The sequence below is a fragment of the Arvicanthis niloticus genome, chromosome 5 (genome assembly GCF_011762505.2).
Source record: "Arvicanthis niloticus isolate mArvNil1 chromosome 5, mArvNil1.pat.X, whole genome shotgun sequence".
NCBI classification, from domain to species: Eukaryota; Metazoa; Chordata; class Mammalia; order Rodentia; family Muridae; genus Arvicanthis; species Arvicanthis niloticus.
The window spans coordinates 42,072,448-42,189,501 of NC_047662.1; the positions used below are offsets into that span (position 1 = coordinate 42,072,448).

Genomic DNA, 117,054 nt, shown 5'->3' on the forward strand with positions numbered 1-117,054 from the left:
CAGTAGTGTTAAAAACCCCACCACCAACCAGGTTCACTGTGTGTGTTTGTGTGTCTGTCCTCTCTCCAGTCCCTTGCCACCCTGAGCCACAAGGGACAAGGCAACATACAAGGTTGTGATTTCTCTTCCTTCTGGCACATTACCCCTCTTCTCTATTCTCATTCCATAGAGTGCTACCAGTTTTCTATTATTTGTTTTAGTTTTTAGACCTTTCTCCTCCAACTGGAATGAATGTAAATTCAATAATTTTATTTTATTTTTTCACTATATTAAAAGCTCTTAAAATAGTTCCACATTAGATACTCAAGAGTCTGATGAACAAATTAAGTATCTTAAGTGTCCATGAATAATGTCTTTGGACTTTGGTGTAGGGAACAGAAGAGCTAGGGATCCCACAGCAAGTCCCCAACCCTTTCAAGTGCTCCTCTGAGATTTAGTCTTTGAGTCTCCCAGTTGTTAGATGTGCCACCCGGAAATAATTATGCTCCCTTAAAAACACCAGAAATATGTAGCAAACTGAAAATAAAGTTACAGATTATGTTCTGCTGACTAAAATCAACAACATCTCATATCAGATTCCAGCACGGACCTGGAGCAGAAGTCACCAGAAGGTTTACAAAAAGTAAACATTTACTGAGTATATCGTGTGTGAAGAGAGGACACAGGGATAATCCAGACACAGGCCTTCCTTGGAGGACAAGGCAGCTGGGGAAATAGACAACTAGACATTACTGTCAGCTTAATTGTTTATGTTAACAAGACCCATAATAGGCCTCAAGGCTCCCAAAAGATAGGGGTTAGGAGGTAGAACAGTAGGGAAACTTGTTTAGGCCTTCACCTTGCCAGGATCACCTTTGTCCTGTACCCCTCTGCTGGCCAAGTTCTCCATCTTGGTGGTGGAGAAAGACAGCCTACTCTGAAGTCTGAGGGCTGGGAGTTCAAATCCTACTGTGTCACCTTGTGTACAAGTCTGCTAGCCTTGTGATGTGGCACTCACAATCTTTCCCCAGCGGCCCCTGAAGACTCTTCTAGGCTCATCTGCCCCACCCCTTCTTAATCCAAGCTGCCACGCCCTCCCCTCAAACTCTGTGCCTTCATGGTCACTGCCCCACCCCCTCACTCTGAAGCCTGAGGCCTGCCTGCCTATCCCATTACTTTTTCCCTACATTCTCTTCTGTGACCATCCCTGGGCCTTAAAGCCCCACGGTTTCTTCTTCCTCAGCATCTGCTCTTGCCTTTTCCTGTCTGAGCATCACAGGAAAGCCACAGGGATCTATCTGTTATATGTGGGCCTCACTACAGTGTTTAAGCTAGCAGAAACAAAAAACAAAACTCCATTTCTTGGGTTAATTGTAAATTTTTTTTTTTTTTTTTAAATACTATGTCTCACTATGAAGTCACACACAGCTGGCCTGGTACTATATAGACAAGGTTGACCACTAACTCAGAGGTCTGCCTGCCTCTGTTCCCCAAATGCTTGGATTAAAGGCATTGGCTATCACACAAGCCTGTAAACTCTATTGTGGCCCACTAGGCTGTGTGACCTCACACCTACCTCCCCTCCTCCACCCCCAAGCTTTCTTTCCTGTCAGTTGCCCTTGTTGCCCAGTGTATCACGTTTCACTCTCCCTGGAGGCCTTGCACAAGTTTCCTGCTTTTACCTGAATAATTTCTATTCATTTGTCAGAGTTCAGTTCACCCCCTCCCCTCCCCACACACACACCCCCTCAGCTTTGTTAGGTGGTACTGTACTTGCCATAACAGTAGTTTTAGAGTTAACTGTGAATTATTTAGTGTCCTATCTCCCCCTGAATAGGATCTTGTTCATCACTGCACAGGGACACCTAGAGCTGAACTTGGCATAGAACAGATACTCCAAATGTGTGTTAACTCATACTAAGTCACCACCAGATGCTTTGGCTTTTTATGGGTGTCACAGACGTTTCTTCTGAGCTTGGGAAACGCTGTAGCGTGCTGTCCAGATCTCTTGTCACTAACTTGAGATTCCAGCTGCTAGCCATGTTAGTGTCCACAAAGAGCCTTTAACTGTCAGCTGCTCGAGATATGGGGCCTTCTTGACTGCTGCTGCACCTCCTGCCAGGAGACACTAATCCAGTGATTGACTAGATAGGCACTCTCTCCTAACCCCACCTGCACTGCTGGAATCCAAACCGCAGCCGACTCTGGTCTCCCAGACTTGTTTGACTTCTCCCTTTGGGGGAAACACTATACCCTTTAACCTAAAGTTTGTACGCATCATTCAGCTATCAAATTTCTATCACTTTGCTCTTATGGTCCAGTACTCCCAGTTTTACACTTAACTAGGTGTATTCCCGTGAAGAAACTGAGGCTCAGAGTAGTGGAGCGGTCCACCTAAGGCAAGGCACACACTAGAAGCTAATCTTCACACACAAATATTCTCCACTATCTCCCTATTAAGTCTCTGCATCCTGAGCTTGAGCTTGAGCGAATTTTGTTCTCAGCCTCAAGAAAACAGGATCCTGCGATCTGAAGCTGACCGGTGCAGAACAGCTAGGGAAACTGAGGTTCAGAGCCGGAACTCTGCGCCTGCAGAGGCGATTGCGAAGGGGGCGCGTCCTGCCCAGCGGGCCGCCTCCTCCCGCCCCTCACGCCGGGGTCCCCTCCGCCTTGTCTTTGCCCTCGCCAAGTCGCCACCTCGGGAGTGAGCCATGGTTGCGGCTGTGACGACGGCGTGGCTACTCCTGTGGGCCGCGGCCTGCGCGCAATCCGGGCAGGACTTCTACGACTTCAAGGCGGTCAACATCCGGGGCAAGCTGGTGTCGCTGGAGAAGTACCGTGGCTCGGTGAGCGATGGTCCCTTGCGGACCTGGCGCGGATGGGGGAGGGGCTTGAGGGGGTGGGGGGCCGGGCAGAGGCCCCGCGGGGATGCTACACTAGGGCGCGCCACAGCTTGGACACCCCAGGCATCCCTGCCGAGTGATCCGAGCATCCAGCGCTCCCTGATCCTTGCCTACTCAGGCCTGCGGCTACGTGGCACAGCTCAGGAGCCACCCGCGCTGACTGCGCTCTGAGAGGCTCAGGATCTCACCCGGAAGGTGAATGTCCTCCGCTCTCTGCTTTGCCTCTCCTAAGTGGAAAAGAAACCCTAGCCTTTATGGCCTTTTGCCGGTCCAGTCTAGCTTCAGCGCCTGTAACAGTGGGTCCAATGAGAAAGCAGAGAGACAAATGTGCAGTGGAGGGAGTTACCATCTAAAATGGGCCTTTTCATGATTCTTAGAACCCACCCTCAGGCCTTGAGAGCGAAGATACTACAGTAGAAAGCAATCCAAGTTGTAAGAGAACCTCACACACACCCTTCCCATCCTTGATCCTCCTAAGGCCCACCCCTTAGAGGGGAGTTGTGATGGAGTTGCTAGTGGGCCGGGCCCTACTTACTAGACCGAATCACAGTAAGAAGGAAGTATGTCAGGATTGGGTCTTTTAAATAAGACTGGAGCAAGACAGATCAATCCAGACAAAGAGAGCTGGCCAAGTCCAAACACAGAAGCAAAACAAGAAAGGTCAGGGAGGACCAGGGATTTCAGCAGCGGGTACTTGAAGGATACAAACTGCTAGACTGAACAGTGTTGGATGAGGCTGACTCAGTCAGGGAGACTTTGAACTATGAAGTTCAGAAACTCTGGCACTACACTGCGATGAAGAATCCTCTCAAGAGAGGAGAATAGTGGCACAGGCCCTTAATCCCAGCATGCAAGAGGAAGAGAGAAGCTGATCTCTGAGAGTTCACGGCCAGTTTAGTGTCTATCTATATAGGGAGTTCCAAAAAGCCAGGGCTACATAGTGAGAACCTATCTCAAAAAAAAAAAAAAAAAAAGAGTAAAGTAATTAATTAAAATTTTAAAATCCTTCAAAGAACCTTCTGCCTCTTGAGATGGAGTTGGAGATCCTGGTGTGAAGACGTGGTGTCGGGCGCCAATGGACATGTGAACAAAAGAGTGGTTCAGTATGCTTTTCTTGCAAGCAAGGTCATTTTTAGGGATAGCCTTGACGTTCTCAATTATACTGGGAGTCCTTGCCCTGACTAGTGTGTTATAAGTTTCGAGTGAAAAGACTGTTTGGAAGCATTAGGTAAGCTTTAGGTGCTCTGTGTGGATGGTAGGTCTCATCTATGACATCATCCAAAACTCCAGACAAAGGGAAGCAAAGGGCAAGGCCTCTCCTTCCCTCTAATGCAGGTAGACAGAGACCCCAGATTTATCACCTGAGCAGCTCTGACAGCCATTAATTCATTGTTTATTATTCAGCGCCTACTGTATACTAGCTGGAAACCCAAGCTCTGAAGATAAACAGTGGTGATTAAAGCAAGTTCATGTTTTAATCAAGTTTATGGGAAGAAGAGACAATAAACAAGGAACTGAATACTGAACGGGGCAACCCCAATAGCAATGAGAGCTTTACAAAAGGGAAGCTGATTAACCTAAGCTGGTCCTGCTGCTTGGGCCACACCTTCATTCATTCATTACTGACCATTTGCTGTCTCCCTGCCACATGCCTGATACTGGATGTAAGTAAGGATAACTGGGGTGGCAGTCATTTAGTCCATGGCTGAGCATGATTGTTGAGGTAATCACTTAGAAATGTGCTTACTTCTTGGATGGGCTTGTGTATCTACCTAGAGGATGGAATGTATGAGAGAAAGAGAGAGAGGGAAAGGAGAGAGAAAGAGAATGTGTTGTTTTATTTGCTTGCTTCTATATTTACATCTGAGTCTGTTTCTGTGCATGTGTATGTAAAATGTGAATATGCTATTCGGTTTCATGAAGGGACTAAGAAGCAAGATTCCCCCCTTCACAAAGACTAGGGAGACACACATGATACAGGTTAAAAAGAAGCATCTTTTAATGCTTTCAATAAAGGTCCAGCAGGAAAGAAGGTAGGAGACCCTTAACTGGGGAAGGATATTAGAGTTATGATTTTTATCACCCCAGGCAGAGTGTACAATAGGTCGGATTAGCTCAATGATTCTCAGCTGGGGGAAACTTTGAAAAAGATATTTTGTTAGCTAGGTGATGGTGGTGCAAACCTTTAATCTAGCACTTAGGAGGCAGAGGCAGATGGATCTCTGTGAGTTTGGGACCAGCCTGGTCTACAGAGTAAGTTGCAGGACAGCCAGGGCTACACACACACACACACACAAAAAATACCTCTGTCTTGGGGAAAAAAAAAAGATTTCTTTGTTATTACATTGTGTGTGTGTGTGTGTGTGTGTGTGTGTGTGTGTGTGCGCGCATGAGTGCACATGCTTGTGTACATGCCTGTCATGTGTCCAGGTGAAGGCCAGAGAACAACCTGAGGGAGACATTTCTTTCCTTCTACTCTATGGGGCCCTGGGATTGAACTCAAATTGTCAGGCTTGGTGGCAAATGGTCATCTCTCCAATGTTTTGTTTTGCTTTTTTTGTTTTGAGACACAGAATCTCATTATGCAGTGCCTGGCCTGGAACTTGCTATATAGACCAGGCTGGTCTTGAACTCACAGAGATCCACTTGCTTCTGTCCCTGCCTGCTACATGCAGGGATCAAAGGCATACATTTTTTCTTTGCTTTGCTTTTTTTTTTTCTTTTCTTTTCTTTTCTTTTTAAAAGACAGTCTTACTATGTAGTCTAGGCTGGCCTCCAATTTGAAATTCTGCTGCCTCAGCTTCCTTAGAGCTGAGATTACAGATATGTGCCACAAACCCGATAGGGAAATATTCTTGGTTGTCAAACATCTGGTCGTCAGGCATCTAGTGGGTACAGGCTACAGTGATGCCAAATACTCTACAATAAACAGGACAGCTCCCCACATGAAGACCCATAATTTTAGTAGTGCTGACTCCAAGACTAGCTTGAGCGATTTGTGTCCAGTGTTCCAGACTGACCCTGGGAAATGACCTTCTTTGGGTAGCCAGGTGACATTATTTCAACCTGTTTCAAAAGCAGCCATGGAGATAGGGCACCCGGGCAAAGGATTTTAATCTTTTAATAATACAGAGCTAGAAGCTGGAAATGTGGCATTCATGCCAAAATTCTAAGTACATTATAACTCAGTTCCATCAGCTAGCTTTGTATTTATTGCCTAGAGCCTTTACAAAAATTAAAGCTCAGTGATCAAACTAAGTATTTGTTTGCTGGAAGGGAGGAGATCAAAAGGGATTGTCCTGGGCGGCAGTCATTCTGCCTGTGTATCCATGTGCTAGCAGCTCCTTCTAGGGAAGTGTACAGAGAGACACAGCTCTGCTTCCTTTTTCCTTAGAAACTTCTGGGAAGGAGCCCATCTGGAATTTCTGGAAGTTCACAGCTGACTGAACCAAACTGAACCTAAGTGTACCTATCTCCTCCCCAACATCACCTACTGATGTGTGCTCCCTGTGTGCATGCCTCTCTGTGAAAGTGCTACATGTATTTGTGGATACATGTACTACTAGCTAATGTAGGTTTGAATCATAGAACATGTGCATATGAATTTAGGTGAATTGTGTGCATACTGTCACAGATATTTTATGTATTGTATACATGCATCTAGACCCCTACGTGCTTGCTTTTATGTGTGGGTGTGTTTATATGAACATTATACACATATATACACACATACACGTGTGTGTGTGTGTGTGTGTATATATGGCATTCTTGCATGTGTGAAGGAGTCACCTATGTGAACATACCAAAGCAGATACAAGTGCGTGCCTTTTTGCTGGATTGTATGTGGCTCTGAGCTTTCTTGTTTTTTGTTTGATTTTTGCCATGCAGGTTTCCCTGGTGGTGAACGTAGCTAGTGAATGTGGCTTCACAGACCAGAACTACCGAGCCTTGCAGCAGCTGCAGCGGGACCTGGGCCCCCACCATTTTAATGTGCTTGCCTTCCCTTGCAACCAGTTTGGCCAACAGGAACCAGACTCCAACAGGGAGATTGAGAACTTTGCTCGCCGCACCTACAGTGTCTCTTTCCCCATGTTTAGCAAGATCGCAGTCACTGGCACTGGCGCCCACCCTGCCTTCAAATACCTAACCCGTGAGTCCTGTCCCTTCTTCCCCTCACCTTCCCTCCCTGGCTGGAACAATGACTCCCTAGGCAACAGAAGCTGGTGGCTGGCTGGGTCACCTTTTTCTTTCTAATCCTTGAAGGGAAGCGAAGGCAGCCATGCTATCTCACCCTAGCCCTTCTTTGAGATCTTGTCTTCACTCACAGGGGCTCCTGGAATGAGACAGGTCAACATGCCTTTGTCACTAGTTGAGCTATAGATTTGGATACAAAAACCAAGGCACAACCGCGGGATATCACATGCCTGGAGAAGGCTGACTGAAATGACTGGAAGTCTCTTGTTCCGAGTCAAAGTCTCAATGTTAAAGGGAAACTATATCTTAAGCTGAAAAAATCAGCTTAATTGCTATGCCTGGAACACCAGCGACAGGCAAGATGTGTGGGCTACGAATGAATTCATCAGGGCAGAAGGAGGCAATAGAGTTTGTTAGGTATCTTGTGGTCTGTCTGCAACAGATAAGGCAGTAGAGAAACTGCTCAGAGATGATCTAAGGGGCTGCTTTTATGTGTATGGGAAGTGGGGCTCTGTGGCCAGTCAGGCAGTGTTTCAGTGTCACTGTGCTCTGACTGTTTAGGTCTTATCAGGTGGGACATCTGTACATCGATGTCTGGAAGGTTAGAAGGGTAGTTCATGTTGTTAAGGATTAAGATTTACAATGTATGCTCACTTATATCCTGTCTCTGTCTCTGTCTCTGTCTGTGGCTCTGTCGTCTGTGGCTCTGTCTGTGGCTCTGTCTGTGGCTCTGTCTGTGGCTCTGTGGCTCTGTGGCTCTGTCTGTGGCTCTGTGGCTCTGTGGCTCTGTGGCTCTGTGGCTCTGTGGCTCTGGCTCTGGCTCTGGCTTTTCAAGATAAGGTTTTACTGTTTAACAGTCCTGGCTATCCAGGAACTCACTTTGTAGACCAGGCTGTCCTGGAACTCACAGAGATTCAACTGCCTCTGCTTCCCAAGTGAGGGGATTAAAGGCATGTGCCACCACTGCCCCAGAAGTTATCTCTACTTCTTCCAACTGGCTATCTATGTAAGAAGCAGGCTTGGTTCACTAAGGGTCAAATATTTGATGATCTAAGACTACTTTTTAAAAAGTGGGATTCTGAGTGCTAGAGAGCACTCACTGTCTGCTCTTCCAAAGGACCTGGGTTTAATTCCCAGTATCCACATGGCAGCTCACAACTATTGGTACTCCAGTTTCAGGGATCTCTCTCTCTCTCTCTCTCTCTCTCTCTCTCTCTCTCTCTCTCTCTCTCTCACACACACACACACACACACACATACACACACACACACACACAGGCAGAACACCAATATATATAAAATAAATAAATCTCTCTCTTTTTTTTTAAGTGAGATCCTGGGATTAGAGAGATGGCTCAGAGATTAAGAGCACTGGCTGTTTCACAACCACCTGCTACTCTAGCCCCGGGGAGCCAATGCCCCTTTCTGGCTTTCTTGGACACTATACATATATGGTATACAGACATAAATGCAAGCAAAATACGTATACACATTTTTTTTTTAAAGAATGAAAGAAAACTAATACACAATGCCTTGATTCCTCAGGCGCAGACCTTGTGAACTTTGGAATCTGGCTGCTTCTGTGTTCTTGTTAAGTCATCATTTCCCCTCCTATATGTTCTGTTCATTTTCTCCCAGTTCCTACAATTGTTGATCAATCTGGCCCTTGCTTTAGAAGCACCTGGAAAAATCTTATAACTGCACAAACCTGAGCTCTACTCAAGCAAGACCCAAGAATTTACTTGAAGGCCCCACTCCCTGACAGTGATTTGGATTGTATCAGTACATGGCTAATCTTTAGTTGCCACTAAGATTTAATTGGAAGCAGGACACTGAGGACCAGGCCCACACTTGGGAGGTAGAGCAAGGAGGAGAAGGCATTTCAAGGCTACACGTACACACTGTATAGCAAGACCAAGGTAGCCTGGGTACAGGGAATCCTGTCTCGAAACAAAACAGACTTGGAGAACAGGGTGTGACAATTTGGGGATCATGTAAAGGAGGACTGAGAGTGCTGTATCAGGTACTTGCAGTCTTTCTCAATCTGGATCCACATTGGGATTTACTGAAGAGCTTTTAAAAGGTGCTGATAGCTGGGTCTTGTTCTCCGTGACTCTAAGTAGTCTAGATGAAGCCTGGGTACCAGAATTATATCAATAATGGGGTTCCAGGAGCGGATATAGGGAGGCACATTGATCTTCTGCTCTCTTTTTCTCTAGAGACTTCTGGGAAGGAGCCCAACTGGAACTTCTGGAAGTATCTAGTGGCCCCAGATGGAAAGGTGGTGGGGGCGTGGGATCCCACTGTGCCAGTGGAGGAGATCAAGCCCCATATTACAGAGCAGGTGAAGAATCTCATCCTTCGGAAACGAGAAGACTTGTGACCAGGTTCCTCTGAAACCCCCATCTCTCAGCAAACTCAAGTGGTGCTTCACCGGCAGAGACCCAATACTTCTCTTCCCTTCACTCCCTCAGAGGACCAAGCCTAAGACTTGGATGATTTGAATCCAAGAGCAACGAACAGGAACTGCTGGCCAATGAGAGTTCTTAACAGCATATCACCAGCCAGCAGGCTTCTAGCCAAAGGAAACATGGCAAGGCTATGAAGAAAACATGTAGATGGGTATGAGGCAATCATCTACTTAGCCAGGCCAAGTCTTACCTCACAGGGAGGCTGTGAAGATTAGCATCTAATACCCGTGAATGTGCCTGGGGCAATGCTCGCCAAAGGGGAAGCACTCCGCACAGTTTTCTGCATATAAACAAACATTATTTGTGACAATAAAACCTGAGCTCGACATAAATGTCTAGCCCATGGAAACCTAGGTCAACTGTGTTTGCTATTTTTGTTATTTTTTTTTTCTTAATTACGAAAGACACGCGTTCTTAGGGAGTATGTTGGGGGAAAGACTCAAGAGTTCAAACACTTGCCAGACTCTATTTCCAGAAAGGCAAAAAGAAAGGCATAGAAAGAGAGAGCCACAAATAAAAACACACACACTAAGCTAGAAGTAAACACTGTCTGTAATTTCGGGTGGATGTTGAAGGCTTCCAGCCCTTTTAACTTCTTTCAATCAAGCTAAGCATTAATGCTCAATAAAAATACTCAGATCAGTCATACACTACAATAGAAATAAGTGAAGGATATTATTATAATTTAAATGTGAGCTATCCCCCAAGGCTATCCCTGAACACTTGGTTTCCAGCTAGTGGCATTGTTTTCGTTGATGATGGGTGGGTTGCAGAACCTTTTATACCCAGGACAGATATATGGCTATAAGAGCAGGGTTTCAGGATTCTGGCTGGACTCAGGCTCTTCTTTCAGACTGCTCTGATAGTATGACCTCCCCTGCCACACACAGACTGCCTCGACAGTGTGACCTAGCCACCATGTATACCATGGCCAGGAGCTAGTCCCACCACTGCGCCTTCTTGGTTATGAAGGACTGATAATCCCTGAAACTGTGAGCCACAAGAAATCTTCTCTCCCTTAAGTTGCATTGGCTGGATATTTTTTCACAGCCAGAGGAAAAGTAAACAGTGCCGAGATGCATTTGCAAACTACAGGCACCCAGTAAGGATTCCAGAAATAGCAGCTCCTTTGGGTGGTATGTTCTCAGGAAAGACATCTGGGGCACTAGCCATCCCAACTAGGTCTCCCAAGGAAGGACCGGGCCTTACTTGCTTGTGAAGTTGCACCTAGAGTTCTCAGGATTTTTTTTTTTTTTGGACAGTGTCTGTCTAGATAACCCTAGACTAACCCTTGGCTGTCCTAGAATTTGGTAGGTAAGCCAAGCTGGCCTCAAACCCACCCTATCTTCCTCTCAAGCTCTGAATAAAAGGTGTGTGCTACCACACACCTTTTATAATAATATAATAATAAAAACTTTATTATTATTTTCATTGATTATTTGAGAATCTCACACCATGCACCTCGATCGCTCTCACCTCCTAGCCTTCCCATGCCCAACCATTCTCCTGTTAGTGCCTCCACACCCTCCCCGCCCAACACACACACAAAGAAAAGAAAAACCAAGTTCATGTTGAGTTATCCACATACTCACTGGAGCATGGTCAAATTCCTAGTAGCCAGCCCCCGAAGGAAGGATGAGTCTTTCTTCATCAGCATCCAGGCCAGAAGTCACCAACTGTGGAGAGCTGTGCAGTAGAGTTTGCTTTTCTTCTCTCATTCCTGATAAGGGAGAAATTTGAACCATTTAATACGCAAGTTTGAGGACATTACAATACATAGAGAACATAAGATTTCTCATAGAAGTCTGGGGCCTATTGATCAAGCCAGAAAGGAGAAACCCTGGGGAGCCTCCTGTCTCTGCCTTCCAGGATTCACGCCTGACTTTTTATATATATGCTGTCTAAACTCAAGTCTTTTTGTACTTTATCAACCAAGCCATCTCCCTAGCCCCATTTAGTTCCACTTAGAAATATGATCTCCTCATATAACCCCAGCTGGCCTTGAACTTACAACCCTCTACCTCATTGTTCCTAGTGATAAGCTCCTGGACACCATACAAAATGCCTGTAGCTTTGATAAACTAAGTGTTTTCGATTGTTGTTGTTGCCACACTTGGACTGTTAGAGCAATGGTAAAGATCGTCCTTTTGTCTTTTGGTCTTTTGAGGAGGCCTGTGTTGGGGTGTTGAGTCAGAAGGATGCTGAAGGCTGTGTGCTGTGGTGCTGAGTCAGAGGAAGGATGGAGCAGACCTTGTCTCAGCAGCCTCATGGTCGGATACAAGTGAATCCTGAGGGGTGAAAGGTTATTCCTACTGCTGGATTCTGTTGCTTGTGCTGTTTTGTCTTTTCAAAGCAAAGACCGCTTGCATTAAGGAAGGTTTGTGCTTAGGGATTTGAATCCAGGGTTGGGGCATCTTGGGGAGTGGTCCTCAGCTACTGAGCCTTTGTGGACAGCACCTGAAGCCTCTGCATGGGGAAGATACTGGCCCCTTGTTGGACAAGCTTTTCCTTCTGTTTTGTAAATTATTTACTAGCTTATATTCTTTTACCTAAAACAAACACGCCACTGTCTCCTGAAGTTGGTTCGCCTGTTGCTCAGCATCTTGGCTCATCTTGGTCTCCCCAGGCTGAAAGTGCCCCTAGATATTGGCATCCCCCCAATTCCTTATAGGCCCTGGATACCAGCTGGTCCACAGAGCCTCCAAATGCCTTTTCTGGTGCACCTTGGGGCACAGGATTTTTTTTTTAATTAGATGGAGGTGGCACACATACCACAGGGCATGCATGGCGGTAAGAGAGCAACCTGTGGGAGTCAGCTCTCTCCTTGCCCCACGTGGGTTCCTGGGATAGAACTCAAGTCATCAGCCTTGGCAGCAATTGCCTTTCCCCACTAAACCATGGTATCTGCCCATGATGAGTTTTTTTTTCCTACTACTCTTTTTTTAGTTCTTCCTTGTGACTTAATGATTTATATCTGTTTCCTTTCCTCTCAGGTATTATGTGCCAATTAGAAATAGGGATTGTTCCCTTGAATATATACAGCCATACACACACACACACATACACACACATATATATCTTTTGTGTATTATATTTCCTACTCATTTTTCTTTGTGTATCTGTATATAGTATAAGTGTGAGACAAATTTATAGGAGAGGGACTGGTGATTATATATATATAATATATGTATATTACATATATAATGTGTGTGTGTGTGTGTGTGTGTGTATGTGTGTGTGTGTGTGTAGAGAAAAGAGATTTATTCAATATGGCTACATAGGGAAAAGAAGCAAAGCCTAGTGACCCCTCCCCAAATTCATATTCAAGGTCCTGATGTGAGATTTAGGTTTAAATAGAAAGCAAAATATACCTATAACTAAATTATCCCAGTCAAGGTGTGGTCCCAGCCATCACTGATCCATCATTACCTGAGCACTAGTCTGTCCTACAAGGTGGTCTGACAAGTTGTCATAACTGTGAAATCTCTTTCTGAGGGGCAAGCTCCCCTCTAGCTGGAGGTCCCTATCTTATCTTTCCACTAGCATGAGACTAAGGGGAGTTCCAATTTCTTAGAGCCCATTGTTCGGCTGTCTGATAGGCAAAGGGAGGACATGCTGTCTTCTTTAGAACATCTTTCCTCCTACTACGATGCTTAAATTTGAGCACTAGATCCATGCAGGTCCATGTCTAGACCTAGACACCAAAGATTATAAAAAGAAATTCCTCAAAAGGTGTGAATTCAGCCAGTGATGGCGGTGCATGCTTTTAATCCCAGCACTCAGGGGCCAAAGGAGGCAGATCTCTGTGAATTTAAGGCCAGCCTGGTTTACAGAGCTAGTTTCAAGAGAGCCAAAGCTACAGAGACCTTACTTCAGAAAAACAAACAAACAAACAAACAAACAAACACTAACAACAAGTTTTGAGTCCTGCTGATGACTTCACACATCTCATTAAACATGTATTTCTTTTTTTTTTTCTTTTCTTTTTTTTTTTTTTTTTTTCTTCTTTGGTTTTTTGAGACAGGGTTTCTCTGTGTAGTCCTGGCTGTCCTGGAACTCACTCTGTAGACCAGGCTGGCCTCGAACTCAGAAATCCGCCTGCCTCTGCCTCCCAAGTGCTGGGATTAAAGGCGTGTACCACCACTGCCCGGCTAAACATGTATTTCTACAGACTTTATAAGCTTTCAGCTCGCTCTAGTTTCTTCTAACATACACAAAACTCGTATCAATTCCCTCCCCTTAGCCATTATTTTAGCTATGATCTGCCAAGATCCTGGTTGTAAATTAACCCCTTGGTTATCAGTTAACACTTGAGTAGTTGATATATGATTATCCACTGACAGTTTAATTACCTCCTAACACCTGCTTATCGTCCAGATACTTAACTCTTTAGGGAGTATTACATGACAGCTTGGCTACATGCTAAACCTTTATTATTAATCAATACTTTAATAACTTGCTTTAAGCATATTACTGATTCTATAGCTATCTGCCATTATTTAGAGTAGTCCTCCATGTTCTCCTATCTCCTAATGAGGCAGAACGGAGACACAGGGTCAGTTGTGGAAACATGGAAAGGAAGGGATGGAGAAGGAAGGAAGGAAGAGAGGAGAAAGGAGAGAAAGAGAGAGAAAGAGAGAGAGAGAGAGAGAGAGAGAGAGAGAGCCCTAATTCTAGCCTTGGTTGAAAGCTCTAGGCAGCTGAAAATTAGGAATTTCAACACAATTACACTTGCTTAAGGCTTTACTTCTTCTTCCCAGCTGGAAACCTGCAATTTTCTGGGAATCTCAGCAGAAACTCTTTCTAGTGAAAGGGTGTCCGGCTCCTTGTGCAACCCCAGTAGCCCCTGCTTTCATTTTATCAGATTGTAATCCATCCAAGCAGTCATCAGAGTCACCCTGTAATTCCACTTATCAGAGAGAAAAGGGCTGGTAGATAGCAAAGTGAATAAAGACACCTACTACCAAGCCCCGCAACCTGAATGCAATCCCAGAAGGGACTTCTACTCATGTGATGTGACACATGTTCACATGTGTGCATGCACAGATCTACATACACACACAAAAAGAGATAATTCCCTTCCTTCCTTTCTTCTTTCTCTCCCTTTCTCTCTTCCTTCCTCCCTCCCTCCCTCCCTCCCTCCCTTCCTCCCTTCCTTCCTTCCTTCCTTCCTTTCTTTCTTTTTAAATAACGCACATACACTTTGTGTTCCATGTACCAAACTCTCTGAGCAGGGAGGGATAACTTGGATTTTGTAATTTTAGCTCTCTGTGAGTGTATATCACATGAGTGTAGTGCCTGCAGAGGCCAGAAGAGGGTGTCGGGTCTCCTTGAGCTGGAGCTCCAGTCGGTCAAGAGCTGTCTAACATGGGTGCTGGGAACTGAACTCAGGTCCTTTGGAAAGGCAGCAGACACTTTTAACCACCAAGCCACCTCTCCAGCTCCTTTTCTCTTTTATTTCTTTTCTTTTCACTCTCTCTTTTTTGTTTGTTTCTTTGTTTGTTTTTGGGTTTTGATTTTTTTGTTTGTTTGTTTTTGAGACAGGGTCTTACTATATAGTCTTAGTTAGCCTGGAACGCAGTGTTTAGACCAGACTGGCTTTGTACCTCCTGAGTGCTGAGACTGAAGAGTTGTGTACCACCATGCCTAGTACAAGGTTTCTAAGCAACCTCTGAGACATAACTTGAGAGCTATGAAGATGGTATATACAGCTAATGCCAGGACATTTAACTGCAACTCTCCCTTACGAATACCATGCCCATGTGGGTAGGACTTACTCTTTTCCCAAGAACCTCTTTCTCCTAACCTTTATACTTAAAATATGTGTTTAAATATCTTTAATGAACTTGGCTTCATACAGACTAGTCCTGGAATTTTTTTCTGTGTCAAAGCCAAGGATCCGGTTTTATCTGAGCCAAGGTCCTGAAAAGGTTGTGAGAGTTTCTCAAGCTTCTTTGAGTAGCAGTGTGGAACAATGTCTCCAGGCTTCTGTCACCATTGACACTAATGACCACCGTGTCTACCTGAAATTCAGAGAGTGCTAACCCCAGCATATAATGTTTTCCCTATATATAAACACCAAGGTAAAGATTTATTATAAATTAAGCACAGTAAGAGATTAACATCAATAACCACTAGTCAACAACCATAATATACTATAATAGAAGTGTTCTCTCATTCTCTCTTTCTCTCTCCTCTCCTCTCCTTTCCATCACTAGATGAATAGAACATATAGTTTAAGTGCACTAGACAAAAGTCTGATTTACACTCAGAAGAGGATGGCCAGGATGGCTTGAAACTTCATGTAATCACAACAACAATTTAAAAATTATGAATCCAAGCCTGGCATGGTGGCATACAGTTTTAATCTCAGCACTCTGAAGGCAAAGGCAGGTGGATCTATGTGAATTTGAGGCCAGCCTGGTCTACAGAACAAGTTCCGGGACAGACAGAGCTATATGGTGAGACTCTGTCCCATGGGGGGGGGGGGTGATGAGTTATTTATATCTGAATATTTTCATTAATATTTTCAGATCACAGCTCACCACAGATAAGTGGGGTTGTGGGACATACAGCTGTAGATCAGGGGCTGTAGTGTAGATTGCCAGCCATAGACTCTGGATAGTAGGTTTTGAGAGTTAGGCATTATTGATGGCTGCAGTCAAAAGACAGCCATGGTCTTTGTCTCTTGTTGAGCTCTCCTGTCAGCTCCAGATGGTTTCCTACCATGTCAATGCATTCTATGTCCAATGCTCCTTACTAGTTGTAATGCTGCCTTCAAGCTGGGCAGACAGATGATGGAAGGAGGAAAAGTGAACGGCCAGGGGACTCTCCGGAGTGTCAGAATTCAAGGAGACATTCACTCATCAACAAACAGTTCTTGAGCTCTGCTTAAGTGTTGCTGTGTTCTTAGGGTACATCAGTGATCAAAAACAGGCACATCCCCAGCTGTGGGGAACTTAAAATAGTGGGAGAGACAAATAAGTACCAATTATTTAATAATTACAACTGGGATAAGCACCGAGAGCAGGGAGTCATGTGTACATACACAAGTGGCACTTGGCCTCTTGTGGAGTTCAGAGAACACCTCCCTGAAAACTGACATTAAAGCTGAGAGCTCTAATTTTCAAAAAGAATTAGAGACTAACGTACAGAAGTCCTAAGTGAATGGAGTAGCTTGGGCAAAAATTCCTTGGAAGAAAGATGTTGGCTTTGATGGAGCCAGGACTGCCGGCAGCCAAGTGATAAGAGTCTGGAAAGTTAGACGGGCCATTTCAGCAAGGACTTTGTGATCTGTGTGAGGACTGATGGTGAGCTGAGTCAGCACGGCATAGCCTGGTGTACACGGGAGTCCTAAGTCTAAACTCTTGGAGGAAACTGAGGCAGAGGAAGTCATCACTGGTAGAGGCAGGCTACGCTGGGTGCTTCTTGGAGGACAGGTAATCCTGTGGACACTGTGGAAGGAGAAACCTCCATCGGGGACAACGTCGGGGTTGCTAGAGGGGACTATACCTCCTTTTACTTCCCTGGACCCCACGGTAGTGATTATTATATTGGACATGACCCAAAGGCCATATTTTAAGAAATCCTGCCTAGGGTATAGCAAAACAAACAAAACTGATAGGCAAGCTTCCTCTCTTCCTCACACCTCCACCAGCTCCCGAGTTTTGGCTTTCTTTATGGTTTCTGCTACTTTGTAACAACACAGATTTCCTGGCTTTAAGAGGAACCCAGAGGGAAAGAGATCTTGATTTCATCCTATGTAAAAGCCAGACTTTTGCTGTGCTATGACTTCATCAACAGTCCAGGATGATCACTCTGCCATCACTAGGATGCTGCCATCATCTGCATGGTCCAAGAAGGCTGCCCATCTCAACCACATTCCTCCTATGCCATGTCTTATCATTTAAAATGCAGTCACCTATGACCAGGCAGTGGTGGTACACTCCTTTAATCCCAGCACTCAGGAGGCAGAAGCAGGTGGATCTCTGAGTTCGAGGCCAGCATGGAACAGAGCAAGTTCCAGGACAGCCAATGCTACACAGAGAAACCCTGTCTCAAAAAACCAAAACAAACAAACAAAACAACAAAAACCAACAACAGCCGGGCGGTGGTGGCGCACGCCTTTAATCCCAGCACTTGGGAGGCAGAGGCAAGCGAATTTCTGAGTTTGAGGCCAGCCTGGTCTACAGAGTGAGTTTCAGGACAGCCAGGGCTACACAGAGAAACCCTGTCTCAAAAAAACAAACAAACAAAAAAAAAAAACCAAACAAACAAAAAAACCAAACAAAAAACAACAAAAAAAAGACCAACAACAACAAAAGTTCAGTTACCTAGCCACACCACACCCAGCTTACTAGAATATAAAATGTTTATCCTATATGATCTTCAGATGAAAACCAAGGATTTAAACAGGGCACGGTGCACACGTCTGGAGTTCCCAGTACTTAGGACACAGGAACAGGAAAGAAGATCAGGAATTCAAGGTCTTCCTCTGCGTGGGATACATGAGAATGAAGAGAGGGTAGAAGGGAGAGGAGATAGAGATAGAGACAGAGACAGAGACAGAGCTAGAGATAGAGAGAGGAGAGGACAGAGGAGGCAGAGTCACCTATACTACAACCTTCCCCCTTTCCTTCCTACTGCTTCCTGGTCTTACATGAGTCTGTTTACTGGTAGCGTAGTGGCCTCCACATGTGTATAAAACAGGAAGAAGCCACAGAAAAGGATAAAGATGGAGGGATTGAGGGAGATACAGGAATTCACCATCCTTGGAGTTCATTTCCTTGGTCTCAACTACTACAACCCATCTTTCCTACTGCAAGGTGAAGAATGTTCTAGAAAGCTCTCCCTAGCAATCCATCTGTTCCGCTGCACTCTGACCGAGAATGCCTGCTGGGCTCTTTCTCAACCTCTTTCCATTGCCCAGGAGGAAATTCTCCTTCTTGCCTTATCTCTGGGCCTTATCTCTATGGTATTCTGAGCATAGCAAACATCTGACTCAAAGCAGATGTTCAAAATACACTGGGAGGGGCAGAAGTTGGTGGGGGTGCAGCAAGATTGGTGAGGTGGCTCAGCAGGTAAAACATAATGACTTGAATTGTGTCTAGGACCCACATGGTGGAAACACAGAACCAACTTTAAACATGCACCATGGCGTGTATGTATCCTTCTCACATATAACATAACTCTAGCTCTGGAGGATCCAATTCTTCTGGCCTCTGATGGTTACTTCCCAAGGTCAGACTAGCTGACTCAGACTGGTCCCACAGGAGAAAAGAAACATTTGCAGAAAACCCAGGACTGAGGCATGAGAGATGACCTAGCCATTAAGTGCAGAACTCTTAACTGCTTTGCTCTTTCAGAGGACTCAGGTTTGAATGCAGCACCCACATGGCATCTGACAACCATCTGTAATTCCACTTGCAGTGGATTCAATTCCGTCTCCTGGCCTCTGTAGGTACCAGGTTTGCAAGTGATACACAGACATACATACACACAGAACATCCATACATAGATAGTTTTAAATTTTTTTTGAAAGGAAGAATGAAAGGAAGGAAGGAAGGAAGGAAGGAAGGAAGGAAGGAAGGAAGGAAGGAAGTCAGCCCAGGGCTCATAAGCAAATCTTGTCATAAAGATGGCTGGTTGATCAAGATGATCTGTACAATCCTGCCAGCTACATAGTGAGACTCGGTCTCCAAAAACAAAACCAGAAGTTGACAAATAGGATGACTAGAAATTAAATACTTCTCAGACAAGAGAGGAAGTCCACACACATCTGATTCTAGAACTCAAGAGGCAGAGGTACGAGAAACTCCCAATGTCCAAGCTACATGTATTTGGTATATATTGCAAATTCTGGGCCAGGCAGGGCTATTTAGCAAGGATCTTGTCTCAAAAACTAAAGACCCAAACCCAGGAAAATCAAATGTTGAAGATGGGAGGGGAAAAGGAGCCCTGTTCTCTGCTGGTGGGAGTGTGAACAAGTGTGGCTGCTATGGAGATTGCTATGGAGTTTTTTTCAAAAAGCTAAAAAACAGAACTAGTACTCCCAGATACATGTACAAAGAATTATTAAGTCAAGACATCATAGACATATTAGACAACCATATATATTGGTACACTATATTCTTTGTTTGAGGCAGGGTTTCTTTGTGTCACTCTGGCTGTCCTGGAATTCACATAGAAGACCAGCCTGACCTTAAACTCACAGAGATCCACCTGCCTCCTGACTGCTAGGTTCAAAGGCTTGGCACACTATTCCTAATTGCTAAGATATGGAACTGGCTTAGATGTCCATCAAAAGCAGAATAGGCTGGGGAGATAGCTTAGCAGGTAAAAGCACTTGTCACCATGCCACACAATGACTTGAGTTCAATTATCAGGACCCATGGTAGAAGGAGAGACCTGGTTCCTGCAAGCTGTCCCCTGACCTCCACATGCAAGCCATATGTATATGCCCTCATCTCCCATAAAATTTAAAAAAAAAAAGAAATGTAATCTTTTTTTTTTAAAAAAATGAATAAAGTGTAAAACTTGCACAATGGAGTTTTTGTTCTTGATTGATTTGATTGACAAGGTCTCAAAATATCCCAGGTTGGCTTGAAACTTGCTATATAGACCAGGCTGGCCTTGAACTCACAGAGATCTGCCTGCCTCTGAAGTGCTGGGATTAAAGCCATGAGCCACAGGCCTGGCTTATTTCACACAGGCTTTTATGTATTTCTGGCTGGCTTCCAACTCTCTATGTAGCCAAGGGTGACCTTGAACTCCTGTTTCTCCTCTACACCGTTCACATCCCAGGGCCTCAGAAAGACTGAAATTGTTACACACATATGTGGTTTCTTCCTGAGTTGTATTTTTTTTCAATTTGTTTTATTTCATGTACATGAGTGTTTTATTTGAAGATATCAGATTCCCTAGAAATGGAACTATGCATGGCTGGTCTCCATGCCTGGCCACACTGGGGTTCCAGTCAGCTGTAAAGAATGAGATCATGTCATTTGCAGGAAAATGGATGGGATTGGAGATCATCATGTTAAATGCAATAATTGAGACTCAGAGAGACAGATGGCAGGAACTGGAAAGATGGCTCAGTGGTTAGGAGCACTAGCTGCTCTTCTAGAGGACCTGAGTTCAGTTCCCAGATACATAGATCCAGTTCAGGGGGCTCCAGTGCCCTCTTCGGCCTCTGACTACACTGCACACACATATGCACAGACACTCACACATAAGAAAAAGAAAGTAAATCTTTTAAAAATAATATTAATTAGCTAAAATAAAAAATATTTCAAATGTCAAGTACTTGTGAGGAAACAGAACTACTGATGAAGACAAAACTGTACAGCCATCCAGGAAAATAGTTTGGCAAATTTTAAAAAGTGGGTTTTTTTGGGGAGAGTTTGTTTGTTTGTTGTTGTTTTGAGATAGGGTCTCACTATACAGCTCTGGTTGTCCTGGAACATATAGAGATCTGCCTGCTTCTGTCCCTGGGTGAGAGAGACAGAGGGGGGGGGGGGGAGAGGAAGAAGAAGAAGAAGAAGGAGGAGGAGGAGGAGGAGGAGGAGGAGGAGGAGGAGGAGGAGGAGGAGGAGGAGGAAATTAGAAGGCGCCTAAATGTCCAAGAACTAACACCATGATGTGAGCAGGAAACTGAAGATTTATAGCACAGCAAAAATGAATCAAGTCGGCAGAGCCGGAGCCCCAGACACAAGTCCACAGACACAAGGCTAGGTGGAAAACTAGCTCTGGAAGAGTCCTGTGATTGTTATGTTTACATTTTAAACCACAGGCAAGGCAAAAGCAGCTCCACACATTACTCAAAGATCCAAAACAGGCATCAGCATCAATCAGCAAGCCATCACCAGAGCCTTTGCCTCTGGCTATCTGTGGGGTGAGATGGAGGAAGGGGAGCTTCAAGCCCCACTGATTAAAAAAAAATTTTTTCCCCTTAAACTAACTAGAGGGTCCATCTTTGTTTTAGTCTTTTGTCATTTTGTGAGTCTCAAAGATTGCAGAGTAAAGAGACCAGCAAACCAGATAAAAACCGAGGAAACTGAGGAACAGATGACTAGTCCTAGATGCGGACCGAGGTCCCACTATGTCCACCAGGCCACTTGTCTCAGAAGACAGAGTCATTCTGGAAGTGAAGGGAAAGCTGCCTCTCTGAGGACAGGCTCCCTGCCCCACCCTTCCTTTGTTTCTCCAGCGATAGGAACAGCATGCTGGTTGCCCCCACGTGGAGCGGACAGGGTCGGTGGCTGCCTGCCAAAAGCTGTACAGACTCTCTCCTTCTTCTCCCCTCCTCCCTCCCTCCTCTCTCTCTCTCTCTCTCTCTCTCTCTCTCTCTCTCTCTCTCTCTCCTCTCCCTCTCGCTCCTCTCCTCTCCCTTTTCCTCCATCTCTCTTTTTCTGTCTCTCCCCCTCTCTCCTCTCCCTCACTCTGCCTTTTCTTTCCTTCTCTCTCTCTCCTCTCCCCCTCTCTGCTCCCTCTTTTCTCTCCCTGTCCCTCCCACACTTCTTTCTGCCTCTGTCTCTGTCTCTCTCACCATGGACCCTGGGTACCAATCTGGTAACCTTGGGATCCTGCACTACACACAATCACACACACACACACACACACACACACACACACACACACACACACACACACACACACACCAGAAGACCTGGTAGTTGCAGTGGAAGAAGCAGTTTGCTCCCGATTGTGACTGAGGCCATCCCTACCAATGGAGGAGAAGCAAGGGTGAGGGATGGTTTTTTGTCCTGCCATTCTTGGAGGAATTGACCCCTCAACCAGGTAGCCAAGGTCAACAGAGTAATTTTGAGTATTTCACAGAAAGACTCCGTGTAGATGCTTGCCTCGAGCCAGACATGTTTTATTCGGACTCAGCTATTGCTCCAAAGCAGAGAAGGAAAGTGACTCAGCCACTGTCACCCAGTAGAGACTGGAACTTATTACTTGTACATCCTTCAGCAACTTACTAGTCCTATCTAGAATTTGGTTTTTCTATCCATAAAGTTGGTGCATAATTGGTGTTGGGATGGGGGGGTGTTCCAAAGTGTGTCTGTGTATGAGTGTATGGATGTGTGTGTGACGGGGGTCTGTGTGGGGGTGCGTATGTTTGTCTGTCAAAGTATGTGTGTTTATGTGTGGGGGTGGGAGTGTATGTGTGTGGGGTCATCTATATATGTGTGTGGGAGTGTGTGTATGGGAGTAGGGGGTGTGGGGGGAGGTATGTGTGTATGGGAGTGTGTGATGAGACTATAGGTGAATTTTTTCTTTTGATTATTGACATTTTCAAATGTATTGCTTACAAATATGTATAACAAATATGTATGCATTTGTTAATTTTGTTTCTTTGTTCTTTTGGAGGGGTTGGTTTTTTTATTTTTTGTTTTTTGGGATTTTTTTTTTTGGTTTTTCGAGTCAGGGTTTCTCTGTGTAGCCTTGGCTGTCCTGGAACTCACTCTGTAGACCAGGCTGGCCTCGAACTCAGAGATTCTCCTGCCTCTGCCTCCCAAGTGCTGGGATTAAAGGCATGCGCCACCACTGCCCGGCTTGGGAAAGCATTTTTATAGGTTGGATATGAAGGCTGAAAGAAAAGAGTCAGAAACAACGCTAAAGTTTTTGCATGAAGCAACAGAAGGGTTGTTTTTGTTTCTGTTTTTCCAACTGGATTTCTCTGTGGATCCCTGGTTGTCTGCTCTCTATAGATCATGCTGGTCTGATCTGCCTACCTCTGCTTCTTGAGTGTTGGGATTAAAGGTGTGCACGCCTACACATTCTCTCTCTCTCTCTCTCTCTCTCTCTCTCTCTCTCTCTGGCTCCTTTTAGTGTTTTTGTAAAGATAAGGTCTTGCAATGTAACCCTAGCTGGCTTGGAATCTGTTGTAATCCTCCTGCCTCTGCCTCCCAAGTGCTGGTACTACGGACACATACACTACATAGCTATGTTTTCTTTTTGGATGGAGAGAAAACCACTGTACAGATTGTTGTGAGAAGTGAAGAGACAAGGAAAAGGAAGAGCACAGCTGCTGGTTCACAGCTGGTTCTCTGCAGCTGTGAGGCCACACCCACCCTTCTCTCTGGACCTTCCTATACTCTTTTTCCCTTCTGGTGATGAGAGACTTTGGCCCACAGACTGCAGCTTGGAAAAGGAAACAGGAAGGAACTCTGATGACCACCGGCTACATGACTTTGGAAAACTCACTTAACCTTCAGGGATCTCAGTTGCTTTGCTGCAAAATGGGAGTATAAGCACTTTAAATCCATTTTCAGGTTGACAAGATGGTTCAGAGAGTACTGACACCTTGCCACCAAACCCAGCAATGTGTGTTTCATCCTCACATGGTAGAAGGATGACATGGGAAACTAAATGCTGGCAGGATAGAACAAACCATGGCACACGAGCATGAGTACACACACATGCACACACATACACGCACACAAGCACATACATACATGCACACATATACATACATATACATACATACACATGCAGACACACATACACACATGCACACTCACATACATACACATACACAGACAGAGACACACACACAGAGACACGCACATATGCACACACATACACACAGAGACACACATACAGAGACACAGATACACACACAAACACACATTTTTAAGCAGACATGACACACAGAATGAGAGACTGCTTGGCACACAATAAATGAACAATAATATCTTCAGGAAAATATCATGAGGAACATAATGGGTGCAACAAAGGAACATATGAAGGACAGAGCTGGACCAGAGATCATAGGTGATTTTAACATAGGATCACACGGAATCTTCGATGTAGTGAAAATGGTCTGAGGACATATATGGGAAAAACTCCATCCTTGTTAATACTGGCTTCTAACTGCACTTCAGCACTTCCTCCTAGAATCCAAACAAGGGACAAAACAAAACAAACAAAAGCATCTTAGTAGCATCTACAACGTTGTCATTAGAGAAATGACCTCGAAGCTGGGCAGTGGTGGCACAGGCCTTTAATCCCAGCACTTGGGAGGCAGAGGCAGGAGAATCTCTGAGTTGGAAGCCAGCCTGTTCTACAGAGTGAGTTCCAAGACAGCCAGGGCTACACAGAGAAACCCTCAAAAAACAAACAAACAAACAAACAACAACAACAACAACAAAAAAAAAACAAGAAATGACCTCGAAAGTACAGCACTCAGTGGACAATCTGTCCATCTTTTGACATTCTAAACTGTAGGATTTAACTGCGATTCAGCACAACTGGCAGCCTCTATGATCCTAAATAACTCCTTCTTTGCAGTTAAAAACATCTTATTAATATCAGCCCATCAGCTTCATCAAGAGTGTAAAGGAACTAACTCTTGGGTGGGCAGGCATGGTCACACTCCTACTTGGGCCACTGATGGCTGTGTGACATTGTGCGGTCTCTCTCCAGGGCATGATCCTCCCTCTGGGTTTCTAGGAGAAAGAAATTAATTCTTTTTTTTTTTTTTAAAGAATTTATTTATTTATTTTATGTAAGTACGCTGTAGCTGTCTTCAGACACCCATATGAGGGCATCAGATCTCATTATGGATGGTTGTGAGCCACCATGTGGTTGCTGGGATTTGAACTCATGACCTCTGGAAGAGCAGTCAATGCTCTTAACCACTGAGCCATCTCACCAGCCCCAAGAAATTAATTCTTGACTGGGAAAGGATTTGGGGAATTGTCTTCCCAGTTTTGCCGGCCGACCATGTCTCTGAGAAGCTGTCTTCTTTCCCAAAGGCTTCCTCCCCTTCATCCCTTCTCCTGGTAAACAGAGGTCAAAATGTACCTTCACTAGGGCAGCTCTAGTCTTCAGTGAGAACAGCTCAAGAGAAGAGTTTTCTGGAAATAATAACAGTTTCTCTTGGTTTTGAGGTACTGGTAAAACCTGGGCCCTCGTGCATACTAGGCAAATGATCTACCATTAAGATATACTCCATGCCAAAGGTAAGTTTTTGTTCATTTTTGGCATGAGATCTGTATTGCCAGGCTTGCTTTAAACTCTTGGGCTCAAACAATCCTCCTGCCTCAGCCTGATGAATACCTGGGACTATGCCATCAGAACTGGCTGCTTTTTGTTTATTGTTTTTGTTTACTTCACACTGACCCTTAGAGGCACTACCCTCTCAGTACCTTCCCTGTTCCCTTACACAGCCCCTTGTGCCTACGATCCCTATGTTCCCTGGTACTACCAAGTCCGGTGTTGACCCCTCCCTGATGATTCCTCTGTGATTCCTCCACCAAACTGTTTCTCAAGGGCCAGCCCAGATCTGACCTTCAGGTCAGAGGTGTGGTGTACAAAGGCATCTGTGGAACTGCCTTACAGAATGAAGGGAAACGAAGCAGTGAAGGGATCAGGTCTGCTTACACCCAGACCCCGTCAGATCCACGATCCCACCAACATGGGCCACAGCAAAGGGAATCGTCACACTATATCCTACCGTCTTCTTCTGTGAAAACAGAGAGCTAAGGCTCTGAGGAACTGGGAGATCCTTTGAGATCTTTGTTCACCCTCTCAGGGTACACTAGAGAAACTGAGGCTGGTGGAAGCACCTTCAGACAGGAATGAGAACATTGCCCTTGTAGCTAGGAACACATTGTGACGGTTGGCAGCCCCTAACTGAGGTGGGGGTAAAGGCTTATTCCTGAGACAATTGCCTTATTGTCCTTGGCCCAGGAGCAGGGAGTGCTAAGAGGGTTTGTGTGAACATTTTGTGTCAAAGAGGGAGCAGGAGAGGAAAGAAAAGAAAGGTAAAGCAGCTAGCAATGAAGATTTTGAAAATATTACTGGAGAGCAGGGTGTGGGCACACACCCAGAATCCCAGCATTGGGGAGTTGGAAGCAGGTCACCAAGACATCCAGGCCAGTGTGGAACACACGAGGCCGGCTGATAAAGAGGTTTGCTGAGAGCCAGCCAAACAACAGGGTTGAAATCCTATGAGCTCAGGAGCCTGGGGAAATAGCTTGTCTCTGGTCCTTAGCTGCCGTCTATACAACGAAAAACCTGGTCTTCAGGTTGCTTTGCCAGTTAAACGGAGTATTTGTTTATCAACCCCAGAGGACTCCATTCTGCCTGTCTCTTGTGTAGCACACAACCACCCAGAGAAGGGTCCTGGGGGCCCGCACAGTGGTACCTGGCGCAGGCGAGAGCCTCAAATATCCACCTTGCCTCTCTGGTTGTCGCGTGGTGTCTCGGCGGCGGAGGTGAGGAGGCAGCCCCCACCCCGGACTGAGTCCCCGCGCGCACCCCTGCCTCCGCGCCCGCGCACCTGGCCACCCGGTCCCCGGGCGCCCCCGTCCTCACCGTGCGCCTCCGCGCCTTTCGCCGTGCCTTTCTCTGCAGCGCCTCTACCTGCGCACTTCCCTGCCTGCCTGGCCTTCGGACTCTTTCTCGGGCTCCGCTGGGTCTCCGGCCACAGTCCCTCGCTCTCCCGCCGTCCGTCTGGGGGACCAAAGAGGCGCGATGAGCGGCGCCTGCTCGAGCTACGTGAGCGCGGAGCAGGAGGTGGTGCGCGGCTTCAGCTGCCCGCTGCCAGGGGGCGAAGCGGCTGCTGTCTTCTGCTGTGGCTTCCGCGACCACAAGTACTGCTGCGACGACCCGCACAGCTTCTTCCCCTACGAGCACAACTACATGTGGTGGCTCAGGTACAGGTCCTGGCCCTAACCTCACCTTGAACTCCTTCTCCCATCTTAGCCCCCTATCCCACCCGCAGGCCAGCCTCTTGTAAGCCTCTACCTTCATCTTAGTGCCCATCCCTCAGATCATCCTTATCCTCATTGCCGACATGGACCCTACTCTTACTTTGTACCACACCAAACCCTTAAAGCTCCATCTCAACTCCTTCTTCATCCTGACCCCAACCATTATTTAGAACCACGCTTGAACCTGACCAGCAGTACCCCAAAGCTCTCATTCTGTCCCTCTTCTGAACTTCATTCTGCCATCATCCTCAACACAATCCCAAATCACAAGCCAACCCTCACCCTAATAGCAAATCCTATCTTCAGACCTACAGAGGAATCTCAAACTCCACCCTTAGTCCTCACATAGGCCCTCAGATCTGGATGCTGTTCTGGATACTGGCACAGTTCCACCCCCAGCTTTATGGACTCCCTATTACTCCTGCAATCCTAACCTGCCTCAGCCTCCTCCTCAAGCCTGCCTGTTAACCGCCTCAGCTGTTTACCCACGTCTTGACTTTAATGGGCTCTAGAACTACATCCAAAACACAACTTCAAACCTTCATCTTTACCTGATGCTCCAACCCAACCCCGTCTCAGCCCAGCTTCAGCCCTTCCCATCCCTCTCACTCTCTTTACTGAACACTTATACTTGAGTCCTGGGGGTGTACCCTATGCTTGTACTAAAGCAAAACCCTGGAGGGTAGGGCTTCCTGCAAGTTCAGTGTGACACAGTGGCATAATGCCACAGCAGAGACCAGCTCCAGCCATTTTAATAGTGGGGTCTAGGTGCAAATATTTCATTTTCCCTGACCATTCAGGAACAGGGAATTGTGCCAACTCTGATAATCCTGAAACCCAAGTATGGAGCTGGAGGGCAGTAGGTCTTCCCTCTGAGTCCCCAAAGGGACCCAGAAAGTAGAGCCTGATCTTCCACCTGCTCTGGGAAAGAGGTGTCAGCAAAAAATGGGGTGGTCCATGGGGAGTTTTCTGTCCCTAACAGTGTGTGAGCAGACTATGTGCTTTCCGGGTGGGAAAGAAACATAAGCTGCTGCCTTGACTCTGAGTCTTCCTGGCTCTTTATCTACAGATAGGGAAACAACTGATCATTGTCTCGATTTCTGATTAAGGCAGAGGCAAGGACCAAACTAGAGACAAAAACAACTAGATATACACCAATTACAACTACAAAGATTGCTTTTTCTAAGATGTCCAGTCTGTAATTCTAAAACATTTTCAAATGACAAGGATATCATATCCTGCACATTTGGCTGGTGTCTAAAAACCCAAGGAATCATCATACTAATATTTTTTTCTGTTCTCATGTACTCATCCAGTCACTATAATCTTTGCTACAGGGTTTTCATGCAAGGCACTAAGGACGCAAAAATCAATTATTCCTTGTAAGAGGACCTTCCATTCTTGTTGTGGGAATCAAGCCCAGGACCTTGGGTATACCATAGACAAGTACACTAAGTGTACCCACAACGTTCCTAGTCTGTTTAGAGTAGAGGTTCCCAACCTTCCTAATGCTGCGACCCTTTAAGACAGTTCCTCATGCTGTCATGACCCCCAGCCATAAAATTACTTCATTGCTTCTTCATAAATGTAATTTCTTCACTGTTGTGGATCATAATGTAAATATCCGTGTTTTCTGGTGGTTTTAGGTAACCCCCTATGAAAGGGTCATTTGACTTACAAAGGGGTTATGATACACAGGCTGAGAACCACTGATTTAATGACAGACATTGTACCTAAGCGAATAGTACAGTGTCTGTTGAACAGAGGTAAGAGCTGAAGGAAGATGATACTGTCTGTTCAGAACATGGTGCAAACCTTGGCTCTATCTTACCAGCTTGTGAATTAGAAAAGTTGTTACATCTCATGGACTCTTTTTTTCTTAACTTTAAAATGGCTGTAACTGCCATGATGGTTCACACTTGTAATCCCTCAAGAGTCAGGCTTGAGGCAGAAAGACTATGGGTGATGTCAAGGGAGTCAGGGATACACAGTGCGTTCCAGGCCAGCCTTGAGTTCATGGTGAGATTCTGTCTCAAAGAATAAATTAAAGACGTGAAGAGCAGCATTAACACTGACTCACAGAAGAGAGCGTAAGGAGGGAGTGATGTGCTGCGTGGCCCACATAAAGGTGCTTGATGCATTGAGTAGGTGCTTAGTGGACAGGATCCCCTTTCCATCGGTAAGTGTGAGACACAAAGCTCAGAGCTTGGAAGTGGGCTTGGCCCTCTAGCACTGTCACAGACCAGACTGAGAGACGTAGGGCGAGCGCTTCCACCATACACAGCCTAAGACATCTCTCCATTTTATAGATGGAATGACTTAAGAGGGGTTATGTTATTATTGAGAATATCCCAGAGAGAAGTGGCATAGCTGGGATGGAAACTTAGGCTTGTCTGATCCCAAACCCAGCCTTGTCCTGTCCCACATCTGTCTGAATCCTTCCTGGCTACTTACAGATGATGTACTCAGCTCCCCCTAGGACATGACTCTGTTTCTGACACTGTGCTGGCCCCTATGATGCAAAGATGAGTAGTCCCCAGTACCTCCCACCCCCAGCTGGTGGTCCCTTCCTCTTCCATCACTCCCTTATCTACTCATTTCTTGTGACTCTTCCCGTTGCCTAGGAAACCTCCCTGTGGAATACTTTAGTGGCTTAAACGGGTTTTAATGGAGGGTTGAATAGGGGAGAGCTTTAAGGTCAGATTTTATATCAGCATGACCCCAAAAAGCAGCTGAAAGGTTACAGTGTGTGAAGTGACTTCCTGGGTTCTTTTTGTGGTTGGGTGTGGGTGTGGTTGGGTTTGGGAGTGGTTGGGTGTGGGTGTGGTTGGCTGTGGGTGTTGTGCACAATGCACGTATGCCTGTGCACTGAATGCACACAGTTCCTGCAGAGGTCAGAGGAGGGTGACTGATCCCTTGATACTGGAGTTACAGAAGGCTGTGAGCTGTCATGTGAGTGCTGGGGACAGAAAGCTGGTCCTCTGGTGGAGCAGCCAGTGCTTTTTAATTGCTCAGGCCACTTCCTGGGTTCTAACACAAGATGGTTTATAATCGCAGAGCATAGAGCTGAGGGTCTCCAGAGCACCTAGCTGATTAGTGGGCTCTGAACTCTGAAACAATTAAACACATGCATCTGACAAAGCCCCCATCACTTCAGGATGGAGACCTTGTTTTCTCCGAATTTCATTTGGTCTTATTTCATGAAATCTCATTCTTGCAAGCATAATAAGTCTCTGGGTAAGCACAGTATCCTTAAGGAGAGAGTGTCTGAGGGGGAAAGCCATCTTTAAAAGCCAACCATCTCAGAACAAGAAGACATCCCATGGAGAAGCAGCTGGTCTAACTGTACCATCTGGCCTAGTCGCCAAAACCTTCTTCCACCTTCTTACTGCCAGGATATGAGCCAGAAGACAATAGCCTCAGTGCAGGGCAGAGTTGGTGGTTAGGTACCAGGAACCTTGAGCACACAGTGGGCCGCCTGGTGAGACTGAAGGGCAGGGCTGGTAATCAGGTACTGCAAACACCCTCTTCCTGCACTCATTCAGCCACCGGTGAGAAGGGAACCCTCACAAACGAAGATCAGAAAAACAACTGGATATTTCCCCTTCTGTGTGGCAGAATCAGGTTTCAAACTTTGAAACATGCCTGCTCTGGAAGCCCTGGTGCCGCTTGAGTGTTTTCTCAGGGTCACAGTGGGTCTTTGTGTCTCAGAGCCAGCACAGCAAAATCTCCTAAAGTGCAGAGGCCTCTAGTTTGGTTTCTGTGCAGAGCAGGACTCTTGACGTCATGGAAAGGCAGCTGTCTGTCCCTTGCTAACCTCTCCTCAGGAGGAACCTAGCCTCCCCAGCAGACAGCTCTGATCATTTTAAGTCCATCTGGTGCTGAAATAAGGCTTTTCCTCTCAGAGTGCTCTCTGTCCTTCCCATGCTGTATCCTCAGGCCTCAGACAGACATGGTCCAGGGATGTTGCATTTCTGAGATAGCATTTGCTCCCTAACTCACCTCCAGTGTGGGATACATCCTCCAGTCTTCTCACTCATTCCACAAAAGTTCTTCTTTGGAGGCCACTTTTCCCATCCTGGTGTACATAAATGTCTCTCACAAAGAGTGGCCTCCTCATCTGTACATGGGTCTATGAGCTGTAGGCCCATGAACAATAAGTGATCTCAAATGAGAAAACTATTGTTTTTTTTAAATATGTGTGTGTGTACACATGTGTACACAGGGGTATATGCATGTGCAGAGGCCAGTAGTCAACTTCACATGTGATTCTCCAGAACACCAACCACCTCCTTTGAGGCAAGGTCTCTCTCTCTCTCTCTCTCATTAGCCTTGAGGTCACCAGGTCGGCTAGGCTGGCTGGCTAGTGGGCCCCAGGGATCCTCCTGTCTCCATCTCTGCAGTGCTCCGGTTACAAGTGTGCACCATTACATGAACACTTCTCCTGGGTGTTGAACAGGAGTCCTCATGCTTGCATGGTGAGCAAGCACTTCACCAAGTGAGCGATCTCCCTGGCCCAAAGTATTGACAAGAACTAAAAGCACCGCATACCCAATATGAAAAATGTGGGGAAGGACAGAAGAAACAAAGATTAAAAGGGGGATCTGGAGTGTGTTAGTTTTTGCTCTAAGATGAAGAGCTGATGGCAAACAGCCTTTCTATGTTTGTTTGGTTCTTAGACAGGGTCTCTCTATGCAACCCTGGCTATTGTAGAACTCACTATGTAGACCAGGTTGGCCTTGAAATCACAGAGATCCACGCCTGCCGGCCAGCATACAATGTATACCTCAGAGTTATTCTCCCAGAGCTGGATACATATATATATATATATATATATATATATATATATATATATATATATATGGTTATGGGCTCGTCGAGGAAGGGAGGCATTAATTATCCTATACTTCTGGCCTGTTTAATGAACAGACTGAGTTTTGTTCTGGGTCTAAAAAAGTCCTCAGGCAAAGAGATGCTGGCAACTAAAACCCTTGCACTGAATATTCCACAATGATAGGACCCAAGGGGATGCAGCCAGGACATCTACAGCCTGCATTACCCCTTAGAGGCAGCTTGATAATAGTTTGCTATATTTGCCTCTGACCTTATGTTTATATATATTTAGTTAAGTTTGGGCTGAGATTTGTGTCTAGTATTATATTGCTATTTTCACTTTACATTATCTTGTGAGAATGTATTTATATATGTGTATGTGTGTGTGCATGTAATTGTTGGTATGGGACACACACACATAGAGATCAGAATATGACCCCCACTGATATTTCTTAGTGAGCTACACTAGTGGGAAAGTTGAAGCTGAGTCCTGCCACTCAAACTTGGGCAGCTCACCGCCTCCCCAGGCTCAGCACTCAGCCCATTGTGCTCTTCTGTCTCCAGCATTGGAGCACTCGTGGGCCTGTCCACGGCAGCAGTGGTCCTTCTGGCCTTCCTCATCACTGCCTGTGTGCTCTGTTACCTGTTCATCAGCTCAAAGCCACACACAAAGCTGGACCCAGGCTTAAGCTTACAGACAACAGGTAAGAAAAAAGCAGCATGATGCCCTTGTAATGGGCAAGCTCAAACTTCTCTTTGTGTGTGTGTGTGTGTGTGTGTGTGTGAGAGAGAGAGAGAGAGAGAGAGAGAGAGAGAGAGAGAGAGAGAGAGAGAGAGAGAATGAGAATTAGAACTCTGGATGGTCAGGTGTGAGAGAGTACCTTGTTTGTTTGTTTGTTTTCCAAACAGGCTTTCTCTGTGTAGCTCAGCTGTCCTGAAACTCACAGAGATTCACCTGGGAGAGCACACTTTTAATCCCAGCTCTTGGGGGTGTGGGGGCAGAAGTAGGCGGACCTCTTTGAGATTGAGCCATCCTGGTCTACATAGTAAAATGCTGTCTCAAAGGAGAAAAACAAAAGAGAAAAAAAAAAGCAAAGAAAGAAAAGACCGGAGGAGAGGAAATGAGATCTAGGACATTCACCTTCTGTGTATTCTGGAACATTCTGAGTATTTATTCTCACACTTCTCAGGAAGTCTGAGCTGAACATTTCTGACCCTTCATGTACCTTTATGTGCCCTTCATGTGTCCTTCACGTGCTCAACCCTCATCAGAGGCTCTAAAGTCACCAGTGCTCTCACACAGAGATTATGCATGGATGGATTTTCTAAGACTGTGTTTTCATCCTAGCCTCAGGGAGTGTAAACTGATTTTCATATTATCCCAAAACAGAGCTAATAAGACATACTTTCTGCTTCTCTAAAATCAACATTTGATCAGAAGTTGAGAACAGTATCTTATTTTTCATAATCTGTTGTACTCATCCCTTCATTCGCATGGGCCACTGAGAACCTCAGAGGGGACCAAACAAGTGTTGCCTTTACCCAAGTCCCAAGGGGACATTTTATAACCTCTGACAAGGAACTGTTGAAGATCCAAGCTGGTGTTGGCTAAAGAGTTCTCAGTACAGTTGAGTGGACAGCAGCCAGGTGGGTGTTGTCTGCACCTCACAGGCAAGAGAATCAAGGTGGAGAGAGGGCTGGAGGCTTGCTCAGGGAAATGAGACCCAGCCCATGCCTCTCCTCTCACAGCCACACTCTTCTGTCCACTAAACTTGTTCAAGTGTGTAAGTGCGACACTGCCTGATACTATATGTATCAGCTTCTATCAGTGTTGATGAGGAAAACCGGAGGGAAGGTAGGATGGGGCTCGGGAAGGGTTCGGCCAGGACTGGATGAGTAGCAAAGCCACTCTTGGAGGTGCTGTAGGGGAGGTGGGGGGGGGGGGTACTCAAGCAACAGCAGCAAAGGCAGTGAGCACCAGGCAGGTAGAAGGGTGGGTGGGTAATACCTCAGTCTCAGCGGGAGATGGAGAGGTCTGGGTGCTATCGTTTGTAGGAGATTAATTTCCAAATTTCCAAAGGCAACAAGCAACAGCCCTTCCAGGATCCTGAAGATGCTTGAGAGTGGAAAGGTTCCTCTGGCCACCTGTGGAGTCGAGAATAGGGAGCAAAACTGAGGAGAAGAACGAGTTGACAGCTTTGCCTAAATCAAATACAATATATCATATCAGATATAAACATCATATGTGAAGTTAAAAAACAAGGATAGGCTGCAAAGATTTTGCGTGTATGTGTTCATGCCTGCTCGCGTAGTGTTGTGTGTGTGTGTGTGTGTGTTCATGCCTGCTCACGTGGTGGTGGTGGTGGTGTGTGTGTGTGTGTTCATGCCTGCTCACGTGGTGGTGTGTGTGTGTGTTTTCATGCGTGCGTGTGCACATGTGGAAGCATCTATTCTCACAGACTGCCCTATTCTTAGGTTGTATATTCTTTTTGTTGTTGTTGTTGTTGAAACTCTTTATTCAAGGCTTAGGGAAAGGTTGAAGAAGTCCACGCTGTCTGCTGTCCTGCTCAGGGCAGACCTTAGAGATCTCCCTGTCCCTAAGAGAGCTTGTATATTCTTAATTTGCCTACTTGCTAAAACGTATTTGTAACCTCAAAGTCAATACTTGAAGTGCTTATGAGGTTATTACAGATTGAGTGTGTACAGTGACAAAAATCTGAGGGGCACATAATCCCAGATATTGTCAAAGCTACACTCTGTAAGCATGCTCCCTTTGTGTCTGTCTAGAACCATTTTGCTCCATGTTTGTGAGGTTCAGGGATGGTCTCCCTGTTGAAATGCCTCCAGATACAGTTCTGAAGTGCTGTCTAATGCCCCCAAGCATAAGAAGACAAAGCTATACTTTGTGAAGAACACAGGGTACTAAATGTCTAGCCATGGGTTACAGGGCATTGGATATGATTCAATGTTAATAAACCAAAAATATTTTTAAATCATGGAACTGGAGAGATGGCTGCTCTTCCAGAGGACCTGAGGTAGATTTCCCAGTACCTACATAGCAGTTCACAACTGTCTATAACTTCAGTGCCAGGGGATTTGATACCGTCTTCTGGTCTCCTAGAACACCTGGCATGTACATGGTACACAGACATAAAAGCAGGCAAAACACCCATAAACATAAAATAAACATTTTTAAAAGAAACATTTATTAAACCAGGTGTCTTTAATTAACAGTACATAAAACCAAAGTTAAGTATTGATTGTTTGAAAAAAAATATCATGGCCAAAGGCATACAGAAACCTCATCTTATATTCTCCCTGGAAGACAGAGTCTCACATAGCCCAGGCTAGCCTAGAACTCACTATGTAGACAAGCCAACAGCCATAACAACAACAACATATGTCATATGACCTTGAGCTCCTGATCCTCCTTCCTCCAACCCCAAGTTGCCCCCAAGCCTGGCTTAGCAGCAGTATTTTAGTATTTGCTAACTCAGTGCTTTTAGTAAGGTTAATACACAACTACATAACTACTGTGTATAAGCAGGACTAATTGCATATAAAAGAAGATGGGACTAATATCCAGAATATAGAAACACATCTTTAAACAGGTCAGAAAAGTGTAATAATAATATAAAAGCCCAACACAAGCCTGGTGTGGTGGTGCATGCCTATAATACCTTCCCTTGAGAGATAGAAATAGGAGGGTCAATAACTTACTGTTGCCCTTGGTTACATATCAGGTTTGAGGCCATAATACTATCTCAAACAAACAAATAGCCACAACATCAAAATTTACAATGCAAACAGAAAGATTATCAGCCTTAATATCAGAATAATGCAACTTAAGAATGATAGACCCATCAGACTGGTGAAATGCTCCAGAAGGGCTTGCTGAGCAAGCCTGACAAGTGAGTTCAATCTCTGGGACCCACATAAAGATAGGAGAGGACTGACTCCAAAGAATTGTCATCTGATCGCCACATATACCATGGCTCATATACTCACATGCAATAAAATTATTATTATTATTCAAAAAAGAAATTATTATTATCATTATTATCATTATCATTATTATTAAAGAGAGGAATGATATACCTTTTTTTTTAAGGGGCACTGATGCTAGAGAGATGGATTAGCACTTAAGAGATAGCTAAGCAGTTCCAGAGGACCCAGGTTCGATACTCAGCATCCACATGGCACCCCACAACTTCCTTTAACTCTAGTTCCAGGGCATCTGACACCCTATGAGGGTACCATACACACATGGTGCATCTACATATATACAAGCAAACTAACATACACATTTTTTATAAAAAGAAATAAATCTTCAAATAAATAAATAAGGACACTGACAAAAGTTCAGAAATGAGTCAAATTAATAGCGCGAAAGTTGGAGGGAAAATGGCTAACATCACATACTGCTGGCAAGAATATAAATTGGTTGAGCTACTTTGTAGAGCAAGTTAGCAATTCCTCCTTACACTAAAAACACGTATGCCCTGTAACTCAGCAGTTCTGTGTCTGATGATACTTCCTTGAGAAGTAGCAGGACAGCCTGTCACAGAGGAAACCAACTAAAAGTTTATCTGTACAAGGAGCTAAACTGTCAGCTGGCATGCTAAAGTACCATGCAGGGGTTACAGGGACAAACCCTCCGTGAGTGGACTATCATGGTAGTCCTTTTTTTTTTTCATGGTAACTGGGCAGGGACAGTTATGACACTTCCATTGTACAGATGAGGAAACTGAGGTTCAAAGTCACCTAGTGAGTGACTGTTCAGCTCTATTTTAACCCCTGTTGCTGAGAAAGCGAAGCCCTTCTGTGCCATATACTCATTGAAGATGTTCCCGTACCAAATCTTCCTTGCTGCCCCAGTCAGGTTAGCATCACTCATGTACGGCTGTAGCAGCCAGGTCTCAGAGATGCAGAATGAACTGCCCAAGGGGTCTCAGCTTGTAAATTGTGGTCCTGAGATTCCAAAGTATCTCTCTGCCTCTCCAAGTCTTGTTCTCTTTCATGTCATCAAGCCTCGACTGTGGCTGCTCCAGGTCTCCCTATCCCCATCCCAGCCTCCCTGTCTAAGAGTCACATAGTTCATCCTTGATCATGTAGATGGATGTCACCTTCCTGCTTCTCAGTGCCCAGCCAGCATCCAAGTTATTTAGTCCATATGCTCTTGCTTTCTGTTTCTCAATTTTTGAAGATGGAAAGTGTGTCTGCTGACCTTTTACTAGATGATTGCTTCCACTCCTCTGCCTGTTATAGCTCTTGTCCCTCAGTCTTTACTGTTGCCCTCCCCTCCCTCTGGAGCCCACGGCGTTGTGCCAGAAGCAGCTGAGATGGTGTGCGAGCCCACTGCTTTCTATCTACATGATCTTTCCCCCTTTATGGACTCCCGCTTCCATTTGCTTTGCTGTCTTGCTCTTCAGGAAGACAGGACAGATCATGGCTCCCATTTTACAAGAGAAAAAAAACGAGTCAACAGGGTATGTGACCAAGTCCTTACAGACAGTGAGCTTGTGTCTGTTTGGGATGCCAACAAGATCTCCCAGGCTTTAGAGTGGAAACACTGCACTATGGTGTGTGTGTGTGTGTGTGTGTGTGTCTGTCTGTCTGTCTGTCTGTCTGCCCCTATCTCTCTGAAGGGTGGAGCAAGAGTGGTGTAACAGGTGTTACACCTTGGTACAAGTGGTGTAACACCTTGGCAAGTGACCATGAGAAACTCACTTTGGACACAGTTTCCTTCCCACGCCCAGGATTCTGTCCACCAACCCCAACCCATCCTATCTCCCAAACCTGACAGGCAATAGAGACAGAATCTTTTCCTCCTCCCTCCCCTCCCTCCCTTCTTTCCATTCCTCCCTGTGATCTAATACAAGACCTCACGCGTACAAAGCCACACTGTCCCTCCGAGACAACCTCCCATACAACCCCAGTAACTTCCCTAGTGGAGTTCTTTGTGAGAAACCAACTAGACCAGAAGGGTGGCTGAGGTCCTGCTGTCTGGTTCTGCCTGTGCTGGGGGCTTCAAGCACTTAACTAGCTCCACTTCCCTGGCAGGTAGCTGTTATCTACTCTGTTCTGAGAGCACACAAGTGAAGTGAGGACAGAGATGATGTCCCAACCCATGCCTGCTTAATGAGACCAGAAAAATCAAAATGAAACAAGCTGAGCTTTCCTTTGCCAGAAGGAGGTTGTTAATCACCCATTCTTCATGTTGGGAATCCGGGGATCCGGAAAATCAGTTCTGGTGCTCTTGGCACACAGGAGGGATGCTGAACCCAGGGAAGAGCAGTCATGCACTCCGGTTCCCAAGCTAGCATGTGGTCTGGACGGGCCTTTGCCTTTCAGGCCACAGACATTGCTCCACAACAGCCGCCCACACTTCATGGTGCTTTCCATCACCACCCCTCTCCCATCCCACCCCCCACCTTTCAGAGGGTTCAGTCACCCTGAGCCCACTGCTTCTTGACTAAGCACACTTGTAGTGACACCTGTGAATCACAGTGTTAGTCACAGGTGTCAATGATAAGCTAGTTTTGACTCATCTCCAAGCTGGAAAGAACCTGCTCTAGGCTGGTTACCCCAGGCTCATCCCAAGTTCAGACTGGGGACTCTGGGGAGCAAGGTCTGACGACAGAGGTTTTTAGAGAAAGTTGGACAGGTGCTCTGGATTTAATATTGGTTTTCTGTTCTCGTGGCATGGTTCCTCTGGTTTTATTTCTTTTTATTGCTTATTTATTTACTGTTCTCTTAAATTGTCTTTTAGTTATGTCTATAGTGGTGTGTCTGTGTGTGGGTTTGTGCCTGTGGATATAGCATGTATGGTGGCCAGAAGGGGGTGTGGGATTCCCCTGCAGCTGGAGTTATAGGCCCTTGTCAGTTGCCCAAGGTGGATGCTGGGAACCTAACTCTGTCCTCTAGAACAGGAGCAAATACTCTTAACTGCTGAACCACTCTCCAGCCCTTGTTTGTGTTTTTTGACCATTTAGAGGTCTTTAATTATCATTTTTAATACCTATTAAGCTATGAATTCATAGGGAACCTCCCCTGGCAGCTTAGCTGACTCGAAGAGATGTGGAATTAGCTGGCTCTTCAGTTAAACCCAGGTACCTTTCTCTTGGGTTTTTCTGATCATTTCCCTTCATTATTCAGAATGCTTTGTTGGCTCTTATAATGCTTCCCATGCTCAACCACAGCATCCTGGGTAACACTGTAGACTCTTCAGGTCAGCCCTGGTAATATCTGTAGGAAACTCCTTTTCAGAACCATGCCCATTCCTTTGATGTCACAATATCACCTTACTTGCAGATTCATATCCACAGGGCCAAAGGACAGCTCCAGGCTTTCTAAAATGTGTGGAGAACACATGCCAGGTGCCCCGCCCCTTTCTCTGATGTTTGTCATCTCTGTAGGTGCCTGGAAGATGGCAGATCCAATACAAAGACTCATGGTTTCCTATTAAACAAACTGTTCTCTGGGACCTAATCTAATCTGTAAAGTAACCTTAGAAAAAATTAGAGATGATGTTTATGTGGCTCCTGGTTAGTCTGAAATACATGGCATCATCAGTTAACACCCCCCTTTTTATTTGTGCTGGGTACTGAACCTACAACCTACATGTGCTAAATGTGTGCTCTACCACTGAGCTATATATACCCTCAGCCCTAAGAAGCTCTCATCTTAATTATTATCTATTATTTCTTTGTATGTGTGTGATATGTGTGTGGAGTAGTGCATATGCACAGACACATGTGGAGGACAGAGGACGACACCAGGCATCCTACCCTATCACTCTCTGCCTGTTTTCTTGAGACAGGGTCTCTCACAACCTGGAGCTTGTTGCCTTTTTTTTTTTTTTTTTTTTTTTTTGTAAAGCTAGGCTGACTGAGCAACAAGTCCCAGCAATCCTCCTGTTTCCACCTCCAACAACAACTTGGGACAAAGATAAAGATGATGCATATGTAGCCACACCCAGCTTTTTCCTTCCTTCCTTTCTTTCTTTCTTTCTTTCTTCCTTTCTTTCTTTTATGAATTCTGGGGATTCAAGTTCAGTTTTGCTTGTCACAACAGCAAGCTCCCTTACTCACAGAGTCCTCTCACTGGTCCTGTTATTTTTCTTTTAAAAAACCATTTTTTTAGGAGCTGGAATACTGACTCAGCAGTCAGGAGTCCTGGTTCCTCTTCCAGAGGACCCTGGATCACCAACATGGCACCTCACAGGCGTCTGTAACTTAATTCCAAGAATCTAATTCCCTTTTCTGGCCTCCCATCTTCAAACCAAAAATTTGAGTGTGAAGGTATACACTTGTAAACCCAAAGAAGGCTCGAAAACTTAAAGGAATGGTCCCATTTGGGAACTGGAGAGAATTTTGGTGTGGAAAAGCAGCATTCTTGAGGGGAGACAAGTAGTAAGGAAGTTGAGCAGATGGGCCATGGACCAGTCCATGGAAAGCCTTGACAGCTATCCCCAGTGCCACAGAGACAGACACTGGAAGCTTTCAAAGAAGAACAGCTCATGGACTCACCTGACCTTTGATTACTCTGGTGACTGCTGAGAGCACAGAGCTGAAGGAGCCCAGCTAGAGGCTGATGCAGTTGGTCTGAGAAGAAGAGAAAGCCAGGAGGAGGCAGTGGCCTTGGGGTGGGTGGAACAGAAGTTGATCTGGGGGTACTTCTGAAGCAATTGTGAAGGGCTTGGGAGAGAAGGTATAAGAGCCAATGGCGAGCCGCTCGGTGGTGGTGCCTTTAATCCCAGCACTTGGGAGGCAGAGGCAGGCAGATTTCTGAGTTCGAGGCCAGCCTGGTCTACAGAGTGAGTTTCAGGACAGCCAGGGCTACACAGAGAAACCCTGTCTCGAAAAACCAAAAAATAAAATAAAATAAAATAAAATAAAATAAAGAGCCAATGGCATTCTGGCTTAAACATTTAATGTTTTAAAGGATGCTCAATTGTGTCAAATGTCAGGGAACATATGGATTGATATTCTCTCTCTCTCTCTCTCTCTCTCTCTCTCTCTCTCTCTCTCTCTCTCTCTGAGAGGGTTTCTCTGTATAGTCCTGGCTGTTTGGGAACTTGTGATGTAGACCAGACTGCTTTTTCTCAGACATCTGCCTGCCTCTGCCTCCTAGTTGCTAGGATTAAAGGTGTGCACCACCACTGCCCAGGTGAACATAGGATTAAAAAGTGACCATGGGATGATGAGATGCAGTGACAGAGAGAGGAGAGAGAGAGAGAGAGAGAGAGAGAGAGAGAGAGAGAGAGAGAGAGATGATGATGATGAGGATGAGGATGTCACTAATGGGTTGGGGATCAAAGGCCAGGCAAGCTTCCTTTCTAGCTCAAATGAAGGAAGATGGAAGATGAAGGAAGAAGGGGAGAGTCCAGGGGAATACAAGCATCTTTTGTTTGGTTGGGTTGATTTAGTTTGATTTTTGGGGTTAAGATCCTGCTTTGTAGCCCAGGCTAGCCTTACACTTCTTGGGATCCTCAAGCTTCTGCTCCCTAGGTTCTGGGATTACAGGACTGTGTATCACACACAGCTACAATCTGCTCTCTTTCAGCTTTATTTATTTTATTTTATGTGTATAAGTGTTTTGCCTGCATGTTTATTCCTTCACCTCATGCATGTCTGGTGCCACAGAGGTCAGAAGAAGCCATTGGATCCCCTGGAACTGGAGTTACAAACAGTTGCGAGCCACCATAGGGATGCTGGGAATCAAACCCAGATCCTTTATAAGAGCAGCAAGTGCTCTTAGCTGCTGAGCCATCTCTCCAGCATCTCCAGCGTCTCCAGTGTCTCCAGCTTCTCCAGCTTCTCCAGCTTCTCCAGCTCCTAGACTCTGTTCTTAAAACAGAGACCAGCAGATGTTTTACAAACAGGCATGGCTCCTCTGCATGTTGGCTGTGTAGCCAGCCTTTGTCTTCATCTAGAAAATACAATTTTTTAATGGCTTTTTAACCCTTGTAGGGAAGTGGTGAAGGTTAGCTTTCTCTCTTAGCAATCACCTCCCCTGCTCAAGAGAAACATGGACAGTTCCTACTGTGTGGTGTGGCATACTGTTAACAATTATTTCTTGTATGAAGACCATGAATACAGTGAGGTGCTCAGGTTGTCAAGAGAGAAGTTAATCATGGGTGTGATGCTGGGGGGGGGTGTGATGCAGGAGGAAGCTACCTCAGATTGCTGTTTTTCAGGCTCCAAGGAGATGTCACCTGACCACCAAGGTTTGAACACAGCAATTACAATGGAGGTGCCAGGGGTAAGCTCTTCCAGACAGAATTCATCCTTGAACACATGGCTGGAAAGCAATGAGAGGCAGACCGTGGGCCCCAGATGTCTCCTCCAGAACCAGTTCATGACCACAGTGACTGCTAGCAACATTCCACGCAGCCCCGAAGAGGCCTCTGTCTCCATCCCTAACCCACATGGACCAGTTCCATAAACATCCAATAAATGTCTTTGCATCATTCCTTCTGGGGTCTCTTTTTTGGTAAAAAGGTAGGGGTGTAAATGGCCAAAGAGACTTTGGAGCCTAATGGGATAAATGAGTGCTTTCCCCAACAAAAGCACAAAGGTCTTGTTATGGACCCAGCGGTCTTGCTCGGCCTGGCCAACTTAGGACCAAAAGTTGGACATGAGTCACATGGGGAACAGGGTTACTAGTAATAGCACACAATCCAGAGACCTGAGGTCATGGAGTCTCAGAGAAGTCCTTCTTCTGATTAAGTCCTGACTTGTTTTTATGTGGTTTCTCTGCTCCAGCGTAGATGTATGTAATAGTCCCTGGGATGGGGATTTGTACTCAGAGGGGTAGATTTACTTGTCTATCCTTCCTCCTGTCCTGGAGTGAGCTGCTAAGGTACACCATGAGAAGGAGTACAGCACAGGCCCTACCATCAGAGTTTCACAGTGGATAAAAGAATGAATGAGTTGCCAGGCAGTAGTGGTGCACAACTTTTATCCTGGCACTTGGGAAGCATAGGCAGGTAGATCTCTGAGTTTGAGGCCAGCCTGGTCTACAGATCAAGTTCTAGGAAAGCTTTGGCTATACAAAGAAATCCTGTCTCAGAAGAAAAGGGGAAAAAAAAAAAAAAGTCAGGCTTGAACTCAGGAGGGAGAGGCAGACAGATGTGAGTTCAAGACTAGCCTGGTCTACAATCGAGTTGTAGGACAGCCAGGGCTACACAAAAAAAACCCTGTCTTCAAAACAACAAAACAAAAGGATGAATGAATGAGGGCTGGTAAAATGGCTCAGCAAGTAAAAGAGCTTATAGCTAAGTGTGATGACTGAGTTTGGTCCCTGGAGCCTACATGATAAAAGGAGAGGAGAGACTCCTCTAAACTGATGTCTGACCTCCACACGCACATGTGTGTATGGATGGATATATAATTAAAAAATTTTAAGTATATAAATGAGAAAAATACACCAAATACAGGTCCCACAGGGTGGAGTGGACCACTTAACCCGAGTGGCCTGAATAGTCACTAAATCTTCCTGTCTCTCTGTTTTCTTGCTAGATTATTGTAAGTGTTTTAAAAAGTGATCAATTTAAGCTGAGCTGGGTGGTACAGATCTGTCACTGTCATCCAAGCTACTTGAGGTGCTTAAGCAGCAGGGCCACAAGTTCTAAGCCAGATGAGACAACTTCATGAGAACCTGTCTCAAAACAAAAGGGAAAAATAAAAAACAGCCTCAATGGGGGCAGAAGATGGTATTTAAAACAAACAGCAACAACAAAAACACTCCGCAATTATTATTGTTTTCTTAAACAATAAGAAACAAAAACTGAGAATGACACCTGAAGTCTATCCTGGAACTTACAGTGTAGACCAGGCTGGCCTTGAACTCACAGAGATCTGCCTGCCTCTGTGCTGGGATTAAATGTATGGGTACATTACCAGGTTCAAGACTTTAAAATTCCAGATGAGGAGGCTGGAGAGACGGCTCAGTAGTTCATGTATGGCTCTTGCTAAGGAACAGCTCACAATTAGCGCCAGCTCCCGAGATACAATACCTGCGTCTGGCCTCCTTTGACACTACACTTATGTGCACAAACCCACACACTGACACAGTCATACATACATACATATACACATAACTAAAATTAAAAATAGAGAGGCATACGGATCTATAAGAGTTCAAGGTCAGCTTGATCTACATAACAAGATCCAGTAAGCCAGAGCTACATAGTAAGACCCTGTCTCAAATAGATAAATAAATCAATAAATCAATAAATAAGGATCAGAGAGCTGGCTCAGTGGTTAAGAGTACTTGCTGGCCGGGCAGTGGTGGCGCACGCCTTTAATCCTAGCACTTGGGAGGCAGAGGCAGGTGGATTTCTGAGTTCAAGGCCAGCCTGGTCTACAGAGTGAGTTCCAGGACAGCCAGGGCTACACAGAGAAACCCTGTCTCAAAAAAACAAAAAAAAAAAACAAACAAAAAAAAAAAAAAAAAAAAAAAAAAAAAAAAAAAAAAAAGAGTGCTTGCTGATCTTCAAAGGACCTGGGTTCAAGGCCTAGCACCCAGATGGTGGGTCACAACCATCTGTACCTCCCATTCCACAGGATCCTATGAACTCTTTTGACCTCTGCAGGCATCAAGCATACATGTGGTACATACATATACATGCAAGCAAAATATTCGCACATAAAATAAAATGAATAAATCAAATGGCTCCCACCAGAAATTGGGAGGCAGAGGCAGGTGGATCTCTGTGAGTTTAAAGTCAGTTTGGTTTACATAGTAACTTCCAGGACAGCCAAAGCTAGGCAGAAACTATCTCAAATCAAAATAAAACAAAACAATAACCAAATAGACCTGGAGAAATGGCTCAGCAGTTGAGAGTACTTTCTGCTTTTTCAAAGAACCTGAGTTCCACTCCCAGACCTCACATCTAAAATCAGCATTCAACTCCAGTTCCAGAGGACCTGGCAGCCTCTTTTGGCCTCCTCAAACATCTGTACATACATACATACAAATACAATAAACCTTTAAAAGTATACACATACATATGAAATAAATAAAATTCTACATGGATATGCTTTAATGTAACGTGTTCATTTTATAAACAGTGATGATGGAGCCAAATGTCTAGTTACAATCCTGACTCTGCCACTTGCTAGCTAACCTGTGCCTGTTTCTCTTATAAGCAAGGAAAATAGTAATCACTTGTTCCTCAGGCTTAAGGGAAGATATTTACTCCAAAATATACTGTATTAGAAATGGAGAAAGTGCCCTAAATAAACTATTAGTATTATTCATTTGCCTCTAACATTTTGGTTATATTATTAGCATATAGCCCAGGAAGCTGCAGGCACCACTACCCCTCTCCTGCCTTTCACAGAGGCTTTTGCTGTGCCTGGGAGTGCAAAGCAGATCAGGGAGACCCTGCAGACACTGAAAACTGCTCTTGACATTTCACCATGGCACGACCCGGTGCTGGTTTTGGCAACAGTGAGACATCATGTCATTCTTAGACATCTGTGCCCAGGTCCCTAGCCAGCCAGCAAAAGGCACATGATGAAGTGGAAAGTGTCCAAGACTGGGAGTCAGGAGGCGTTGTTTGTCCTTTTTTTTTTCCCTTGGTAGGGGTGGGAGGGTAGGGGGTGGGGAGGGTGGGGAGGCTGCGGGGGGGTGGTGGTGGTGTGAGGGGTGGTATTTTCAGCACACTGAATATTACATCTGTGTCTACTAAACATATACTCTGTGGTCTCTATACCAAACCAAGACCTATGCAAACGCTATAAACAAAGGACAATCCTGCTGTTAGAGGGGCTCAGATGGAGTCTGAGGTAGACACACAGAAAAGGTAATGGGCCTTCTGGTGGCCCCCATGCTGCAGGAGGGAGCAGAGATGTCTTTGATGAGTCAGTTCCAGGTCAGACAGACTCGGAGGACAATACCGAGTACAGCCTGTTCAAAGGCAGTGCAGAAAGGCCAGTGTGGTCCAGGAACTGCAAGCTGTTACAGAGAACACCACAGTGGAGTATGGGATGTGTATGTGTGTAAGAGTTTGTGTGGTGTGTGTGTGGGGTGTGTGTGGTGTGTGTGTGTGGGGTGTGTGGTGTGTGTGTGTGGGGGGTGTGTGTGTGTATGTGTGTGTGTAGATGAAGAGGGTAGGTGACAGTGTAGTCACTGACACTGGGTTATGATATTATTTACAGAACAGATTTCCTCTGCCCTTGATAACCTCATCAGTAAAGTTCTTTTGTTTTTCTCGGACCCTTTACTACAGCAGGACAATCTGCTAATGCCTGTCTGGCTGTTCACAGAGAGGGAGAGACAGTTGCAAATCCTAAGAATGCAGGAGGCGGGGTGGGGGGTCTTCTCATTAGTCTGGGGCAAGAGTTCTCAAGTTTCTGGTTGCATCAGAATCAGCTATGGGTTTTAGTTTGGTTTTGGTGCCGAGGGTGGAACCCAAGTGTCACACAGGAGAGGCAAGGACCCTTACAACAAGCTGCCCCTCCCCCAACTTTTTTTTTTGTACTCTATCTTGAGACAGGGACTCTCTCCATTTTCCAGGCAAGCCTTGAATTTGTGACCCTCCTGCCTGGACTTCCTGTGTAGCTAGAATTACAGACCTGCGCCAGCAGGAGCCCGAATGAGGGCTTATAAACAACGAGCAGTTTGCAGTTTCCTACTCCTCACCCCAGCCCAAGTCAGCCGGGCTGAAGTGAGTCCCCCAGATTTGCATTTTTAACAAGTTCCAGCTGCTGCTGCTGCAGCTACCCTGGGACCTCCCTCACAGCACAAGTGGCCCTGAAGAACAAAGACAAGCTTTGTGGACTCTGGTCACAAAGGTCAGAGACCCCACACAGAGCAGAGCCCAAGAACCTGGTAGAATTTGTTCCCCAGGACCCCACGTATATGGAGGATGCCAGTGGACAAGAGTGAGGAGCTGCCTATAAACCACAGGCAACACAGATTCCACCCCAACCCGAGTTCAGCTTTGCTGGTTTGAATTTGTTCACCCTGAGTAGATTTTCACTGGTGTTGGCTGGTCAAAGTCCATCTTTAGAAACTAACCGCCCACCCTGTGAGACAGGCTCCCCTCCCCCAGGGCACAGACAGGGAGGAAGCCCTGTGAGCTGAAGCACAAACACAAATAGTCTGAGCTCACTGGGGCTGCCAGGCTCACATCGACCAGCAATTATTTCTTGTAAATTGCTTTCCGGGTTATGTTCAGAACATGTTCGTGTGACTCCCTGAGAACAAACACTCAGAGGACACAGGCTGGGGGTGGCTAGCTGGGGAGTGGGCTGCTTATGAAGGAGGGGGGAGCTTAGTCTGCATCTTCAGCCAATTTTGGAGATTGTTGAATAATGGAACTCAGAAATGCTAGAGTCTTGCACTTCCCTCTATAGCATCCTGCCAAAGGGTAGTCTATCCCCTTTTTCAAACGTCCACTTGTCTGTCTATCTCTCTGTCTGTCTGGAAGAAGCTTGTCGCAAGGCTGGAGAGACGGCTCATGCATTAAGAACATTGGCTGCTCTTCCAGAGGACACAGGTTCTATTCCCAGTACCCACATGGTGGCTTACAAGTGTCCATAACTCCAGTCCCAGGGCATCCAATGGCCTCTTCCAGCATCACATGCACACATGTGATACACAGATACACATGAAGGCAAAACAACCACACACATGACATACATCTTTTGAAAAGCAGCAGCGGCAGCAGCTTGTGCCTATAGGTGTGCTGGAGCCATGCTAGAGATGCACTAAAGGCATCTATAGAAGATGGCTAACCTGGGCTAACCTGGACTGGGACTTCAAGAAGGAAATGGTGTGTGAATCAAGTCCTGAACGCACTGACTAACTACAGGAGCTTTGTGGTGCAAGTCTAACTATGTTCAAGGAAAGGGACATAGGCAGAATCACAGATGAGGAGAGGGAGCAGGAGGTTGCAAGTGGCTCTCGCTGGGTAGCAAGGTGAGTAATGGCAGGAGACGAAGCTGGTGCTGATAAGCAGATTCTGAAGCCTTCCTCTGCCCTAGCAAGAGGTTGGGAGTTTAACTTGACAGCAATATATGGGAGAACTTGTTCTCCTGAATCTGCAGGACCATGGTGGCTTATGTGCACACTAGATGATCCAGGCACCAGACAGTTCGTCATCTCAAAGAACTCTCTAGTTCTCTGCTCTGTGTTCTGAGGCAACTGAAGGCAAGCTGTAAGCAAGTGTCCAGGAGAGCCACATGGACAGCTCACGTGGAACATTCCCAGGGCTGTGATTGGCTCTTGCACACCTTGCTACACCTCACAGACCACCCCAGTGGATGGCCTACTTGGGGTGTTGCTTGACCTCATGCTGTGACCCTACTTGGAATGGATCCTTTCAATAAGGACACACTAAAATGAAGAGAAAGGGTGACCTGAGAAACCCCTAAAAGAAGTCAGAGTTGTCAGGTAAATGTGGGGTGTGAGGTAAGGACCATTACAGTGCAGATTCTAACACCAGAAAAAAAGAAATAACCTGGAATCCTTTGTGGAGGAAACTTAGTTGAATTTGACCTTGGTGGAACATGACAATATTTGATGGTCTCAGCAAAGCAAAATGTCTTTGTTTCTTTGTTTGTGAGACAGGGTCTGAGTAAACCAGGCTGGCCTCAAAATGAACATCTTCCTGTTTCTGTATACCAAGTGTTGGAAGTACAGATGTGAACCACCACATCTAGCTTTGACGTCATATTTTAAGATGGAACCATCTAGAATGGAGGTGACTCAGAAGTTAAGAACACTGGCTGCTCTTCCAGAGGATGCAGCAGGTTCCGCTGTCAGCACCCACATGGTGGGTTACCACCATCTGTAAATGCAGTTCCAGGGAATCTGACCCCCTTCACAGGAATTGGATACACATGAGGGGTACATACATGTAGGAAAACACTCATGCACACAAATAAAAGATTTTAAGAGTAAAAACAAAGATGGGACCATTTCTAGCCTCACCCCCAACCCCGACCACAACCACCAACACACATTCAAATCTTTTGTTCTGACTTCTGAGAACAAAGAGATAAAATCATCTTAATTCCTGTCCTTGATAGACCTCTCAACCTATTGGGAAGGACTGGTAAATAGACGGTGACATTATATAGTGCGGAGAGCGATTTGATTTCTTCTTTCTCAAGTTCAGGGCAAGATCAGTGCGTGGTGAGGTGAGGGCTCCATTTTCAAGTGTCTTTCTCTTCGGAAAAGGAGCTCCCTTTGTGCAATCATCTTCCCCGCCTCACTCCGGGTTCCTTCACCCCCACCTCTCTCCTGGTGCGTTTCCATGGAGACCGCAAGCCCCTCGAAGCTTCCTGTGTTTCCGCACCCCTCCCCCCATGCCATCTCTCTTAGTTGCAGATTCCCTCTAGGGTTGATAATATCCAGAACTTTCCCCAGGCAGGAATTATTATTCGCAAACGGTATCAGTGGAAGCTGAGACCCAGACGTTTAGCGATTTGCTCCTGGCTCCGCCTGCCGCCAGTCTGAAGCTCAGACACCCTCTACCATGCATTCTAGGCCTGCGTGCAGCATTCTGGGCCTCCTCTCCACCTAGGCTTATTTCTCTTTTTTCCCTTCCCTATCTTTGGTAGTTCAATTTTTTTTTCTTATAAGAAAACCAGAATATGTTCTGACTAAAACGACAAATGACACGAAGCTCAATCCTTACATTAGTGACTTTAAATCTATTCTTGGACTCACTGTTTCAAGTCCTTTGAAACAGTGTGAGCTAAAATAGTGTCGGATGATAAAGACCTGCCAAAAAGCCATCTCAGAATGCACCAGCTCCGAGTATGTGCAGGCAACAATGATAATAATATTCTTGAGCCTTGCAATATGCCAGAGTGCATGAAGAAAAACCATTTATGACCAGGACAAATTTACCCAACACACAGAGAGAATGTAGATAGAAGGTACCAAGTAGTTAGAACTATAACTCCAGAAGACAAGAACATCAAAACCTTGACATATGGAAAACAGCCTGTCCTACCAGGTTGTTTCCCAATCCCATAAGCCTATTTTTGTCTTCTGCACATTAATCTGAAGTTGTCACCCTTATTCAGTAATCATACAGATGTGAAAGGACTGTACAAATTTTGATGTGCTTATTATATGTCATTTACTCTTATTAAATGAACATTAGGGGCTGGGGAGATAGCTCAGATGTGGAGTGGTCACCTGGGTTCAGTTTCCAGCACCTACATGGTAAACACCTACCTGTAAGTAACTTCTGTTCTAGAGGATCTGAAGCAGTCTGACTTCCTTGGGCTTCTGTATACAGTTGGTATACATACAAACACTCAGGCACAAACAGACATTCACATAAAATGAAAATAAATAAACATCAGAGAAAGATGTCTTAGATTGTTTTCCCTTAGCCCTCCTCCCACTTGTCACACGGATTCTGAAATAGTTGCTAACAAAGGTGATACTGAAAGTGCAGGAGTCTGGCATCTGGAGCTTGAGTCTAATCTCAGAGTCTGAGGTCTGACTTTCTTACTCTACCCGGCTGAGAAGACCAAGTCTGGAGATCAGTCAGTACAGGGTGGGGACTAAGGTTGGAAGGATGGTCTCAGGCCACTAGGGAGAAGCAGCTATGTGCTGTCCACCACCTGTGCTCACCCATGGAGGAGAGCCTAATTCATGTCCTCAGCTTGTCCCCCTCCACCCAGCCAGCCTCCCTTCGGGGCCTCATTGTCTGCACTATCCATAGTCATGCATATTTTCCTTCTATTAATTCCAATTAAGCCACTTTGTCAATGTTTCTGGAACTAAAGCCTCCCTCAGAGTGAGAGCTGAGGATCCTACCTGTCCCCACCTCACCCCTACCTAAGTCACCTGTCCCCTTCTCACCCCTACCTAAGTCACCTGTCCCCTCCTCACCCCTACCTAAGTCACCTGTCCCCTCCTCACCCCTACCTAAGTCATAAGCCCCAAGCACCTCTTCCTCTACTCTACACCCCAGGTCAGATTGCTGTCTGCAGGAGCATTTCTCTCTCTGCAGGTTCTGTCTGGAACATGGAGTTCCGTCATCATAGCCTTGTGGGAGGAGACTGCTGACTTACCCCAGGGGTTGAATAAACCTGCCTCTTGTGAATGCCTCCTGGGAGCTGTAAACAATGTGCATTCAGAGAGGCACCAAAGGAAGGAGTCCAGCTCAGTGAACTAACCAAGCAAGTGGGCTTGCTTTAGGAAGCCTGGGACACCCAGACACAATCACATTACACCCCAGCATGGAGTCTCCTCCTTCAGTTAATCTCCCCACACTCTATATATTATTGTGCCTTGGGGGTCCCCAGGCAGCTGGAGCAGAATTGCAAACAGGTGGAGCTGAGTGCCTGGAGGAGAGCAGCTAGAATCTCAGGTGATGCTCTAATGACCTCCCCACCTCCCCCTTCTATGAGGAAACACCAACCAGCCATATCCTATGTTGGGAATGGCATCACATGACGCTTGGAGGACCATGTTTCTCAACAGCTACCCATGTGTTCTGATGGGACTGCTTCACAAAATGAAAACACAGCAGCACATGTCCCTGTGAGTTCACACGCATGTGTGGACACCGCCAGCTCGAGCCGTGCACTACTCAGACACAAAGATCCCAGCCCACAGTTTACAGGGTTTCATTGAGCTAGCCCCTCATCTTGGTGTAAGAGTAGGATGGTTGGTTTTAATTTCAAATTGCCACACATTAAAATCACTTGAGTAGAGACCTCACCTGAAAAACTATCCTGATTGCTTTAATTGCCGTGGGAAGACCAGCCCCGAATGTGGCATCTTATAAAAAGATCATAGCAAAGGGAAGACCGTACACCGTTTGCTCAATTGGCCCACCCTCTTGCCGCCACCGGGGTTGATTTACCCTGTTGCTGCTGCTGATTCATTCTCTGAGGTTAGAACCAGTGTTTCCAGGTTTCCATCACGCTCTAGAGACCAGTGGCTCTCAAAGAATCTAACAGGTTTCCAGAGCCAGATTGAAACTGCGGAGGAACCTAGCCTCCTGGATTGAGCAAGGACCAGCCTTTCAGGTATGAGAGAGCTGTTATTTCTGTTTATATAAATTCATATTTATCCTATCGGTTCAGTTTCCTGGTACCAGACTCTGGGTTGTTTTGAAAGTTCTGATCAAACAGCCCAACTATACAGTGTCCAATAATAATGTATTGTGATAGAAAGGATATCTAAGCGGTCACTTAGGTATCAGCACTTGGGATCCAGAGTTCCAAGTCATCTTTGGCTACACATGGAGTTCGAGGCCAGCCTGGGCTACCTAAAGATTTGTCTCAAAAACAGAAACAAGACAAAAGGGAAGGAGTAAAGGGAGGAAGGTGTCTAAATACAATGTACCACAACGATGTCTATTGTCAGCCCTGTGCTGGTCACTGCTGGCCACTGCTGCATTATGGGCTCTTGTTCACTGCAGACACCTGCCATGCCCTCTGACTGGCCTCACCCTTCTGCTTAATTCTCACCAGATTCAAACTTGACAAATCCAGGCTCACAGAGGGTCAGGGGTTAGTCACTGACTCTTCCAAACAGGAAAAGAATTTGGATACAGGATGACCCAAGACCATCTGTCCACCCTAGCAGTCAGTGACCTTGAATCAGATAATAGTCCATTTTACAGATAAAAAGACTTAGGTCCTGAAAGATTTATTTGCTGTCACCCAGCCTCACAGAAGTAGAGGAGCTCCATAAGCTATGAAATGGCTTAGAGCTGATCTCTTCCCCCCCTCCCCCCCAGTAATAGCTCTTGCAAGGAGTGTTTGCTTGGAGAAGGTTCTCAAGGACTCATCTACATTCCCTGGGACTCTGGGGATGGCTTCTATCTCCCTGGCCACAACCACAAGTGTATTTGATCCAAGGCGATTCCTATGCAGAGACCCAGTTTCCACCATCAGCAGCACCTGTCTTCATCCTCATCACCAGCATCTGTCTTGATCCTCATCACCATGGTGCTTTCTGTTCACTGGAGCCTCATATATAGTTTTGGAGTCCAAAGCAGAACACTATCCAGGGCTCTTGTTTCTAGAGTACATTGCGTCCAGACCCATCAGAGCCTCAGACTGAACAAAGTACATGCCCCAGTTGCATAGCATCAAGGCAGGAAGAAGCCTGGGCTATGTTTGCACTTGATCACCCTTGTCATTGGCAGGAGGGCAGAGGTCCCGATCGAAGTGCAAACTGTGCTTCATCACACGGCACCGCGGATGAGGTCCACGGACAGGAGCTCAGGTTTGAGTTCAATCCTCCTGCCTCGGTTCAGAACTGTTCACCTGGTCACCATGTGACTAAGACTTCAGAGGCATAAATCACCTGCCCAGATGTTGGTACAGGAGCTGGCAGAGGTGTGGGCTGATGAAAGAAAACAGGGCAACAGGACGGCTAGAAAAGAACGCTCTGTACCTCCAGAAGACTGTTCTCACAAAATCAGGAAATGTCCGCACACGTTAAGAGTCAATTATCCTCTCCTGGTTGGAATTGATTGCCTCGGACTTAAATTTGTGGGTTATTGAAATAGCTGGGGAAAGAAACTTGAAGGTAATTAGACTGAAGTAAACCAAACATGTGCAGCCCAAAGAACTGGCCAGTCTGTGACTGTTAGCACCTTGACCTGAGGCCCACACCTCTGCACCTGGAAACTTCTATGTGCTTTTGCCCTGTTTCCAACCATACTGGGGTTAGGGGAAGCTTTAGTGATTCTCATACCAGGTGGGATTCTCCTCTGGTCTCCCAGAAGCCACACAGCTTCTGTGTCATGACACTGGCCACACTGGCAGTTACAACTTGTGTATCTGTCTTCTCCATTCCAATCTTTTAGCTCCCAGGCATGGATAGTAGGCTGCCTGGAAGAGTAGAGGAAGAACCAGAGAGGAGAACAAGAAGCCAGCCTCTGTCTCATCTCCTCCTCTCTCTGCTCCCTCTGAATCCAGGCTCAGAGATATCAGGCTCCATCCTACCCAGCTTCAGGATCTGGCTTCAGACCAGGTTTCTCTGGTAATAAATCATTCATCAGCCCCAAATAACTCTAGCTAATGTCCTGCTTCTGACCAAACTCAAGGGTCCCAAGTTACACAGAACTTATCCCCCAACTCCAAGTGTTCTATATGCCTCTGCCAGCACTCAGGGAGGTTCCCCCAAGAGTGTCAGAAGGTTAGCATGTACTCTGTGCAGGCACTGAAGTCATAGAAGTACACAAAGTCTACCAGGGCTTTCAGTTAGCCAGATACCTGAAACATTTCCAAAGAGAATGGACAGAGGCAGAACGGAAAGAGGTAACCAGGCAGGTGCCATTAGTAAACGGTTCTAACAGTAAATTGGTGCTGCCTTCTCCCTGTCCCCTTCCTCTTCTGAGTCACATATATCCCAGGCCAGTCTTAAACTCACTGTTAGACAGGCATGACCTTGAACTTGTGATCTCCTGCCTCCATCTCCATCTCCATCTCCTGTGCTATCAACATCACTTTTATTGGATGCTGAGGATTGAACCCAGGGCTCTGTACATGCTAGGCAAGGACTCTGCTAACTGAGTTAGAGCCCCAGCTGCATCCATTGGTTCATTAAGGAGCCCTGGGAAGGCACTGAGAGAGGACATGTTGGAGACTCACACTGAATCCTCAAGATATAACCAAGCAAAGGAGAGTGCCAAGACATCTGGAAGGTTTTTTTTTTAGGGACTTAGTCACATTCTAGAACATGCTTACATTCTGACACACTAATGTTCTGGGGCTGCCCTTGCCCTCACTTTGCCAGTCCACTTAAGGGATCTTCTGCCCCACCCCCATTCCTTGGCATCAGCCAGCACTACAATGAAAACATCTCCCCCTGCAAGCATTTACTCTTCTCCTCATTCTTTAGATCAATAACTTTAATATTTTGGAGAATGTAAGCCTCCTTGAAGAAAATGTTAAAAATGATAAAATACATGGTTCCTTCTCCCTGGGGAAAAATTTACATGTAAATTTTATATATCATTTCATATAGTCAATGAGGGTTCTTGGCAGAGTCCTTAGACTCTAAGTTAAGAGCTATTTAATTTTACCCTGTCTTGATCCAGAGAACATTTAAGATAAATCAAGATGGACAGGTTTGAGATGGGTCAAGAGGAGTCTGGATAAAAAACGAGGCACAAAGTGTAGTCTGGACTGAGACCAGCACAGATTCTGTGCCCTACAGCTAAGTCTGTGTCATATATTTAGCTCTGAAGACTCTAGCAACCAAGGTAAAAAGGGAAACACGTCACTTACACAGGTCACAGTGTTCATGAGATAAAAACAAACCACTTGTTCCTCAGAAGAGGCACAGTTAGCCTCAGTATGGTAGACAGATGAGATTCCTTCCTGAAAGACCAGTGAAGAATGACAAAGGACAGTTCCCAGCAGAGCCTCCCACAGACTCTGATGCTTTCCCTGTGGCAGAGCAACCAATGTCTCCTCTTTTGCCTGGAACTCTCTTGGTTTTAGTGCAGTCTGAGGCAAACTGAGAAGACTGGTCTCTCTTTTTTTTTTTTTTTTTTTTTTGGTTTTTCGAGACAGGGTTTCTCTGTGTAGCCTGGCTGTCCTGGAATTCTGTAGACCAGGCTGGCCTCAAACTCAGAAATCCGCCTGCTGCCTCCCAAGTGCTGGGATTAAAGGCGTGTGCCACCACTGTCCGGCTCATTTTTTTAAAATGTAGCTTTATTTACTTTATGTGCATTGGTGTTTTACCTGCATGTTGTTCTGTGTGAGAGTGTTGGATTTCTTGGTACAGATCATTTTGAGCTGCCATGTGGGTGCTAGGAATCGTACATACCCTGGTCCTCTGGAAGAGTGGTCAGTGCTCTTAACTGTTGAGCCTTCTCTCCAGCACCCTCCCTCATAACATACACACTTGTTTTTAAAAGCTTTTGTAAGCTGAGAGTATAACCCAGTTGGAAGAGAACTTTATCTAAGATTAGTTTAACTTCATCTAAAATTAGTCTGCAAAGTTATACATAATTAAAATTATTCTTGGGTGGTTTTTTTGTTTATTTATCTATTTATTTTTGGTTTTTCGAGACAAAGTTTCTCTGTGTAACATCCCTGGATGCCCTGGAACTCACTTTGTAGACTAGGCTGGCCTCGAACTTACAAATACCAGCCTGCCTCTGTCTCCTGGGTCCTGGGATTAAAGGCTTGCGCCACCACACCTATCAAATTTTTATTTTTTGAGGCAGGCTTTTATGTAGCCCGGGCTAGCCTCAGATTTCTTAAACTCCTGATCTTTCTGCTTCTACCTCCCAAATGCTGGTATTCCAGCTCTGCATCAGCTCACACAGCTCAGAACTCCATCTGTAAAGTCTCTCAGTATTCACTTCTGAAGGAAAACAGCACTGTCACTAACATACACAGCCCTTTTCTCCCCTGCCCACGGAATAGGCTACAATTCCTTCAGTGTGAGAACCGATGAAAAGACTGACTTGCCCAAGGGCAGCATCACTAGAATCACATTCTGTGTGCAAGATGCACACACATGAAGGAACTTAGGAGGCATCTTGCTACTGGGACTCATGGAAGGGACAGTCAACTTACTCTCCTTTGACACCTAACCCTGGTTGATGTTGGGTATATACTCTATAGTTAGCATAAAATCTATTTTTCTATTTCTGTCTCTCTCTCTAGTCTTTTGATAGAAAATATAATTAAATTCTATAAGCCGAACAAAAACTGTACCTATCTCACAAAATTGTTGTAAGAATTTAAAAGGCTCAGTATTAGGGCTGTGGCTCTTGTGGCCAATGGGTCACCTGGGCTGGGTTTGGTCCCTCAGCAGCAATGGATGAAGAGTAATCTTCAAGTGTATTAGATGTGGGTAGTTTGTTTTGTGTCTTTAGATTTTTAGGTTACATTTTGAAACAGGGTTTTATGTAGCCCAGGCTGGCCCTGAACTCCCAATCCTCTCCAGTCTACCCCCTGAGTGCTTGGATTCTAGGCATATGCCACTACATGTGGTGCTGAGGGTGGAATGCAGGGTGTCATGCACTCTACCAAATGAGGTACAGCCCCAGCCCATCTCCTGCATTTTCTATGGTAATTGTGCATAGAAGCCCTGTTGGGAATTTGGCAAAAGACCCTATAGCAGAGACAGGTTGTAGGGGGTTAGCCCTGGGTAATTATAAAGGACCACGGAGGTTTTTAGACATACTGGGCAACCTTCTTCAGAGTCTTCCAGAGTGAGGAACTCTGGAATCTCTCACATCGGCTGCATTAAGTAGGAGAGTGGGCCCTGTGGCCTTGCCTCTGTCACCACACTCAGTGAGTGACTACAAACATACCCAGACAGCAACAGCTCCTGAGTTCCTGGTGTTTAGACTGCACAGCCCCTTCCCGTGTGGCTTGATGGTCTCTGGGGTCAAGCAGCCCTGGCTGGCCGGGATCTGTCTGAAGGACTGGCACACTGGGCTGTGTGCCAGGAAGGTGGCCACACACTAATGAGACACAGAAAGTGAAAACATGACACTGTGGAATGCTGTGCAGATGTGAGGGGCGGGACTAAGCAGACAGAGGTGAGTTCAGAGGCCAGAGACACTGAGCTTGGACTGTGCCTGCCGCTATCTGAAGGCTCTGAGTGGAATATGTCTGATACTTATTTCCCAGAGGCTTAGAGAACGATGGTTAGACACCTACAGTGATTGAAATTCTAGGATATGGCCGTGAAGTTTGACTTAACTTTCTTCTCCACCACTTAACAGTGCTGTGAACAGCAAGCCACTTACCTCTCCCAAGACTCAGTTTACATGTCTCTTAAATGGGAACTCTGTGACATTCATGTACTGTAGAATTGTTCTGAAGATTAAATCAAATGACTAACCCTGCTACATGGTACTTCATTTATGTTGGTTCTACTAGCAAGTTTTATGTATGTAAAGTTTATCCTCACACTAGTCTAGGGGAGGGGATATTGTCTTCCTCACCTTTGAGGTGATAAAATGGAAGGTCAGAGAGGCCAAATAACTTGCCCCAAGTCACACAGCTAACAAATAGTGGAATAGGACTTAGCCTCCTGTGGAGACCATTGTTCACCAGGCTATTGCATTCCTTTCCATGGAGCACAGCTACTTGCACACAAGAACTGCTCTGTCTCTATCAGCTGCCAGCATCGAAATTGTGACTTGACAGCTTTATTTTGCATATTATCTTTCCATTTTAGCCATTAGGGAATCTTTCTGAGCCTAAATCCCCTGACATCACACCTCTCCTCTGTGGTTTCCGGTTTGATCCCCAGAATTTGTCTAGCACCAGGCATCTCCCTTGTATCTCTACAATCTTGAAGAGATTTGCAGTAGCAACCAGACCTGCCTGGTGTGGCCGAGGCTAGCTAGCTTCCTTCCTGTCTGTTGGTGACTCAGTCATTAACCTAAATGATGGGATCACAGAACTGACAAGCCTCTGACAGATCCCAGAACCACTGCAGGTCTGGAGCAGACGCCTTCTACCCCACAGCCCAGCAGCTACATAAACAACTACACAGTCTGCAGGGTCCAGGATGTAATTAAAAACGCAGGGTGTCCTAGTGTGTAGTGTCTGTTGCTCTAATAAACATCATATAACTGAAAGCAATTTGGGGGAGGAAAGGGTTTATTTGGCTTACACCTCCACACTGAGGGAAACCAGGGCAGGAGCTCAAAGCATAAACCTGGAGACAGGAGCTGAAGCAGAACCAGAGAGGTTCCAGTTAGGTTGTCTCTGATTCCCCAGTGACAGAGGAGACAGGTTCAGCTTTGTAGCTAGTTCATGTGAGTCCCTCAAGCAAGATGTACCACCTGTAGCTCCGATAGCTTCGGGTGCTTGGTAAACTTGCTTTGGGGAAGCAGGAATTTTACAGTTACTGTCAGCCACTGGCATGTGCCTTGTCTTGCATGAAGCTCTGAGGGCAGAGAGAGAAAGAAGCCTAAAGACCCTCAAGCCCGGTGGTTCTCAACCTTCCTAAAGCTAAAACCCTTTAATACAGTTCTTCATGTTGTGGTGACCCCAACCCTAAAATTTTGTTAACTACTTCATAACTGTGATTTTGCTGTTACAAATTGTAATGTTAAGTATCTGTGTTTTCTGGTGGTTTTAGGCAACCCCAGTAAAAAGGTGGTTTGGCCTCCAAAGGGGTCATGACCCACAGGTTGAGCACCACTAAGTCTAGCCTAAACCAAACAGTGACCAGGAGCTTTAATCCAATTTCCACCCTTTGCAAAGGTACAGGCCCTAGGTGGATCCTGCATCTTTTGTTCATTTCCTCCTGCCAAGTGCCCACTAGAAGCTGAGTCTAGACAGTACAAAACAAAGGAAACACTAGGCTCCAAGAAAGCTGAAGGCCAGCTGGGCTCTCGCCTGCTACATAACGCCTACATGTAGCTGCTGGGCCTTAAGCTGAGATTCAGTCTGATCTTTTTCTTTCCTTTTGTTGTTTTGAAACAGGGTCTTAAGTTTGTAGCCCCAGATGGCCTGGAACTCATTCTATAGGCCTTGAATCTGCAACAACTGGAGGGGCCGGGATTATGTGACACTTCATCCAGCTACAACCTGGTGTTTATAGGATCCTGGGCCACATTCCCTTGAGGCACCAACTCTGAGGCCTGGGAATTTGTCTCCTATGCCAGGACCCTTCTGAGGTCCTAAGAGTACTCTTTCTTTCTCACAGAATGGGGTCACTGGCAGGGCCAGTCTAGACTCAACTCCAGGCCTACCATGTACTCACTATGACCTTGGGCAAACTATAACTGAGACCCAGTTTCTGAATCTGCAAAATGGGCTCCAAGTTGCTTGGCCTTCCTCCCACACACTCTCTTCCAGGAGGTCCCTGCACACAGAAGGCAATTAAGGTCGCTACTCCCACCTACCCCACAGCAACTTCCTGATCACAGCTTGCCACTGGGTTCTGGAGACTGCTGGGCTTCAGGGAACCTGGTCAGAGGCCATCAGTGGGTGGGGAGCAGTGTCAGCTGCTATTCCTGGAGTAATGGAACCCAGCTGGTTTCAGGTTCCCTCAGGGAATCCTTGCCTGGGGCAGTTTGCTAAAGGTGAGCAGAGTATCCAGTTTAGGCATGTTCTTCTGGGCCCTCCTTGTGGCCAAGCAGAGAGGACTCTGGAGCACAGAGTGAGCTGTGGGGACACCATGTCCCTCTGCAACTGGCCTTAGACATGTGAGCTGCTTGGTGTCCAGTGTCTGAATGGAAGGATGTAGGCAGGACAAAATCCTAATCCCAGCCGCTGTCCACAGGGTCTGTTGTGTTCCTAGTAGCTACTTTGGCTGAGACTCAGTTTCTCTGTCTGAAAAATGGAGAGAATAAACGTTTCCTTGAAGGGGTGCTGAGAGGACTAGAGTAGTTTGTACTCAGACAGCGGTCATGTTGGGGACCATGAGCTTCTAAGTGACAAATGCTATCAGCGTCTCTGTGTCCCCAGCATCCAGCCTCAGTGCTGGCTGAGGGAGTAGAGGAAGAGGGCAAAGCTGTGCTGATCTAATCATGGGCCTATTCATGGACAAGCTTAGCTCCCAGAGCTCCCCTGGTGAGAGGTGGCAGAACCTCTGAGAGGAGGGGCCTTAAGGGGCAATTTTAGGTCATTGTGGGGTGGGGGATGACATAAGTCATGTGGATATGTTTGTGAGAGATGTATCCATGTGCCTTCATGTTCACATGTGTATGCCAAGTGGAGCCCACAGTTTGACAGCAAGTATCTCCCTTGACTACTCTTCACCTTAGATGTTGGGGCAGGGTCTCTCACCTGTATCCAGAGATTGCTGGTGTGGGCCAGTCTAACTAGTTCTGCTTGTTCTGGGGAATCCCCTGTCTCTGGCACCCAAGCTGTAGGACTGTAGAAGGACCACACCCACCTGGCTTTTGTGGTTCTGAGGATCTGACCTCTGTTCCACATGTTTGTACAGCAAGCGCTTTACCTGTGAGTCATCCTTCCAGGCGCACTCCCTCTTGGCAGTTCTTCCTTTCTTTCTCTTTTGGTTTTTCAAGATGGGGTTTCTCTGTGCAGCCATGTCTGTCCTGAAACTTGACCAGGCTGGCTTCAAACTCACAGAGATCCGCTGAGATTAAAGGAATGAGCAACCACTGCCTGGTCCCCTTGGTAGTTCTTAAGAATGTTGTTACGTAGCTGGTGGTGTGTAATCCTAGTGCTGTAAGAATTTCACTAATTCAGGGCTAGCCTGGGCAATGTAGCAGGTTGAGATGCCAGCTGCAGATGTTTGAATGAAGAGGCCCCAATAGGCTCGTATAACTAAGTCATGGTCCCCAGTTGGCTATTTGGGAAGGAGTAAGAAGTGTGGCCCTATTAGAGAAGGTGTGTTACCAGGAACTGGGCCCCAACTAAATGCTTTCTTTTATATTGCCTTATAAAAGATGTTTTATCAGCCAGGTAATGGTGTTACATGCCTTTAATCCTACAACTTGAGAGGCAGAAGCAGGCAGATCTCTTAGAGTTTGAGGCCAACCTGGTCTGCAGAGTGAGTTTTGGGACAACCAAGGTACAGAAACCCTGTCTCAAAAAGGTGCTTTATCATAGCAACAGAAATGTAACTATTACAGTAGCCTGGGCTATCTCTTGAGACCCTGCCTCAAAACAAAAGCAAAACATAAAATAATGAAAAAGGAAATGCAGCCATGAGCCAGCTCCAGCTCAGCAGTCGCTGCAGAAGCCCTGGGACCCCATGTAAAGGCTCAAAGAGCCAGCGACACGAAGTTGACCTCTGACCTCCATGTGAGCACTGTGACACTTGTTCCCACAGCACATTATACACACAGAGATACAGGAATAAATAAATGAATAGATACATATTTAGGATAAGAGAAGGGGCCGGGCGGTGGTGGCACACGCCTTTAATCCTAGCACTTGGGAGGCAGAGGCAGGCGGGTTTCTGAGTTCCAGGCCAGCCTGGTCTACAGAGTGAGTTCCAGGACAGCCTGGTCTACAGAGTGAGTTCCAGGACAGCCAGGGCTATACAGAGAAACCCTGTCTCAAAAAAAAAAAAAAAAAAAAAAAAAAAAAAGGGGGGAGCCAGGTGGTGGTGGTGGTACACGCCACTAATCCCAGCACTTGGGTGCTGCGCTAACTGGAGCCCGACGTTGGACGCCAAACTGTCCCGGCTTTGTGGGCCAAAATGTTGCTGCCTGCTCTGCTCCACTGTGTCTTGGCCCAAGCTGCCGCTCTGGTCCGAGGGTCAGGGTCTAGAGAGAGAGAGAGAGAGAGAGAGAGAGAGAGAGAGAGAGAGAGAGAGGATAAAGGGGAAGAGACACGAAGAATGGAGACAAGACAGAAATTCTGATCAAGTCTCGTTTATTGAAGGGAATTCGGAGCTATTTATAGGCTTTTGCCACGTGCCTTGTAGGCGCGTGGATACCACGTGCCTTGCAGGTGTCGATATGACGTAAGCCTTACAGGCGTCTATAGCGTGGACAGCACGTGCACCGCAATGCCTTGCAGGCGTGGATAGCACGTGCGCCTTACAGGCATGTATGGCGTAGATAGCACGCGGACAGCACATGAACTGCATGCCTTGCAGGCGTGGCCACCACATGCACCTTGCAGCTGGGGGCAGTAAACAGCAAAACAAAATACGTGGGATATCAGAGTGTGCTTCAGCTGTTATAGGCTATTGAAAACCAAATCTTTTGTCAGGGTATATGGTTCCAGATGGCTGCAAAGTTGATCTAGCCGCTTTCTGCTAAAGTCGGCTCCCAACACTTGGGAGGCAGAGGCAGGTAGCATGCTCTACAAAGTGGGTTACAGGACAGCCAAGGCTACACAGAGAAACTCTGTTTCAAAAAACATCAGCAAAAGAACAAAAATAAAAGTAAAAAGTCTGGTTAAGAGCACTGGCTGCTCTTCCAGAGGTAGTGAGTTCACTTCCCACCAACCACATGGTGGCTCACAACCATCTGTCATGTGATCTGATGCCATCTTCTGTCACACAAGCACACATGCAAATAGAGCACTCAGATGTATAAACTATATAAACCTTTTAAAAACAAAAAAGGTCTGTTCTGTGACACTTAGATTTTAAATTTCCAGAACTGTAGACTAAATCAATCTCCTCCTCCTCTTCCTTAAATTTAGAAATCCACCTGCCTCTGCTTTTAGAGTGCTGGGATTATAGGCGTGTGCTACCAGTGCCCGGCCACCTCTTCTAATAAAGTTAGCTGCCTTGGGTATTTCATTGCAGCAGCCCAAAGCTGTTAAATGCAGACATGAATGCCTCATTTGGCTTCTGTGTTTCAGAGTTTCCATACTAATTCCTATTAAATCTTATCTGCAGTCATTACCTCTTCATTTTCCCTGGCCCTCAAGCATCTACCTTGGCTCTCGTGTGCCTGGGACAGGAAGTTCACCACCTAAGGTTTCCCATTCTGCTAAGTCGAGTCTTCTTCCTTCAACTCTATCTCTATAATATGAGGTTTGTTTCCACTGGGCCTGCTTCTGCTCTCTAGATCTGTGTAAATCAAGCCTAGTTCCACTTCAGGAGAAATTGAGAAGTGGTAGGCACTGAATTAGACCTCATTTCATCCCTTAACCTTGACATCAGCCTTCAAAGTGGAGACCATCTCTACCTCAGAGATGAGGAGCAGCCTCAGAGGGGGTGTAAGCTTTCTTATCTGACAGGGTTTTGCTTTTGTTTGTTTGTTTGTTTGGTTTGGTTTTGGTTTTGTTTTTTTTTTCGAGACAGGGTTTCTCTGTGTAGCCCTGGCTGTCCTGGAACTCACTCTGTAGACCAGGCTGGCCTCGAACTCAGAAATCTGCCTGCCTCTGCCTCCCAAGTGCTGGGATTAAAGGCGTGCGCCACCACCGCCCTGCTGGGGTTTTGCTTTTTTGTTTAGATGGTTTTTTGGTTTGGCGTGGGGTTCCATCTTTTTTTCTTTTTTCTTTTTTTTCTTCTCTGGGTTTTGTGTTTTGGTTTTGTTTTTTCTTTGTATACCAGGCTGGCCCTAACCTATGTAGGTCAGACTGGTCTCAACCTTACAGCAGTCCTCCTGTCTGAACACTGGAGTTACAGGTTACCACATCCAGCTAACATAGTCCATCCATGTGACCACAAATTTCTCCAAAATGCTGCCATCTCAATGCTTAGCAAACTTGCTGGAAGACAGGATTTGTCTCTAGAGTTTCCCTTCAATACATGTGTGACATTTATCTTTGCTGAGAGTAGAAATGAATCAGGTATAATTCATGCTCCAGGCAGTTATATTCTGTTCCAAACCCTGTGAAAAGAGCCTTTAGTCTCAGCTCTCGGGAAGTAGAGGCAGGCAGATCTCTGTGAGTTTGAGGCCACATTAGTGTATAGAGCTAGTTCCCAGGACAGCCAGGGCTATGCAAAGAAACCCTGTCTCCAAAATCCTGTGGGGGGTGGGGCAGTTAGGAAGGAAGAAAGAAAAAGCCAATCCAATAAAATAATTTTCAAACATTATTATTTTAAAAAAATTGCAAATAAATAAAAACACCACACATCAAAATTAACCAGATCCAAAGTCTATAAAGCTCAGTGAATCTCTATACAATGAGACTGCGTTTGGAATGGAGCTGTGGAGCTTCACATTAAATTTTACATTTTCAGTATTGAAATGTATTTTATTCAAAACCAAAAAAAAATCATGCTAGAATCAGAACTAGAAAAGCAGTTAGCTTTATATAATTTTTATAACTCATGTCCATCACCTGTACTCAGTCCTTCCTTAATTATTCTTAATAGTCTAAGCATTATGTGGCTTACTTGGGATTCTTTAGCCACAAAGACATTAATACTGGTCTTTGGTATTAAATGACCAAGCACATGCCTTTAAGATGCTAGGTTGGCAATGCTGGGTCTTGTCCCTTCATTATTTCAAAATTAAAAAAAAAAAAAAATGTCTTTTTAAGCTCGAGCCAAATAAAAGAGAGCTGATACTTTCTTCTTTATTCTTGAGCCACGTTATCTACAGCTGGAGGTAGGATGGGGGTGGGAACTTGTTTACAACCCTGTGAACCACAGAGAGCCTAACATGTGAGGATCTGTCTGATTTGTCTTGGTGGGGGAAGCAGTCATCTCTGCAAGCAGCCCCTGAAGGTCTGGGATATACCCAGCCTCCCTCACATCTCTGAAGGCAGAAACAGAACCGACCAAATCCCTTGTTCCCCAAGAACTCACATTTGTGTGAGGAGCAGAGACCACAAGTACAGAGGCTGGCAAGTGTCATCCATGTTCTGATGGATGGATGCTGTGTAGGGGCAGGGGCTACTGCACTCGGCAGCCTGGAGGAACAAACAGCCTTCCAGCCCAGGAGACCAGAGACAGACTGGGTCCCAGGAGAAAATCCAGTATAGGAATCCTGGGTATTTTTGTTGTTTCTTTCTCATTTTATTTATAATAAACTTACAAATGAAAGTGTATATATTCAAGGTACAATGTGACAAATGTATACATAGGGTAGTGATTGTCAGTAGTTATGGAACATGTCCACCCCACAGTTAGCATGTGTGTGCTGACCACCTTTTGTTGTTGGGTGGTAGCACACACTGACTACAGGCAAATCCCTGATGCAAAAACCCAAGGAACAAGGAGCCAAGTACAGATGCAGGAATTAGCATGGGGGTGAGAGACGTGTTGGGCAAAGGGCTGTCTTTCTGATTTAAACAGTACAGAGGCCTGATACAGAATCTGTAATACAATCTGCACTCCTGAGGCCAGAGGAGGGGCAACAGCTGGGAATAGCTTCCACTGGGAGCCCCCAGCAGGTGCCATTCTCAGGGAGTGTGTTCAGGCAGCAGAGAAAAGAGAGGGGCCCCAAGTCCCCTGCCCCAGGTCCACCTCTTGCAGCTGGTCTATGCCATCAACTTCCCTCCCCAGAAAGCCCCTTCCTTTGCTCCCCAGATATTTAAATGACGGCAGCCAGTTTTAAAAGCTAGACTCCCATAGAAGCTAACAATACCATGGGGCAAGAAAACAATGACCTAACTGGAGAATGTGTTTTTACAGACCATCGTCCTACGATAACACTGATACTTAATCCTCCCAAGGACCTGTCTGAACGCTTTCTTATCTACCTGAACACAGAAGGTTGGGTAAGTTTTTCAAGATCAGAGAGTCAGTAAAATGCAGAACAAAAAGAGTGAAAACCAGTATATGCCCTTTGGACCTAAAAAGTGAGGTCTGGTTCCACACAACCACCGCAAACCATGAACTGGGAGGCTTCCAAGTGACGATCTGGGTTGCAAAAGCAGCTTGGAAACCAAAGCTTTCTAAAACTGTATTTAATCTTTTAGCATCATCACCATCATTAGTATGTGTGGGTACCTGCATGCTACAGACATACAGGGAGCCTGGAGGTTGGTTTCCTTTAACTTGTTTATGTGAGGGTTCTGGGGATTGAACTCCAAGCATCAGGTTTTGAGGGCAAGCACATTTCTTAAGAGCCCCTGAAACAATTCTTTTCTAATGAATTTTTCTCATTCCTTGTCAGGTGCCCTAAACAGGTTAGTCTGTCTCACTAATCCCAAATGACTCACTCATGCACAGTACAAATCAGGGCACTTTCTCTGCCCTGTGCTGCTCTGCACAAAAGTTTTCAAGCAACTTTATAAAACAAACAAACCAAAAAAAAAAAAAAAAAGTAACTTATTTTTAGATGTATTTACATCTTAAAAACCAGCAAACAGCTGTTTCTTGTTCAACCCATTTACACAAGCGTCAAATCAGAATGAATGACTCCCACTGTCTTTGGAATTGCCCAAGCTAAAATTTATGTTTCTCTTTAAATTCATGCTTGACTGTATCCTAAGCTTTGCTTATGCAGTTGCCTCAGTCTCTCACCGCCCTCCCTGGACTCACACTCCTCAGCTCAGGCCCACATCATCCACATGTTCCACGGTGGAATTTTTTTTTTTTTTTTGAAACAGAGCCTCATTATGCAGCCCAGAGTGGCTTGGAATTCAATCCTCTAAATCCCAGGGGCTCCGGATTACAAGTATACACCACATCTGGCTTGAAATGTAACATTCTGACAGCTAACCTTCTCTATTGTTCCCAGCTCCACCTCAGGATGTGACCTAATGATGTAGACACCTCAGGTCCCAGGCAGGAGTTACCCTATAAATGAAAGTAAGTACCCAACGGCCAAGTAAACTGACCCCTCAGAATCTCAGAAGCCATCGTTTAACTGTGAAGACAGGACTCCTTTCTTTTTTTCTTTGCTTAGTTTTTCAAGACAGGGTTTTTCTGTGTAGTCCAGGAACTCCCTCTGTGGACCAGACTGGACTTGAATTCAGAGCTCTGCCTGCCTCTGCTCTGTGCTTCAAAGCCATCACACTTGGCTTTGAAAAGATGATTCTCATGAAGAAAAAGGCAAAAGTATTTGCAACAAAGAATGCCGGCATTTATGAAAACAGTGTTTTCTAAATAAATTCTTAATATTTAAAAAATTTGTTATCTTTATGTTTTGTCTACATGTATGCATACACACGTGTGCCTGGTGCCTGAAGAGGTCAGAAGAGGGCATTGGATCCTTTGGAACTGGAGTTAGGGATGGCTGTACTGGGAACCCATGTCTTCTGCAAAAGCAGCATGTGCTCTTACCTACTGAGCTGTCTCCCACTTCTGGTTGTTTTGTCGTTCTTGTTGTTTTGACTTTTCAATGTAGGGTTTCTTTGTCTAACAACCCTGGCTGTTCTGGAACTCACTCTGTAGAGCAGTCTGACCTCCAACTCACAAAGATCCACCTGCCTCTGCTTCCCAAATGCTGGACCAATTCTTAATTTTTAATAGAGCTAATTTTAGGACTGGAGAAATGGCTCAGAAGTTTGAGAGTACTGGCTGCTCTTCCAGAGTTCTGAGTTCAATTCCCAGCAACCACATGGTGGTGGTGCAAAACCATCTATAATGAAATACAGTGCCCTTTTCTGGTGTGCAGGCATATGTGCAGGCATACATGCAGGCAGAACACTATATACATAGTAAGTCTTAAGAAAAAAAAGAAAGCTAATTTTCATTATGTGCACACGAGTGTAGGTACCCTCCACGGCCAGAGGCACTGGATCCACTGGATCTGTAATTACAGGCAGCTGTGAGCTGTAATTACAGGCAGCTGTGAGCTACCTGACATGGGTGCTGAGAATTAAACTCAGGTCCTCTGCAAAGACAGTCTGTGTTCTTAATCACTGAGCCATCTTCTGTCCCAGAATATAATAATCAGTTTTTGGATGGGGCCTAGAGGGATGTTATCAGCCACTGAGTGCACCTGCTGTAGCCAGGGGGTGGTGGCACATGCCTCTAACCACTTAGGAAGCAGAGTCAGTTCCAGGATGGCCAGGGCTACACGAAGAAACCCTGTCTCAGACTCCCTTACCCCACCCCGCCAATAAACCAAAATACCCAAAACAAAAAACACTTGTTGCTCTTCTAGAAGACCTGAGGACCCATACGGTGGCTCACAACTTCTGAGACTCCAGCTCCAGGGTACCAGCACACAAGTGGTAAACAGACAGAGACATACACGCAGGCAAAATACTCATATACACAACATTAAAATGTTAAGAAATAAGATTAAAACAAATTTTGTGTATGTGTGTGTGTACATGTATACAGGTGGCTGAGGAGCCCAGAAGAGGGCACAAGACAGCTGTAAGCAGCCATGTGGGTGCTGGCAAACAAACCTGGGTCCTCTGGAAGAGCAGCAGCGCTCTTAACCAGAGTCACCTCTCGAACTCCCAGCCCCAACCCACTTTTTTTTTTTAATAGCATTTTTTGTTTCCTACTAGGTAGATTCTGGAGATAGACTTGGCAGCGAGTGGCTTTACCTGCTGGGCCATCTTGCCAGTTCCTATACTATTTTTTAAAATAAAACTTTCAAACTCTGCATTTAAAAAATATTGGAGTACATCTTTAATCCCAGAATTTGAGAGGCAGAGGCATGCAGATCTCTGAGAGTTTGAGGCCAGCCCTGGTATACAAAGTGAGTTCCAGGACAGCCAAGGATACACAGAGAAACTCTGTCATGAAATTAAAAAAAAAAAAAAAAAAAAAAAAAAATGGGGTGGGAGAGATGGCTCATCGGTTAAGAGCACTGACTGCTCTTCCAGAGGCCCTGAGTTCAATTCCCCGCAACCTCATGGTAGTTCACAACCATCTGTTATGGGATCCGATGCCCATTTCTGGTGTGTCTGACTGAAACAGTGACAGTGTACTCACATATAGAAAATAAATAAATCTTAAAAAAAATATTAGCAACATGCCTTTATTCTTATTGCTTAGAAAGCAGAGGCAGGCAAATCTCTGAGTTCAGGACAAATCTAGTCTAGACAGAAGGCCCCAGGCCAACCAGTGCTACATAGTGAAACCTAGACTTTAAAAAAGTAAATATAGTTCAAAATTCTGTTAAAACACACACCATTTACTATCTTAACCATATTTACATGTACAGGACAGGTCTTTGTTGGGTTTCCTGTTTTAGAGACAGGATTACCTGTCTCTGCTCATGGCACGCTGAGATTATAGATGCATGCACACCCAGCTCTGGTACACACGCCGTCCTGCAACCAAGCACCAGCAATCCCTTTTGTCTTACAAAGCTGAAACCTCTATGTTCATTTAATAATTCTTTACCCCCAGTTCCATACTAGCACATGCAGTACTTGTCCTTGTGACTGGCTTATTTCACTTAGCAGGGTCTTCAGTTTATTCCTGTTGTATTGAATCAGAATCCTCTTCTTGTGGTTGCTCACACTGTGTGCCAGCATGCTGTTCTGTCACTCACTGACATTTGGGCTGCTTGGACCTTTGGCTGATGTTACTATGAACACAGGCTACAGGAGATTCAGCTTTCAGTTCCTGCAGATGTGATACAGAGGTGGAATTACTGGCTCACAGGGCTAATTTAAAGTTTCCTATCTTTCTCACTATCAGGTGCCAAAACACATAGGCTTAGTCTGCCTCTGACTAATCCAGAACTGTAAACATCCGTAAGAGCTAAAGTCCAGACATTTTTTTTCTACTAAGCTGACAGTCGTTTGCAAGCAATTTCATAAAATAAAAATTTATTTCTAAGCTGTCAAATTCCCACCAACAGTATGTAAGGCTCCAATTCATACGTGACATTCATTTTAATACTAGTGATCCTAGCAGGTGTGAGGTAGTATCTGGGTGACTCTGTTTTAAATTAAAGCTCTGATCACAGCAAGATTGAGAAAAATATAGCAATTTCCCATGTGTGAAAAATCAGCCCTTACACAAGACAGCCTGGACACCCTCAGCAGGAGGCTTATGCAAACACACCATCCCCAAAGCCCTTGCTTACTTTATGGCTTACTCGCTTCACATTTTACCAATTTGAAAAAATGGCTCATGACCTGTACTCACCGGCAAGAGTACCATACACAGTGATCTCGTGAGCCTAAAAGACTGTTCTCCTGCCATGTGAACCTCTTCTAGAATTTTAGGCTGTGCACACAACTTTTGCCTGCCTATATATTGGTGTTCTGTGTGTGCCTGTAGAGGCTAGAAGAGGTTGTCAGATCCTCTGGAAGCAACTTCAGGTTCTGAGCCAACATGTGGGTGATAGAACCAAACTTAGGTCCTCAGTAAGAGCAGCAAGTGCTCTAATCTGCTGAGCCAGCTCTGCTGTCGGCCACCTCAGATTTAACTGCAGCCCAGAACAGTGTTCTACCACTGAGCCACACTGCCAAGCTCTAACTTACCTCGTTTTCTTGGTTGTTCAAGACAAGGTTGCTATATATAATCCTGGATGCCTCCAACTCTAGAGATTCGCCTGCCTCTGCCTCCTGAGTTTGAAGACTAAAGGTGCATGTCCACTTTTAGAGGATACCGGTATCCGACAGTTGTACTCAGGAACATGACCCTTTCAGATTGGCCTTTCGCTCAGTAACGCCCTCCAATCTTTCGTGACTCATCTCTTTTGTAGTCGGTTTTCCATCCATCGGCTGGGTGTAACATTTACCCGTGCACTTACTGAAGGACACCTGAATTGCTTCCAAGTTTTGGCAATTATAAACAGGCGCCTGCCGGGCGGTGGTGGCACACGTCTTTAATCCCAGCACTTGGGAGGCACTTTCTGAGTTCGAGGCCAGCCTGGTCTACAGACTGAGTTCCAGGACAGCCAGGACTACACAGAGAAACCCTGTCTCAAAAAACCAAAAACCAAAAACCAAAAACCAAACAAAAAACAAACAAACAAACAAACCCAGGTGCCTAAGGAAACACAGATGCTGCTTTTGGTATGCACATACTTCTAACTCCTCTGGGGAATTATAAAGGGACAAGATTACCAAAAGATACGAGTGTTTCATTTAAATACTCATCAACAGTCTTCCCAAGTGGCTGTGCCACTGTTTGCCACCCCCCTCCGTTCATGATGCCCGTCCTTGCTACTCCTCGCAGGCATTCCTGTGTGGCCCCTCTAGGCACGGCCATGTGCTCAGTGCAGTCTGCACCCCTCCTGCCATGCTTCGGGGGACATCTCAGACATACATTTGCCATTTCTGTATCTTTTTCTTTCTTTAGACAGGGTCTCACTATGTATCCCTGGAACTTCCTGTGTGCTCCAGGCTGCCTCTGCCTCCCAAGTGCACCACTACACACAGCTTTGAGTTGTCTTTTAATCAAGTCCTTGTCTTGTTTTACATGTTTTATTACATGTATTCATTTATTGTGTGTGCACTCCTTTGTGGGTTAGAGGACAATGTGCAGGAATCAGTTGTCAACTTCCACTGTACGGTCTCAGGGATTAACAGCATCAGGCGCTGCAGAAGTGTTTGTGTGGCTTTTACGTATAGCTGCCCATGGTTAGTAGCTTTCCAATGCTTGTTGGCCTGTGGTGTTCAATCATACCAAATACTATTTTCAAGACATTCTAAAAACAAACTTGCTATCTTTTAAAAGCTGTCTCTGCACTCAGGAAAAACCCTCTCCTGTATCAACTTCAGAAGGCAGGTGGCTGTGCTCACACCTTCAAAGGCAAGGCTTTCTTCTAGAGCAGCTAGCTGCCAGACTGGAAAGGGGGACCAGGGCAGTGACAGAGACAGGGGCCCAGTTATCAGAGGAAAAGGACAAGCTCGCCCCCTGGTGACAAGTAGAGAAACAACAGAAGGGAAAAATTCTTAAAAAGGCACATACAAAGACAAAGAAAGACAAAGATTTAAAAAAAAAAAAAAAAAAAAAAAAAGGAAGGAAGGAAGGAAGCAAAGAAAAAAGCCCAGCCACCACGATGAACACATTCCATCCTGCCAGGATCTGGAGAACAGCAGCATAAATAACAGATGGAAAAGCAACTGAAACACTTCATTCATCTGGACGGTTTAACAGACTCAGTCCTGGCTGGCACAGTGGTGCATGCCTGCAACCCCAGCACCAGTGGGGCAGGGGCAGGGGCAGGGGCAGGGGCAGGGGCAGGGGCAGGGGCAGGGGCAGGGGCAGGGGCAGGGGCAGGGGCAGGGGCAGGGGCAGGGGCAGGGGCAGGGGCAGGGGCAGGGGCAGGGGCAGGGCAGGGCTAGGAGTTTAAGGCCAGCAGAAAGCAGCACAAGGGCCTGCTTTTTTTTTTTTTTTTTTTAAGAAAGCAGAAAGAAAAAGGCTCTGCTGAGTGGACAACTTCCTGTCATCCTGTCCCAAATTCCTAGCTGGAGCTGCTTCCAGAGTCATGTCTTCCCACGAGGAGCAGAGCCAGCTGAGAGGCTAGTTTTTAACTGCCAGTGATTTGTGTAGAGGAGGGGAGGCCTAGGTTTTGTCTCCTTTGTAAACAGCAAGGCTAATATAACCACCTCAACTTTCTTCAGCACAAGGCTCCTGATCCCTATAAATCTGCTGAAAGGTCTGACTGGATCGGCAAGGAGCCCACACCACACACCACAGTTGGGTTATGTAAGGCAGAGGGCGGCAGTCGTGACTGCCTCGCTGTTCTAAGACCTCTGTTATGCAAATTAGGACACTTTCTCATTTTCCAGCTCTTCAGACTAAAATGAGGATGGCTGATTCTTTTAGGCCCAAGGCTGCTAAGTTTCCCAACTTCTGTCTCCCCAACCCACCAAAAGTCTACAGCTCTGCAGTTTACTCCAATGTTTCACAGGTCCAGTTTAGAAACTAAGACACCCCCACCCCCCAGAAATGTAGGTGTCTTCACAGAGTACACACAAAAGATTATTTACTAAACACTTCCGGCCACTTCCAGCAGGTGATACTCTGGAGCAGATGGCACTGAGTGACCTCTGGGATGGGAGAAGAGCTGCCAGGGTGAAACCATCTGTTGTTGGAAGGGCGGGGCCACACATTACCCAAACGTTATAGGTTGGACGTTTTTCTGCTGTTCTTTGTGCAGCTGCCGGGCCCTATTTTTCAGCATTTCGGCCTTGGCCTCGTCCTTATCAACACCATCCCCCAGTTTGTACATGCGGCTGGCATTGGCACAGGCCCAGACATGGCCTAGGTCACAGGCCTTCATTGAATATTTACACGCCAGACCCATGTCCTTAGGAAAGCCAGGGGCACCCTGTAGAAACATGGCACTGAGGTTGAAGCAGCTGGCTGCATAGCCGCCATCACAGGCCCTGCTGTAGTAGTCCCTGGCCTTCCCCAGGTCAGGCTGGCCATCCTCATTGACCTGTCCGTCATGTGCCAATAGTCCAACGTTGTGACAGGATTCCACAGACTTCTTTCCTGGTTTCTCACAGGCCATCAGAAAGCAGGAAGAGGCAGCCTTTAGGTCCTGAGTCAGGCCACCTGCAAAGACAGAAAACAAAGAAAAAGTAAACTCAAGGGCTGGCCAGAAAGCCAGTGGGAGAGCTTTGTTTACCACACCAGAAAGTCTGGGTTCAATCCCCAGTCACCAGGGCTGAACCTTTGTTTCTAGACAAAGTTGGGAACAATCCCTGAGTCAAGTCCTTGTAAGCTAAAGAAACATGGAGGAGGGTAGCCAGTTAGGTGGCCATACACCATCTTACAGGGAAGCCAAGACAGGAAGAGACAGGTCAAATCAGAGCACCAGAGACTACCTCCTGGGGCTACAGTGAGAATAAAATAAGTAACTGAATATTTCTTAATCTAAACTTAGAGTTGGCCCTACATATTTATGAGTTCTGCATATGCAGATTCCATTAGTTAAAAACACTATTACAGCATTCAAACCAGACAGCAGCTGCAAATTTAACTAACCATGGACTGAAAATATTCAGGGAAAAAAACATGGCTGTGCTAAAAATGTATGGACTTTCCCCTGTCATTATTACGTGGTATGACAACTATTTACATTAGTGTTTATCCTGTCTTAAGTAACACAAACTAGAAATGATTTCAAGGGTATGGAAGGATGTGTATGTATTTATGTGAATACTCGGTGCACAAGGACCTGGAAAACCTGATCCTACAAAGAATTCTGATCCTACAAAGCTTCAGGAACTTCCCAGGGCAGACTTTTAGAAAACAAACAAAGTCCTTCGTGTAGTACACGCCTTTAATCTCAGCACTTGATATTCAAGAGGCAGGGAGATGTGAGTTCCCAGATCTACATAATAGAGAGAACTTGTCTCAAAACAAACAAACAAACAAACACAACAAAACAAAACCCCTAAAAAACTAAAAAAGGAAGGACTGACTCAGGAGCTGGGACTGGGGGCAAACATCTATAATCCTAGCACAAAGAAAGCAGAGGCAGAGAGAAAGTCTGAGATCACCTAAGCTATACAAGGTTGTCTGAAAAAAAAAAAAAAAAAAGTGGTGGTCATTTTTTCTTATTTATCCAGTCCTGGTATTTTGCTTATTCTTTTTGAAATAGAGTCTTATTACATGTGTCCATGTTAGCCTTGAAGTCTTGAGTGCTAGGGTTAGACAAGTGCTATAGTATCTGACAAGGACCAAAATTCAAGTCCTTTCTCCTTCGTGTGAGCCAAATTTAGGACTTCCTTCCTTCATTTTTTTTTTTAAACAAATTATCTATTTATTTTATGTATATGAGTACAGTGTAGCTGTCTTCAGACACACCAGAAGAGGGCATCAGATCTCATTACAGATGGTTGTGAGCCACCATGTGGTTGCTGGGAATTGAGCTAAAGACCTCTGGAAGAGCAGTCAGTGCTCTTAACTGCTGTGCCATCTCTCTGGTCCTAGACTTACTTCTAATAAACAGAACGTTGACAGAAATGAAAAAAAAAAAAAAAAAAGAAAGAAATGTGACTCTCCAACATAGACCATAAGACACTGCTGGGCTGGCAAGACAGCTGTCAGGTAAAGGTGCTGGCTATCAGGCCTGACCTCAGTTCAGTTCCTGGGACTGACATGGTAGGGAGAACTGACTCCTGCAAGTGCCCCTTCTGACCTTCACACATTTGCTATGGTACACACATGCCCACAGACACATAAAAAAAATGCTCATTTAAAAAAGGCATTGGATTCTCTTCTCTTTCTCTTATTCTTTTTAAGAAAGGATCTTTCTATTATATAGTTTTGGCTGTCCTGGAGCTTTCTTATGTAGCTCAGGTTAGCCTCAGAAGATATATACCTGTCTCTGGCTCCAAATGCTGGGACTGTTCAATGTTCTTTCCTTTTCTCTCCTTCCCCTCTTACTTTAATGAATACAGATGAGTGCCTGTATGTATGTCTTTGTATCACACGCATGCCTGTGGGGCTTTAGATACCAGAGAATTGAAGTTACAGAATGTTGTAACTGCTGTGTGGATACTGGGAAGGGAACCCGGCTCTCCTGGAAGAACAGCCTGGTGAACCACTGAACCAAATATTTTTGGATTCTCTTTACTGGGGTACCTACTCTGAAAACAGGTCAGGAGGAGACATGATCAAGAGTCCAGGAAGAGATGGAGAGCTCACAGTTGCTGGGATCTCCTGACAACAGCTGACAGGAGCCACGGCCTTGTCATCAGGCCTGTGAGTCAGTCAACATCTACATGGCAACTTCAATCAAGTCTTCCAACAACTACAGCAATGCCTCCCTGTCCAGGGTTTTGACCAAGACACCCAGCTAAACCAGCCCCAAACTCCTAACCCATAGAGAAGAGATAACTTGTTATCTGGCAAAAACTTAACATTATTTATGAGATAATTCCAATTAGGGCATGAGAAAAAATATAAAGGCTAATTACTCAACTCTTACTCTGTGCTCAGAATATTCTGATAGCTTTACTAATATTTCATTTTTAAATTTTATTTATTTTATACTAGTATTCTGTACTGTGAATATGTACGTGCACCTTTGTGTGTGCCCGGGGCCTGAGGAGGTCAGAAGTTGAGTCTCCTGGAACTAGAGTTACAAATGGTTGTGAACCTGGGTCCTCTGCCAGAACAAGTGCTCTTAACTGCTGAGCCATCTCTATAGCCCACATATTAATATCTTTACCTGAACTGCCCAAAGTAATTCCATTCTGTTGTAGCTTATCTCATTCCATCCAACTGCTCTCCAGCACACACCCCACCACATCCTGCTGAGCAGGCCATTCTCACACAGCTTCCGGAGGTCCATTGTTTTACAACAAAAACAAATTGTTTTAACAAACTGACCCCCCACCCCTACCCCATGCCTCTGGTGTGATATAATTATGATCTGGACTTTAGCAACCCACCCTGCTTCAATTCCGGTGGAGAGCTCTTTCTGGTGTGTGTCTGTTCTCAGCCACTGAAATAAAGAACTCTTTATTGGCCTTGTATTCTTGGTGGTCTGTAGTCTACTCAAGTGGGCATTTCATACCTATACTATCTATCTATCTATCTATCTATCTATCTATCTATCTATCTATCATCTGTCTGTCTGTCCATCCATGCAACCATCCATCTCTATCATCTATCTATACTATCTATCTATCATCCATCCATCCATCATCCAACCATCATCCATCCATCCAACCATCCATCCGTCTGTCCGTCCGTCCATCCATCCTTATAACAATTCTATGGAGCAAGAACTAGTTCTTTCATTATGTTTTTATTTTGAAATCTGAGACAGGATCTCAATCTGTAATACAACTAATTCTAGGCACTACTTCTCCCAGTTTACAGATGATAAAACTAGGACACAGTTAAAAATAACTAGCTAAGGCTAGGATGGCCACACCTAATCTGTAATTTCTCACTCAGCAAGCAGAGCCAAGAGGTTCCTGAACATTCCAGGACAATTTGGACTACAAACTGAAGTCTAGGCCAGTGTCTTAGATAGGGTTTCTGTTGGGTTTTGGACCCTGGGACAAGGGACTGAGGTGCATATTTTATATATCAAAGCAGACCTGGTTCCCAGGTTCTCCCTGCATCCCTCAGTCCCTACCTGGCATGTCTTGCCCCTAACCCTGAACTTTCCAGCCCAGAGGCTGGGTTGCCCTTGCCCCAGAGGCTCTTCCCCATATAATCCAGACATTTGGCCTTGCCAACCCCTTTTCCTTCTCTCCTCTCTCTGCACTTATGCCCTGTCTCTCTTTTGCTTCCCCCACCACTCATGGCGACTTCCCTGGTCTCAGTCCTGGGGGCCGGTGAACTCACCCAAGAGCAGCTTCCCAATAAACTTGCATTTAATATAATCTAATCTGGCTTGGACTGGCTCATTTCACTGGCGGAGAAATAACCTATCAGTTTCTATTGCTGTGCTGAAACACCATTACTGAAAGCAACTCGGGGAGGAAAAGGTTCATTTGGCTATACTTGCATAGTCCATTACTGAAGGAAGTCAGGACAGGAACTCAAGCAGGACAAAAACCTAGAGGCTTGCTCCCCTCTGGTTTGCTCAGACTGCTTCTTAGAGAACCCAGGACCGCCGCCCAAGGATGGCACCACCCACAATGGGCTGGATCTTTCCACATCTATACTAATTAAGAAAATGCCCTACAGGGCTGCCTACAGCCTGATCTAATGGAGGCATTTTTTTCATCTGGGGCTCCCTCCTTTCAGATGACTCAAGCCAGCACAGCCAATAAAGCTAAGGTAAAACTCTGCTCTTGAAAAAAAAGAAAACAATGAGCTGGACCTAATGGTGCACACCTTTAAATCCAGCACTCAAGAGCTAGAGGCAGATGGAGCTCTGTTGAATTTGAGGACAGCCTGGACTATATAAAGATCTTCTGTTATCCTATGATCTTCACATGTAAGGCATAGTACACACCTGCCCCACACCAAAATAAGTAAATGTAATCTAAAAAAAAAATTTTTTTAAGGAAAAAAAAAAAAATGAACTAGCCAAGGACCTACAATGTGCAAACAGGAACCCCAAAGGTTGCTTCACTTGAAGGACCCTGTACTCCCACCACCTCTCTGCTGAACCCCTGCCTGCACTGCCCACGACAGTCCCCCATGCCTGTGAAGCCCTGCAGCTCACCCTTTCCAGTCACGTGATAGGCCCCCAGCTTGTAGCAGCTGTCAGCATGCCCGTACTTCTCACAATTGAACTTCAGCACCTTTGCGGCTTCATCAAAATTCTTTTGGATTCCTTCCAGATAGTCCACCAGCCGATAGCAACCTAGAGAAAAGGGAAGAGGTAATCATGTCAGCAGCTGCTGTTCAAGAGGCCCAGGTACAAGCAGATCAAGTCTAACTCTCAAATGTGCCAATCAGACTTAGCACAGAAATGAAGCGTCCAGCCTTCTTTAAAGGGCACATGTCTCTTGCTGCCCAGCAATATACAGATCAGGAAGACTAACCTCAACAATGGCTCTACCACTGCCAGAGCATCTGATCCCTGTCAGCCTGGCCTAAACACTGCTGACTTCCACTGACTGACACTTCAGTAGCTTCGGATCCTCTCTGCAAGTTCTGTAATAAAAACACTAAAACCTAAAAGAGTCTGTGGATGCCTTTTGCAGCAGAAAACCAGAAATGAGATAACTACCTTACTCCCTGGCCTGGGGAAACCCGAAGCCCAGAAGATAGAAGTGGAAGCTAGCCGGATGTGGTGGCGCACACCTTTAACCCCAGCACTTGGGAGGCAGGGGCAGGCGGATTTCTGAGTTCGAAGCCAGCCTGGTCTACAGAATGAGTTCCAAGACAGCCGGGGCTACACAGAGAAACCCTGTCTTAAAAAAAAAAAAAAAAAAAAAAAGAAAGAAAGAAAAGAAAAGTGGAAGCTATCAAAGCAGTGGGAATAGGTTTCCTGTACCTGGGATGTCCAGTGCTAGCCAGCCTCTCAGCATTCCCAGCAACATCCAAGGGCATTCTCATTCATTTTCAGTCATCAACTATTTGAACACATATATACACTAGCTCATGGATGAAAATAAATGGCACATACACAGCTATTGGGAATGTTGTCATTTGCCCTCCTAATATTTATTTATACGCTTAAGCCAGGCATGCAAGTACACGCCTATGGTGCCAGCACTCCCAAGGCGGAGACAAGATAAGGAGTTCAAAGTCAACCTTCAGGACCCTGTGAAAGAGTACAGCTCAGGTAGGTTAGGAGAGGAGGAAATACAACAACAGGGAAGCAGTGTTTTCCAACACTAGGTTATAACTGAAATAAGACACGGCGATGAGAACGTTTATTGTACGTCTTATGTTTAACATAGTTTGGGCAACAAGGAAGGTCCCACCAAGGACTGTGATAGCTGAGTTGAGACTTGAGTATGAAGAAAGCACTAGCTACTTAAGGACTTCGGGGCTGGAGGTGTTGCTCCAAGACAAAGCAAAGTACAAGGCCCTGGGTGGCTCCATCCCTATCGCATCAAGACAAGGAAATGGAAAGAGCCCAGAGGTCCCGGAGAAAGAGCATGTAGACAGCCAGGTGGAAGAGGAAATGAACATGGCACAAATATGCTAAGAGGCTGAGTTAAGGAGGTATGGGGTAGGAAGGCAAGAACCTAGAAAACACCCAAAGAAATTAGTGGGTGTTTTAGTGCTGGGCCTCTATAATCGGCATGCCACTATAAAGCATGGAAGGGTTTTTAAGGAGTGCACAAGTGGGGCTGGAGGTGTGTATAGCTAAGTGGCACAGTCCTTGCCTAGAGTTTGGGAGGTCTTTGGTTCAATCCCAATCCCCACAATGAAAAACAATACACTGATTGATTGATTTGAGACAGGGTCTTATATAACATAGGTTGGACCAGAACTCACTATGTAGCTAAGGATGTCCCTGATCCTCCCGCCTCTACCTCCTTGAGTGCTAGAATCACACACTGTACTGGCTGGTTTTGTGCATCAACTTGACACAAGCTGGAGTTATCAGAGAAAGAGCTTGAGGAAATGCCTCCATGAGATCCAGCTGTAAAGTATATTCTCAATTAATGATCAAGGGTGGGTGGGCCCCTTGTGGGTGGTGCCATCCCTGGGCTAGTGGTCCTGGGTTTTATAAGAAAGCAAGCCAGTAAGTAAAATCCCTCCATGGTCTCTGCATCAGTTTCTGCTTTCTGACCTGCCTGAGTTCCAGTCCTGACTTCCTTTGGTGATAAACAGCAATGTGCAAACCTATGCAAATAAACCCTTTCCTCCCCAACTTGCTTCTTGGTCATGATGTTTGTGTAGGAATAGAAACCCTAAGACACGCACCAAGCATGTGCAGCCATATGCAGTCTGAGCCAGGAATAGTATCAGGGCCTCATGTACACTAGGTAGCACTCTACCAACAGACCTACAACCCCAGCCCTCAGCCAGTTCTCACACGGCTGTCCTCCACGTAACTCACATCAACTACCATAAACTCCTCAAACATGCCTACAGAATCAGGTCTAACTTCCTTGCTTAGAAGGCAAGGTACACTGCAGTCCAGGCTCCCTGTACAAACTTAATTCTGAAACTGGAGCTAGAGCTCGGTGGTAGAAAACTTACCCACTACACTCACAAGCCTTGGGTTTGAGCCTTAGGACTGCAAAACAACAAAATTTCATTTGACTTGATTCTGAGCAATCCTGAATTCAACCTTCCTCTCTCTCCCCACTGACTACACAGCTCACCGCTGTGGACTATGCCCAACCACCGTGGTCCTCAGAGACCAGAGGGTCAATTCCTCTGAAATTCCTCCTCACCTGGGACATGGACTAGCTCCCAAAGAATAATCCTAGGTTCCTCATCCAGAGTCACGCTATAGTGGACTAATGTTGAGAAAAAGCAAGTCGTTTCTTGGGAACTAGACTGTGAGCTACTGGAAAGGAGGGCCAGAGACATCTTCCTTCTTTTCCCTTAAATAAATCAATAGGAGAACAACCCATAGACACTGGACGCTTCTCTGGGTATTGGTCACCCATACACTCTACCTCCTCACTGCACACAAGAGGCCATTTCTGCCTCTGACCTTTTCATTACCTCTGCCTGGCAAAGACTTACAATGGTTCCTTTCCTCCTTCAAAGCTTTATTCAGAAGCCATGCCATTGGGCAGTGCCCATCACTCGGTTCTTTTATTCTATTACACTTACCTTAAAAAAATTGAATTTTGTGCTGGGTGGTGGTCCACACCTTCCAACACTTGGAGACAGAGGCTGGCAGATATCTGAGTTGCAGGTTAGCCTGGTTGACAGAGGGGAGTTCCAGGACAGCCAGGACTACACAAAGAATTATGCCTCAAAATAAATAAATAAATAAACAAATAAATTGTTAACAGGCCTGTGGCTCACACCAAAAACTCAGGAGACAGGGGAAGGCAGTTCTGAGTCCAAGGCCAGCATGGTCTACACTGCAAGTTTTAGGCCAGGCAAGGCTACATAATGACAGTCTCAAAAATTTTTTTTAATTTTATTATTTTAAATTATGAATATGTGTGTATATGAGCATGTGGTGTGGAGGCAGCTGAGGCCAGAGGCACTGGATCTCCTAGAACTGCAGTTACAGATGCGTATAAAGTGCCCCACGAGGGTGCTGCGTTCTGAACTCCGGTCCTCTTGCAAAAGCAGTATGGGTTTCTAACTGCTGGACCACCACTCCAGTCTCCCTCTCCAATTACTTTTTTAGGACCAGGTTTTGCTATGTAGTCCAGGCTGGTCCTTAACTCCTGAGTTCTAAGTGATCCTCCTTCCTCAGCCTCCCGAACGCTAGAATTACAGGTGCATGACGCCAAGTCTGGTTCACATTTACTACTATCGCATATTTCACTTATTTCCTGCAAGTTAACCGATTCCCTCAAAGATGTGTACACTGAGGTTCCATATCACCGTCACACCTCCAGTCCTAGCACACTCAGGATCTAGCCTGACGGCTCTGCCCTCCGCAGCAGGCACCGCCCCCGGGGCACTACAACTCCCCGCCCACAGGCCGGTAGTGTCCCGACACCGTCCTTAGGCGTCCTCAGCCCGCCACGTGACTACGTCTGCACCCCACGCTCGCGCCCCTCCCTTTTGTCCCAAGCTGCAGGGTTGGCGCTCACCCTCCGGGTCCTTCTCGCGGTAGCATTGGTAGTGACATTCCACCTCCATGTTCTCCAGGAAGGACTTCACCTGCTCCTCGTCCTGGAAGTCAACCAAGCCCGCCATGACTCCCACAAATCGCGTTGTGGCTCCGCCCTCAGTCACGTGAGCCAGCCCAGGGGTGGGGCAGGCAGGCGCCGTGCGTGACGTCAGCGCTCCGCAATACCGAGGCGGTGGGGACGAGACGGCTACCGCTTCGCAACAACCTTTGCGGTAGTCGCGTTTTCCCCAGGCTTTGGTTCATCTTTTTGGACAGCCTTCTCCCAGGTTTCTGCTTCGGCTTATCAGAGCGAACACCGCCCCTTAATGGTTTTCTCCCTGTAGTCGGGATCAGCCAAGCGTTCTTCAGTCCCGGTTCTAAAGCCGACACAGCCGGGAGCTCCGGTCCCTGCCTTCACAAAGTTCACAGCGTTGGGCTGGAGCTCACCAAGTGCTCTGCAGCATCGTAAAACAGAGCTTGAAATGTATCGGGAAAGTATTCGTTTATTAGGGCAGCAAGCATTTTGAATACCTTGTGTGTCCCATATATGGCCGGAACAACCGAAATAAATCGATGCAATTGCCACGGGATGCCCTTATCTCTATATTCTTTGTAGACCATCAAGATCACCAATAATAATGTGGCCGCGAGTTATGATTAGAACACGTCAGCGGTCGAGATAATACTGAGTGACAACATGGCGGTGATAGCTAGTGTTAGGACAGCAGCATGGCTGATTGAAGCCAAGGAACGCTACGAAGTCACATGATGCAACAGATCTAACAGAAGAGGTTTACTGGGGCATGGGGAAAGGGAAAGCACATGATCTGTTTTACTTCAAAGCTTCAGTAAAATTGACATTTCAAGGTGGTGTGCTACTTTTATGTATGGCTTTTCTTGTTTTTTTTTCTTCGATAGAATCTCAATTGAGACAATCCTCCCCGCTCAGCCTTCTGGGTACTAGTACAGATACAAGCTACCTTTTTATCTTGTTTGTATCCGTAGTCACTAGAGGGAGCCCTTAGGATGCATTCTCCAGGATGGGAAGGCCTGCCCTTTAGTTTTGAGCCTTCCTCCTTAACCTACTCCAACCCAATACATCTAGAAGCTTACTTGATTTGTTCTGTATAATTGAGACAGACTGACTCCATGACAGGTTTCAAATTGGAGTTCAGGAGACTAGACCTAAATCTCTGTTTCCAGGAACTGGACAAGTCCAGGCCTCAAGAAGATGCCCGCCACCTCGCCTGAGGCAAGGACAATGAGTCAGCAGCACTTTCCAGACTTGAACAACAGTTTCCAGATTTCCCCAACAACAGTTTCCAGCCCCCTCCCCCCAGACCCCCAAAATGGTTCAGGATGTCCCTAGAGATCGAGCGAACAAATTTAGATAGAGGTCACTTATCCCTTCCCAGAATTTCCCTCAAGTGCTTTAAATCAGGCCTGTAAGCTCACTTTGTGGTCTCCATCTTTGTAGATGGTCCAGCATGCCGTACTTCTGCAGAATAAAACACTCCTTGTGTTTACAAACGATTTGAGTCCAGGGTATCATTCTTCAGCAAATCATGGAGCCTTACATAATATAAAGTGGAAACTTGAGGGTTCTTTGGAAAATCAGTGGTATGGGATGGTGTTTTGCTGGGGCAAACAAATGAAGGAATATTTTCCTGAAGCGGACACAAGAAAGGATGTTCTGCTAAAGCAGATGCACAAAAGGACACATGATGGAGTCTTCGATAACAACACACCTGTATTGGTCCTCCTTACATAGTGTAGTTGAGCTCCATTTGTCAGGACTACATAGAAAGACATGCACCAAAAAGCTTGTGGTGTGCTGTGCCTTCTGCTGCTTCCTCGGACTTGGGCTGACTGGTAGAGTGATGTCAGCTGAGACAGACTCACATGCTAAGGCAAGACCCGTGGAGGACACGTGATGTTTGGAGAGAGTATAAATAGGACTCAATGGATTGTGGGAGGGCTTGCTTGTAGATCTGGCTCTGCATCACTTCCTGATCTTACATCTTTGCTGATCTTCATTGAGAGAGTCACTGCAAAGAACTTCTGGCGTTCCTGTTGTCCCTGGTCCCTCCTGCTGACTTGTGTTGATTTGTCTGAGGCCTGGCTGTCTCAGCTAGGTTGTGCCATCTCTGCTGATGGTGTTTGTTCTACCAAACTGGACTGCTGAATATTCATGGAGTATTTGTAAGTGGATTGAGCTGCCGCTGCTGACCTGTGAACTGAACTGCTGATTTCCTGACTACACAGAAAGGATTTGCTCCAAAAAACAATTTCTAAACAGATCTACTTCCCCTGTATCCTTTCTTTTCCACTACCTCTGGTAGATGGTGGGCTAAAAGGGAGGTTAAAGCGTTTAAGAACCATCATTAAAAGTAACCACTGAAAAAATTAAAGCTACAGTATTGTGAAAGGACTGGCTTGGGAGGGGAGACAGATCTTAGTTGAGAATCACTACCTCATTCTGAGATTGGAGCTCTTGCCCAGCATGCTCAAGGTTCTAGGTTCAATCCCCAGTGCTGGATGAGGAGGAGAAGAAAAAGAAGAGGAAGAGGAGGAGCCAGTGAGATGTCTCAGAAGGGTAAAGGTACTTTCCACCAAGCTTAGCAATGTGAGTTCAAACCACAGGGTTCTCATAGTGAAGGAGAGAACTGAAACCTATTAGTTGTCTCCAAGATCATCCTTGATTACATACTAAATTGAGGCAAACCTTAGTTAAGTAGTGAGACCTAATCTCAAAACAACAGCAATAACAACAAACAAAACTAGAGGGAAGAAAAGTAATAATTCCAGTGCTATATTTATTAAATTGTGAGCCTAGGCCTCATTTCTATTCTATAAGTACAAATCTTCTTCCTCCTGTCGATGTAACTTAAAAAAAAAAATCTGTGCATGCCTTGTACTTAGCATGGTGCCTGGTTCAAAATAATGACTGTTGCAGAAATGTTTCTTGCCATGCCTGAAACGACATAAGAGCCTGTGTTCCACCAGACTGATTTCTGTCTCTTCTGCTGGTGAGAGGGTCAAGAAAGAGGACGGGGCTGTAGTATGGCTCAGTGGCAGAGCGTTTGACTTGCACGTGCAAGGCCTCAGGGTGGATGCCCAACACTATGAGAAAATAAAATTAAAATAGAATAGTGTTCAGTGAGATGCTACAGATAATTAAAGTCAAGGAGTGGCCACAAGTACTGCTTTTCTCTTAGTCTATGTATGGAGTTCCAACTGCAGTGGAACTACTGAGCAGTAGAGGGCAGTAGAGGAACGGTAAACAAAGGAGCCACCAGGACATACACAAAGTCTCATCTCAATGTGCTTTCATTGTTTTGTTTTTGAGACAGGGTTTCACTGTGTAGGCCTTACTGGCCTAGAACTCACTGACTGTAGACAAAGCTGGCCTGGAATGCACAGAGAATCCACCTGCCTCTACCTCTCCAGTGCTGGGATCAAAAGCATGTACCACCACACCTGGACACAAATGTTTAAAAAAATAAATCTAAGATCTTAAGAAAAACAAAACAAAATATAACATCAATAAGCTGATGCTTTGTTTTATGAAGTTCTCTCTTTATCTCTGTAGTCATTTTGTTTCCTCTGTTCTCTGGTGCTAAGATGAAACCCAGAGTCTGACATTCTAGGAATGTGCTCTCCCACTGGGATATACCCAGATCCTGTATTCTTACAAATAAATATGCATACTTTGTAAATGTCTCAGTCGCACAAAGATCACATTGATCTGTGTTTATCATAAATTAATCTCTTGTTTTTCATGCAATAATTCTTTTCTATAAGGTAGCAGGCATGCTTCCAACTGTCGTAGATAAACTGAGGTCACAGAAGTGATTCTCCATAAAACACAGGACTAGGAGCTTTTCTAGTCCTGTGGTTGAGGGAAGAGTTCAAAAAACTAGGTTTCAAGCAAAGCAAGCAACTCTCAGAAAAGGAAAAGCATCGGTTAATACACATGATAAGCTCTTATTCTTTTATTTTTAATTTATTAAAAATAAATTTAAAAACAATACATTTATTTATTTACCTTAGGTATATGAGTACACTTCAGACACATCAGAAGAGGGCATCAGATCCCATTGCAGATGGTTGTGAGCCACCATGTGGTTGCTGGGAATTGAACTCAGGACCTCTGGAAGAGCAGTCAGTGCTCTTAACTGCTGAGCCATCTCTTCAGCCCCCACATTCTTATTCTTAATGATGAAAGGACAGCCAATCTAAAAACAGTGTGGAAAACCCCAGCAGGGCGGTGGTGGCGCACGCCTTTAATCCCAGCACTTGGGAGGCAGAGGCAGGCAGATTTCTGAGTTCAAGGCCAGCCTGGTCTACAGAGTGAGTTCCAGGACAGCCAGGGCTACACAGAGAAACCCTGTCTCGAAAAACATATATATATATATGTTTTTATATATATATATAATCTGTTAGAGAACTTGCCTGGTACCCGGGCTCAGTCTTCATCACCTCATAAGAGGCATGGTGCAATCCTAGCACTTATGAGGTGGAAGCAAGAGGGTCAGGGTTCAAGGTCATCCTCAGCTGCCTATCAAGTGCTAGGCCAGCCAGAGTTTTCCTGGAAATCTTCTGTAGACCAGGCTGGCCTTGAACTCAGAGATCTGCCTACCTCTGCCTCCAAATGTTGGGATTAAAGGCATGTGTCACTATGCCCAGCTGAGACCCTTTCCTTAAAAATTAATTTCATAAAAACAGATTGGGAAAAAATAAAAAAATTAATTTCAGTCAGGCATAATGACACATTTATATTTAGGTGGCTGAGACAGGAAGACAGCTGTATGTTAAAGGCCAACCTGGGCTACATAACAAGATTGCCTTTGTTGGGGATCAGGAATCACCATACAAACCATACAAACACTGTTCTCAGTAAAGCAAGAATAGTTTATTGAATGCACACCCCCAAACTGAATGTTTGGGGAATGTTCAGGACCACAAAAAGGAGTTGGGAGCCTAATTTTGTGGTATGAGTCTGTTCTCAGGGCAGGTTTATAAAGGAGAAATAAAACCACACCGAGTTCATACGCAGGTGCAGGAAGTGCTGCCTGGTAGTTGGCTCTGGCTCAAGCCATTTTAGACAGAACAGTTCCTATTGACCTTTGATTTTTACGGGCACTACATGAAGCTTTGTGAAGTTTCTTAAGATTTACAAACCTCTTACAGAATCCAACAGGGTATGTGGTTAGCACAAACCTGCTCTGAGTCAAGTTATTTTTCTGTGTCAGTGACTGGCAGGCAATTTATAGCCATAATATGAAATAGCTAGCAGGTGTGAAACAAAATGGCAACATATATGTTGGGGTCGGGAGGAGACCTCAGCACCTTAAGTAAGAAACTAGACCTAAAAAGTAAAGTTAAATAAATGAAACTCTGGGAATTGAGACTTACTGAGTAGAGTGCTTGCTTGGCAGATGCAAGGCTCTGATTGGTTCTCTGGCTCTATAAAGAAAAAAAAAATACACATGGGGGAAAATATACAGAACTCTGAATAATAGTTCCCGTGAGTTAGCACAGAGTGTGGGAATAGTGCACAAGAGAATTCAGTGTTTGTGTTCCATAGTTTTTTTTTTTATTCAGATCCTGTACTGGGGCTGGGGATATAGCTCACTTAGCTGAGTACTCACTAACACCCTGGAACGTATTCAGTCCCCAGCACCTACTGAAGTGGGCACAGATGCATGCCTATAATCCTAGTACTGGTGACAGAGGCAGGAGAATCAGAGGCTTATAGTCATGAGACCCTATCTAAAAAAAATCAGGTTATGGGGGCTGGAGAGATGGCTCAGTGGTTAAGAGCACTGACTGCTCATCCACAGGACCTGGGTTCAATTCCCAGTTCCCACCTGTTTGTAACTCCTTGTTCCAGGGAACCTAACCCCTTCACAAAGCTATACTTGCAGGCAAAATACCAATGCACATAAAATAAAAATAATAAAAAAAAATCAGGTTACCTATATAAGCAGATAAAATAGTGAGAGCACTTGCTAAAACCATGCCATCGAGGCTGGAGAGATGGCTCAGTGGTTATGAACATTTGTGGCTCATGAAAGGCTCCATCCTGAGGAGCTAAGTTCACATCCCAACACCTATCCTGGGCAGCTCACCTTAACTCTAGCCCCATGAGACTCGGTGCTGTCTTCTGACCTCCTTGGGCACTGGCACTTATCTGCATATATTCACACACATGTACAAGCATACAAGAAATAAAAAGAATAGATAAATCCTTTTTTAAATGCCCTCTTCCTTTCTTCCTTCTTTCCTTCCTCCTTTCCTTCTTTCTTTTGGTCTGGTTCTGTTCTTTTTTTTTTTTTTTTTTTTGAGACAGTGTTTCTCTGTGTAGCCCTGGCTGTCCTGGAATTTATTCTGTAGACCAGGCTGATCTCCAACTAGGAGATCTACTGACTGCCTCCCAAGAGCTGGGATCAAAGGAGTGCACCACTAGGGCCCAGCTCAATCATTTTCTTTCTTTTTTCTTTAATGTGTGTGGCTGTTTTGTATTAAAGTATGTCTGTGTGCCACCTGTGTGCCTGGTACCCAGAAGAGAGAGAGACAGTTTCTGATTACTTGGAACTGGAGTTGCAGATTGTGTCGGGCCACTATGCAGTTGCTGGGAATCAAATCAGGGTCCTCTGGAAGAGCAGCCAGAGTTCTTAGCTGCTGAACCAACTTTTCAGGTCTCTATATTTAGTCTTCTGAGCTATTTCAGGAGAAGCATTGATATCTGCTTTCTGTTGGTGTCCTAGTTAGGGTTTCTATTGCTGTGATGAAACACCATGACAAAAAACAAGTTGAGGCCATGAAGGAGTGCTGCTTACTGGCTTGCTCCTCACAGTTCATTTAGTTTGATTTCTTATAGAATCCAGGACCATCAGCCCAGGAATGACCCCATGCACAATGGCCTGGGCCCCTCTGCCATTAATCACCAATTAAGAAAATGCCTTACAGGCTTACTTACAGCTCAATCTTACATAGGCATTTTCTCAGTTCAGATTCTCCCCTCTGAGATGATTCTAGCATCTGTCAAGTCAGCATAAAATTAGCCAGCACAGTTGGAGTGTGTTGCTTTTTGTTTGTTTCATTGATTGGTTTTTGTAACAGTCGTATTTATCTCAGACTGGCCTCAAATTCATATATGAGACTCTGATCCTCCTCCAGCCTCTACCTATGGAGTATATCACTATACCAAGGGATCTAACCCAGTCCTTCATGCATGTTAGACAGGCACTCTGCTTGGTGTCTGTTCATTGATTCTTTCAGGCTGTTGCATAAAGGAGTTACACTAGTCCAAGAACATTATACAAGCTTTGAGGTTTTTAAACCCGTGACATAGGACAGAAGGGATATTCTACTCATTGCAAGGAATCATCACTGAAACTTCAGAGAGTCATAAGCATTTGGAAACTCATTAACAGTTGGAGTATGTTGCTTTTTGTTTGTTTCATTGATTGATTGATTGGTTTTTGAGACAGTTGCATTTATAAATGCAATATAATCAGCTGATTGTCCTTAGTCTATGCACCCTATCAGGGGTTGTCATATGTTCTTACTCTGGTCATCCTGTAGCTGAATTACTTCATATTCTAGAGGCTCAATTACAGCATCATTGCAGGCAAATTCATTCCTAAATGCCTTCAGTAGTTTCTTTTTATGGTAACTATTGGTGGACCCTTGAAAAGCAGTAAGAGTCTTTGTTGAATTGTTTTTTTTTTTTTTTTTTTTTGTTTTTTTGTTTTTGTTTTTGTTTTTTGGTTTTTGGTTTTTGGTTTTCCGAGACAGGGTTTCTCTGTGTAGCCCTGGCTGTCCTGGAACTCACTCTGTAGACCAGGCTGCCTCGAACTCAGAAATCCGCCTGCCTCTGCCTCCCAAGTGCTGGGATTAAAGGCGTGTGTCACCACCGCCCGGCTCTGTTGAATTGTTGATATATGGATAGAATCCTCCCTCAGTGCTGGCGGGAAGCAGGTCATCACCCTTACTTTCATCATCAAAGGGGTCCAAGGGATGTAAGTTCTGAGTAGTGGACATTCAGTATGATCCCTTTTCACGGTGGAATGGCCAGTGGCGGGCGGCTGTCTGTGTGTGGGGAAGTGAGAGAACTCCAGGAGGAGGCAGCTGAGGACTCGAAGGTGGGTCAGCAACTCTTTTTTATTTTTATTTTTATTTTTATTTTTATTTATTTATTTATTTATTTATTTGGTTTTTCGAGACAGGGTTTCTCTGTGTAGTCCTGGTTGCCCTGGAACTCACTCTGTAGACCAGGCTGGCCTCGAACTCAGAAATCCACCTGTCTCTGCCTCCCAAGTGCTGGGATTAAAGGCGTGTGCCACCACCGCCTGGCCTTTTTATTGCATTTAATTTAGTGCATTTATCTATTTACTTGTGTGTGTGTATGCACCTGTGTGCAAGCCCAGAGAACTTTGAGTAGTATTCTCTAGTATCAGCTGAAGTTTTGTTGTTGTTTTTTATTTATACTTAAAAAACTAATTTTATGTTTATGAATGTGTGGCCTACATGTATGTGTTTGTACCAGGTGCATGGCTGGTGCCTGCAGACATCAGACAACAAGTCTCCTGGAGCTGTAGTTACAGGCAGTAGTGAGCTGCTGCATGCATGTGAACTGAGCACAGGTCCTGAGCAAGAGCCATCTCTTCAGCAGCCTCCACCTTACCCCGGTTCTCATCTTTTGAGATAGAGTCTTATGCTTATAGTCTAGGTGGTCTCAGACTGTGTGCTTGTTTCTGAGACAGGGTCTCACTGCATAATGTTGGCTGACCTTAAACTCACAGAGATTCTCCTGCATCTGCCACCTCTCCAGCTCTGTTCTGTCTGGGTAATTTTGCCATCACACCTGTTTGAACTTGTTATTAATATAGAGCCAAGATAGTCCTTGAACTCCTGATCCTCCTGCCTCCACTTCCTGAGCATTAGAGTCATAGGCATTTGCCACCTTGCCCAGTCTAATAGTTCAACATTTAAAAATAGATCCAGACGCATAAAGGTCTCCTGCCTGTGGCAGAGATGCAGGACCAATTATGTTTTGCTATGAGATCATTGGCTTGGGATTGGTGTTTGTATATTAATTGACCTTCCTCAACATCCTTTGCACTAATGGTGACAGAGTCTGGGCAGGGTTTGACCTCCATATCCTAAGACTTTTCTGCCTTTAAGTCTTTGCAGATCTGAGAATCTTCTGAACCGGGCGTCTCAGCAATGGGAGTGACCTGCTTTTCCTGCTGTGGCCAGCCAATCGCTCAAGTCCAGGGAGCCTGCCGCCCTCCCTGGATGCCTCCTTCCTCCCATCCCAGGCTGTGACAGCTGCTACCTGAGCCCAAATTACACATCTCCTGGAGCATCAAGCCACACCATCATCCCATGACCTCATGGCCCAAGTAAAGCTTCGGGTCTGTGAACCAGTGAGCCTGAAGCTGGATGGGTCCTGCTTTACAAGGGAGTGTAATGCAGTCCAGAGATGGGGCTTGGTGCCAAGGCACAGCAACAGTTGGTGACAGTCCTGAACTCCTTTTTCTCCCTCAGGGTAACAATTTGGGTGGAAAACATTTCTAACTTTATCTTTGGACTCCTCTGGATTAGAGTTTCTTTTTTTCTTTTTTTTTTTAAAAATGCTTTTTACTTATAAATAAGTATATGTCTGCCTATGAGGACAGAGGTTATCAAACCACCTGGAGCCAGAATTACAGACAGTTGTAAGCTTGCCTGAGAAGTGTGGTGGAAATTGAACTTGTGTCCTTTGCAAGAAGACTATATGCCTTTCATCACTGAGCCATTTCTCCAGCCTCTAGATTAGGATTTTTCAAAATTTTTCCACTCCCAACCCTCTCTTACCAGAGAATTTTTACATGACCCCAGGTCTACAGCTATATATAACAGTATACAAATAAAGCATTTGCTGATAATAAATCATTAAAAGGTTTTTGTTTGTTTGTTTGTTTTTTGGTATAGGTAGGAACGTGAGACAGTCTTGCCCGGCAGCCCAGTCTGGCCTAGAACTTGCAATATAATTTATTTTAAAATCTTTTTGCTGGGTGTGGTGGTTCAGGGCTGTAATTCTAGCACTCAGGAGGTAGAGGCCAGATCAAGGGCATCCTTGACTTCATATACTAACCTTGCTACATCAGACCCTACCTCAGAAAACCAAATCAATGGGCTGGAGAGAAGGATCACGAGTTAAGGTCACTGATTGCTCTTCCACAGGAGAAGTTCTTACATCAACACTCTCATGGCAGCTCACTACAGTATGTAACTCCAGTTCCTGGGGTCAGGCACCCTCTTCTGGTGACTTGGGGCACTGCATGCACATGGTGCACATACACACAGACAAAACACCTCTATATGTAGTTTTCCTTGTCTTGTCTAACTAATAAAAAATGAGTCAACAACTTTGTTAGGGAGATCACACAGATGTATAAACGAAGGATCATGTAGGAGATGTGTTTGCTTGAGTCCTCCTTAGGAAGAAAAAGGCAGAACTGAGAAGTTCTTGGAATTTGAACCCCTTTGAACACCAGCCTGTTCTACATAGGGAGTTCCAGGCCAACCAGAGCTTAGAAATGAGAACTTGTCTCAAACAAACAAGCCTTTCACTGTAGCAGGCATTCTTCCAGGTTGTAGGGGTACAGGGTACATCAGTAAACAAAGAGACAAAAAATCCCCGCCCCTGTATAGTGTAAGTCTCAGTAGTGTTTGAGAAAATGACTCGTGATGCTTGGTGTGACGACGCTGATACGTATCACACACTCAGCAAATGACAATTGCCATGGGCAGGGAAAGAGCCTGAAAACAGAAAACCGCTTGCTTGTGTTACATTTAAGCTGCAAGCTTCTGGAGAGCAGCCTCATACCTGCACTGTCAGAACTTAAAGCAGGGCTTAGGGCAGAGGAGGGAATGCATCATCAAAAGTCAGAGATCAAGCCAGGACTGGTAGTCACACCTCTGATCCCAGCACTCAAGAGGCAGAGGTAGGTGGATCTCTGTGAGTTCAAGGCCAGCCTTGTCTACAGAGCAAGTTCCAAGACAGGCAGGGCTACACAGAGAAATCCTGTCTTGTAAAACAACAACAACCAAACAAATAAATAAGAAAGAAAGAAAGAAAGATCAACATTGATATTTTTCTACCTTTACTATGCTGTCTTTAAACACACAGCTCAAACATAAACCACAAACTGCAGATAAGCCTTCTGGCCATCATATGTATATCTCACACTTACGAGTGTTGAAAGGTAACTTCCTCAACACATCACATGTGATAGGTCTGGAATGTGGTTGCTATGTTGGCAAATCTGTGTTAAATCAATGAATGAACACCTTACCTATAGAGATTTGAGAAAATCCAGGCATGGTGGTAAACACCTATGATTCCAGTACTGGGGAGGTTGACGGGAGAGGATTGTGTGCTCTAGGCAGGGGGATGCTACATCCTGTTCTTGTTTTCTTGAGAGAGGGGGAGGGGAGATGTTGAAAAGCAGGAAATAGCATTGGACAGTAAATTCCAGTTCTTGATGTTTTATGTTGAGTACTGTTTGCTTGTCTGTTTGAGACAAGGTAAGGTTTCACAAGGTTTCACTGTATAACTGTGGCCTGGAACTTGCTCTGTTGACCAGGCTGTCCTTGAACTCACAGAGAGCTGCTCCTCCTGCTTCCTGCATGCTGGGATTAGAGGTTTATGTTACTATGCAATGGCGCTCTTACTTTTTACCCTACCCCAAGGTTAGGAGGAGATATACTTTAATTCCTAAGAATTTAGTTTGTGTTTAATTATGTGTAGGTGTGTGTGTCTGTGGGTATGTGCATGCAGCTGCAGAGGGGAGGTAGCAGATCCCTGGGAGCTAGAGTTATGGGTGGTTATGAGCCCCCTGTTGTCAAAGCAGGAAACTATACTAGGGTCCCCTGAAAGAGCAGATCCTTAGTTCAGCATCCAGAGCCCTCCCATTAGAACCCTAGGGACACACTGCTGGACACTTCCCCAGCTACCCTGCATGAGCCTGTCAGTCTCCTCTGAACTCAGGCTTTCTTCCTACTATCCCCCAGCCTCAGCTCAGGCCCGGACACACCCATTACTTCACTCCCAGTCTTCTTCTCCTTTTGAGTTTGGACTGATCGGCCTTGGGCTGTGGGCTGGCGACTGAGGTTTCCGTCTCTTAGATAGCTTCCCTTATTTCCTGTCTTTCATTTGGGTGCCTATTTTTTACCAGACTATGAACTCCTGAAGGTTAGGAACCCAGTCTGATTTATCACTTGGTCTTGACTTGTCACTAGGAACTTGATAGGTATTCAATTCATTCCTTGTGGCCAATGATTTCCAAAATGTTTTTTGAGTGTAATTGCATATCTTTGTAATTTTTGACTGGAAATCCCTGAGAGTTGGAACCTGATTTTCAGTTCTTTCCATCTTGCTCAGGATGTTCCATGTGCCTGAGCGTAATAGGTATTGCTCACCATACTGAAGGCTTCTGTTGGTGATGTAGCCATGCTCACTGTGTGTGTGCGCGTGGACTTGGGGAAGTTCAAAGGACCCAGCTGGTTGTAAATCTAAGGGCAAGGAAAGAATCTGGTTTTGTGGTGAATTATGTCAAGGCAGCTGAGATATAGTGCCTTCTAAAAAAAAAAAAAAAAAGCTTCCAGCACATACACTATGATTGGAGAAACACAGATCTTAGCATGGCCCCGGTGCATGAACAACACTCAAATCTATTCCATATTTTTAACTAGGAATGGCGATTTATAGATTCCAAGACTCAGGAAGCTAAAGTGGGATTTTCTTGAGTTTCAGGGCAGCACCGGCTACACAGTGAGAGCCTGTCTCTATAAAGAAACAAACACGGGCCCTAGAAATGGCTCAGTGGCTAAGATTGGGTGCTGTTTGAGCAGAGGACCTAAATTAGCTTCTCAACATCCCTAACACACACACTTAAAACTAAAGAAAATAAATCCTTAAGTAAAATCAATACAAACCAGCAACAACTAAGCCTCCAGGATTTCAGAAGTCTATTCCTGAAGTCCCCCCACTAATACATAGCACTGGATACAAGTGTGTACTCAAGCATGAAGGAATTAAGTTAATAATAAGTTAATACGCACTTCTAAATGTCACCAAGTGCTGACCGGCAGAAAGGCACCTGTGCCAGTAGGATGTTCTAACCAAGTGTCACACAACACTGAAGACGAAATACAAGCTTGCTATCTTCAGAGTGATCTGCCTCAGCCTGCCTTTCCAGCTCTCTCTCCCACTTCTGGCCACACTGTTTGCATGGACAGTAATAAGATAATAACGATGCCTTAAGCACATTATCTGGTTTCATGCGCCAACGCCTTCACATAAGTGCGTCTCTCTACTGCTTCTGTCTTCCTGACATTTAGACAACTTCCCCTTGTCTCTCAAGAACCGGGGAAAACAGTACATCTGAAAGAGTGTTGTAGAAGCCTTCTCTGACCCCACTGCCTACCTGGGCTGGGTACCTGTGCATTCCAACAGGTTTCAAAGTTTTGTCTATATAGCCCTGGCTGGCCTGGAACTTGCTATGTAGATCAAGGTGGCCTTAAACTCACAGAGATCCAGCTATCTCTGCCTCCAGGATGCTGGAATTAAAGGAATACCCTACCACATCCAGGTTGATTTTTGTGTATTTCTTTTTGTTTTGTTGGCACTGGGAATAAAACCCAGTGCCCTGTGCAACACAATCATTAATCTTCAGGTGACAGACATTGCATGTCCCAGCTGTGTGGTTTGTTTTATTTTTGAGACAGGTTTGCCACATGGTCCAGGTTAGTGTCTTGACTTCTGGTGATCCTCCTGCTGCACAGTTGTATGTTAACTTAACACAAGCTAAAGTCATCTGCATAGATTAGACTGTAAGTAAACCTGCCGGGCATTTTCTTAACTAGTGATTGATGGGGGAGGGCCCAGTCCTGGGTGGGTGGTCCAGGGCAAGCTGAGCAAGCCATGGGGAGCAAGCCAGTAAGTAGCACCCCTGCATGGCCTGGGTGTCAGTTCCTGCCTCCAGGTTTCTGCCCTGCTTGGGTTCCTGTCCTGACTTCCTTCAGTGATGGACTGTGTGGATGTGGAAGTTTAAATAAACCCTCTCCTCCCCGAGCTGCTTTAGTCATGGAATTTCATCACAGCAATAGTGACCCTAACAAAGATGTTCAGCCTCCCAAGGGGCTGGGACTACAGGTGCAGGCCACTGCCCTGGCCCAACCATATTTCTGTGATGACAGATCCTGTTCTTTTTCTGTTATGTGTCTTTTCCTTCCATTACACTGGAGGATAAGGGCTAGTTCTTATTCATTTGTATGTCCTCCAGTGTTCAATATACAGCAGGACACCAAGGAAAACTATTCATTGGGTAGGTGATTCAGCAGAAAGAATGTAGAATAAAGAAGTTATTAAAGAGTCAGAATAAAATTCCTAGCCAGTCTATACTTTATCTTTATTATATTTATACTTTATTATATTTATGCATGTGGCTAGTGTCCATGGAGGCCAGAGGAGGACATCAGATCCTCTAGGATTGGAGTTAAAGACAGTCATGAGCCGCCATGTGGGTACTGGGAATCAAAGTGGGACCTCTGGAAGAGCAGCCAGCACTTTAAACCACTGAGCCAAGAAAGAAAAAGGATCTCACTCTGTGACTCAGACTGACTTAGAACTTACGGTCTAGCCTAAGCTAATCTCAACCTCACAGCACTCCTTCTGCCTCAGCCTCCCAAATGCTGTGATCACAGCCTTGAACACTCACAGCCTGGTCTTAAATGGAATTAAAAATTCTAGAGTCAAAGCCCTAGCCTAGTCTAATTAAATTGGAATATTTGGGGGATTAAATAAGAATTTATGGCTTGGGAAGCTCCATAGATTGTTCTAATGTGAAGTCAGTCTTGCAGACTACCAGTTTAGGGGGAAAATATCACAGCCTAAACCTAGGGTCCTTGAAGTAGGAATACAGAGAAGGAGGAGAACGGATCTGGGAAATCACTCTCAAAGCTGGGCAGTGACGGCACACATCTTTAAGCCCAGCACTCAGAAGGTAGAGGTTGGCCGATCTTTGAGTTTGGGGCAGCCTAGTCTAGAGAGTGAGTTCAGAATATCTAGGGGGCTACACAGAGAAACCGTGTCTCAAAAAAAAAAAAAAAAAAAAGATAAGAAAAAAAGAAAGAAAGAAAGAAAGAAAGAAAGAAAGAAAGAAAGAAAGAAAGAATTCCTCACATAATTCCCAGTTTGGGAAGGAAGATCTTTGCAAAGCTTCCAGGGATGGGGGATGCTTCCATTGGTTAAGTGTCTGCTTCAAAATCTTGAAGATTCAAGTTTGCTACCAGAATCCCTGTGAAAAGGCTCAGTGGTGTGTTTGTAATGTCAGCTGGAAAGACAGAGGCAGGAGAGTCCTGAGGTTTGTTGGGCAGTCAATCTAGCATAATTGGTGAGCCCTAGGCTAGTGAGAGACCTCCTCTTAAAAATAAGATGGGGTCCACAATGTGGGTTATTAGGTAAAGATTCTTACCTCCAGGCCTGACCCACCAAACCAGAGCTTGATTCCTGAGATCTACATGATTCCTGTAAGTTGTTCTCTGACCTTCACAGAAGTGCCACGGCAGTCACATACCCATACATACACCCCTATAAAAGGAAAACTGTAAAAAAAAAAAAAAGTGACATATAAGCTTCTAAGATGTTAAATTGATGGATTTTGAATGAATGCTTGGTTTTATAAGGTAAAGGTGAAGAAGGTATGACGGGTGAGCTCAAGTGTTTAAAAATGGGGAGATGGATCACCCAGTGAAGTGACCGTTATGCAAACATGGGGACCTGAGTTTGGATTTCCAGCATCCACATAAAAAGTCAGGGACAATAATGAACCAGTTTTGTAGCCTCTCAGCTGGAGTAAGCGGTGGAGACAGATGGATCCGGGGAGTTCATTGGCCAGCTGGCCTAGCCAGTTTCTTCCTTTGAGGCAGGGTCTTTCCCTGAACCTAGGTATATTATTTTGTTCTCTATTTCTGTGATAAAACACCATGGCCAAAAAGCAACCCAGAGAAGAAAGGGTTTATTTGGCTTTTACATCTCAATCACTGTCCATCACCGATGGATGCCTAGGCAGGAACTGAAGCAGGGCAGGAACCTTGAGGCAGGAACTGAAGCAGAGACTATGGAGGAATGCTGCTTATTGGCTTGCTCCTCACAGGGGCAAAACAAAACTCAGCCTGCTTTCTTACACAACCTGGGACCATCTGCTCAAGGGTGGCACCGGTCACAATGGGATGGGTTTGCACACATCAACCATTAATCAAGAAAATGCTCTACCAACTTGCCTACAGGTCAGTTTGCCAAGGAGTTTTTATCAACTGAGTTCCTTCTCAGATGAGCCTTGCTTATGTCAAGTTGACAAAAATCCAACCAGATCACAGCAGTCTATCATTTTCTCAGCTAGGCTAGAATCCAGATGGCCCCAGTGATCTTGTGTAGGTCTACCTTGGAGTTAGGGTTACAGGCACGAGCAGGCCACCTGGCTTGTTGGGTGGGTGGTGGAGTCCAAACGCTATTCGTCATGATTGTGCTACAAGTGCTATCAATCAAGGAGCCATCTCCTCAGCCCCTCGATTTTGCTTATTCTGTGTTTGTTTTACTTTAAAAAAAAATCAGTAAAAAAGAAAGGAACCAAACTCCTCTGCTAGAGAGCTATGGAAGTCCCCCACCCCTTTCTTTTCTAATACAGTTTTACTATGTAGCCCAGGATCACTTCTGGGTTATGCTCTGCTTCCTGAGGACTGGGATAACAAGCATATGATCATGCCTGACTCCCCTTCTGGTTTCTATCCAAATCATTTTTGTTCGCCTTCTGGAATCAAACAGAAGTAACAAAGAAGGCACGCTGTGGTAGGAGAATGGCATTCAAGGTCTACGAGGACCAACATCACCAGCATCACCAACATGTCCTGAGGGCAGGTTGGCATGGCCATATCTTGGAATTGACACAGACAGTAAAACAGGAATCTGGGAAAGGCACCAAGCAAATTGCTTTAAAAAGTGGGACAGGTGCTCAGAAATGGCTGAGCTGTTAAGAGAGCTTGCTACACTTGAGTTGGGGTCCTGGTGCCCAAGTCTGTTGGCTTACAGTTCCAGAAGATCTGACCTTCTTATGGCCTCCAAGGGGTGCATTCACCCACATATACACATAAATAAAAAATAAAACAAATCTTTTTAAAAAAGTGAAATGAGCTGGATATGGTGGCATATGCTTTAATCCTAGCATTCTGGAGGCAGAGTTAGGCAGAGTTAGTCTGTGTGTTTGAGGCCAGCCTGGTCTATATAGTGAGTCCCAGACAGTCAGAGCTATGTAGAGAGACTCTGTCTCAAAAACAAACACAGAGACACACAAAAACTAAAATGAAAGATAATTAGGACTATTGATGTAGCAGTCAAATCAGCACATGGATGGGGAACGATTTTTCTTTTCCTTTTGGATTTTTCCCCCCTTCCCTTCTCCTTCTCACTCCAGCCCTGCTTGCTCCAGCCCCACTCTCTCCAGCCCAAGGTTTTTTATTTTTATTTATTATATGTAAGTACACTGTAGCCATCTTCAGACACCCCATAAGAGGGCATCAAATCTCATTACGGATGATTGTGAGTCACCATGTGGTTGCTGGGATTTGAACTCATGACCTCCAGAAGAGCAGTCAGTGCTCTTAACTGCTGAGCCATCTCACTAGCCCTCAGATTTATTTATTTATTTATCTTATGTATATGAATATACTGTAGCTGTCTTCAGACACACCAGCAGAGGGCATCAGATCCCATTACAGATGGTTGTGAGCCACCATGTGGTTGCTGGGAATTGAACTCAGGACCTCTGGAAGAGCAGTCAGTGCTCTTAACTGCTGAGCCATCTCTCCAGCCCCCTCTTTTAGATTTTTTATTTTTAATTATGTGAATGTATGTGTTTGAATATGGGAGTGTGAGTGCAGAGGCCAGAGAGGGCGCCAGATCCTCTGGAGCAGAGTTACAGATGGTTGTGAGTCATTCAACACAGGTGCTGAGAACTTGGGTTCTTCGGAAAAGCAGCAAGGGTTACTAACCACTGAGCCATCTCACCAGCCTCTAGAGAGGATCCTTCCTTTATGGAAACTTCTGCTCTGAATCTTGGGTCCTCATGAGTAGTTGGAAAGCAGCTCAGTGCCTTGTGCTGTTTACAGAATGACAGCTGACATTTTCTCACAGTAAGCTTGGTTCTCCATGTAGGGAGAAACTCACTTATCTTTAATTAGTTCCCAAAAGATAGAAGACTTCCAGAATAGTTCCCGCCCTCAAAGTTTCAGGGCTGTGAATCTTAAAAATAACAGCAAAGGAAGACGTGTGTAATGGTGTACACTTTTAATCCCAGAATTAGAAGGAGCCTAAACCATCAGATCTACTTTAAAAATGTATTTGTTTACATTATTTTATTTATGTATGTGAGTGTGTAATTACTATAGAGTTCTCATTTATCATAATATTGCTACATTCTTAGTCCCTCCCACCTTTCTTTTTTCTTTTTCTCTTTCTTTCCTTCTTTTTTCTCTTTCTCTCTTCCTCTTCCTCTTTTTCTTCTCCTTCTCCTCCTCCTTCAGCTTCCTCTTCCTCCTCCTCCTCCTCCTTCTTTTCTTCTTTTTTTATGATAAAAAATTTTTATTGGCTATTTTATTTATTTACAACACAGATGTCATCCCCTTTCCCCATTTCCCCTTTCTAGAACCCCCTATCCTATACCCCCTCTTCCTTTATGCTTTTTTATGTCTTCTTTTCTTCTTCTTCTTGTGACACAAATTTTTACACTGTAGACCAGGCTGGCCAGAACACCCTGTAGACCAGGCTGGCGTCAAACTCATCCTGCCTTGGCCTCCTGAATGCTGTGATCACAGTCATGGGTCATCACCGCTGCTTACTCAGCTCCTTTTTGGGCGTTTCTGGTGACCAGGAGCTTAAAGAACCTTGGCCCACGTCGGATTAATTTTCAGTTTTAGATTGTTCTTTGTTTGACCACAGTCTGCTCTCCAAAAGCTTCCCATTCTTTCTGTCTATTTGGTTGTCTCTCCCAGGGAGGCAAACAAGTCCAAGCAGTAGCTTAGCAACCTGGGACTCCCCTTGGCTTGGGCTATGCACACACTTCGGTTCTAACAGTTCACCTAGCAAACACATTGGCAACTTAGGACCCCCTACCTGCAACAAGTCCCATTCACCACACTCTAAACAATGGGATAAGCTCCTCCTCCTGACAGCCATCAGACATAGGCAGTTTCTATTTGATCATACTGTAGATGTGGGGACTGAGGGGCAATCAGCCTGGGTGGTGGTGGTGATGATGATGGTGGTGGTGGTGGTGATGATATTTTGAGACAAAGCCTCACTATGTAGCCCCAACTAGCCTGGAATTCACAGTGTAGATCTATCAGGCTGGCCTGGAACTCACAGAGATTTACTTGCCCCTGCCTCCTGTATGCTGGGATTAGGGCATAGGCCAGACTGCATTAGTTTTGAGTCCAAGTACAATAAGGCAAACTGTCCTCTGAGTAAACTTTCATGGAAAATCTTCTATTTATCATCTTATGCCCATAATTAAAATTAGATGCATTATGGGAAGGGCCAGGCACAGTAAGCAAAGACTTATAAAGTCTAAGCCTGTTAGTCAAAAAAGAGAACTATCTATGCTGTACCCTTCAGCAACCAAAGGCTTCCTTCTTTTGAACCTTATAAAATGAAACTCCAATCAATAATCAGGCTCCTTGAGTAACTTCATCCATGTGACCTACTGTGAATCTTTTAAAAATATCTACATTTATTTATTTACTGTATATATACAGAAGTCAGAGGATGTTAACATTTATTTATTTATTTACTGTATATATATACAGTATATATATACTATCTACATTTATTTTATATATATATATATATATATATATATATATATATATATATATATATACACAGTGTATATATACAGAAGTCAGAGGATAACTTGCAGGAGTCAGTTTTCTTCTTCCAACATGTGGGTCCCTGGGATCAAACTGGATCAGACTCAGGTCATCAAACTTGGAGGCAAATATGTTTTCTTTTTTTTTTTTTAAGATTTATTTTTATTTTATGCATGTGAGTACACTGAAGCTGTCTTCAGACACACCAGAAGAGGGCATCAGATCTCATTATAGATGGTTGTGAGCCACCACATGGTTGCTGGGAATTGAACTCAGGACCTGTGGAAGAGCAGTAAGTGATCTTAACCACTGAGCCACCTCTCCTGCCCGGTACGTATGTTTGCCTGCTGAGCTTTACCAGTCCTCAACACCAATCTCGACAGTACATTTCTTTCTGATTTCTATTGCTCCTTTTCTTTTGAATAAAATTCCCTTGGTACTTCGCAATCTATGGGACCCTTTGTTACAATTCTTTGAATAACAGGCCAAGAATCTGGAAGCAGCTAACTGGATCTCTAGTAACATTAGTGCAAACTCATGTGATTTCGAGGCCAGCTTAGGCTGCTTGAGACACCTCCCCCAAAACAAAAAATAACAACAAACCCTCACTCACTTAAAGCTATTGATTTGATAAGTAAAATTAATTTTTATAAATGAGAAATACCTTTATTGATGACCCTAATTTTAAGAGATTCTGTTATAGTATATTTTATTATTTTGTTTATTTGTATTTTTGTTTTGTTTGTTTGTTTGTTTAAGACAAGGTGTGGTGGTTTGAATATGCTTGGCCCAGGCTTTGAGACCCTCCTAGCTCCCTGAAAGCCAGTCTCTCCTGGTTGCCTTCTAGTCAAGATGAAGAACTCTCAGCTCCTTCTCTAGCACCATGTCTGTCTGCATGTTGCTATGATGAAGATGGACTAAACCTCTGAAACTGTAATCGAGCCCCAATTAAATGCTGTCCTTTGTAAGAGTTGCCTTGGTCATGACAACAATGGAAACAACGCAATGGAAAATGGTCTACACAACAATGGAAACCCTAACTAAGACAGAAGCTGGTACCAGGGACTGGGATATTGCTGTGATAGGCCTGACCATGTTTTGTTTGGAAGAATGTGGATTGTGGGACTTTGGATTTGAAAAGCACTAACAAAGGAGGTCTCAAAAAAAAAAAAAAAAATCTCAGCATAGACTTTGTCCTCTGGTCTACTCTCATGAAGAGCATTTGATCAAGTATAGCAAACTTAGAAAGGAAAAATACAAAATGTATGGTTCAAAGAGCAAAGGGGCACCAGGAAGTGGAATGAAGCTAAATTCTGTGTTTAAGGATATTAAATAGAAATAAGGTAATGGTAGGTAACCCTACCCAGCTAAACTGTAGTTGTATGAGGGAGAATTTTATCATGTTAGGTTTATTATGACCTGGTTATTGTTTTTATTTGAACATAGGAGGTATGATTATGTGTCAAGTTGACAAAGGATAGCTTGTGATGGCTATTCTTGGTTTCCAACTTGATTAAGATCTATAATAAAAAGCTTAAGTCCAGGCTTAAAGGTCCATGGTTGTACAAGCTTAATCTCAGGAAACAGAGGCAAGAACTCTTGGGTTCAAGGCTAGCCTGGTACAGAGCAAATTTCAGGCAAAGTAAAGCTTAAGTCCAGGCATGGTGGTACATGCCTTTAATTCTAGCACTCAGGAGACAGCCGTGCAGATATCTGACTTCAAGGTCAACCTTCAGAGCAAGTTCTAGGACAGTGAAGCTTAGGCAATGAAGGAGTTGGAAAACAGAAAGCTAGTGATGATGTATAGAAAAACAGGGCCATGTTCCAGCCCCAGCAAGCAGCAGAACTTGGCAGCTTTGGCCATATGGCTCTGGCTTCAGAGTCAAGAATAGAAGGGACTACTGGGACAATTAATGCTGGTTAGCGGGAGTTAAGAAATTAGAGGTGAGGGCTGGAGAGATGGCTCAGTGGTTAAGAGCACTATCTGTTCTTCCAGATGTCCTGAGTTCAATTCCCAGCAACCATATGGTGGCTTACAACCATATGTAATGGGATCTGATGCCATCTTCTGGTGTGTCTGAAGATAGCTACCATTTACTCATATTCAAAATAAGTAAATAAATTTAAAAAAGAAAAAAGAAATTAGCAGTAATTAAGAGACCAGAATCACTGATGTGAAATCTTCTGGGAAATGTTTTCTGAGAGCACAAAGGAGCTGTGTTTGAGGGATAGCCAAAGTTGTACCTTGTCGTGCTGCAGCTGAACTTTATAATGTTTAAGAATCACTCAGGTGGCCGGGAAGTGGTGCCGCACACCTTTAATCCCAGCACTTGGGAGGCAGAGGCAGGCAGATTTCTGAGTTCAAGACCGGCCTGGTCTACAGAGTGAGTTCCAGGACAACCAGGGCTGTACAGAGAAACCCTGTGTGAAAAAACCAGGGTCGGGGGAGTTTAAAGAATCACCCAAGTGGTACTGCTTTTAAAGGCATGAAGGAGTCATGAAGAGCAGCTGAGACTTGGCACTGTGAGAGGCCATGGAAGGCCATTGGTGAAGGTGCAGCCTCAGTTGCAGTTGATGGCTCAGGACTGAAGGGCTCATGCAAAGAATTTTAGACTTGGCACCATGAAGGGAGCCTGTGAGAGGCTATTGGTGAAGCCTAATTGCAGCAGAAGACTCCAGTGAGTTGTAGATGACAGTACCATGGGATGATCACCAAGAACAGCATCAGCAGTGGAGTGGAGTCAGCCAGAGCCTAGAGTGCTACAGAGGGCAGAGCTACGGAAGTGAACCAACCTCTTTGGAGGAGCCCAGAAGATCATGTGTTGATCCCAGAGATTTGAACAAAAAGCTGTAAAATTGAAGTTACCTTGGATACTTTAAGATGTTAGAAATGTTAGCGCCATACCAAGGATTACCTGCCAAGGAAAGCTGCTAACAGGGAGTTGAACCAGCCCAAGAGAATGAAGTTCATTCATGCTGCTGAATGCCAGATCTGCTAACAGAAGTCAACAAGAATGGGAGGAGTTGGAGATATGAAGGGTGCTTTGGTATCGAACATGGAGACACAGAGTTTGGAATTTGACCAGTTGATTTTTAGTCTTGCTTTGGACCAGTATTTCTTTGCTATGATGTTTTGGAACAGTAATATATATCCTGTGTCATTGTCTTAGGGTTTTACTGCTGTGAACAGACACCAGGACCAAGGCAACTTTTTTTTTTTAAAGATATTTATTTATTCTATGTATGTGAGTACACTGTTGTTGTCTTCAGACACACCAGAAAAGGACATCAGATCCCCATTACAGATGGTTGTGAGCCACCATGTGGTTGCTGGAAATTGAACTCAGGTCCTCTGGAAGAGCAGTCAGTGCTCTTAACTGCTGAGCCATCTCTCCAGCCCTCCAAGGCAACTCTTATAAGGACAACATTTAATTGGGACTGGTCTATAGATTCAGTCCATTATTATCAAGGTGGGAGCATGGAAGCATCCAGGTAGACATGGTACAGGAGGAGCTGAGGGTTGTACATCTTTATCAAAAGGCTGCTAGGAGAAGACTGGTTCCTATGGAGCTAGACGTGTTTCTTAAAGCCCATGTCCACAATGACATACTTCCTCCAACAAGGACACACCTACTAATAGTGCCACTCCCTGGATCAACTGTATTCAAACCATCACAGCCATGATATGTTGGAAGTATGTGATCTGCTTTTTGATTTTGATTTTTTTTGTTTTCTGTTTTTCGAGACAGGGTTTCTCTGTGTAGCCCTGGCTGTCCTGGAACTAACTCTGTAGACCAGGCTGGCCTGGAACTCAGAAATCCGCCTGCCTCTGCCTCCCAAGTGCTGGGATTAAAGGCGTGCGCCACCACCGCCCGGCTTGATTTTGATTTTACAGGGGATTATAGTTAAGAGGTTGATTTAATCTCAGAGGAGACTTTGAACTTTAAATATTGCTTTAAATATTGCTGAGTCTGTTATAAACAATAGGTGTAGCCGCCCACGGCCACAAGTCAACTGGATTCACCTGAAAGGGGGGCTGGGAATGAAGGGGGAAGGAGGGCGAGAAGAGATGAGGCCAAGACAAAGTTCTCTGATCAAGGCCCAAAGCTTTAATGTTCAGCTCTCAATTTAAAGGGGAAGACCCAACCCACAACCCCTCCTGGTTTCAGATGGGTGGGATAACCCATAGTCAGTTCCAGGTCACGGCCGGCCGGAGATGTCTCAAGGCAAGCCCAGAGGCAGTTCTGCTGTGTTCCGAGCAGCCAAGGTGGGTAACTCCACCTAGATCCCGTCACTTGACCTTGCTGTGGCAACCAACGTCTCTCAGTCCTGCTCATGGGGGGAGATTACAAATAGGGACTTTTGAAGTTGGGCTAAATATATTTTGCATTACACTATGACGAGTTATGGTCCCAACAGACTTATATGTTTAAACAAGCCTATGGGGCCAGGAAGTAGAATGTGGTGGTTTGAATATGCTTGGTCTTGGGCTGGAGAGATGGCTCAGCCATTAAAGGCTAGGCTTACAACCAAAAATATAAGAGAATATGCTTGGTCCAGGGAGTGGCATTATTAGGAGGTGTGGCCTTGTTGGAAAAAGTGTGGAGGTAGGTTTTGAGACTCTCCTTGTAGCTGCCTGTAAACTAGTCTCTCCTGGTTGCCTTTGAATGAAGATTCAGAACTTTCAGCTCCTTCTCCAGCACCATGTCTGCCTGCATGCTGACATGTTCATCCTATGATGATAATGGGCTACCTCTGAACCTGTAAGCCAGCCCCAATTAAATGTTGTCCTTTATAAGAATTGTCCTGCTCATGGTGTCTCTTCGTAACAATGGAAACCCTAAGACACAGGGTTTCTTTGTGTATCCCTGGCTGTTCTGGAACTTGCTCTGTAGACCAGGCTAGCCCCAAACTCACCTGCCTCTGCCTCCTGAGTGCTGCAATTAAAGGTGTGTGCCACTATACCTGGTCTTGTTATCTATTCTTTCCTGGCCTGGTGCTATGTAACCCAGACTGGTCTGGAACTCACAGCAGTTGTCCTGTCTCAGCCTGGAAAGTGCTGGGATTACAGATGTGAACCTCCTGTGTATTCTTACTGGGTTGATTAGGACTAGATTAGTGGCTACTCATTGGTGACCACAATGAACCTCCTCTGGCAAACAAAGCTTATAACTTATGTGAAGAATTAGTTTTCTACAACAGCTTAACAAAATTGCTTCAGAACAATTAAAATAAACTTTCTGATAATTTTGGAAAGCTGTGGTCATTTTGATGAAGGAAGGATTCAAATCATGTTTGTTTGTTTGTTTGTTCGTTTTTGTTTTATTTCGAGGTGGGGTTTCTCTGTATAGCCTGGGCTGTCCTGGAACTCACTCTGTAGACCAGGCTGGCCTTGAACTCAGAAATCCACCTGCCTCTGCCTCCCAAGTGCTGGGACTAAAGGCGTGCACCACCACTGCCTGGCTTGTTTGTTTTTTAAAATTAAATCCAGTGATAATTCTCCAGTATACTTTCCTCCTCTTTTTTAGAAATTAATGTTAATGTTTAATCCAGTGTTCTGTGCTCTCAAAACTTCTGAATTCTTTTATTATACGAAGCTACTAATTGGTCTTAACCTAATTATGATTAAGTCTCATCTATGATATTCAGGTAGTATTGTTTAGAGCCTGTTTCACTCTGGAATAGAGCTTAAGGTTCAGTTGAATCTCTCCAGCAGCTGAAGTGGCTCTGGTCTTCTGTGGCTCTCCTTTTGGCATCTGGAAACAGGATCTCTGGTATGGCTGTCTCTGATAGTGTCAGTGATGTATTCAGTGACATGAAAGTGCACAAGTTGTCAGAGGAAGTAAAGAAACAGAAGGTAATGTTCTGCCTGAGGCCAAAAATGTCATCCAGGAAGAGGCAGGGAGATGCTGGCAGGTGATGTGGGACAAGAGTGGGCATCACCTACTCATCTTTGTCAGACAACAACTGCAGCTCTGAGATCTAGGATGCAATCTAAGGGACCAAGGAGGAAGAAGTATGATCTAGGGCTCCTTGTGAATTACCACCTTGTGGTGGTTTGAATAGGAATGGCCCCCCATAGACTCATGTGTTGGAAGTGGCACTATTAGGAGGTGTGGCCTTGATGGAGTGGGTGTGGCCTTGGTGGAGGAAGTTTGTTATTCAGGCTGGGCTTTGAGGTTTCAGATGCTTAAATTGGGCCCAGTGTCTCACTCTCCTTCTGCTGCCTGCAATTCAAGGTGTAGAACTCTCTGCTCCTTCACCAGCACCATGTCTGCTTACATGCCACTATGCTTCCTGTCATGATGGTATGGATTACACCTCTGAAACTGTAAACCAGCACCAATGAAATGCTTTTATTACACGAACTGCCATGGTCATGGTGTCTTCATAACAATAAAACCTAAGTAAGAGCTGGAGCCCTGTTATAGTCAATAAAACCTAATTAAGGTCTAGGTCCCTGTTATAGTCAGGACCATTTCTTCTTGTAAAAAGGATGTGACCAGAACCCAGAGCAGGCATCTGTCTTTATTCCCTAACTTAAGTAGTATCTCATCCTATTAGTGTGAGTTTGACTTCAAACTAGGGAGATTGGCTAATAGGCACAAAGGGAAGGGGGGAGGTTCAGGGAATACTGACCCTTGTAGAACTAACAGCCTTAATAGAAAAAAAAAAAAAGAGGGTTTTTTTGTTTTGTTCCCCCCCCCCCCCCCACCTGGACCAAACTCTTCTATCTACCCTTGACAGTTCCGGCCTCCCACAAACCACTTTTGTTCTTCTGGTTTTCCTGGGGGTTAGAGCAGACTACACTAACTTTCTTTTTCTTTTATTTCTTTTTTTTTTTTTTTTTGAGATGGTCTCATGTAGCAGGTTGTCCTTGAAATTGTCTTGTAGCTAAGGATGACCTTGTGCTTCTGATCTTCCTGCTGTAACCTTCCATGTGTTGGGATTTCAGGCCTGGGCCCCTGCCCTGGCTTTTTCTTTTCTGAGACAAGAGTTTCTCTGTATAATCCTGGGTGTCTTGGAATTTGTTCTGTAGACCAGGCTGGCCTTGAAATAAGAGATCCACCTGCCTCTTTCTTCTCTTGTCTCCTGAGTGCCAGGGTCAAAGCTGTGTACCAATATGCTTGGTGTTTAATTTTGGTTTTATGAGACACACCTCAATATGTATCCTAGGTTGGCTTTGAACTTATGACCTTCCTGCCTTCACCTCTTGAATGTTAGGACTATAAGCATGTGCTACTATATTTACTTTCTGTTATTTTTTTTGTATTGTATGTACATGTATGTGTAGGCATGTGTGCCATGACACACATATGGAGGTCAGAGGACAGCTTGTGGGAGTCAGTTCTCTTCTTTCACCATGAAGGTCCTAGTGGTTGAAACTGAGGTGCCTGGCACAGTGGGGCCTTCAACTACTGAACCATTTCACTAGCTCCTCTATTTCTTTTTCTATCAATTCATATTTTCTGCACATAATACCTGTTGGGTTTTGTTTTTATTGCATTAACTTCTGTATATAAATGTGAAAGTCTCTGTGGGGAGCCAATATAAGGCGGTTATCATCCTTGCAGCCATCTTGAGCCATATATCCTGATAAGAGACTTGATTACAATAGCCTACAACAGCTGAGCACACTCTGATAACATCTTGCTTTAGATACCCAGGATTTTCCCTTGGGTGTGTGAGACTTAAAGGTGTGTGACTTAAGGGCATAACTTAGAGATCAGATTTAGAGACAAGACCTAAGGGCATGACTTAAGGCGTGGCTTAGAAGTGAGATATATAAAAGGTGAGAGGCAGACAACATAGTACAGTACAACTTGGAACTAGGAACTAGGTTAGAGAGTACAACTTGGAGTAGGAATTAGGCATTGAAGAAGAAGATACTTGGACTAGAGAACTCGGAAGAAGAATTATTAGGTATTAGGCACTTGGCACTTGGAGGAAGAACTTGGAATTAGACATTAGGCACTTAGCACTTGGAAGAAGTAACTTGGAACTTGGAGGCACTAGGGACTAGGGACTAGGAACTAGAGACTAGGAATTCAAGACTTGGAATTTGGACTAGGAAGAGAGACTGAAGAGTAAACGGGATTGAATCACACTCTGCCTGGTCTCCATTCTTCACATCCGTCCTCACTCTCTCTCTTGCTGAACCACGACCCGTGGACCGGAGCTGCTTGGGGCAGTGCAGGCTAACAAGTTAGTCCCCAAGGCTTTTGGCAGTGTGGGTCCCAACATTGACAGAACGGTCCAAGACATTTTGGACCCCAAACGTGGGGTAGAGCAGTTCTCAACATTTCTGGCCCCCAAGTGTGGGGCAGCTCGGGCTGAAACAAGTCTCCATCTTTCTAAGATATGAAATGCAAGTATAAATGTAGTCATTTGTTTCCTGTCTCCCTGTATGTTGCCCTTTGTCCAATAGACTTTTTATTTCTATACATTGTAACAGGACCCCAGACCTTAGTACCACTGACTCCATGATGGAAGTACCATAAAACTCAGGTAATAAAACTCATCGGGTAGACAGCGCCACCTGCCTCCCCCTCCCCCCGCCCCAGTAGACTGAATCCATTACATCCATTAAAGTCCAAAGTTCTGGGAAAGTCTCTAAATGTATTAACTTTGCTTTTTAGCTTCTGTAGTTCCACTTCTGGCTAACTGTTCTTGTTAACTGAAGTATGTCAACCCAGAACATGGTGTCTGTGCTTAAAGGCTCATGCTGAGAAAAGCTGGGGCTACATTGGGATCCCAAATACCCAGTGTAGGTGCCATCCAGGTAATGTTACATTGGCTTAAACCCATGACCAAGCAGTCTTCTCTGGTGGATACCACATAACAATTTTAAATGTATCAATCCTTTCTTTTATGGCATTTTTCTAAAGATTTTTTTGTTTTGTTTTGTTTTTTTGAGACAGGGTTTCTCTGTGTAGCCTTGGCTGTCCTGGAACTCACTCTGTAGACCAGGCTGGCCTCGAACTCAGAAATCCGCCTGTCTCCTCTTCCCAAGTGCTGGGATTAAAGGCATGCGCCATCACCGCCCGGCTTTATTTTTTAACTATGTATATGTGTGCAGGCATACACAAGTACATGTTGGTTCCCATGGAGTCCTGAGGAGGCAGACTCCTGGAGCAGGTGATACAGGCATTGTGAGCTGCCTCACGGGAGTGCTGGGAACTCAGGCATCCATAGTAGCAGTATGAACTCTTAACCCATGAGTTGTCTCTCCATTCCCCTTTTGAATAGCATTGGGTTTTGTTTTGTATTTAAAAGTACTTCCTTCATGTTGAAATTATGAAACATTTCTCCCAATATTTCAATTTCATTTTCTTCTTTACATTTCAGTTAATTTTGCTGAAAAGTATGTTGTATGGATTCATGTAAAAAACTTCTAGGTAACTAACTTTTTATTGCAACACCAAATAAAATCTCACCCTTTCCTTTTCTTATTGATTTGATATTCTATCTTTTTGTTTGTTTTGTTTTTTTTTTCAAGACAAAGTTTCTCTGTGTAACAGCCCTGACTGTCCCTCACTGGCTTTGTAGACTAGGCTGGCCTCAGACTCACAGAGATTGGCCTGCCTCTGCATCCTGAGTGCTGAGATTAAAGGCATGAGCCACCATGCCTGGCTGATACTCTATCTTGATCACATTATATTTCCATGTATATTGGTAATATTTTTGGACTTCCTAATCTGTTTCACTGACTACCCATCAACTTTAGCTTCATGCTCCACTTTTTGTTGTTGTTTTCAGACAAGATTATTGTTGTTTAATTTTGTTTTTCTAGCTCTGTAGACCAGGCTAGCCTTGAACTCAGAGATCTGCCTGCTTCTGCGTCTAAAGACCTGTGCCATCACTGTCCTGATTTTTTAGACAAGATGTTATTGTGTAGCCCCACCCTGTCTAGAACTGGTAGTATAGATCAGTCTACCTGTAGAGTGAAAAATTATAAAGACCATTTTATGAAATATATACAGGCTTTTTCTTTACCCTAGACCTGAGCAAAAGAATGCAGGTTCCAGAAAGCGAAACTGAATGTAAGATTTCAGGCTTTCACTGCCCTGGGATACATTCCGGGTGGAGGACATTATTCCTGAATCAGAAGACACTTGCTGGATTAACATTCCTCAAGCCTCAGGGTGGGGAAGGCCCAAAGCAAGAAGACACATTCCTGACCACAGAGAAAGATGCATGTCATCTGGGTGGTTCCAAGAACTAGCTAACTTTCCACTGTTCTTGGTTACCACCCCCTCTTGAGGTTTTCCCAGTGTTACAGCCTGCTGATGTTCAAAATTTATAAAACAACCAATCATGTGTAACCACGCAAAAATGCAACCAATCATGTGTAACCGTGCAAAAATTCCTCCCTTTCCCCACCCCATGCTATAAAAAAAGCCCCTCAGCTTGCTAGCCTTTTGTCAAACTTTGTTTCTGCGTGGACAAGCAGTTTGACCTTGGGTAGCCAACTCTCCCCAATAAACCTCTGCTGATTGCATCCAGGTATGGTGTCTTGTGATTTTGGGGTGGCCGTGATTTCCTGAGACTTGAGTAAGGGTGTCCTGAGTTTGGAGCTCTTCATACCCTGGAATTCACAAGGATCTCACTGTTTCTGCCTCCTAAATCCTGGAATTAAAGGAACGTGACATCATACTTGGCTATTTATTTATTTATTTATTTAAGATAAGGTCTCAGCTTTTTATAGCCTAAGATGGCCTAGAACTTGCTAAGTAGACAACCGAGTCCTGCTTGGCCATGTAGGAGGGATGGTGTGACATGGTTTTCGGCCTCTGGAACAGAGCCAGCAGGGTGTGGTCCTCTATGAGTGTTGATGGTTGCTGGGCAAGAGGCTTGCTTGTATTAAATAATATATGTTTTATTTCATGTTCTGAAGACCCCCAAATTAGGGAGACCCTTACTCAAGTCTCGGGAAATCGCGGCCACCCAAGAACTCTCGCAAGACACCATACCTGGATGCAAACGGCAGAGGTTTATTAGGGAGATAGGCCAGTGGTCAAACCACAAGCTCTCTCGCAAGAGCAAGCAAGGTTTGGCACTGAGTGATGGGTATGGGGTCTTTTAAAGAGCAAAACCACAAACTAGGGGAGTGGGGAGGGGGTGAGGGGTTGCCAAGGATACATAAGAATAGTGATACATTCCAAAGAAACCCACCCTAAAAGGTTAATGGCCATGGAAATTACCCAGTACAATCATTTTCTCAAAAATGTGGTTTCACCAAGTCACTGCCCTACCTTGTCATTTATCAACTATTTATTCTCACTAGCTCCAGCTGTAAAGCCACAGCCCTGTCATTGTGTTTTTACCACCTGAATGACTTTCACTCCTTACAGCCAGTTCCTGGAACTGGCCTGGCTTGACTGGCCTGGCTTGTTTCAGAGAAAATTTTCCATGTCCCTAAAAGAACTTAAAAGGCATCTATATATGTATATATTCTATGAAAATGATTTTTATAATTTTTCATTCTTCAGTTCCACCTTAGAGAAATATTCTACCTGCCAAGGTTATCAGGTAATGTACCCTCTGCCAAGGTTAATTATTTCATGATAAGTAGAGACAGCACAAGTCCAGGACTGTGTCTAATGTTTCAACAAAATGGCAAATGCTGAGAACTTCAGGAGAGCCTTTAAAGCTGTAGGAAAGAACTCTGTAAACATGAGTTAAAGAAATATATAATTTCTCAACTATGCAAAATATAAGGATGCAATATAAATTGTATAAGGAGCTTCATAGACCTAAATTAAAAAAAAAAAAAACAAAACAACAAACCAGAGGTAGTTGCACTATGAGCCAGTTTGTCAGAAAGATACAAAGGCAGGCAGATTCCTGAGTTCAAGGTCAGTCTGGGACAGATTGAATTTAGGTTCAAGCATAGTTGGTATGGTAATCTCAGGATGGGATCCCACCCAGCTAGGTTATTGTCTGTGCTTACAAAGACAGGCAGAATTCATTTGCAGGGTTAAGGGAAAAAAATGTACTCCCTGTCCTTTTCCCAAGAGTCATGACCTTTTTCTAAGGTCATGGAATGCTGATTTGTGGGATGGTCAAGAAGGAACCTGGTGTAAATGGCTGAATTGATATGCAAATAAAAGACTGGACTTTTAGTCTGTTTGACAGGAGCCAGCAGAGATCTATAGCAATTCTTTTTTCAGAATGTTTTCTAGCAAGAGCTGAGCTGTCTGGAGATCTCTGGAGAATGAACATAGCTCTTTAAGAAAAAAAAAATTTTTTTAAACAGGATTTCTGATTTTGATCAGAAAACCCATGAAGAGTGAACACAACTCTTTTCAAATGTTTCATAGCTCTTTTAGAATTTTTTCTGTGGAAAAAATTACTTAGAGAGCTAATACAGCTCTTTTAGTTTTTTTTTTTTTTTTTTTTTTTTTTTTTTTTTTTTTTTTTTTTTTTTTTTCGAGACAAGGTTTCTCTGTGTAGTCCTGGCTGTCCTGGAACTCACTCTGTAGACCAGGCTGGCCTTGAACTCAGAAATCTGCCTGCCTCTGCCTCCCAAGTGCTGGGATCAAAGGCATGCGCCACCACTGCTGGGCAATAACTTTTTTTTAATAGCAGCTTTTCTGATTTTGGTCAGAAAACCCATGAGCTATACAGAGAGTTTTTAGAAATTTTTCTAGCAAGAGAGAGGTATCTCGAGTAGAGAGCTATCTCAAGCAGACTACAGAGGAGCTATCTACAGACAGGTTCGTAGGGAGCTGTCTGGAGCAGACTACAAGGCTGTCAGCTTGCACCCAGGATTTGATTTCCAGTCAGTTTTTTGCTGCTCCCAAACACCCCTTCCTCAGGATCCCCAACAAAGCTGAGAGAGGAGAGATAGTACTGGTGAAATCAGTGGTGGGGCACTTGCTTTGCTTCTAAGCCTGCTGACCTAAGTTTAATCCCTGGGTTCCATATGATGAAGGAAGCCACTGCCAAAGGATATATATCATATATATCAGATATCTGTCTATCTATCTATCTATCTATCTATCTATGACAGAATGCAGCAGTACACAATTTTAATTTCACTTTTGATGCAGAAGTAGATGGGATCTCTGTGAGTTAGAGGCCTGCTTTGTCTTTATAGTGAGCTCCAGGCCAGCCAGCGTTACATAGTAAGACCCAGTCTCAAAACAAAACAAAACAAAAACCCAAAACATCATTACCATATGGGCTGGACATGCTCAGTGGTGGAGCACTTGCCTAGCATGTCTGACCTGCCTGGGTCTCAATCCCTGCACACACACATACACCTGACCTACAGTGTAAGCTGAACTAATTTATACACTTATCCCTGTCTATCTAATGATGAATGAGACTCAGACTATGGTTATTTTATTTAGTTTTGACAATTACTGGGGTGCAACCCCTAATCTACTTTTCTAACTGCTGGCCTGGCTACTTCCCCAGCAGTGTACCCCAGATACTTGCTGTTTCTCTTGGCCATGTGTTCAAGATCCATCTCTTCTCATGACGGCTTCCTACTCTTCTTCTTCTTCTTCTTCTTCTTCTTCTTCTTCTTCTTCTTCTTCTTCTCTCTCTCTCTCTCTCTCTCTCTCTCTCTCTCTCATCCTTCTCTTGTTCTTGTCCTCCCTCTCTCTCTGTAACCATCAACCAGGTAACTCAAAATCTGCCTACCTCTAATACCCCCAGTGATTGGCTGTACCATTTTTAAATTTTACAATAGTTAAAGAACACGGTTTGCAAAACAAAACCTAGTAAGTGTGATAATTCACTGCTAGGCTACTAGACCTTCCAGTACAGAAGTTAGCATTAAATACACAGCAACAGAGCAAACCTCAACACCAGAAGAATAAAGTTCACAGAGATTAAAAAGACAAGTCTATGCTAGCTTTGGGTGTGTCTCAGTGGTAGAGAGGTTGCAAAGCATGTGTGAGTCCATCAACTTAATATCCAGCACTACAGCAATCTCGACAAAAAGGTAGCACAGTGCTTGCCAAGGGACAGTAACAAAGAATACAGCATAGACATTCAGTTTTGCAAGAGCAGCAGAGTCTGAACAGCTGAGGATGTTGCCCAAGAGGAGAACACTTGCACAGCATGTGCAAAGCCTTGTGGTTAATTCCTAGTACAAGGTGGACGCAATCAAGTGGCAGCCTTCTGGAAGTGCCTTCTGGCGGTGGCTACACCAGTACTTAATGCTGCCAGAATTGTACACTTGAAGGTGGTGAAAATGGAAGATGGCCCAGTGGCAAAAGTCGGGGGTGGGGGGTGGTGGTGGGTGGTTAGGTCTCTAGAAGTGTGTGCTCTGGAGAAATAGTGACATATTTCCTCTAACAAGGCCACATTTCTCCAAGCATATAAACACAGGAGTCTATGGGGGCCATGCTTATTCTAACCACCACAGTAGAGAAATGGAGAGTCGGCCGGGCGGTGGTGGCACACGCCTTTAATCCCAGCACTTGGGAGGCAGAGGCAGGCGGTTTCTGAGTTCGAGGCCAGCCTGGTCTACAGAGTGAGTTCCAGGACAGCCAGGGCTACACAGAGAAACCCTGTCTCGAAAAACCAAAAAAAAAAAAAAAAAAAAAAAAAAAAAAAAAAAAAAAAAAAAGAGAGAGAGAGAGAGAAATGGAGAATTGATGCAAACCTGGACTGCATAGTGAATTCAAGGCTAGCCTTGGCTACAGAAAGGAAAAAGAATAGAAGTGGAGTTACAG

General features: G+C 44.9%; 3 protein-coding genes and 2 long non-coding RNA genes across 5 annotated transcripts; 2 read left to right on the forward strand and 3 right to left on the reverse strand.

Moving 5' to 3' along the window:
- Positions 1-2,619: 2,619 nt before the first annotated feature.
- On the forward strand, positions 2,620-9,900 carry Gpx7 (glutathione peroxidase 7). The gene is made up of 3 exons (XM_034502740.2): positions 2,620-2,825; positions 6,771-7,032; positions 9,296-9,900. Exons 1-3 carry the CDS (start codon positions 2,691-2,693, stop codon positions 9,457-9,459), a joined length of 561 nt encoding a protein of 186 aa, XP_034358631.1. The 5' UTR covers positions 2,620-2,690; the 3' UTR covers positions 9,460-9,900.
- Positions 9,901-11,098: 1,198 nt separating this feature from the next.
- LOC143442385 (uncharacterized) lies at positions 11,099-53,818 on the reverse strand. The gene is made up of 4 exons (XR_013110525.1): positions 53,004-53,818; positions 50,314-50,395; positions 34,115-34,251; positions 11,099-11,267 (listed from the first exon to the last, which is right to left on the reverse strand). It is a non-coding gene; the product is annotated as an uncharacterized LOC143442385 (long non-coding RNA).
- Shisal2a (shisa like 2A) lies at positions 26,145-42,566 on the forward strand. Its single transcript, XM_034501729.2, has 3 exons — positions 26,145-27,216; positions 32,671-32,810; positions 42,308-42,566. Exons 1-3 carry the CDS (start codon positions 27,035-27,037, stop codon positions 42,553-42,555), a joined length of 570 nt encoding a protein of 189 aa, XP_034357620.1. The 5' UTR covers positions 26,145-27,034; the 3' UTR covers positions 42,556-42,566.
- Positions 53,819-69,297: 15,479 nt separating the features above from the next.
- LOC143442386 (uncharacterized) lies at positions 69,298-72,478 on the reverse strand. The gene is made up of 2 exons (XR_013110526.1): positions 70,773-72,478; positions 69,298-69,906 (listed from the first exon to the last, which is right to left on the reverse strand). It is a non-coding gene; the product is annotated as an uncharacterized LOC143442386 (long non-coding RNA).
- A 733-nt stretch (positions 72,479-73,211) lies between these two features.
- Positions 73,212-82,497, reverse strand: Coa7 (cytochrome c oxidase assembly factor 7). The gene is made up of 3 exons (XM_034502974.2): positions 82,359-82,497; positions 78,389-78,529; positions 73,212-73,803 (listed from the first exon to the last, which is right to left on the reverse strand). The coding sequence occupies exons 1-3, from the start codon at positions 82,462-82,464 to the stop codon at positions 73,355-73,357; spliced, it is 696 nt and encodes a 231-aa protein (XP_034358865.1). The 5' UTR covers positions 82,465-82,497; the 3' UTR covers positions 73,212-73,354.
- Between the last annotated feature and the right edge of the window lie 34,557 nt (positions 82,498-117,054).

Coding starts and splice junctions, on each gene's coding strand:
- Shisal2a (XM_034501729.2), top strand. CDS start 27,035: ATGAGCGGCGCCTGCTCGAGCTACGTGAGCGCGGAGCAGGAGGTGGTG. Junction 27,217..32,670: donor AACTACATGTGGTGGCTCAG/GTACAGGTCCTG, acceptor TTCTGTCTCCAG/CATTGGAGCACTCGTGGGCC. Junction 32,811..42,307: donor CTTAAGCTTACAGACAACAG/GTAAGAAAAAAG, acceptor GCTGTTTTTCAG/GCTCCAAGGAGATGTCACCT.
- Coa7 (XM_034502974.2), bottom strand. CDS start 82,464: ATGGCGGGCTTGGTTGACTTCCAGGACGAGGAGCAGGTGAAGTCCTTC. Junction 78,530..82,358: donor CCGCGAGAAGGACCCGGAGG/GTGAGCGCCAAC, acceptor CCTTTTCTCTAG/GTTGCTATCGGCTGGTGGAC. Junction 73,804..78,388: donor CTATCACGTGACTGGAAAGG/GTGAGCTGCAGG, acceptor CTGTCTTTGCAG/GTGGCCTGACTCAGGACCTA.
- Gpx7 (XM_034502740.2), top strand. CDS start 2,691: ATGGTTGCGGCTGTGACGACGGCGTGGCTACTCCTGTGGGCCGCGGCC. Junction 2,826..6,770: donor TGGAGAAGTACCGTGGCTCG/GTGAGCGATGGT, acceptor TTTGCCATGCAG/GTTTCCCTGGTGGTGAACGT. Junction 7,033..9,295: donor TGCCTTCAAATACCTAACCC/GTGAGTCCTGTC, acceptor CTTTTTCTCTAG/AGACTTCTGGGAAGGAGCCC.